Source organism: Diabrotica virgifera, chromosome 9 (genome assembly GCF_917563875.1).
Source record: "Diabrotica virgifera virgifera chromosome 9, PGI_DIABVI_V3a".
In the NCBI taxonomy this organism is placed as follows: Eukaryota; Metazoa; Arthropoda; class Insecta; order Coleoptera; family Chrysomelidae; genus Diabrotica; species Diabrotica virgifera.
In genome coordinates, this window is record NC_065451.1 from 200,167,748 (window position 1) to 200,311,926 (window position 144,179).

Here is a 144,179-nt window from a genome sequence, read left to right on the forward strand (position 1 = left end):
ACTTTCGATAGCGAATAAATCTAAAACTATTAATTTTATCAAAAAAATGTATAAAACATTTTCTGCTTAGAATGAATGTTTTTAATAACTTTTGCTGTCAGAATATAATAAAACATTTCCACCCCCGAGATGGGGTGGCAACCACTCCCATGGTAGAAGCGCCTTTCAGAATCATATAAATTTTGATCCTTCGACTATCCACTACTTATTCTTACATTTTCAAGCCAATCGATCTATTCTGTAAAAATTGCGAGGTGAAAAGCTTCGGTTACTGGCCTATTAGAAGTAAAATCTTTATAGGCAGCCACATAATATAAAAGTTTAAAATCCTCAAATTTGCTTTATTAAATAGTACATTAAAATTAACTGACATAATGTCAATGATGATAGATTGACTACAACCGATCATTTTGTAGCCCCATTTGTAACGAGATAACACAGTTGGCTGTGGTAAATGATAAACAGTCAGCTCTTTATCATTTTGAACATTTGACCCATTTCTCCTAATAAAGTAGAAATGGGATGTAGGATTTGAATAGAACGGGAGCTTGCCAATACTAAATGAAGAACTTCAATAATATACCTAAACAAAGATGTTTTTATGAGTATAATTTTATATTATTTTTCAAATCAGATACAAAACTACAATAATAAATAATAATAGTAATAAATACTTATTGTTAATAAGTTTACAACAAATATTAACCATACAACTAACAGTTTAAAAAATGTTAAATACATGTCTTATAAATATTAAGAAGTAATCCAGACTTCTATTCCACTTGAATACGAACAATATGCCCATCTTCTCCTCCGGCATATATTTCACCATCCCTTCCAACTTCTATGGCGTTAACAATGATACCAGCATCAATAGTTGCTTCCAGTGTGATTGAGTTATTTTCTATTATCCACTTTTTGATATTCTTGTCCCAGCCACCACTGAAGATGATGTTTTTGTTGTTCCATCTTGCTCCTGCGAGTGAGTTGATAATTTTTGTGTGGGCACCCTAAAACAATTAAAATGGTTTAAAAACAAAGAGTATTAGACTAGGCTATTAAGGTAAATTAAATTATCGACTATGACTTAGCTAATAACAAGATCAGTAACAGTTTAAAGATAAAGTGAATGTCGCTAGCGATTACAGTCAACTGTAAACCCAATCAAGCCATTCAGAGCGATGCTAGGAATATTTATATTCCACTAATACATCAAAAATTTACCCATGTAAATCTCTATCATTTTTGTAACCTTGTCGTCTAGTAAGAACGATAATTAAAATAAGTATAGATGCGTTTCGATTCAATTCGTGTATCTTACTATTCTCTTAAAGGTGTTTCCGAGTCTACTCATCATCAGAGGGATTTGAAAGAATACTGAACTGAATTAAAATACACTGGCTACTATGGCATTTGTAGTGAAATAATATACCAAATTGTGCATTTAGCGACCTCTAACTTGCAAAAATAAAATGAATGTCGATAAGTAAATTGACGAGTGTAACGATTAAAATAAATTGTACACTTAAACTTAGTCAAGCCAGTCAGAGCAGTGGCTAGGAATATTTATATTCCAGTAATACATTAACAGTTTACCCATGTAAATCACGACACTAGACTAAGCCATATATACAAACTCGTCACAAGAGTCATAACAACAAGATTGGATAAAAAACTAGACCTGTACCAAACCAGAAAGCAAGCGGGATTTCGATCAAAATTTGGCACCACCGACCACCTGCAAACGCTAAAACAACTCATTAAAAATAAGTGGAATACAACAGACCTCGGCTATAAATGTTTATAAATTTCCACAAAGCGCTTGACTCGGTGAAACTGAATATCTTTAATTGAAGCATAAATAAAGTTTGCATTGATAGCCGCTATTTCATATTAGTTTGCAATATTTATAGAAATGCACCAAACGTAATAAAGTGCCACAACAACAGTAACAACATAGAAATTCAAAGAGGTGTCAGGCAGGGTGACACGCCAGCACCAAAGCTTTTTATAACTGCCCTAGAACGTAATTTTAAAACCCTCGATTGGGATCATAAGCCGATAAGTGTTGACGGGAAAACGTCACACCACCCGAGTTATGCTGAAGACATAATTTTGGTAGAAGATGGCCTAGACGAAATCAACAGCATGTTAAAAAAATGGAAAGAGCCTGCAGTGCTCAGTAACAATTAAAAATCCATTAGAAAAACTGGTAAGAGCCTGCAGTGCCCAGTAACAATTTAAAAGTTCGGAAAGACGAAATATAGCTTGTTGCTAAATACCATATGCCACATGCGATATGAAATAACTATGAAAGCTCAGGGATCGAAATGAGTTTAGAAAGAAACCCTATAAAAAAGGAAATAACTGTCTTAAATAAATTAATCGGAATAATTCAAACACCACAGTTTGTGGGTATTTTCACTACTCAGAGCAACAGTGAACTTTTAAGATAAATGAAATCTTTGCATTCGTATTTCTTGTACGTTTATGGGATGGCGCTATAAATTATGTAGCGCCATCTAGCCAAATATAGATAGTCTGGGCTGATTATCGGAGAATAGGCCATTTTTGGGAAAAGTTATTTACCAGCAATTTTATTCCTGGAATCTAATTATAAGATCCTATATATTAATAATATAGGTATGCAAAGTCCTCAGATAGTGTGCTACTTTTTTTATAAACAAAATGGCGCCCGAAAATCGTGTTTTTTTCAATTATTGCTCTAGAACTCCGAAAATTTTAACTTTACAACAAAAACACTCAAATAAAAATTCACCGTGATTAAATTCTGCATAGAGACGTGTTTTTCCCGATCTGCTCCGACGAAAATTTTCCTCGGAAAATGCGGGTTTTCACAACAAAATCTTTAATTTTCAAATAAAGTTTTAGATAAGTAATTATTTACCAATAATTAAAAATTTGGTGACTTAAAAGCCTTTTTGGTTTAGATTATAGTTCCAGAAGCTGGTGAAAATTAAACGAATATTTTAGCAACAATTCAATTGTTAATTAATAATTTACGGTCGCAATAATAACCAAAATAATTATGATACACTGATCAAACTTTGAACCCTTATAAAGATGAGATGCCTATTTAACATTTTGTCGACAAAATATAAATTTTTTATTTTTTTGCATAATCTTTAAATGTTTAAAAAAATAGTTATAAACAAATTAACGTTTCTCAGAAAGTTTTTATTATATTATAATTTTAAAAAATAGCTAAAATGCGCATTTCAAATATCTTGAAAATGAATGCTTTAAAACTTTTTTGCAACCATTTGCAAAAAAGTTATGAAACAGCAAAGTAAACATACGATTACTACGGTGTTAATAATTTTTTTAATTCTTTCAAAGCGTAGAAGTGAGTTTAAAATACAAGCTAATTATTTATAAAACAATATCGATTATCAGCTTAATGGTTATATTTTAATTAAAGATTATAAATATATTTTTTTGTAATTTACACGCGCGAAAGTAGAATAATACAGTACCGTAGCTACCCGCCCACATACACAACTCGCGCGAGTTTAAGCGTGTCAGTCGCTTCGAGTGAACATTTTATCTCCGGCTCTGTATCAAGCCTACTTTCGCGCTAAAAATTACAAAAAAAAGTATTTTTAATCTTTGATTAAAATATAACCATTGCACTGATTTTTGACATTCTTTCTGAGTAATTATATTGTACCATAGACTCACTTTTAAGCTTTGAAACAATTAAAACAAATTATAAACAATGGAGATATCGTATATTTATTTTGCTGTTTCCTAACTTTTTTGCAAATGGTTGGAAAATTTTTTTAAAGCATTCATTTTCAAGACCTATGAAATACGCATTTTAAGTATTTTTTAAAATTAGAATATAATAAACAATTTCTAAGAAATGTTAATTTGTTTATAACAGTTTTTTTTAAACATTTAAAGATTGTGCAAAAAAATGAAAAATTTATATTTTGTCGACAAAATATTAAATAGGTACCACATCTTTATAACCTTTCTAAGTTTGATCAATGTCTCATGAATATTTTGGTTGTTATTGCGACTGTAAATTGTTAATTAACAATTGAATTGTTGCTAAAATATACATTTCATTTTAACCGGCTTCTGAATTTATAATCTATACTAAGAAAGCTTTTATTTCACCAAGCTATATAATTATTGATAAATAATTACTGGCCCAAAAAATTTATTTGAAAATTCGAGATTTTGTTGGGAAAACCCACATTTTCCGAGGAAAATTTTCGTCGGAGGAAATCGGGAAAAACATGCCTCTATGTAGAATTAAATTGGGGTGAATTTTTATTTGAGTATTTTTGGTGTAAAGTTAAAATCTTCGGAGTTATAGAGCAATAATTGAAAAAAATACGATTTGTCGGCGCCATTTTGTTTATAAAAAAAGTAGCACACTATCTGTGGACTTTGCATACCTATATTAATAATATATAGGATCTTATAATTCGATTAAAGCAATAAAATTGCTGGTAAATAACCTTTATTTGTACTTTACTAATTAGACCAACGTATTATAACTATTTTTTTTCAAAATTTAAAGATTATGCAAAAAAAAGAAAAATTTATGTTTTGTCGATAAAATATTAAACAAGCATCTCATCTTTATAATCTTTATAAGTTTGATCAATGTATCATGATTATTTTGGTTATTATTGCGATCGTAAATTGTTAATTAACAATTGAATTGTTGCTAAAATATTCGTTTAATTTTCACCGGCTTCTGGAATTACAATCTACACCAAGAAATCTTTGATGTCATCAAGTTATTTAATTATTGATTAATAATTACTTACCTAAAACTTTATTTGAAAATTATAGTTTTTGTTAGGAAAACCCGCATTTTCCGAGGAAAATTTTCGTCGGAGCAAATCGTGAAAAACATATCTCTATGCAGAATTTAATTGCGGTGAATTTTTATTTGAGTGTTTTTGTTGTAAAATTAAAATCTTCGGAGTTATAGAGCAATAATTGAAAAAAATACGATTTGTCGCCGCCATTTTGTTTATAAAAAAAGTAGCACACTATCTGCGGACTTTGCATACCTATATTATTAATATATAGGATTTTATAATTCGATTCCAGCAATAAAATTGCTGGTAAATAACTTTTCCATGAATTTTGCTAATTAGCCCAGAGTAAGAGGTATGTTGTGTAGGCCCCTGTTAATCCGAAGATTTAATGTTGCTGATATTATTGATATATTAATCTAAAAATGCTCAATTTGTGGCTTATGCCACTGTTGCTTTGAGGACCTCAAATTAACGTCGTGTTACATCTTGGCTAGTCGAACTTAAATTGGAATAAAATGGGGGTGTTTGATTATTTATACCTTTAGCTAGATTAATATTCTAAGAGCAATATAAACTTTCCGAAAGGGTGCTTAAAAACAAAAGTACAGCTGCGGCTATATTACTCCAACAATTCCATGCACTTTTAACATAATTACACCCAGGCATTTTAATTATAGCGTAAAATAGAAATGAGATCTAGTCTAGGTAATGTCTATATACTAGAAAGCCAGTGGCTATCGGGCATAACTATTACACTAGCCAGAAATTTTAAGGGCTAGAAGTATAATGTCACATTGACCATAATCTGGTTAGCATTTCAATAACAGTCAAAGGCTATAACTTTGCGGATCCGGCAGTAATATTTAATCATGTGCATACGAGAAACGTTATTTTAATACGCTTTACAAAGCTTCTACGTGTCCACAAAGGGATGTGATCATTAAGTTTGTCGAAATAAAATTGAAACTTTTTTCGTTCGCGGCGATTATCAAAACATTTAATTTCCGTACGGGAGCCAGTTGAAAACTCCATCGAGTTTGTAATATCGCCACTTTTTAACAACAAAGGATTCGTGTTGGGGTGCTGTAGACGGTTAGTCCTGTGGAATAAACAAAACTTTATTGAATGTGTTTTAAAAATAAAATAATGGGTCGGTGATTCTATAAATATCAAGGGAATATACTTCTAAATTAATAAGTGTTTCCATTTAAAAGTTTAAAATTAAACATAAATTATAATTTGTGATGTTATAGATGGAGGAGCAGCGCTGAAAAATCTCTTTGAATGTACTAAAGCTAGATTTTTCACAGTTGAGTATACCCCATTCCACGAATATACGTCTGTTTTGGATTATTAGTCCAAGTAATGAAGCTTAAAATAGGACAAAACCTCGCAATTTTTACAGAATGGATCGATTTGCTTGAAAATTTGAGAATAAGTAGTGGATACTCCAAGGATCAAAATCTATATAATGCCGAAAGGCGCTTTTACCATAGGGGTGGTTTCCACCCCATCTCGGGGGTGGAAATTTTTTATTATACTTTAATCGCAAAAGTCGGTAAAAACGTCCATTCTAAGCAAAAAACGTTCTATACAATTTTTTGATAAAATTGATAGTTTTCGATTTATTCGCTGTCGAAAGTGTTAGTTTTATATCGAAAAAATCAATGTTTTTAATAAGTTTTCTGCTAATAACTCCAAAAGTTTTCGTTTTACCAAAACAACTTTTCTTAACAAAAATGTACCTTTTGAAAAAATAAACAAGATCGTTTTTTTAAATTTCCTTTTGGACCAATAGTAATCGAGCTATACTTTATTATATGTTGGCTCTTCTTCGTCAAATGCTAAATAATGTAGTTTCAAAGTCAAACGACGGGGAAACTATGCATTTTTCGAGGAGAACTTGTTCAAACTAATTCAAAATGTTTAAAAATGTCTATAACCAGAAATAAAAAAAGTCTCTATCTCAAAAATTAAGTGACTTATAATGAAAAGAATGTCAGTCCCCATTTTTTTTCAGCTAAAAAGTGATCGCAAGCAACCACCTAACCACCGCCCTAATTAAAATTAGTCATTAACCGTATTTGGACTTTTTTACTTATGTATTATTAATAGATTCTAGAAGTTTACCCGGCTTAGAATGGTTAGTTTTTAAAAAAATGGAGTTAAAAGCGAATAATGAATTTTTGTAGTTTGGAAAAAAATGGCTTTTCCTCAGAATAGGAAAATTAGCATCAGAGATACGAGAAAATGTTTAAATATGAAATTGTAGCTAATTTAATTCCCAAGAAGTTGGTTTGCAAAAATTTTTTCTACGTCAAAAATTGAGTGAGCTATTGAAAATTAAAACTTGTAATAACATGCAAAAACCACCTTTACCAACCCTTTCAAAGTCACCTCTTTTTGCGACTGAGCATTTTAAAAAGATTTAATATTAATAGGCTTATAGACCTTGTAAAAATCTACAGAATTATTTTCTCACCAAACTTCCTAAGGTAAAAAATAAAAAAGTTAAGGTTAAAAAATCAATATATGTTTTTGAAAAAAAAAAAGGAGAAATCCAATTGGAAGCATAATAATGTAAGTTGGCGTTGTTTTTGGTCAGTGGCCTTATTAATTCTTATTTATTTATGTATCAAGAATAGATTCTAGAAGTTTGACTGGCTTAGAATGATTAATTTTTAACAAATTGGAGTCAAAATCCAATAACGAATTTTTGTAGTTTGGTAAAAAATGCCATTTTCTTCAGAATAGAAAGATTAGCATCAGATATACGAAAAAATGTTTCAATATAAAATTGTAGGGTAACTAACTCCCAACAACTTGGTTTAAAAACAATTTTTCTACGGCAAAAATTGAGTGTATTGTAATATCGAAAAACATTGATTTTTTCTATACAAAACTAACACTTTCGATAACGAATAAATCGAAAACAGTCAATTTTATCAAAAAAATGTATAGAACATTTTTTGCTTAGAATGAATGTTTTTATCAACTTTTGCGGTCAAAATATAATAAAAAAATTTCACCCCCGAGATGGGGTGGCAACCACCCCCATGGTAAAAGCGCCATTCGGAATCATATAGATTTTGATCCTTGGACTATCCTCTACTTATTCTCAGAATTTCAAGCAAATCGATCCATTCTGTAGAAATTGCGAGGTGAAAAGCTTCAGTTCCTGGCCTATATCGCGACAACGAATATTTTACTGTGCAAGATATGAAGAACGAAAGTAAATTGCAAATTATATTATTGTTTATTGGAGTAATTATTAGAGACAATACTTTCGTACTTCTTATATTGCACACTAAAATATTCGTTGTCGCGATAATCCAAAACAGACGTATATTCGTGGAATACACCATACTGTGAGTGTGTAGACAAACATACTGCGGTCGGTCAAGCGAAACGTAGAACAGAGATTACTGAGAGGGTATCAAAGTTGTTTTCCTACGAAGGTAATTAAATCCATTTACTAAGGCTGAAAATCAGTACACACATTCTAAATTAAATATAAATAAAAGTTATTATAGTTGGTCAGCTGTATGACGGGACAGAGCCGGTCGGTCGGCCAAAATGGTCGAGGAAATGAAGCATTTTTGCTCACAATTTTTTTGTCCAGTATGGATTTACTTGAAATTTTCACAGAAGGTAGGGAATAGTCCAAGGATCATTTTCTATATCATTCCGCTATCATATGCTAAAACCTTGCGGGTGGTGGCCACCCCATTTCGCGACTGGGAATTTTTTTTTAATTTACCCATGTAATTCGACGGAAAAAGTGATTTTAATTAAAAAACGTTTTTTACATTTTCTTCGTAAAACTAATATTTTTCGAGTTATTCGCGCTTGAAAATAACAGTTCTTCGATGAAAAACATCGACTTTTTTAGAGGGTTTTTTGAGAATACCTCAAAAATATGCATTTAATCAAAAAAACTGTAAATATAAAAATTGTATCTTTTAGTAACTTAAACCAAATTATTTTTCAATAATATCTTTAAAGACCAATACAAACCGAGATACGGCATGTTAAACGTTAGCTTTTTTCGTCAAATGCATAATTTGAAATATTCAAAGCCAAATAATAGGAAAAATTTGCATTTTTCGAGGAAAACTTAAATAAGCTTTTTCCAAGTATACACTTAGACCTGTCAAAAAATAATAATAAAAAGATTTTAGTAATGAAAATTAAGCGATTTATAATCAAAAAAATGCCGGTACCTGCTTTTCTCTACGAAAAAATCAGTGAAAACTACCCCCTACCTAACTTCCTAATTCAAAATTGGTCTTCACCTTTATGTAGTTCCTTTTATAATTATATTATCAATGCACTCAAGATACACTGAAGATACGAAAAAAAATATAAACTACTAAATTGTAGCTTTTTTAATGACTAAAATTACGCTGTGCATAGATTTTCATTACAGTGAATAGTTAGCCAGATATAGCTGCTTAAAACCATTATTTACCAGCAAACACCACCTTATTGGAGCTCTTTAAACCCACCCCAATTAAAAACTAAGGAATCTTACGGAATTTAATTTACACAGACTTATAGCTCTTTAAAAATCCTACAAAATCATTTTTGAAGAAACTTTTTATCGCCAAAAATATATAGAATATTTTTGGAGGGATTCTCAAAAAACCCTCTGAAAAAGTCGATTTTTTCGTCGAAAAATTGTTATTTTCAAGCGCGAGTAACTCGAAAAAACTGCGAACACTTTTTCCATCGAATTGCATGGTTAAAATATAATAAAAAATTTCCACCACCGAGATGGGGTGGCAACAACCCCCAAGGATTTATCGTATGATAGCGGCATGATATCGAAAATGATCCTTGGACTATTTCCTACCTTTTGTGAAAATTTCAAATAAATCCATGCCGGACGAAAAAATTGCGAGCCGAAATGCTTAATTTCCTCAATCGACTATTGGGGCCGACCGATCGGCTCTGTCCCGTCATACAGCTGACCGACTATAATAACTTTTATTTATATTTAATTTAGAATGTGTGTACTGATTTTCAGCCTTAGTAAATGAATTTAATTACATTTCGTAGGAAAGCAACTTTGATACCCTCTCAGTAACCCCTGTTCTACCTTTCGCTTGACCGACCGCAGCATGTTTCCCTACACACTCACAGTAATCAACTGTAAAATATCTGGCTTTAGTAAAATCAAAGAGATTTTTCAGCGTTGCCTCTTGGTCTATTAGATGAACAGTATGCGTGTGCCTAATCTTATTCCTCCTCATCTACATAAAAATAATACGCAGGAATTATGTATTAAGCTCTATTGTTTTCACCCAATTTTGAAAAAATGTGAAAACTTTGAATTATCCACGTCTGTCTGTCCGTCTGTCTGTCTGTCTGTCTGTCTGTCTGTCTGTCTGTCTGTCTGTCTGTCTGTCTGTCTGTCTGTGATCACAACTCCTCCGTCAATATGCCAGCTAGAATGACAAATGAGGTGTCAAATGAAAGCTTATAATCCAAGGATGGTACGAAAGGTGAGAAATTTTACTTAAACTGTCTGTCCGTCGGTCTCTCCGACCATGAATATAACTCCTCCGTCTTTATACCAGAATGACAAATGAGGTGTCAAATGAAAGCTTATAATTCAAGGATAGTAATAAAGGTTAGAAATTTTAACTGGGCTGTCTGGCCGTCGGTCTGTCTGATCGCGAATATAACTCCTCCGTCCTTATACCAGGTAGAATGACAAATGAGGTGTCAAATGAAAGCTTATAATCCAAGGATGCTCCTATTGGTGAGAAATTTGATCCAGGCTGTCTGTCCGTCTGTCTGTCTGTCTGTCCGACCGCTAATATAACTTCTACGTCATTATATCAGGTAGAATGACATATGAGATGTCAAATGAAAGCTTATAATCCAAAGATAGTAAAAAAGATGAGAAATTTGACCTAGGCTGTCTGTGCGTCTGTCCGTCCGACTGAGAATATAACTCCTCCGTCATTTTACCAGGTATAATGACAAATGAGATGTTAAATGAGAGCTTATAATCCAAGGATGGTGCTAAAGGTGAAAAATTTGACCTAGGCTGTCTGTCCGTCTGTCCGTCCGACTGCGAATATAAGTCCTCCGCTATAACAGGCAGAATGACAAGAAAGTTAAGAAACTTGACATAGGATTTCCGGTTTTAGAAATGCGACCAGAAGTACTGTTTTAGAGTCACCGGAATAATAACTGATATATTATTCGACGCGACTTCGCAAGAAGAGAACAAATATATACTTCCGGTCTCATGACTGTCTGCCCGTATGTCTATCTCCTCCATTATTAATACAGATAGAATGACAGATGAGGTGTCGAATAAAAGCTTATAACCCAAGGATGGTACTAAAGATGAGAAATTTGACATCGGACTTCCGGTTTTAGAGTTGCAACCGTATAAACTGTTTTAAAGTCACCGAAATAGTATAAGCGATATATCATTCGACGTGCCTTAGCAAGATGAGAGCAAATGTAAAATTTTGGTTTTTATATCATTTCCGGTTAAAAAGTTCTAACCAGAAGTGCAGAAATATTACATGTAACACATCAATCGAAGCGTATTGAAAAGTTGAGTTTGAATCTTTAGTTTCGGTTTTGAAGTCATTTCTGTTTAAACAATGATGACCCAAAGTTTAGTAAAAATGATTCAAGATTAGTAAAATCGTTTATCAATCGCCGCAAAGTTACACGAAGCGTTCAAATATCGACTTCCAGTTCTACTTTCGATTATTTTGGGTGAAAACCTAGGACTTACGAAGTCCAATTACTTGTTTAAAATAAGTAAAATAACTTAGGGAATAAGATACATATATTTAATTCCAAAGCATTAATAAATACAAAATTTAATTATGGACGTAACGAAGATGCCAAAGCTCTATCTAAGGTTGAGAATAAATTTATATACAAAGTGACAAAGTCTTTGAACAATCTAAAACAACAAATATATTACAAAATGGCTTTTTACAATTTGTGAATAAAGCATGCAATTACAAGATTATTAACATTACAAGATGTATTTCCTAAGGTCTCGTCAATAGGAAGACAATCAGTGGAAAGGCCACAAAAAAGCGATGAAATGCAAATTACTGGTGACACATTAAAAATCAGACAGTGGTCAGGTCAAAAAGAAGAAGAAAAAGAATTAAAACAAAGTACTGGACTCTAAGAATATACCACGAAAACCTTTTTGTCCAGTACTTTGTTACCTCTAGACCACATTTGTAAACTATGGATACTTAGTTTCTCTTCATGAAAAAAATTATCTTAGCACGATCTCTAGAGCAAGAAGAAGACACTATTTGAAGATTTTGAAGATTGAAGAAATAGGTTAATTAAACAGGACGCAGCAGGAACAGAAGATCAAAAATTACACCACTGCTTCTTAGAAATGTAATGTCGTTGTCCAGTGGCGGCCCGTCAGGGTCGGCAGAGTCGGCAGTGCCTACCCACACATTTATTGATATTATAGATTTTTTAATATTCAATTTAATCAGAGTTTATGTAATTTTTTGTATCTGTGAAATAAAAAAAAAATCTGTCAGATAATACAGACTAAATTTTATTCGTGGTTTTTAAAAGGATTCGACCAATCCGAACGTTAAGCGGTCCATGCGCGTAAGAGACTTTTTAAAAAATGAATGATCCGAGCCATCCATCTGACTGTGCCGGCTAGCCGACCCCAGTTCATCCCTAGCGTGACGATTTACATGTAAAACTCAACGAAATACAAGTCGATAAGCAACCAAAACATGCATTTCTCTCCGTAGGCAGGTACGGCAGGCAACGGCAGATACGGCAGGCAACGGCAGGTACGGCACATTTAGATTTGCCGAGGTTTCATTTCGAGGCATCGGCAGAAATTGTAAAAAATACTCACGCCGTTTTACGTCGTTGAATTGATATTGTAATGTTTTTAAGTTGTCAGGAATTATCATTTATTTATAGATATATAATATCGTATAATCGTTATATATGATATAATTATAGATAACTAATAAAATTGTCTAAGAAATACGATTTGGAATTTTCTAATTTACTACTTTCTGATTCTAAGATATTTACGGCACGTCTAAAACAGTACAGAATGAACTAATAAAAAATATAATCAATTAGTTACATTTTGAATAACGTTATTGGATCTGAGATTCAGAAATTTGCTTTTCGCTAGAAGTAGATGAAACTTCTGATTATCATGTCATTCACAATAATTATCAATTGTTGTCCGATACGCGTTACGTGATAATGAGATGTTTTTAGGTTTTACAGACGCGAGTAAAAGCAATAAGGCAGAATATGTTTTTGGTGTTTTAAATAACAGATTAAAATTTTTTGATATCAAAAATAAATTGGTAGGGCAAACTGGGGCAAACTTATGACGGCGCTGCCGTGAGGTCTGGTGAATTGAACGGCCTCCAGGCAAAAGTTAAAACTATTGCACCACAAGCTTTATTTACTCACTGTCATGGGAATAGAATGACTTTAGTTTTGCAGAATGCGTGTAAAAAAATTAAAGAATATCGTCTTTCTTGCCAGTTTAGCTCGCCCGGACTAATGTTTTAGGACAATTTGTTTCGAAAAAAAAAAATGCAAACAGTTTGTCAGACGCGATCAAATTTTAAAACTTGGTTAGTTTTCACTGTAGTAGATTTTCGTGAGCAGCTTTTGGAAGTTTTTTAATTTATTATCGAAGGCGACGATTTTGAAAGTTGTGGTTGTGATGTAATATCTCGATCCGTGAAGCAATCGGTTTGAGAACTTTCTTAAATTATTACTCTTTTAATATTCTTTTAAATATTTTTAAGAAAGTGTTTGCCCAAACCGATTTGATATTCATTATTGTTCAAAATCAGTCAACTGACATTATTTATTCCAAAGATAGAATAAGAAAACTGGTGCAAAATCTCAGAGATTTTCGTAATGGTTTTAGTTTCCAATATATACCTACGCAGTGACGTTTTGGGTTCACCTGATATTTCCGAACCACCTAAAAAAGACACAGGCATGATACATATCTCGAAAAACGAGTATATTTTGAAAATTTGGATACCTACTATGTATTTTGTAAATAGATACTCCTTTTTCGAATTTTGAAGATTTTCAAATTTTTTTTCTCTTTGACGATTCAAAATTTAAAAGTTAAATTCGCCTAAGAATTGTTAAGATATTTATTAATACAAATATCTTAAAAATTACGCTGATCCAAATATTTTCAAAAAGTTGGATAACTTATAAAATATGTGTTATTTTATATAGTAAGTACTGCAATTCATTACAACAAACTGATCATCTTATTACCACCAACTTTTGCTTTAAATGAACGGGATTTCTCTTGTCTCAAAAGAATCAAAACATACTGGCGAAACAGCATGAAACAAGAGAGAATGTCAAGTAAACCAAACAAAAAAATCTCCTATAATGATTTAAGCCTTTTAATTAGATGGTATACCTATATGAGGAGAAAAAAGACCTTGCCGACCCTGTCTCTAAGGCCACGAGCCGCCACTGCGTTGTACTGCCTTTTTAACAGCTGATTGATTTAGTTACTATATATAGTAGGAATTAAACACAATTTCAAATTACCATCCCATTGTTTCAGGTTTCTATTTCCACTTCAGGCATCGTGTTTACAACTTTACGAAATACTAAATACGAAAATAAGGAATAAACTTTTTACACTAGACTTTAAATAACTTGCCTCTGTTTTAGCTATTTGTTTAATATGTCCAGAATCACTGACTTCATTAACGACAATATCCGTTGCTTCTTTGGTAACGTGAGCTACGTATTTTCCTCCTATTAAAGTCAAAGGAAATGTACCGCCTAGTGAATCCTTTACTCCAAACTGAATATGTTCACCTAAAAGCAATCGATTAAAATTAACAATTTAAAAAAATAATTACACTTTTATAAAAAAGAACTTTTTTATAATAAAACGTTTTCATTATTTATAGGACAGAATATAAAATAATTTGACGATATAAAATGCTTAAAATTCCAAAAATCACACTATAATAAAAAAGTACTTTTTATAATAACACGGTTTTGTTATATAATATAGGACACAACATGTTTCAAAAGAATAAAATATGAATTTTTGTAGGTGTATTAACTGTTAAAATTATAATTCCAAAAATTACACTAGTATAAAAAAGTACTTTTTATAACACCACGGTTGTTTAAAATGGTATATATAATATTTATAAATAATAATTATCTTATAAAATACGAATTTTAAGTATATCAATTTTTAATTATTTATTAAAAAAATTAAAGAAAGATACGCAACAGCCGTGTTCGAACTAGGGAACTCTCGGTCTGCAGTCTAATGCCACTGGCCCACCATCAATTTGTAGATATCGATTTATTAACGTACTTTAAAATATCATTGCATTAGCCACATTTTTAAAATAGTTGGAAATAAAAAAAATCGATTTATCCATTCAGGGTAATTGATTAGTGGGGAAAAGCTCCGTAGATCGGTTATAGTAATAGATAGCAATAAAAGTTAATAACAAAAATTGTAGCCAACTTTGATTACAGATTGATAATCAGTAATCGTAAATTGTCAGTTTTAGACAATTATTCAGTCATGGCTTACCTAAAATTTGGAAAGATTTAGACCCGTAATTAATAATTTACTCTGAAAAATGAAAATATCTCAAAAACTAATAAATTTAGACATAGGGAATGTTATATAAATTAAAGTAAGGTAATAGTACATTTCGATGGGGACATAAAATACAGGGTATTTCATTTAAAATTACTGAGAAAATAATGTACTTGCGATTTGACTCACCCTGTATTCAATATGAAGAAAATCAGGAATACCAATCATTTATGAAAATTTTGACAATAATTAAAAAAATATATTGCAAGTAATATATTGCCGTTGTGCTTATTAATATTTATACAGGGAGTTGAACTTGTTACGATTTTCATATAAAATTTGTTATAACTTTGTAAATACTCTGTATGACATACCAAACCTTTATATTTTTGTAATGGGGAAGTTAAGAAGATTTCGAATATAAAATAAAATATAGGGTGTTCCATTTAAAGAAACATAAGTTTGATCTGCCACTATGTTATCGAACACCCTGTAAAATTCTAACTAATCTTGTAATTTGAAGCTCAAAGTTGGCTACAATTTTTGTTATTAACTTTTATCGCTATCCATTACTATAACGAATCTACGGAGCTTTACCCTACTAATCAATCCCCCTGTATAATAGCAGTTAAATATTGCATTGTTAGCTAGTTCAAAGCTATTCTGAAAATTTCAAGTGCCTAGGTAGTCTGTAACTATTTTTAAAATGGATTACAAAATTTGCGGAGTCTGTGACACCGACCAAGCCAATTATATAAAAACGTCTTAAAATAAATATAGGGTATCCAGAAACTCTACCAACAAATGAAGACAGGAGATTCCTCAGATAATTTTAAAGCAATTTAACCCAATCCACCTAGTCCGAAAATGCTTCCTAAAGGAGCTAGAGCTATTTGAAGATGGCGTCTGGTAATTAGTTTTTCTTAAATATCTCCAGAATGCTTCTATTTAGAAAAATGAAATTTAGTACACATATTAATTTATGTTCCAGAGATAAATCGATTCCATCCAGGGCAAATTTCTAGTACCGGTCATAGGTTTCCGTTTCGGGTATGGCAACGGTTATATTATCGCATACCTTTTTTGTTTTTAATTTTTAAACATCTTTGAGTCTGGATTATTAAAATGTAAGGTATTATAGTACTAAAAGATACTCTTGCTTTAGGTCGGTAAGACACACCGTTGTCTAGAAAAATCATTTTGAAAATTTTTCGTTTTTTTGAATATAAAAAAAAAACTATTTAGAAAAATGAAAACTGGTACGCTTATTTATATTCCAGAGATGAATCAATTTCATTAATTGCGAATTTCTAGTACCGGTCACATGCGCCCGTTTTGGGTAGGTCAACGGTTATTTTATCGCATAACTTTTTTGTCTTTAATTTTTAAGAATTTTTGACGCTAGATTATTTAATTATGGGGTATTCTAGTACTAAAAGTGGCTTTTGCTTTGGTAAAATAAACAGTTTTTTTTTAAATAATTTTTTCAATTTTTTTTTAATTCAGGAAACGAAAAATTTTCCAATTGATTTTTCTAGAAAACAGTCTGTTCTACCGACTTGAAACAAGAGTACCTTTTAGTACTAGAGTACCTCACAATTTAGTAATCGAGTATCAAAGATGCTTAAAAGTTTAAAGGCAAAAAAGTTATGCGAGAAAATAACCGTTGCCCCACCCAAAACGGACGCCTATGACTGGCACTAGAAATTCACAATCGATGGAATCAAGTTATCTCTGAAAGATAAATATGTGTACCAATTTTCGTTTTGTAAGAAGAAGCGTTCTGGAGTTATTTAAGAATTAAAGTTATAAACAATTTTTTGGCTTATAAACAAACACAGTGAGGACGTTTGAGTTGACATAAATTAGTTTTCTCGAGAATATGCGTTTCTGGAGAAAAACCCCGTAAAAGGTCAATGTTTATTTTTAAATTCTATTTTTTTGGTATATATTGATGTGATCTTGATTATTGATATGAGATAATATTCTTATATGTTACTTAATTGAATCAATGTATTAATACTAATCCAATTAATTAACCAGATCACATATCAATATGTTTTCAATCTCAGGGCGAATTATAAATTAATTACTTACTTCCGTGGCTTCTAAATATTTCTTAATGGTTCCTAATCGGGATAGAAAAGAAAAGAGTAAAAAAAATACACATATGGGTTACAATTATAATCAAAATATTTTTTATTTTATTTAAAAGGCAACCAATGCTTAATATTTGCTATTTCTTATTATTCTTAAACATAACATTTACAAATGGGAATCTTATTTCCTTTTGGTTTTCAATTGAAAGTTTTTATTAACATTTAACTATTAGGAGTTATTAGGAACAACTCTATTTAAGTTTGATGAAGCTTTTCTGATATTATTGATTATGTTATTCAATTTTTTATGTGGAATTTAATACGAAAAACCCATACATTCATGTCCAAACAAATGAGACTGACCTTTTCCTGGTGAACTGAAAATGTCCTCACACAAAACCCTTTCCTGCTATCCTTGGCTGCGATCAAACCTCGTCCTGGCTTCCAGTGATGTTCTCCTTTGAAAAACTAGCTCGAATAGCTCTCGTTCCTGCTTTTGTCGTGATGCTGTGTTCTACCTTTTTCGAAACTGCTATCAGCTACCGGGACATTCTGGGCTCAAGGAGGTTCTTTTACTCTCGACCTGGCCTACTTCTCGTTCCACGATAGATACTCCACACTCACGGAACTACACCGGCTTTCTCACTCCTCGAACACTACCGTCTACTACTCGACTTCACTTCTCGACAGCTCAAAACATTCTGATCTCACTTTGTCATCCATTCCCTACTTTCTAAATATCCCTTCCAGATTCACAAATCAATCTTCCACCACCAACTCTCATTCGTAATATTCCTCAAAACCAATTTTTAATCTTTCTAAATATGCTTAATGGATTTCAAAAGAAAATATTTAATTCCCATTCTAAATACTTTCTAACTATTTACAAATTTTAATGACCTATTCTCTCTTTCAAATGAGTCTTATTTAGCATAGGCTAATGATCGAAACCTTCCGCGAAAAACGATAATGAACTATCATCTATTTCACTGAGTTTTATTTAGCATAGGCTAATGATCGACCTTCCGAGAAGAACGATAATGGTACGCGTCATTCACTTTGTTTATCTAAGCACATTGTTCCGAGTTTCGTACGCTTATTCTAATCACTTCTTAAAATTACATATAACAATTTGTTGTATACAGGTTGTTTTAAATTTATATGCCCGTGGTTGAGAAAATTGAAAATATTTTATATTAAATTGAATTTTGTTTATCATTATTAAATTTTAATTTTTATATCAAATAGAAATATAACAAATCCCCGCCTTGTATTCGATAAAATTTATCTGCATTTTTAAATAAATTTTCTCGAGGCAAAACCAACTCCCTGTATATTTCCTTACTTTAATCTACGTCTTATATCCTAACTTACTATCTACTTTAATTAGTCCCACCTGTAGAGTAATTGTTTCCTTATTTTCAGTGTCCTCATCCTGTGTTAGAGTGTCGGATATTATGTTGTCTTTCCCTTTTTCCCATATCAATTTTCTGTCTTTTTCCTCAGATTTTTCACATACTTTTATCGTGTATTCTGCATCCTCGTTTTCATATGCCTCCTCTTCAAATGCCACTGTTTCGATCATATCTTTTTTGCTTTCATTTTTTTGCTTTATTTCTTCTTCTCCTGAGCTCGTCTCTTCTTTTGAGGAATCCCAGGTTTCCTTTGTTTCTGATACTCTCAAATTTTCTTCTTCTGGGCTCAACTCTTCTTTTGAGGAGCCACAGGTTTCATTTTCTTTTGTCTTTTTCTGACTTTTTCTCCCTTTTCTTCTTTGTCCTTGCTTCGTTGCCAAATTCATTTCCACTGTTTGTTCTTTACCTGATTCGTCCGTATTTTGTTTCTCCTGTTCCTTGTCCTGTTCTTCTTCTTTTTCTTCTGTTAGATTCATCGTATTATTTTTAAAATCTATCACTACATGTTTTTCTGCCAATTCGTCAACTCCTACTATCATGTCATGTGACATGTTTGGCATTATTACACATTGTAGTGCATACATCTTCTTACCCAGTCGTACCATTACTCGTATGCCTTCATTTATAGTTGCCAATGTCCGTTTGTTTGCGCCCACTAAATTTACCCTAGGTATTTTGTAAATTAAATTTGTTAAGTTAACTTCTTCTATTAGTTTTCTGTTGACCAATGTTATTTCAGATCCAGTGTCTATCATAATTTTAATTGGTTTCTCGTTGATAAATCCATCCACAAATTTTAAATTAACTCCATTTTTCTTTTCGTTGTTTTCTGCCAATTTAATAAACTCCTTGGGGTTACAAAAGATTCCTGTTTGATTTTTTGTTTTTAGTGAGCGCCGTCGTGAAAAGACGCCGGTTGCTCATCGTTGTTTATATTTTCGTCATAATGTCTCTCTCCGGCATATTCTTCTGTCTGGGTATTATTTACCTCTCTTCTATTTTCTCTTGGTCTGTCGAATCTGTTTCGGTTTTCTCGATATCCCTGTTCATTTTGTCTACCATTATTTCTGTTTTCTTGATTTGAGCGTGTGGTGTTTCTATTCTGGTATTCTCGATTTCTGTCCTCATTCCATTGCCTATTTCTTTGTTCATAATTTCCTCTTCCGTTGTCTCTATTTTCGTTTTCCCTTCTGGGATTAAAATCTCGTCTTGTATAGTCCCTCCTATTTTGATTTCTATCTCTGTAATCCTGTGTTTCTCGGGGCCTGTAATCTTCTCGCGACCTTCTTGATTTTGTTTCTCTTACACGTAATTCTCTTATTTGTAGGAATTGGCATAAACTATCTATGTCTTTGTAGTTTTGCAATGTGATATGGTCTTCCAGCGTTTCTTCGAAATGTCTTGCAATCAGTTCGACTAATTGTTCCGATGAGTAATTATATTGTAAATGTTTTGCGTTATAGTAAATTTGTAATGCATATGTCCTTTCTGATATACCCATCCTATCATTGTATTTCCCATTTTGCAATTCCTTGTTAATTTCCAATTGTTGGACTTTTCCCCAGAAATAATTCAAAAATTTTTGTTCAAATTGTTGCCAACTGTCAAATTCTTCTTCTTTGCAATCGAACCATAGGCTTGCTTCATTTTTGAGATGGTTTCTGATAGTTTCTTTTGCTGTTTCGAAATTTCCGATGTGCTGTATTTTCTTTTTCAGGCTATTTATGAACGGCACTGGGTGTAATCTTCTTACATCCCCGCCAAACCTTATCTTCATGTCATCTATGCTATGTATAACCATTTCTCTTCTTTCTCCGACATTTTGTTGAATATTGATTTCCGCAATCTTTCTTTCCACTTCTTCTCTGTCTGCTTTAATAGCGTTTTCAAACTTGTTTTTCAAATTTTCTATTTCTTTTTTCTGGCAATTCATTAACTCCTTTATTTTATTTTGAATTTTCATTTCTTGTTCTTTCATGTGATCCTTAATTTTCATTTCATACTTTTCTATGCGTTCCTCCATTTTCTTGTTGTTCTCTTCTATTGCTTGTTTCATTTTTTGTTGTGTTTCATCCATTTTTTGATCCAATTTTTGTTGTGTTTCATCCATTTTTTGATCCACTTTTTGTTGTGTTTCATCCATTTTTTGATCCAATTTTTGTTGTGTTTCATCCATTTTTCGATCCACTTTTCGTTGATTGTCATCCAGTTTTTGTGACTGGAGTTGCATCAGTTGTAATAGTTTATCTATTCCTGATAATTCTTGCTGTTCTGATGCCATGATTGTCGTGTCTAAAATCTCTTCTTGGTCTGACTGTTCTTTTTGTTTTTTGTTGTCTTTGCTTTGGCTTCTTGTCACAGACATTTGTTTTCAAAAAGTACTATCCCCGCCAAATATGAAATTTTACTAGTATGTTACCAAGACGACTTTTTCTCACCCAAATATTATAAATTGTCAATAAATATATCAAATGTAAATATCGTAAAAATAAAATATTAAATCAGTTATGTAAAATTTGTACCTAAAGAGATCTAAAATTTTATGTTGTCAAATGTAAGTATCTCACTTTTTACCACAGGCATATAAATTTTCAAATACCGGCTTTACTCTTTCTATCCTTCAAATTTGCCACTAGAAATACTTTACAATGCTTTCCACGTTGGACGACAGTTGATGTGATCTTGATTATTGATATGAGATAATATTCTTATATGTTACTTAATTGAATCAATGTATTAATACTAATCCAATTAATTAACCAGATCACATATCAATATGTTTTCAATCTCAGGGCGAATTATAAATTAATTACTTACTTCCGTGGCTTCTAAATATTTCTTAATGGTTCCTAATCGGGATAGAAAAGAAAAGAGTAAAAAAAATACACATATGGGTTACAATTATAATCAAAATATTTTTTATTTTATTTAAAAGGCAACCAATGCTTAATATTTGCTATTTCTTATTATTCTTAAACATAACATTTACAAATGGGAATCTTATTTCCTTTTGGTTTTCAATTGAAAGTTTTTATTAACATTTAACTATTAGGAGTTATTAGGAACAACTCTATTTAAGTTTGATGAAGCTTTTCTGATATTATTGATTATGTTATTCAATTTTTTATGTGGAATTTAATACGAAAAACCCATACATTCATGTCCAAACAAATGAGACTGACCTTTTCCTGGTGAACTGAAAATGTCCTCACACAAAACCCTTTCCTGCTATCCTTGGCTGCGATCAAACCTCGTCCTGGCTTCCAGTGATGTTCTCCTTTGAAAAACTAGCTCGAATAGCTCTCGTTCCTGCTTTTGTCGTGATGCTGTGTTCTACCTTTTTCGAAACTGCTATCAGCTACCGGGACACTCTGGGCTCAAGGAGGTTCTTTTACTCTCGACCTGGCCTACTTCTCGTTCCACGATAGATACTCCACACTCACGGAACTACACCGGCTTTCTCACTCCTCGAACACTACCGTCTACTACTCGACTTCACTTCTCGACAGCTCAAAACATTCTGATCTCACTTTGTCATCCATTCCCTACTTTCTAAATATCCCTTCCAGATTCACAAATCAATCTTCCACCACCAACTCTCATTCGTAATATTCCTCAAAACCAATTTTTAATCTTTCTAAATATGCTTAATGGATTTCAAAAGAAAATATTTAATTCCCATTCTAAATACTTTCTAACTATTTACAAATTTTAATGACCTATTCTCTCTTTCAAATGAGTCTTATTTAGCATAGGCTAATGATCGAAACCTTCCGCGAAAAACGATAATGAACTATCATCTATTTCACTGAGTTTTATTTAGCATAGGCTAATGATCGACCTTCCGAGAAGAACGATAATGGTACGCGTCATTCACTTTGTTTATCTAAGCACATTGTTCCGAGTTTCGTACGCTTATTCTAATCACTTCTTAAAATTACATATAACAATTTGTTGTATACAGGTTGTTTTAAATTTATATGCCCGTGGTTGAGAAAATTGAAAATATTTTATATTAAATTGAATTTTGTTTATCATTATTAAATTTTAATTTTTATATCAAATAGAAATATAACAATATATATCACACTAGTGACGTCATCCATCCGAGCGTGATGACGTAATCGATGATTTTTTTAAATGAGAATAGGAGCCGTGTGATAGCTCAATCGAAAGGCTATTCAGTTTTATATTCACTATATAAACATTACCATAATTATTTATACAGCGTTTGAATTAAAAAAAATTGTTTCAATTAAATTAATTCCAATATTTAGAATACGTCATCACACCCAAATGGATGACGTCACTAGTATAATATTTATGCCAAAAAATTATAATTTAAAAATAAAAATTGATCTGTTTCGGGATTTATCTCCAGAGTCGCCCATTTTCAAGAATATGAATTTATTTCAACTCAAACGTCCTCACTGTATTTTTTTACAAGCCAAAATATTGTTTATAATTTTAAAACAGTGCTAAGGCCGCTTAAATAATCCGATTTTAATTCTGTAAAGTGTACTAGATAGGTAGAGAACCACTTTATAAGTAAAAAAATTAAAAATCTTCTAACTGGTCTACTTTTTGTTTAAAGAGTTTTTAAAAAATTTGAACTTTTTTTAAAAAAATTAGATTGCATAATTATTATGCAAAATCCATTAAGTCGATTTTAATGAAATTTGGTGGAAGGTTTAAGTATATTAAGTATATTGTAATAATTTTTTAAGCGAATTATGAAGGTTTTAAGTGCAGCCAAAGTGGTTGAAAAACATTGAATAAAAACAGTCTTATTTGCCCCCTTATTTTCTATTTATTGCTATTTTGCAGAAAGCGTAATAATTTAAGACAGTTAAACCAGTCGTATATTATACAAAATTCAATTATCTTAATGTTCTTTCCCTACGATTTTGTTCCAAAGTGAATCGTTTTAAAGTTATAAGCAATGAAAGTAGAAAAAAATCGATACTTTTCGAAATTTTTAAATATTTTAATTTTTTTTATTAGTGTTCCGGGCATATTTGAGAAGGAGCATAAGTCAATTATAATTATTGAAGTTGTCACCTAACTTCATCTGTAAAAATCCGAATGCCACCTCTCACATCCACCTCAAAACAGATCCGCCCTGGTGTAGTAATAATAAAAAAATCTAATGCTGTATTCTAATTAAGACCGGGTGTGGCAATAATGCGCCAAAATACGATATATTCCTTATTATAGAAGATATTATGCTCCGCCGCAGTATTTAGCAAATTGATACCTCTATTATCTCATCTTAGCGCCCTTTTTGAATAATAGGATTAGCTTGCCTGTACTCCATTTTTCTGGTATTTTATTGTGTCATGTTATTATTGTGTCATTCTTAATTAATGTTGTCAGTTGATCCGTCATGGCCGCTCCACCATATTCCATCAATTCATTTGGTATCCCATCTTTACGTAGAGCTTTTCTGCTATTTAGATTTTCAAGTATTTTTTGTACTTCGGTAATTTTACAGATACCAATTTACATTGCTAGATATACAGAGTGGTCCAAAGAAAACGGTCCACCTCGATATTTGGCAGTATTTATTGGATTTTAAGGAAATAACGGAACAGGTCGATTTTTGATCTGAGGGGGTCACATTTTTACGGTACATATATCTGTCATTTGTCAACCTCCTCCCTTCCATTTCCCTCACCCCTTATTTTTAAATAGGGGATAGGTTCATGTGCTAACTCATTTAAAAGGTTATTCAATTCTCTATTCAGCAATATTAACATTGACATAATTATTTATACAGGGTCTCCAATAAAAATTATTTTGAATTAAATTAATTGACACAAAAATAAGAATGTATGCAGTTTATTTAACTCAAAATACATTCTACTACTGACAGAAAACAGACAAAAATGTTTATTTGACAAATAAATATTGTTTTTCGCTTAAATTCAATATTCAACCTACCAAGAGGCAGATGGGTGGCAGCTTGAACATTGAAATTAAGCGAAAAGCAATGTTTATTTATCAAAAAACATTTTTTTTTTGTTTTGTGACAGCAGTAGAATGTATTTTGAATTAAATAAATTACATACATTCCTCTTTTTGTGTCAAATAATTTAATTAAAATATTTTTTTCTTGGACACCCTATATAAATAATTATGTTATTGTTTATATTACTGAATAGAGAATTGAATAACCTTTTAAATGAGCTAGCACACGACCCCTATTCCCTATTTAAAAATAAGGGCGGGTAAGTGGAAGGAGAGGTTTGACAAATGACAAATGTACGTACCGTAAAAATGTATCCCCTTTAGATCAAAAATCGACCTGTGTCGTCATTTACGTAATATCTAATAAATATTGCCAAATATCGAGGTGGACTTGTTTCTTTGGCCTACTATGTATCTATTTCTCATTACTTGCAGTTTATTAGTTTTTAAAACATTACTACAAAAGATAGTTTTTCTATTCTCTGATTGCTTTTTTCCGATATCTTAACTATTATAGATTTGCCATTTTATAAAGTTTCCTTAAGATACTTTTGTTGTTTCTTGTCTATAATTAATAGATCTATTAATAAAAGTTTATTTAAGAAAATAAAGCTGCAGGAACTAATTTTCTCAATATAGAAAAACAACTGAAAGATCCAATAACATTTTCTTAGAGTGGATTGTCCAGAAATAAGAAAAATAATTAATATTCATATTATCCAAAAATATTAAGAATAACAAAATGTAAATATTTACTTTAAGGTTAGAGATCCGGCAGTAAAAAATATACAGGGTGAGTTTTTAGTGCGGGATCGGTCGATAACTCCATTATGGTATAAAATATTGAGAAAAGTTATTTAAAAAAAATGTAAGCAATGATATTCTCCACGCTTGGAAATATGTCCATTTCTACAGGGTGATCAGTAACTGCGTGGTATATCAAATATATAATTTTTTAAATGGAACACCCTATATATTTTTTCATATTTATATTCCCCTCATAATTTTTGTTCATATAATATATGGTTTTGCATTACTATACAGAGTATTTAACAAGTTATGACCATTTTAATTTCGAAATCACTATGAGATTAACACCATGTATATAAAGAAGTAATTCGTAGACAATAATTTGTTTTATGTAATAAGATGAACAATATACTGTAGTTTTTAAATTAAGTAAAATTCACATCATTGACGAATATTTGTATACAGGGTAAACTACAAAACCAAATTACGATTTTCTCTATTTTTTTAAATGGATCACCCTATATTTTATTTTTAAACATTATTGTATTTGATATACTCTTTCATTTTTATATAGCATTCCCTATATCTAAACTGATTACTTTCCGAGATATTTTTAGTTTTCTTCAAATTTCGGGAATACATTCAATTTTCCTAGTAGAAATAAGTTAGTATTGAGTGATAATTAAACAAAATAAATTATTTTTATTAGATAAATAACTAGCACAAAATATAAACCATAGCAATATGCAGTGAATATACTAATAAATGTGATATTAAGAAATTATCATATTTCCCTAATATACAAGAATCGTAAAATTCCTACAAAAAAAACCTTTATATTGTATATAATAATATAACAAGATTATTTTTATTCAATAAATAACTTACATGAAATATAAATCAAAACACTATACAACTGATGTAACAGTTTTTAGATTAGTATATCAACAGCATTCTAAGCCAAGAATTTTTTAGTAGAACATTCATTTTTATAAGCACTTTTAAACTACAAAACAAAATTACGATTTTCTCATTTTTTTTAATAGATCACCCTATATTTTATTTTTTTTTTGAAATATTGTATTTATGATACTTTTTCATTTTTATATAGCATCTCATATACCTAAACTTATTAGTTTCTGAGATATTTTTAGTTTTCTTCTTTTGCCGGGAATACATTCACATTCAATTCTTATAAATATAAATAATTTAACAAATAGGTATTATGTAATAATATAACAAATATTTTCATTCAATAAATAACTAACAAAAAAATAATAAACCATAACAAAATTTAATGAATGTACCAATTAATGTGATGTTAAGGATATAAGTCTAAAGTAAATGTGGAAAATGACCACTTTCAACGTCTATGCAATTTTGTAACCGATATTCAAATGACCTAGCCACATTTCTAACATTTTTGTAAGTCAATATTATTAAAAGCTTCTTTTATTCTATTTAAAACCTCAACCGTCAAATAATGTGGACCAATCACATATCCTCTAACAATATCACCTTAAACATTTATAGATCATCTAGTTTGAGTGTTAACAAAGTAGGGATTTCTTGATGCACATTAATGAAATTTAATATGAAAATTATATTATTAATAACTGCGGGTCACAATCTGCAATTAGGATTGTGTTACTAAAAACTTCTTGGCTTAGAATGCTGTTGATATAATAATCTAAAAACTATTAAACTAGTTGTATATTGTTTTGATTTATGTTTTGTGTGAGTTGTTTATTAAATAAAAATAATCTTGTAATTTTATTATAGACAAGATACCTATTTTTTTTGTAGGAATTGTATGATTCTTGTATATTAGGGAAATATATGATAATTCCTTAATATCACATTTATTGATACATTCATTGCATATCGCTATGGTTTATATTTTGTCTTAGTTATTTATTGAATAAAAATAATTTTAAAAAGGGTTCAAGGCAGGTTTTGTTTATATTCGATTCGAAATAATAGTTTCAATCGCAAATAACTTGTAAAGTGTCAATTTTGCAAAAAAATGTTATGGAACAAAATTTATTCAGAATTGGTCACTCTATCGATTTCCATAGTTATTCTGATTAAAAACTTTTTATCCCCTAGATGGGGTGGTTTTCACGCCTAGGGTAAAAGCGCACTTCGACATAGGGTAGATTTTGACAAAGGTTATAATTACTACCTAAATCCAAATTTTCAGTAGTAATTGCACAAGAGCTCTAAAATTCTATATTAATTTTAGAGATCGAGTGCAATTTGTTGCGATTATTTCATGAATAAAACTGTTCAAAACCAAAATTTTACTGTAATTTATTTATGTAAGTACAAATTAGTACAATTAAACACACAGTTGTTATAAATATTTTAAGGTTGAAAGTCATCACTTTTATAATTTTTAAAACATTAATTGTCATTAATGTCACTGAATGTATTTTTTCATAGCAACGAAGGGCATCTGACGTAATATACTTGACGACGGGAAATTATCAAAAATTATCGGGTATAATATCACAAGGGAGTGAGAATAAATTGAAAATAATGCGACAGTTTTTCGAAAATTTGTTCTCTGGCAATAGACACGAGAGCCCACAGGGCTCGAGTGGCTATTGCCCAATGACAACAAATTTGAGTAAAAATGAAGCATTATTTTCTTATTTATTCTAACTGTCGTGTGATATTCGTAAGATTATTTTTAATACGTATATTATGGATATTTTCTTAAATGTGACAGTTTTCAAAACTAGGAAGCTGGTTGCCATTAAACAGAAACAATCTACTTAAAAAAATTCTATCGGTAATTTTCTACAGTAGATAATTCTCAGTATAATTTTAATCTGATTGGAAAGAATTAAGCACATGATCAAATATCTTACTATATGACGGGAAGTTAAAATCATCAAAAAATAATCGGGTATAACATCACAAGAGAGTGAGAATAAATTGAAAATAATGCGAGAGTTTATCGAAAATTTGTTGTCTGGCAACAAAAATGACAAAAATGACAACAAATTTGAGTAAAAATGAAGCATTATTTTCTTATTTATTCTTACTGTCGTGTGATATTCGTCAGATTATTTTTTAATACGTATATTATGGATATTTTCTTAAATGTGACAGTTGTCAAAACTAGGAAACTGGTTGCCATTAAACAGAAACGATCTACTTAAAAAAATTCTATCGGTAATTTTCTACAGTAGATAATCCTCAGTATAATTTTAATCTGATTGGACAGAATTAAACACGTGATCAAATATCTTACTATACGATTGGAAGTTAAAATCATTAAAAAATAATCAGTCTAATTTAGATTTCTGTAGCTTTCTATTGGTCAGAATCTCCTATGAATGAAATAATCAAGGAAATTGACTTTGATTATCAAAATTTCACGAGAAAATGGCAGTTGATTGGAGTACTAACATAAATTAATATTTAATTAGTAATGAACAAGCAACAAGGGCTTCTCTCGTGTACATTGTCTGCGTTTGTCATGATTGTCTGTTTAATTAATTTCTTGCTAACTAATTGTATTATTGGTTCTTAATTTGATTTAACGTAATATAGCAGAGCAGTGTTCGTTGTTGTGTTTTGTGTATTTAAATTTAAACTTAATTATTCGGTACGGACATTGTTTTGCTCCAGCGGGTGTTCCACCACAATTAAATTTCAATATAAAAAGTTTTTGAAATATTCTTGATTTAATGTCAAACCATTAATTTTGATATAAATATATACACACAAACAAACTTATATGGAATCATCTGATATTTCTTATTATTTCGTGTGAATTTAAAAAAACGACCACACGAAGCCAAACAATATTTATTTTAAGAGGAAACAGTAGCGATCAACAGGTAGCGAAAACGCGTTCCAAGATTGCGGCTGTAATTTTGAATATTTTTTCGAGATATTTGGCACACGTATTGGTAATATAATAAAGAATGGCGGTATAGAGCCCAATTTGAAAAATACAGGGTGGTTCATCTTATTCGCCTCGGTCTCTGTACGGAAAACCACTTGATATTAAAAAAAAAATTCTTCACATAAATATACAGGGCCTTTAATACTACAACCTAAAAATAATGTGAATTATACAGGGTGTTCCAAAAAAGAGTGGTATATCAAAGTTATATTTTTTCTTTTGGAATGCCCTATATCTAATGACATTATTGAATTGACCTTACAAAATAAGCTATACTTTCATAAGGGTTTCCTATACCTAAATACAGGGTGTTTTGATTTATTTCGATTTTTATAACAATGTAAGGTTTTAGAGAAAAATAAATATCTACGAATCTAAGAAGCAGCAACAAATTCTTTCTTGGATATTAATAATAGACTATTTAGCATACTTAAACAGATGCTTATTGCAGCAAAATTTCTTACAGGGTGGTCAAAATATGAGATTATTCTATTAACAAATTCAAGCTGTAATAACTTACTTATTTTAAATGGAACACCATGTATCTTACTAGTCTATCGCGTAGAAACTTTACTTAGCTTTCAATTTGTATTAGGGTTTCCTTTACTATCTTTTTACAGGGTGGTCAAAATATTAGATTGTTCTATTAACAAATTCAAGCTGTAATAACTTACTTATTTTAAATGGAACACCCTGTATCTTACTAGTCTATCGCGTAGAAACTTTACTTAGCTTTCAATTTGTATTAGGGTTTCCTATACCTATCTTTTTACAGGGTGGTCAAAATATTAGATTGTTCTATTAACAAATTCAATCTGTAATAACTTACTTATTTTAAATGGAACACCCTGTATCTTACTAGTCTGTCGCGTAGAAAATTTACTTAGCTTTTAATTCTTATTAGGGTTTCCTATACCTATCTTTTTACAGGGTGGTCAAAATATTAGATTGTTCTATTAACAAATTCAAGCTGTAATAACTTACTTATTTTAAATGGAACACCCTGTATCTTACTAGTCTGTCGAGTAGAAAATTTACTTAGCTTTCAATTCTAATTAGGGTTTCCTATACCTATCTCCCTTCATTTTTTAAATATTTAAAGATTTCCTAATTTGTAAGCTTTAAAAATTAGAATTAAGTACCTATGTCGTGGTTATGTACAACACATCACCAACACCGGCAATATACTTAGGCAAGATAATGTCATTAATAAAATTTTCATTGTTTTCATGTAATCACACAGAGTGTTGTATTATTTTAGTTGATTTTGGCCTACAGGTGACATTGAATAATATGTTTATATTAAACTGCATACCCTATATTAGATGCCGTATTCTGGAAGATATTTAAATTATATTTCATTCCGTATAAGTATTTTCCATATCTTATGCCAACGGTTATTTAGTAATAAATTTAAGGACACCACTTTTTGTTTGAATCTTTGAATCGCAATTACAAACAATTAAATGCAATGGCTTCTTTGACGAAAACGAGCTTATTGTACAAAAATATGTAAAAATGGGTATTTACAGAATAACACGGGAATTTATATTTACAGAATAACATGTGTATTGAGAATATTTTCATGGAATTGAAGAGATTTTAAATATCTTCCATTATAAAGAATAGAATATCGAGTATGTCATTTAAAATAAGAACACTCTGTGTGATTACATGAAAACAATGAAAATTTTATTAATGACAGTATCTTGCCTAAGTATATTGCCGGTGTTGGTGATGTGTTGTACATAACCACGACATAGGTACTTAATTCTAATTTTTAAAGCTTACCAATTAGGAAATCTTTAAATATTTAAAAAATGAAGGGAGATAGGTATAGGAAACCCTAATTAGAATTGAAAGCTAAGTAAATTTTCTACGCGATAGACTGGTAAGATATAGGGTGTTCCATTTAAAATAAGTAAGTTATTACAGCTTGAATTTGTTAATAGAACAATCTAATATTTTGACGACCCTGTAAGAAGATAGGTATAGGAAACCCTAATACAAATTGAAAGCTAAGTACATTTTCTACGCGATAGACTAGTAAGATATAGGGTGTTCTATTTAAAATAAGTAAGTTATTACAGCTTAAATTTTTTAATAGAACAATCTCATATTTTGACCACCTTGTAAGAAATTTTGTTGCAATAAGCATATGTTTAAGTATGCTAAATAGTCTGTTATTAAGATCCAAGAAATAATTTGTTACTGCTTCTTAGATTCGTAGATATTTATTTTTTTCTAAAACCTTACATTTTTATAAAAATCGAAATAAATCAAAACACCCTGTATTTAGGTATAGGGAACCCTTATGAAAGTGTAGCTTATTCTTTAAGGTCAATTAAATAATATCATCAGATATAGGGCATTCCATAATAAAAAATATAACTTTGATATACCACTCTTTTTTGGAGCACCCTGTATAATTCACATAATTATTAGATTGTAGTATTAAAGGCCGTGTACATTTCTGTGAAGAAATTTTTTTTTAAATATCAAGTGGTTTTCCGTACAGAGACCGAGGCGTATAAGATGAACCACCCTGTATGTGGAAATTACTCTGCAATTAAATAAAATATTAAAAAAACGAGCCTGTGCCGCCATTAAGAAGAACAAAAAAACACACTTTCTTCAAATAAACTTCTTTATCCGATGTCTAGATTTTGTGTCATTTTGGAACTACTAAAATTTTTTATTTCATTAGTAGTTCCAAAATGACACAAAATCTAGGTATCGTATAAAAAAGTTTATTTGAAGAAAGTGTATTTTTTTGTTCTTCTTAATGGCGGTACAGGCTCGTTTTTTTAATATTGTATTTAATTACAGAGTAATTTCCACATATTACCGCCATTCTTTATTATATTACGAATACGTGTGCCAAATATCTCGAAAAAATATTCAAAATTACAGCCGCATTCTTGGAACGCGTTTTGGCTACCTGTTGATCGCTACTGTATCACCTTAAGGCAATTTAATAACAAAAACATAACAATTAAATAAAACAATAAAGTATTTAAAAACTAAATTGTAAAAGTCAATAGCATAAAAATTTCAATGTAAAACGAATAATGTTTAATTTTTTTTATTTATTTTTTTTTGTTTTTTATTGGTAGTCAGTGTTATCACCTCTAGTCCTTATGCAAGCTTCTGTTTGCGTGGGCACGCTCCTAATCAAATTATTAACATTTTGTTGTGGTAGGTTGCTCCATTCTTCAAAAGCAGCTTGTACTAACCGTGTGGTGTTTTATGGATTATTCCGGCGAGCTCTAATTTTTCTTTTAAGCATATCCCACAAATACTCTATAGGGTTAAGCTCGGGTGAGCAAGCAGGCCACTTCAAACAAGGGATACCTTCTGCTTCAATGATGTTTCTAGTCACTCTAGTGGTATGTGGAGGTCCATTATCATGCATGAAAATTAAATTTTCTCCTGTTACACCTCTCCAGAGCCTAACTACAGGTTATCAACATACCTGTGAGCAGTTAAAGTTAATTGGATGAAACTTAAAGGAGTTTTTTTACAGATCACAATTACTCTCCAGAACATTACACTTCTCCTATTATATTGAACAGATCTGACAGTTTTCGTTCTTGCTTGTCTTCATAGACCTCTAAGTACACGATTTCGTGGGTCATCTGATTTCACACAAATCCCGAATTTTTCTGAAAATAGCACATTTTGTCATCAATTCCCAATATTCCAGTTTTGGTGTTGAAGACACCAATTTAGGCAATCTATCTTGTGCTGCCTTGATAACTCGGTAACCCATAACTGTCTCCTGCTGTATACTTCGTGGAATGAACTCTTCTTCTAATCGTTTCAACTAAAAGAGTTACACCTGTAGCTTCCAAAAGCTGCTTTTCAAAAGAAATGGTTGGGTGTCTTCCAGCTGAATGGACAATTAAACGATCATGGCGAGCCGTTATTACTTTTTGGCGACTTTCCCTTGCTTTGTTTTTGAGCTTTCCTAGTTCTTGTTACCTAGCATAGGTTTTGGAGAGAACGCCCTGTGTTACGCAGGTATGTCCCTCTGAGAACATTACTTGCTCCACAAGACCAATAATCGTTCCCCGTTGTAAGTTCTATAACTCCGCATGAGGCATATTTTCGTTTTTGGACGCAAAAGTTAGTTTATTGATTTTCGTTAAATTTGCAACTCAAGGAAATAACCAATATCGTACCGAGCTGAACTATCTGATTGTCCTATCGATGTTTTCTAAATTTATAAAGTTAATTGATATTTAGTGTATATCAATCTGAATCTTAAGCTTTATTATATACAGTGGAACATCAATAACTCGGATTAATCGGGACCGCGGCCGATCCGGGTTATCGAAAATCCGGGTTATCCGGAGAATATGGTAAAAATTGATAAAATACGGTATACTTACAGATCAATTCCGTTATAATTGAAATAACATGAAATATATAATATGCACATTACCTACACATCTAAATTATTAAAAACACGCAAACACAAACCTAAGCAAACGGAAGCAAACAATACAAGACTGTACTACACACAATACAGTCACAATCGAAACGATGTTATGAACAGTGAAAACTAAGACCATTGTTTAAAAAAAAATTTTTAAATAGTCTTTTAGTCTTATTTAAACAATGCTAATAGCCTAATAAAATAAAATAAAATCAAAATGTAATTACGTACAGGTTGGAATAAATTTTGTATTAAAGTTTAGGTCAAAACAAAAGATATTTTCAAGAAAGTATATGATTCATATGAGGGGATCACTGTTTAAATAATTAAAAATTGGTAATTTTTGCACAAAATTTACTTTTTTAACTGCTGTGGCAATTCTTGTATTTATTAAGGATTTTACAATTTTTTGCTGCACAGATGAAAACACAGTCTTTTACATGAGACTTACTAAATTAAATTTGACCCTTAATTTATTTAAATAATTGTAAATCAACATTAAAAAACAAATTTCAAAAAAAATATTATTTGCAATATAAATAAGCACTATAAAATATTTTGTTTTACAAAAAGATTTGCGCTAAGATATAACTATAAATTGTCAAAAAAATTGGTTAATAAATATTGAGTAGTTTATGAGATATTTAATTTGATTATAAAAAATTACCATTTATTCAATTGCAAAAACGCGGTTGTTGCCGTTAGAGTATACAAGTTTTAAAGGTCTCATTTTTTTTGCTTTTATATATATTTTCGACAAATGTACTGACAAATTAAAATTTTAATTAAAAACCCCTTCAAAATGGCGTTTGAAAATTGGTGTAATTTGTATAGAACTTGTTTTTTTAATAACATCATTGGGATTAAAAAATTTGAAAATATTTTTCGATATTCGTGTTCCTGGTAGTTTTTGACACTTTTACAAAAGAAAAAAAATTTCTATATCCATTTTTTGCCAAGCTTTTGCAAGTTTAAAAATTCATAATTTGTTTATTTATCAATATTAACATTTAAGTGCGTGAGTACATCTATCCCTACTACTTAACAATGTCATTTATACATAGAGTTAAAGTTTTAGAATATTTTTAAAAATAATGTTTTTCGTAGCGACCTTAACTGAAAACTTTTTACATGAAGAGTGGTGCATTAGTATTTTGCAATACCTTCGTTAATAATGGACCAATTTCAATGTTTTTTTTTAGTTTATGGTAGCTTATAAAAATAGTAACTTTCACAGTAAATGACACTTTTAACAATAAAAATATTCGTCAATTTGTTATAAACAATTTTTTTCAATTTTTTTTTCTCTAGATGTGATAAATCAAAATTGAGACAAAAGATTTTTTTATAAAAAAAAATACTGAATTGGCATTAAAAATTTGTTGACTTTTTTCTGTGTAGAATATTAAAATATATACAGTGTGATGCAAAGAAAACAATCCACCTTGATACTTGGCAGTATTTATTAGATTTTAAGGAAATGACGAAATAGGTCGATTTTTGATCTAGGGGGGACACAATTTTCGGTACATACATCTATCATATGTCAACCCCCTCCCTTCCACATCCCCCACCCCTTATTTTTAAATAGGCAATAGGGATCGTGTGCTAGCTCATTTGAAAAGTTATTCAATTCTCTATTTAGTAATATTAACATTGTCATAATTATTGATACAGGGTGTCCAAGAAAAATTATTTTGAATTAAAATAATTGACACAAAAAGAATGTATGTAATTTATTTAACTCAAAATACATTCTACTGCTGACAGAAAACAGAAAAAATGTTGAAAACATTGAAATTGGCCCATTATTAAAGGGAGATATTGGAAACTACTCCTCCGCCAATTTTCAGACAAAAAGTTTTCATTTAAAGTGCTACGAAAATCATCATTTTTCAAAATATTCTACAATTTTTATTATGTGTATAAATGAGATTGTTAAGTAGTAAGGATAATAGATGTACTCACGTACTTTTAAATGTCAATATTGATAAATAAACAAATTATGAATTTTTAAACTAGGAAAAGCTATCTTGGCCGAAAATGCTTCTAGAACATTTTTATGTTTTTGTGAATATGTCAAAAATTACCAAGGATACAAATATTGAAAAATAATTTCAAAATTTTTAATCCCGGCGATGTTATTAAAAAACTAAATTTTAAACAAATTACACCAATTTTCAAACGCTATTTTGGAGGGGTGTTTAATTGAAATTTTGATTTGTCAATACACTTGTCGAAAATATACATAAAATAAAAACAACCGAGATTTTAAAAACATGTATACCCTATCGGCAACAACCGCGTTTTTGCAATTGAAGGAATGGTAATTTTTTAAAAACAAATTAAATATATCATAAACTACTCATAATTTATTAACCAATTTTTTGTCAATTTATAATTATATCATAGCGCAACTTTTTCTGCAAAATAAAATATTTTATATTGCGTATTTATATTGCAAATAATATTTTTTTGGAAATATGTTTTTCAATTTTGATTTACAATTATTTAAATAAATTTAGGGTCAAAATTAATTTAGTAAGTCTCATAAGAATGTTTTTTCGTCTTTGCAGGAAAAAATTGTAAAATCCTTAATAAATAAAATAATTGCCGCAGCAGTTAAAAAAGTAAATTTTGTGCAAAAATTACCAATTTTTAATTATTTAAACAATGATCCCCTCATATGAATCATATACTTTCTTGAAGATATCTTTTGTTTGGACCTAGACTGTAATAAAAAAATTATTCCAACCTGTACGGAATTGCATTTTAATTTACATGTATTGTAATTTTATTTGATCGGTATATAAGAACAGTTTGAAATAAATAAAGGAATAACAGGTGCATGGTGTTTCCGATAAATCCAAGACAATGACCGTCGCTCTGCCGCCGCCGCCGCCGCCGTGTGTCATGAGTCATTTTTACTATCGTATACATAGTTCAAATTACACAAATACACATTATCTCTCAAATATTATATTACATACTATCCCTTGCAAGATAACTCGGATGGAATTCCCCAGATTAAGAGACTGGGCCCATATCAAGCACAAAATAATCTGGGGAATTTCATCCGAATTATGTTGCAACGGATAGTACATTTTTATTGTTAAAATGTTTGTCTGATGAAAATCGGTCCGGGTTAGCCGGACTTCCACTGTAATATCAAATAATAAAATAACGTGAAGCCTGATAACGTGATTATACGAGGTTAAGTTCCCTTTTCTTTATAAAAACAAAGATGAGAAGTGAATAGATTTTAATTTTATTAATCTAATATTACCTTCAAATTATTTTCCTTTCCCATATTAACATTCGCAAAACATTCGCACAAACTTCGCCAATGTGAATGCGAGCGCGAATATGCAAAAATATGCGAATATTCGCGAATGCGAATGCGAATACGAATATTTGTTACATCACTAGTGCCGACCTTCACCGGTGACTTGGTGAATGCAGACAGTCACTGATGTATCTCTACATTCACTGGATTTCAGAATTTCACAGTAACATTATTATATTGGATGTTTTCTTTTGTGATTATTGTTTTGATGCTTATCTGATTTTTTACCTATCCTGTGCCAAATGGCATAAGTCTACTTACCTTCCAGTTTAAGATCAGTTACAACAATACCCATGTTTGCAGTAATTAAGAGGTTCTTAAAAATAACCATGTCCTTAACTGGTTCGCAGATATTTATTGATCCATAAAGTGTTCCATTTTTCCATACTTTGACCTATAATTAAAAAAAAACGTTAAGAGGATCAATGAAAATAAGGAAGCTGATAAGTTGTCAAATATGAAGCAAAGTCATTTTTTTAGGCTACTAGCTTTAGTTTTCTGGGATTAATCCTGTTTCGATTATATACTTTTGATATCTTTATTGGTAAAATATTAATCTAGCCAAATTTGCCGATGATAGTGCTATACTAGCGATTGGAGTGTGATTCGAAGGGACATCTAGACGCCTCTAAAATGGAGTACCTAAACAAAATAACAAATCTGTGCTCCGTGCGTAAAGAGAGTTAAGTCCTAAAACACTGTTTTGAGATAAACGCGTTTAAAGTTTGCAATAATATGTTCGAGTTATACTTTTGGAGTTTTTACAAGAACGTATCCCTCAAAATTCTTTTAAACACTTTTGATCAATTAAATATTTATTTCTCTCAATAACATAGTCAATAAGTAATATAAGCAAACCATATACGTATTATAAAAAAAATAATAAACTTTTTCCTACATGGACTAACACAATTTGCACAAATATCATAAACTTAACACGCTTAACGCATAACACAAACTATTACAAAAAGCATAAAAAATAATATTTAATAATAATAATGGGGATTCTTAAGACCAAAGTAGCAGGTTTTAATAAATAATAATGCAAGAATATTTAGCAAGACCAAAACTTGTGTTTATTCATCATAAACCAAGTAAGTAATACTAATACAAAGTAGATAAGTAAAATAATACAAAAAATATACAAAAACTGATATGGAAAACAAATCAATATTTTTTTAAGTTTTATTATTAGTATTTACATTTTTTCCCTTCTTCCTGACAGTTTGTTTCGTTGATTTATTTTCTTGGCAACTGTCATTTTTTTCGTGGTTTTCACATTTACTTTCTTTTTTTGTCAACTAGTTGCACTATCTTTTCATTTTCTTTAACAGGAATATCATCAGTGTAAGTATCCTCTGCTCCATTTGATGTTATTAAGTCTTTATATAATTGGTGAAATACTGGTGAAATGTATTATATACAGCAGGTTGAGGAGGTAATTTTTTTTTTCTTCTTAGATATAGGATTTTATCCTGGGTAACGTAAACTAGGTCCACTTTGCTAATGGTTTCTTTGCCTCTTCTTTTGAAACTAATGCATTGAAACGGTTAATTAAGGTCTAAGTAATTCTTATAGTAAATTATTTTAGGCTCGTTTTTGACAAAATTCAGCCACTGTGCATCTCTCCAGCTAAAATTGTTTCCAAAAACATCAATGTCCGTTTTTAGCAGCTTAGCAAGGTCAAAGAAGCTATCTCGATTCATCTCCATCACGAAAGGGCGTTTCTTACCAGTGCTTTGTATAACTTCGGCCCAATCATTAGGATGGTGGAAGATCCAGTACCAAAAAATTTATGATTGATCTCTTCCAAGTTAGGAGAATTTTGCAGGGCTACCATACACATAACTGCTACATGAGTATTCTTGTTTTGACCACCACATGTATTTGAGTACATGGTCAAACTTTTCGCAAGAGGCTTTAAAGCTTTAGAAATAAATTTGTATACACATGAGCCAACTCCATTAGCATCTCTCCCAGCTACGCCTTCATGCCAAAGGTAGCAGTAAGTTGTGCCATCACTGCAGTCGTAGACTGTTAGATTAAAAGTCCAAAGTTGGCGTTTGTAGAAGGCTACAGAACTATGCACGAGTGGAGTGGGAAGGCATTGCTGCATGTCAAATGTCACAGTTTTGGTTGAACGTTAACTTTTGTATTTTCTTTGTCTCTTTAGACTCATACGCACACTCCGCGTTATCATGGTGGTCATTTTTTGGTTTTAGAAACTCCTAGTTTTCATTCTCAGAACATATTTTAAATTGCATGCCTAGCCTATCACATTTTGAACATGCATCTACTTTAGGATTTTTAATTTTTAAATTTAAGTTGTTGAACTCCTCACAAAACTTAGTATAGGTTACCGGTTTTGAACTGGTTTCAGATAGGGTACGCTTGTATTCTTCATATTATAGTATCACTATCGTCGAATGTGGAGAAACAAATTCTTTCCCACAATCTCGTCTTGAGTACGGGCTTTTATAATCTGGGATTCTAATTAAAAATTTATTTGCTTTATTCCTTTCTTCTTTAGTTATAAACGTTACTCTAAAATTTTCTTTTTCATCCGGTTGAATTATGCCCGAAGAAGATGATCTTTTCTTTTGAATAATAGTTTATAGGTATCTCCGACTTTCTCCAAATACTTTAGTAAAATAGACAAATCAGCTTTAAAGGCGCGCGGTATACAGAGTCAACTTAATAACTTATTAGTGTACAGTATGTTAAGTCGCAAAATTGTGGGACTTAACACACTGAGTCTTCTTATTTCTTAAATAATGTTTAGTGTAAAGAGAGATATGTCTACATTCAGGATTTAAAACGCTTCACACAGTTAGGATTGATTGTTTTTCATTTGTGTAAAATGACTATCTCAGTTTAGGGATTTAATTGGACTTTGTAAATTATATACACATGTATAGTCCGTCCGCTATAACTTTTCCCATGCGGTACGATTCATTTTCAATCAAATTAAGTCAAAACATAAATTGAAACGAACGTCGATGTGTATATACATTTTGTATACTGTATACTATATACTACACACATCGGCACACGCTTCACTTTCTGTTTTGACTTAATTTGATTGAAAATGAATCGTACCGATGGGAAAAGTTATAGCGGACGGACTATAGGTATCAAATTCTAACATACAGATAGTGCATTGGCTAATTTCGAGCATTTTTGGACTTAACTCACTTTACGCCCAGAGCACAGAAATATCAGGAAGAAAAATTTGTTTATATTGTTAAACTAAAAAAAAATAAAGCAGTTGGACCAGACAGTATACCAGTTGTGTACATCTTTGCTCGGTGCTTAGTCCTTATTTACTCTCATTAGTTTTAGATCAGATAACAGAGAAACTACAAGGTAACATTCCCTGGTGCTTAATGTATGCTGATAATGTAGTGTTGGTAGGAAATAGTGAAGACGACTTAGAACAAAAACTGGAACAGTGGAGACAAGCTCTTGAGGAAAAAGGTCTAAAACTTAGTAGGGCAAAGATAGAGTATTAGCAATGTTCGTTTAAAGATGGAGGTAAGGGAGAGTGTTGTACCTTTGGGCGCTTGTATCTCTGGACACTGTAGTTAAAATTGTTATTTTCTCCGCGTTAAAAAGAATTTTGCTTCAACGTTCTGCTATTGACCACTGGAGGTCGGTACAATAGTTTCGCTTCATAAATGATTATAACTTATAACTTCAGATGACGAGTACCACCCTGAGCACAAGGTAATTTGAAGACCATCGCCGTCATGAAATTCGTGCTCGGCGACCACCAAATCCCCCTGAGTAATGGTTATTGACTGATTTTGAATGAATGATTACAACATAAAATTCCAGGCGACGAGTTTCACCCTGGGCACCAGGTAACGTGAAGATCGTCATCGACATGAAATTCGTGCTCAGCGACCCCCAAAACCCCCCGAATAATGGTTATTGACTGATTTTGAATGATTATAACATAAAACTCAAGGCGATGAGTTTAACCACAGGGACCAGATACCTCCGAGATCATTACCGACATGAAATTCGTGCTCAGCGGCCTCCAAAACCCCTGAATAATAGTTATTGACTGATTTTGAATGATTATAACCTAAAACTCCATTCGATGAATTCCACCCTGTAAACCAGGTACCTCGGAGAGCATCGCCGGCATGAAGTTAGTTCTCAGCGACCCCAAAAACCTCCGGGTAATGGATATCGACTGATTTTGAATGATTATAAGATAAAAACTCCAGACGACGAGTTCCACCCTGGGCACAAGATTCCTTTGAGTCCATCGCCAAGATGAAATTCGTGTTCAACGACCTCCAAAACCCACGAGTATAAAAATTGTACTCATTTTTGTCAATATTTCCTGAGTAATAATTTTTTCATTTTACATTCCTTCGAGATGCATTTTGAATGTATTTTTCTTATTGAAATTTTTATCTCCCAGAGGTCAATTTAGTTCACAAAATTTCCTGACACTCTCCTTGATCGAATGCAAAAAGCTGCATGACGATTCATCTTACTGCACAAAATTCCTAGATTTTGGGCTTTTTAGTGCTTCGTGGCTTCGCCTAACAGTATTTTGAAGTGTACCTGTCGTGACCATTTTTTTCACTTAAAATGTTGTTAAAAATGCGTTTATATTCGTTACTTGTAATACTAAACATTTTTATAGATTTGGCAACATCCAGCAACGTCACATGTAATTATCAATATGGCGGTCTAAAAAAGTGTAAAAAATTCAATTTTCAAAGTCGTTTTTTATTTAAACGAGTGGATAATCCGCAATTTTTTTTAAATAATGTATATTTTCGTATGTTCCAAAAAATTTTGCTCAGAGCGGATGAGTATTAACACGTACAGCACCAAAATATTATACTCTCTGTAAAAAAAAACTGCTTTAATATTTGAGAATAAATATGATAATGTAATTGGGAATTCAAACTGTTTATTAACCTGCTATTAAACAGATTATTAACGCTTCGCCTCAACCAGTAAACAGCAATAAACTTTGATCTCTAAGTTCGCTCAATTCGATAACTATCACGAAAATATTAGAGTTGTGAATTGCAACGTACTGAAAGTTTTGTTTGTTTCGAACTGTTCGAAACTTACAACTTCTTTAGTTTATTTTGCAGTTTAAAGTTGCTTTGATGAGAAACTTTTACACTAAATTTTGCATTTAATTTACACTTTTAGAATTACCCTAGTTCCTTTTGTTTGTCTCCTTTTTATTTACCACTCGTAGAAAGTTTTAGACGAGTTTTTAATTAGAGAAGAGGATACTGCAGAGACAAAAATGGGGAATGAATAATTGAATTGTTTTGATTAGTTTTAGAATTGCTTAAAGCGATTTAAAAAAAACCTGAAAAAACCGTTCTCACAGAAATAAATTTTATATTAAAACTAACTAACAGTAAAAAACTAACAGTAGTAAGTACACGAAAGCTCTAAAATTACCGATTTGTATCATCCCGAGTGGTAGGGGAGCCCAAGTGGGGATTTTTGCAGTTACTCGAGCGCGTCAGATTATCATATGGGGAGAAACCTGGTACCCTGCAGATGTACCTCTACCATATTATTATATTGGCTCTTAACACAGGGAAGTTCGTTAAAACCCCGCGATATTTCTCAAAATGAACATCAGATCGAAAAACTGCAAAATACACTGTCAAAATTTTTGGAAAAATCTATTTATTTTTTATTTAGCGTATGGCTTAAGTATATCACAGAATATATTTAGATTTATGCATTATACAATGCATCACAAACAGATGTCCAATTTTTTTATATATTCGATTGACCCTTCGGTTGCCATTACAAAGTCTATAGGGTCGCCTGTGTATGCTCTGCGTGGGCAGTCCTGAACAATGTGACTGATCGTCTGTCTTGCAGCGCCGCAGTCACAAGAAGGCGAGGGGAGTTTACCCCATCTGTGGAGGGAGTCGGCGCATCTTCCACAGTTTGTTCGAATTCGATTAAGGGCTGCCCAAATCTTACGGGGACGTTCAAATTCGCCAGGTTTCCCTATGATGTCCGGTAGACTATGGTAATGCGGATCTGTCCTACTTTCCCAATCTTCTCTCCATCGGGTATTTAAGTCAAAGTTGGATTGCTGCAGCGCTTGAGCAGATTGTAGAGGGAGTAACCTGGATCGGAGACGGTTTCCAAGAATATCGGGGATGTCGTTGTGGACTAGAAGCTGGCGACTGTCCATTATTTTGTTATATTCTTTAACCAATGCATGTTCGCGGCGTAGGTTGGGTGGTGCTATATTACTAAGGGTAGGTAGCCACATTGTAGGGGTGGGCTTAATTGTGCCTGTTATCATACGCATAGTACGGTTTAATTGGGTGTCGACCAGGTGGGTATGCCTGCTATTTAGCCACACTGGAGCACAGTATTCTGCCACCGGATATATCAGGCCAAGAGCAGAGGATCTTAATGTTGATGCTGTGGACCCCCATGTAGTGCCGCAGAGTTTCTGTATTATATTGTTGCGTGTTTTCAATTTTGCTGCTGTTTTCGTCAGGTGTTCTCTGAATGTGAGCGTTCTGTCTAGAGTAACCCCAAGGTATTTCGGGTATTTATTGTGTTTTAACAGCTTGTTATTAAAATACACTCGCAATTCTCTGTTTGCCAACTTGTTGTTTAGATGAAAAGCTGATACTTCAGTTTTTGTAGTACTTGGCTGTAGTCTCCATTTCTTAAGGTATTCGCTGAGGATGGATAAGTCATTCGTGAGAGTGATTTCTGTAGTTTCTAAAGATTGGTGGCTTGTTGCAAGGGTCCAGTCGTCAGCATATCCAAACTTCCGAGATTCGGTTTCAGGCATGTCAGCAATATAGAGGCTGAAAAGTAAAGGGGCAAGGACAGAACCCTGTGGAAGACCATTGTTAAGTTTCATCTGTCTACTCGTCTCCTTTCCCATTATAACCTGGAAGGCTCTGTTGGTCAGCATGTTGTCAATGAGGTTAATTATCTTTCTGCAGGGGATAATGCGGGCCAGTTTATATATTAATCCCTGTCTCCAAACAGTATCATATGCTGCTGTTAGATCTATAAATACTGTTGCTGTCTTTTGTTTCTTTTGAAAACTAGCTTCTATAAAAGTTGTTAATGACAGCACTTGGTCCGTACAGCTTCGATGAGGGCGGAAGCCAGCTTGTTCAATGGGGACATTTTCTAGTATCCTGTGACTAATTCTGTTGAGGAGAAGCTTTTCTAATAGTTTATATACCATGCTGAGTAAAGCTATGGGGCGGTAGTTTTCTGGCTTATCGTTTGATTTGCCCGGTTTCGGAATTGCAATTATCTTTGTTCGCTTAAGTGAGAAAGGAATGTTACCTGACTGAAGTATATCATTAAAGAACATTGCAAGCCACTGTTTCGTGTATGCACCACTGTGTATCAAGGACTCTGGATGGATACCATCAAAGCCAGGTGCTTTACCTGATTTCATTTCTTTCAGCGCATGTGTGATTTCAGAAATAAGTATTCTTGCTGAATATTCGGAGTTCGTTCTGTTCATTTGTTTTAATGCCCTTAAGTCTCTTTTCACGTTGGTAGTATGTGTTCGATCTCGTGGAGCTCTGGATAGAGATACTATATGGGAGGCAACCTTGTTAGGAGACATTTTAGACAGTTAGTTAGGAGACATTGGAAAAATCTATCGACTGGTATTAAACAAGACCCTTGACTATTTGACAATAATTGAGGGCAACATTATTAGCATTTGCTTAATTGAAATAATTGAAGCCAATTATTATTTTATTACTTGTTTTTCATAACTTTATTATTTTTTGTTATCTTGTAAATGGTAGGGAATAAAAATTTAAAATTTTGCAGTTATGTATAACTTTACACACCCTATCAAAATAGCTATGAAAATGACAGTGTCGCCATTTAAGAAAATCAACGATGACGTCATGTCTCTAAATTGGGACACCCTGTGTACATTATTATTATATGTCAAAAATGACAATTTGAAATACTAATCGACGAACCTGAGCATTAAAAAAAAACAGTTAGTATTTTAAGTATTAAATTTATTTCAAATTACAGACATAATTTTGTTATTTTTTATTATCTTGTAAATGGTAGAGAAGAAAAATTTGATATTTTGCAGTTATGTATAACTTTACACACCCTATCATGACAGTGTTGTCATTTAAGAAAATCAACGATGACGTCATATCTCTAAATTGGGACACCCTGTATACAAAAAGGGATATGTATGTCAAAAAGGACAATTTGAAATACTAATCGACGGGTCTGAGATTTTTTCAAAAAAACAATTAATATTTGAGATATTAAATTTATTCCAAATTACAGACTCACTCTGTATATTTCTCGAAATAGAAGGTTTCCCAAATTTTCCTAGGATATTAGAATTAATCGAAACCATCAACAATTCAAAAAAATGTCTCGATTAAAAGTTATTTACTTTCTTGTAAGACATACAAATCTTCAATAAAAAATAGAAGTGCCCATTTTAGATTTCAAAGATTTTTCCTAGGGAATGGAGGTGAAGGGTCATATATGGTGTTATACAATAGATTTTTAAAAAATATTTTTTAAAATAGTTTTATTTTAATAGTATTTTGTATTTTGACAACGAAACCCGATTTGGGCTTCGAAACGTTAATAAATTCATTTTTTAGTAAAATTGTGGCTTATTTCCCATAAAAAATACGTAATTATAAAAATGCCACAAGGAAATAGCTTCAGAACAACATTAAAAAATATTTAACACTTGTTTTGCATTATGCGATACGATATGATTTTCGCGAAATATTCGACCGTCCCTATTCTTTTAACCTTCGGATGACCAAGGGGGGGGGGGGTAAATTTGGACCCCAGCGTATGTTTTTCTTTAATAAATTCAAAAGTATTTTCAATTTTTAACTCAATATTTTTTATTTTTCTTTAATATCATTCTAGATATCCTCATATTTTGAAATAAAAATAAAGAATGTGTGCGTACTTTGTACGCACGTAAGAAGTTATGCTTCTATTATAAAATATAATCTAACTTCATAATATGACTTCAACGAAATCAATATACCTATCTACTTTATTTAAACAGTTTTTTGTATTGTATTTAAATTAAACTAATTTTAGAAAAACAAAAAGAATACCAAAAATTAAAAAAAAAAGAATATGACTTTGTCCGGATTTGAACAGGGGACCTCTCGATCCCTAGGCGAATGCTCTTCCTATCAGCTACCACCGTTTTTGTATCCAGTCGATCATTTCTCGGACATAATTACAATCACGGTGACAGATACATTAGTTGAAAATAAACATTTTCAATAATACTTATTAGGAGGAAGACAAATCCACAGACATAAAAATTATAATAAATATATTTACTAAAAATACTGATAATATATTCTATTCACGCACACCTTATTTGCGCTACATAACTTAAAAGATGTAGCGACTAATACCATACTGTCGGTGTGCGCATGCGCCAGGGAATGTAAAAATTCACCCTCGTACCTAAAGAACTATAAGTTGAAAATTCCGAATAAAAAATATATTCTGAACTTGATGTTTAGTAAAATACCGTCTATTATGTGGAATCCCAAGTAGTTTTAGACTGTGCGTTATCAAAATCTATTTTTAGACTGTGGTGCCTGTTATGTACGAATTATGACATTTTCCTATCTGCTACAGTTAGTCATTAATATTATTTCCTGGCGTATATTATTATAGATTCTTAGTATTTTGTGTACATATAAGATATGGCCCGCAAATATCTTACTGAGGCTGAGTTACAGGAAATTATTACTGATAGCGATTTTTATGATGATATAAAAGATGAAATAGTATCAGAAAACGAGGATGTATTGTTAGATGAAGATTTAAATGCTGAAAACATTCATTCCAGGTCATTTTTGACCTGGGGTCATTTTTTACCCCCGTTGGTCATTCGTGTAACAAAAAAAGGTTGGTCATCGGAAAGTTAACACCCGGTATTAGAATATATACTTACAAATCCTTCGTTATCTCCAGAATACAACACTCCATTAACTGATCGAACTCTCCAATATTCTACTTCGGAATTGTGGAGCAGGACTGACTTCTTTTCCAATGTATCCAAAGCATAAGAATCGACACTTCCTTCGTTTGAACATGAGTAAATACAATTGTTATCGCCTGCCAAGCTGTATACCGAACATGAATTGGCTTTTATCTCTGATTTTTTAGTCAGATCTGGCAACCAGCACTAAAAAGAGTTTTAAAAAGGTTATAAAATAATAATAAAACTTATTTTTTTAATACAATGTGAAGGTAACATATATGGTACGCTTGAATTATTTCAGAAGTGGTTAACGGTATAATTCTTAAGTATATTTTATTGGGGATATATTTTATGTATTACCAAACCAGAATCAGAGAAAAAAAAAATTATTGGGGTGTAGGAAACAGAGGTTGCACCTTGCACCTCGCAAAATGGACAAAAGTCCGGTTTTATTTTTTTTTTCTGGTATATCAAGGGGTGCTTATTAAGAGACTAACATTTTCTTAAAAAATTTCGCCCCGGAACCCCCCCCTTCATCCCTTTAAAGGTGGTAATTTGTGGTTTTTGCGAAACGTCCTGTGCGTTTTACAAAAAATTTACTTACTAGTAAAATGAAGCGGACTATATTTACTACTATCGATTTCCCGCTAGCATATGTCTATCACCCACCGTTTAGCGGGTGGGGGGGGGGGGTGGCACCTCAAAGTTGACGACAAGATTTTAAAAAAAGATGTTTTAAAAAAACTGTACTGAAAATTAAGAATATAGCCTGCAGCAGTTAATCAGAAATAAGTGGCTGATTTTTTGGTATAGGTTTCATTTAAGGGCAATTGCAATTTTTTTAATTACAGAGTGTTACATTTAAAAAAAAACCCTTTTTATACCATCTAAACCCCGCTTTTCTTCTACATATGTCCCACATATATAGAAGAAAAAGGTGATATTCCTCTAAGACCTAAAACAATGCACCGGCTTACAAGAGTGTTTGATAACGGACAGCTTATTGTCCTCATTTGATCGCCTCCGATTATTATGTGTTACCAAATCTTACGAAACGACTTGTAAATAAAAAAATCATCTCAAACGAAAAGATAATTGATGAAACAAATGCCTATTTTTCCAGAGATTATTATGCTATTCAGGTATAGCGAAGGACAGAAAAGCTGCAGATAAAGACGGAATACCAAAAAAATTACTGAAATATTGTGAAGGAATAATGACAGAATAATTAACTATAGTCCGTCTAGAAAATATCCGGAATTTTATATTTTTCCTAATTTTAATAGATTTCCTTTTTGTAACATTTTAAGACAAAAGTAATGCATCAAGTAGGTTGTGCCGATAGTAGGTTGTGAAGTTGGGGGTTGCTAGACGAAGTCACTACCCCGAACAAACAAACTTAAACTTTTTTACAGAAACTTCATTCTTATATAATTAAATGTACTGTAACATCCTGATCATAACAAGACCAGGGAATTAAGCAACACCACACTGCTGGGAGAAACGAGGGGAGGAATTCCTCGAACATCCCTTAGGATATTCAAAAGAAAAACGTCCACCGTTCCATCCATCAGAATGATGTCCTGCCCGACTGCTCAGCCCTGGGTTCGTTCCCTGTTCATTCTTCCTTCACACCCATCCCAGAAAGGTACAGGAAATAAAAAGTCTACCTAATCATTTTAAATATACTATTTATTCCGATATAAAAAAAAAACTTAACAAAAAACATTTTATTGTATACAGACAATAAGTTAATTTTCTGAGCCCGTGACCGAGACCCTGCTGGTAATCGGTACAAAAGTTATAAAGATAAAAATTTACTCAGCTTTAAGTCTTTCCGTCACAGTTCCTAAAGGAGGTCCCCAATACCTGCAGAATTTGTCGTCGCCGGCAGTTATGGGAAGTCTAGGGCTCCCTTGTTGGGCTGTCTTGTCTCTGTAGGGCTGTCTTGTCTAATTCATTCTACTGATGCATCAGGATACGGTTGTAAGCCAGTTCCGCTCTCCAAGGTAGTGTGTTTTCTTTTCCAGGTAGTGCTTGATTAAAGTCTTCTTCCCGAGGTAGGGGCCATTGTTTAACGGCCTACACACAAACACAATAATGTATGCCAATATTGTGCCTGATTTACGTGGCAATGGCAAAAGAAAGCAAGTACAAATTTGTATCGGATTAAATACCTTCGAAGAGATGTACTAATTGATTTGATGATAGTAGGGTCGCTTATAGAAATATATAGTCCGAGGGACAAATACCAAGCGGAGCTTGTGTAGCGTTCAATCGGCTGATTGAAACGTTACAGTACAATTACATTAGGTAGACCTTGAGATAGGTCGGGGATAACCCATTTCTCGGTAACTAGATCCCCTGACTACGCGCGACAGAGTGCAACGACAACAACGAGGCCTCAGGTACTCGACCTTCCTATTTATATCTGTTATAGTTAAAAACAGTGCCAATATTTATGAACATATATATGGTGAGTGCCTAAATGAGGACAGAGCGGAATTTTTAAATAACAGTGATACCAGCAATGTAAATATCTTAGCCTCACCATTACGGGTAACAACAAAAGAAGTAGAAGAAGTATGTAAGTTCTTAAAAAATAACAAAGCACCAGGACCAGGGAACATACCAGCTGAACTAATAAAATATGGCACAACAAAATTATATGAAAACCTGGCTAAACTCTTTCAAAGATGCATCAACGGAGCGGAAATCCCAGAAGAATGGAAGACATCATGGATATCCACCATACATAAAAAAGGCAGACGGGATCAATGTGACAACTACAGAGGCATCGCTGTAACGAACTCGATCAGCCGAATATACGGAAAACTGATTAAAAATAAAATCGAAAACGAATATAAAGATATAGAAGCTGAAGAACAGGCAGGATTCAGGGCAGGGAGATCAACGGTTGACCATCTGTTTTGTATTACACAGATTATTGAGAAGAAACTGGCCGTCAACCAGGAGGTGCATCTGTTATATGTGGACTTAAGAAAAGCGTATGATAGCATCCCACAAAACAAACTATGGGAAGCATTAGAGAAAACCAATATAAGCGCAAATTTAATAACAGCGACGAAACAATTGTATACCAAAACTGCATCAAGGGTGAAAGTTGGAAGCAGGCTATCGAGAGGATTCCAAATTAGCAAAGGCCTAAAACAAGGGTGCTGCCTTTCACCGACATTATTTAAGATCTACCTCGAACAAACTCTAAAACTTTGGAAACGCAAATGCAAAAACATGGGATTACCGATCAGCAACAATACAATATACACTTTGTCATTTGCAGACGACCAACTTGTACTAGCGCAAGACTACGATGATATAGAATATATGACAAGGAAATTAATAGAGGAGTACAAAAAAGGTGGTTTGGAAATAAACATAAAGAAGACCGAATATATGTGTATCGGTGGGACACAGCAGGACCTTACACTGGGGAATGGCGAAATTATTAAACATTGCGACGCATATAAATACCTTGGTATGACCATCACACAAGAAGGAAGCGTAGACCGGACGATAGAAGAAAGAAACAACCAGGGAAGAAAAGCAATTACCCTTCTTAATAGCATCCTCTGGGACCAGTCAATATCAAACAACAACAAACATAGAATATACAATACAATTGTTAAGAGTATAATCACTTACAGCAGTGAAGTATGGCAAATAAAAGAAAGATACAAGAGAAAACTTGAAGCAACAGAAATGGATTTCTGGAGGCGCTCAGCAGGAAAATCAAGATTAGAAAGGGTAACCAACAACAGAATTAGGGAAATAATGAATGTGAAACACACAATAGTAGATGACATTAGTACCAAACAGCTTAGATGGTATGGACACGTACAAAGAATGTCCGAAGAACGACTCCCGAAACAAATCCTAACGTGGACCCCTCATGGTAGACGAAAAAGAGGAAGACCCCGCCTGAGTTGGAGAGAAGGCATAAATCGAGAAATGAGAGAAAGAGAATTGGATGAAGACCTTTGGATGGACCGAAGTGAATGGCGACTAGGCATCGGAAGACGTAGGAGAACGTTTTAAAACCGATATATATATATATATATATATATATATATATATATATGGTGAGGTGCTATACGTATATTAAGGATGACGTGTGCTTTCTTTGCAGTCTTTCAAATGAGTTTAATACTTTGAACTTTGCTACTATCCTAATAAATTAAACAAATTGCAATTATAATATTATGACCTTATTTTTATAATAAATAAATTAAGAAAATTCCGTGAGGGTTGTCATGTACCATCACAAGGTTATGGACAAAATCGCATGACACCATCTGTCAAATATTGTTGTTTGTATACAGACTTAAGATTTGTGAAATAATGTCGCAAGTGGAAAAAAGAAAAGTGGTGGAATATTTGTAGAGAAAGGGTGTCCGAAACGTTAAAAAATTAGTTCAATTGACTGAACTCGGAAAAAGTGCAGTGTACGAGACAATAAAGAGGATAAAAAATGACATAGATATGAGACATATGGCGGGTGTAATTTCCTCACCAAAATAATCTTTTACCTGCGTTTAGAAGGGTATGTCATAATCCCACAGGTATTTTCCTCACCAAGACCGAAATGGTTATTTCAGTTATTTCAGGTAGATTTCACTAAAACGCATTCAATTGAATTATTTATGTATTAAATTACAGTAGGTACCTATAACAATTAATTAATTAATCATATTATATTATTTTTAGTCCTAATTGAAATTTTGACAAAAATGGCATGTTTAATAGAAAGTGATCGCGGTAAACCTTACACGGTAGTGGTATTTGAAAATTTTATTTTTTATGAAGTGAAAGTTTTCAAAAGTGAAGAAGTGTTCTGGAGGATAAAACAACTTGCAGTGCCAAATTTTTTACTATTGGTGCAACTTTTACAATATCTAGAAGTAGCCTACAACATAATCATGAACCAGATTGTCATAAGTTAGATCGAAAAATTATTTCTAACTATTGTAAACGTAAAGCTAAGGAGAATATTATTGAAAAACCAGCAAAAATTATACGCCAAGCGCTTGCAGCTAATTTGTCTGAAACAATTACTACGATTGTTGTCAGTTACATAAGAAAAAATATATAATTATCGACGAAAAATGATGCCTGATCGACTTACTTCCAATATTGATGAGGTTCAAGAATTTGTGAAGAGGTGTGCTCAAAAAATAACCAAGACCAAGAGGGAAAATTTTCTCTTTATAAACTGTGCCAAAAGTAGGATAATTGTATTTATAGGTCTGGATCCCGCGTATGAAAAAAAGTTGATTAATAGCAAGCTGAAAATTTGTTAATATCTTAAGGGTGTCTAGTTGAACAAACTTTGATATATGGGAACACTGGAACAGGGGACGTTTTAACTGTGGAACAGGTTAAAATTTGGAACGGTCAGACCACGAAAACGGCATATGTATTTTGTCCGACAGAACAGACTTAAACTCTCCGAACAGAGATTAAACTCTCATGCAAAAATCAGACTGCTATTTGTCACCAAATGGGCGTTTTAATGAGTGGAACATGTAGAATATGTCAAATGACAGGAATTATGACAGGTGATAAATAGCAGTCTGATTTTTGCATGAGAGTTTAATCTCTGTTCGGAGAGTTTAAGTCTGTTCTGTCGGACAAAATAATTGTGCCGTTTTCGTGTTCTGACCGTTCCAAATTTTTAACCTGTTCCACAGTTAAAACGTCCCCTGTTCCAGTGTTCCCATATATCAAAGTTTGTTCAACTAGACACCCTTAAGCTATTAACAAATTTTCAGCTTGCTATTAATCAACTTTTTTTTCATACGCGGGATCCAGACCTATTAGTTGTGAAACAAATATAAGACTTTTAGCCACATTGAATTTTATTATATGGATGGCACATTTTCTTACTGTACCACATATTATTTGCAATTATTCACTATTCATGGGCTAATTAATGGGCATTATATTTCTGTATTATACTGTTTACTGCCAAACAAAAAAAAAATTTACATTTTTTATTTGTTAAAATCAGAAATTTTTAAAGCTCTCAAAATTGAGTTTAATGCTAGTAAAATTTTTGAAGATTTTGAAAAGGCTATACATGATGCAATCATTCAAATTATGTGTCCGAACACTGAAATACATGTTGTAAATTTCACCTACACCAGACTTGGTATAGAAATGTTTTGGTTTCCTGAATCAGAATATAAAAATTATTCTGTAGGAGGCAAGTGACTCAAACATACTTTTGGCCTTACATATAAAACCAGAAGACGTATTAGCTTGTTTTGTGTTTAATTTAATGTCATGCAAACCAGAAAATGAAATTTAAGATAGATATGTCGATTATTTAGTTGAAACTTATATAGACGAAACTGCCATATTCTCCCATATTTGTGGACAGAGGCAAATTCTTGTGTTATTCGTATTACGAATGCTTGCGAATCTTTTCATTCGCATTTTAATTTATCGTTTTGTAATACGCATCCATCAATATATTATATTTCCTTTGAAAAAATTAAAGAATTTCAGGTAGATACGTATGTTAAAATTTAAAGTTTGCATATTGCAAAACATATCAAAGATAAACAAGCTAAACTGAAATTGAAAAATGTAGAAAATTTATTAATAAGATATCAGTCTAATCAAATGACTACAATGGATTTTGTAAAGTGTCTGTCTTATTATAGTAAATATTGAATAATAATTTATACGTCTTGTATAATATCTATATTATAAACTATTATTACAATGTAAGGAAATTAATGTCTTGTATTCGGATTTCGGATGCTTTCATCATATACATTTCTAAATTAAATCTATATTTTTATTTTATTACCTGAGTGAGTTGGTGAGGAAAATACCTACCGGATTAATAGGAACCCTTAAATTTGGTGAGGAAAATACCTGTCGGATTATATGTTTTTACTGGTTGGTGAGGAATTTACCTCCGCCCGAGACATAGACCCGTTTCAGGTAGACCGCATGAGATTCGCGGAAATAATTTAAATGCGTTAGTGGCTTTAGGAAGACAAAATCCGCGCCTAGAGTTTCGAAAATTAGCGAACAGATTTGGAAATCAACGAAGAATAAAAGTGTGCCCAGAAACTGTCCGCATGTCACTGAAAAAGCAAGGCTACATATCAAGGAATCCAAAAAAATCCCTACAATGACACCTCTGTAAAGGCAACGAAGAATAGATTTTCGTCAACCTTTTCGAGAAGATAATTTTAATAATGATTTTATATCTGATGAACGTTATTTCCAGCTTGGTGCCAATCATCTAACGTTCAAATTTCCAAATTTCCCACTAAAATAATGGTTTGAGGAGCAATATCTCAGCGTGGTGCTAAACCTCTCTGTATAGTTAATGGTACTGTTCTTCTTCTTCTTCTTCTTCTTTTATATAGGCAGTACTGCCTGTTTTTCTTCAACGGTGCCTTTCATTCTGTCCCTAAGTTGCCATTCCACCTTTTCCTTGGGCGTCCTATACTTCTCCTGCCTAACGGTGACTTGTCCCTGGCTATTCTTACTATCGTTGATTCAGACATCCTGCTTATGTGCTCATTCCACTCTTCTTTTTTGTTCTTTACCCAGGTATTTATATTGTCTACTCCACATATGCGTCTGATTTCCTCACTTCTTACCCTGTCCTGTAGTCCTTTTCCAGCAATCCTTCTTAAGATCTTCATTTCGTTGGTTTCCAGATGTCTTCGTGTTTTGCTTGTATCTGGTCTTGTTTCGGCCGTGTAAGTCATAACTGGCCTAATAACTGACTTATATATTCGGGCCTTTGGTACTGTTGATAGTGCGAAATATTGTGACATCCTAAATGGTTTTCTTCTTGAAACGGCTCATGTTTTATATCCAGAGGAGTGGCGTTTTCAGCAAGATAATGCAAGATGCCATACTTCTGCTTATACTCAAGCTTGGATGCAAGAACACAAATTGGCAACAATTCTGTGGCCAGCAGCATCTCCAGATCTTAGCCCCATTGACAACATATGGGGACTGATGAAGATTGAACGAGCAGCGCCCCGAGATTAAAAAGGTGTGATTCGGTCAGTTTTACAGGCCTGGAACACCATTACCGAAAATTATGGCCTTGATCTAGTTTCGGGTGTTTTACCTGGACGTTTAGTTAAGTGTTTAGATTTAAATGGAGGTTGTATAAGTAAATGAGATGAATTATTTGTTGAAATTTTATATTTCAAGTGATAGAAATAAATACCGTAAAATTATAATTCTGCTTTTTTTCCGGATACTTTCTAGACGGACTATAGTAATAGAAAAGTATCAACTTAAATACTAGATACCCTTAAGCTTGCAATTAAAACTTTACAAGAACTTATGAACTAGCGGATAAGTTTAGCAGTTGAATAGCAGGGCTTTCGTACTGGAAGATCATGTAGAGATGCAATTTTCGTCATAAAGCAAATTACTGAGAAATCACTAAGTATAATAGACCAACATTTATATGTCTGATTGACTTTAAGAAAGCATTTGAGAGAGTAAGACTCAAAGATGTAATCCATCACCTGTATAACAGAGAAGTTCCCCCAGATATTATAAAAACTATTAAAAACATCTAACAACAAAATGGAAGTAAGAATAGATAAGCCGTTTACAGAACCTGTAGACATATGCAGGGGAATAAGATAGGGGCCTCATTGAGCCCTACTCTCTTTCATTTAATCGTGGATGAAATCGTCGAAAGCGTCAACAAAGAAAGAAGATACAGGATGGGAAACAAAAAAGTAAAAATTGTTACATAGATGACACAATACTGATAGCCCACGATAAAGATAGTCTGTAAAGGTTAGTCCGCAGTTTTAACAAAAGAGCAAAAGAATTTAATATGACAATTTCACCTCAGAAAACTAAAACAGTAGTAACTAATAAAGAACGAATCAGATGTAAAATAGAAATTGATGGCATCAGTATTGAACACTTATTGGAAATAAAATACCTTGGAATTATACTGACCAGCTACGGAGACCTGAACAAAGACTTGAGGTAGCAAGTACAAAAAGCAAATAGACTGGCAGGATGTCTTAATAACACTATATGGCGAAACCGACATTTTCACTGATAGGGAGTCAATAATTTATAAAACCAGTGTAAGAGAAACATCGGAAGAAATCCTGTACTAATAAACAAAATATGGCAGGAGGAGAGAATACCTGATGATTGGAAAAAATGTATAATTGTAAAAATACCCAAGAAGGGAGATCAAACGAATTGCAACAATTGGCGGGTGATATCACTACTTTCTACAGTGAGTAAATCATGACAAGGATGTTACTAGAAAGAATGAACGAAATTATAGACCAGTTGTTAAGACCAAAGCAAGCGGGCTTCAGAAGTAATAAAGCATGCACAGATCATATTAACACATTAAGAAACATTGTAGAACAAACAATACATAGAATGGCAGAGCAAAATCTATATAAATTTCATTGACTTTAGACAAGCCTTTGACCAGATTAACAGAGAAAAAATGTGGGAAATATTAAAGAGGTATGAAATTCCATTAAAATAAATAAGAATTATCAAAATGTTCTATGAAAACTATACCGCACAAATCATGCACAATGGGAAACTAACAGAATCAACCAACATAGACAGTGGAGTCAGACAGGGGTGTATTCTATCTCCAACCATATTTTTGATCTTAATCGACTGGGTTATGAAGAAGGCAACGAAAAATAAAACAGGAATTAGATGGAATGCTTTCGGTCAGCTTGAAGATCTAGACTTTGTGGTTGATATATCTGGTGTCCGAAACAAGACAACATAGGCTGAAAAAACAGAAATGGTGACAAAAGAAGCAAGAAAAATAGGATTAGAGATTAACACACTAAAAACCAAACTTTTGAAGATAAATACGGAAAGAAAAATGGGTATATTTATTGAAGGAGAAGAAGTATAAAATGTACAGAAGTTTTGCTATCTGGGAAGTATAATTGACGCTAGCGGTGGAATAGAAGAGGAAATTAAAGGAAGGATAACTAAAGCCCAAAATGCGTTTTATATGCTGAAGAAAACATGGGAGTCCAATAAATTAACAACCAAAACCAAAATGAGGATATTTAATACAAATGTAGTATATATAGTATGATAAAATTGATCCAAATAATGTCATAACCCAGACATCCAAAGTGAAAGTTATACTCCAACACCAAATAGTTCTATATGGTCCACATACTGTTCAGAAAAAAGTCACACCATTTTGAGCGTCGGGTTTTGGGGGGGGGGGGGGAGAGGAGGGAGAAATCGGTAAATTCGTAGTTTTTTACGTTTTTCGTCAATATTTCTAAAACCATGCGGTTTAGCATGAACAATCTTCTATACAAAAATGTTCTACATTAAATTTGAAATAAAAAAAGGCCCTATGCATAATCCTTCTAAAATGAACGGTTCCAAAGTTACGGAGGTAGTATAGTGTAATTGGTCCAAAAAAACGCCTAACCCAGACATCCAAAGACAAATTCCTCTAACACAAAATGGGCCACATATTGTTCAGTAAAAAGTTACATCAGTTTGAGCGTCCGGTTTGGGGGAGATGGGGGAGAAGTCGGTAAATTAGTAGTTTTTTTAGGTTTTTCGTCAATAGTTCCAAAATTATGTATGCTTTAGCGTAAACAATGTTCTATACAAAAATATTCTACATAAAATTTAAAACAAAAAAGGTTCTATACATAATTGTTATAAAATCAACGGTTCCAGAGTTACGGAAGTTGAAAAGTGAAGGTTTTAGATACTTTTTATATTATTTGGACAATTGATGATGATTTTGGGTGGTGAGATTGACGTTTCTTCAAGGGCTTATCACTAACATACCATCGACCACTGAAATAGCAAATTTTATTTACAAAAAAAAATTCTTTCATCAGTAATAATGTTATAAATTGCCCAAAAAATATAAAAAGTATCTAAAACCTCCACTTTCACCCTCTGTAACAGAACTCTGGAACCGTTGATTTTATAACAATTATATATTGAACCTTTTTTGTTTTAAATTTTATGTAGAAAATTTGTGTATAGAACATAATTTACGCTAAAGCATAGTTTTAGAAATATTGAAAAAGGTAAAACAACTACTAACTTACCGGATTTCTCCCCCATCTCCGCCCAAAACGGAAGCTCAAATTGGTGTAACTTTTTACTGAACAATATGTGGACCATATAGAACAATTTTGTATTGTAGGAAAACTTTTACTTTGGATGTCTGGGTTAGGCCTTTTTTTGCACCAAATATAATATACTATCTCCCTAACTTTGGAACCGTTCATTTTAGAAGGATTATGCATAGGACCTTTTTTATTTCAAATTTAATGTAGAATATTTTTGTATGGAAGGTTGTTCTTGCTAAACTGCATAGTTTTATGGATATTGATGAAAAACGTAAATAACTCCAAATTTACCGATTTCTCCCTCCTCTCCCCTCAAACCCGACGCTCAAAATGGTGTGACTTTTTTCTGAACATTATGTGAACCATATAGAACAATTTGGTGTTGGAGGATAACTTTCACTTTGGATGTCTGGGTTTGGGTCTAGTTATACCATACTATTAGACGAATATTGCAAATATATTGGCCAAATCAGATAAGTAACAAGGAACTTTGGAAAAAAACTAATCAAGTGCCGATAGCCAAAACGATAAATAGACGCAAATGGAAGTTTATTGGACACACATTAAGGAAAAATGAAGATGATATAACCAAACAAGCCCTGGATTACCAACCAACTGGAAAAAGAAAACAAGGCAGAGCAATGACGTCCTGGAAAAGAAATATTACCAGAGAGCTAGAAGACAATAGGTGGAATGCATAAAACGTAGTACCTGCTAATGCTTCAAGTATGTACTACATTTTTGAAGATTTTACTAAACTTGCAAAGCATTACTACGCTTACAAATGCTTTGTAAGTGTTTTACTACCCTTACAAAGCATTTAATGCTTTGAAAGTTTAGTAAAATCTTCAAAAATGTAGTACATACTTGAAGCATTAGCAGGTACTATGTTTTATGCATTCCACCCAATGGGTTAACATGGAAAGAGGTGAAAGCCCTGGCCAGAAACAGAGATGAGTGTAGGAAGACTGTAGAGGCCCTATGTTCCAAATGGAATCAAGAGGAGTAAAGTAAAGTAAGACGAATAATGATATATGAATCAGAAACAAGACCCGATACAGCCAGAATATAAAGACTACTAGAAACAGCAAAATGAGAGTACATACTAAGAAGAATTACATTAAATGGGTACGCTGAGAGATCGAAATAGGAGTGAAGATATTAGAAGAAAATGTAAAGTATATTTTATAGACGAATGGGCACTAAATAGAAAAAAAAATGGAATAACCACATAAACAGAATGGGGTAGATACGTGTGGTCAAAATAGCAGGAGATAAATCACCAATCTATGTAGTTGGAAGGATGAGTAGCCTTAAAACACAACGATGGCTAGACGGGTTGGTGAGTATAAAGATATACCAATGTGTCTAAAACGTAGAGTTTATGACAAATGTATCTTGCCTGTAAGTACATATGGACTGGAGACTATGGCCTTTATAATTAAAACCTTAGAGCAGCTCAGAACAACCCAAAGAGCGATGGAGAGTGCCATGCTAGGGATTAGTTTGAGAGACAGAACTCGAAATTTCGACATTCGTGAAAGATCAAAGATTACTGAAAACGGAGAAAATTAAGAGAAACGGACACAGAGACTAACAAACTAGAGACCAAGAGAGAACAGGCGAGGACAGACAGCAGAAGAGATGGGCAGATAATATCAAACAAGTCTCGGGCAAGCAGTGGATGAGAATTGCCAAGAGTAGAAATCGATGAAAGCAAATGGAAGAGGCCGATATCCATCAGTGGACGAACAAGGGCGCCCATATAAAAATTTTTAGGGGGGGGCCAAACATGAAGACCTTGCACATTACATTTTGTATATTTCGGATGACAATATATACAGTAGACTCTCTCTATAACGAACACGGATATAACGAGGCTTCGCTTATAACGAGGTACATTAGGTGTCCCATGAAATTCCTATTGAACTATAACGCTCTATAACGAGGCATATTTGGTTACAACGAGGAAAATTGAAATCGAAGAATACGTGTCTTTACCTGTTTTTAGCGTTGTAATGGTCATAAATAAATAATTGCCCCAACTGCCTGTACATAGAAATGCCCAACATCTGTCTTATTATCGAGGCCAGTGCTGTAATAAACTCGGCCACCTGTAATAAACTTCTGCCTGTTTATCGACCGATATTGAATATTATAGGAAATTTACAATTTATGACGGCGAAGTCTCATTGTTTACTGTTCAGGTTGACCATCGACACCTAATAAACTACGTAAGAGGCATCAAAACAAGGCATCATGTTGTTGTTTGATATAACGAGATCCGCTTATAACGAGATAATTAGTCCACCATTTCAGTTCTCGTTATAGAGGGAGTCTACTGTAGTTTAAACCATCTAAAAAACCTAGTTTGAACCCTGTTGTGAGAAATCATTCATACATTTAAATACTAGCCCAAGTTTTTAAATGGAAATGTCATGGGTACCACAAAAGTTGCGCCTCTCTTTAAAACCCGTTTGAAAAGAATACAATGCTTGCAAAGCCCTGCCTTCAACTTTGGCGAGTAGACTAACCATGAGTATGTGTCGAACCAAGTTTTTACTTTAAAATCTTAAAAAGGAGCCCCCTTTATTTTTGCAGATTTATAATCCTTATGAAAAATAAGTCACATATATTCCAAACATTTTTAGAATCGTTCATAGATGGCGCAAATTAATGGCATTTTCCGATTATAGCGCCATCCGTCAACAATTCTAAAAAAAGTTTCGAATAAATTTTACTTATTTTTTGAGGAAGAAACTCAATCTGTAATAAAAAACGGGGGTTCCTATTTAAGATTTTAAAGTTATCTCTCACCCCCACCTCCAGAGTGTGGAATGAAAAATCCTGTTTGGTGTCATTTTATAGATTTTTGAAAAATATTAAACCCGTGTTTTTTAGTTTTTTAATTGGAAGTATATTTCTCGAGATATTAGACCGTTTCTATAATTTTGCTATGGTATCACGATATATCGTTTTTTCTGATTATAGCGCTGTCTATCCACAATTCGCAAAATGGCTCGAATAAAATTTGCTTACTTTTACAAGAAAAATCCAAATCTGCAACAAAAATTAGGGGTTCCATTTAAGATTTTAAAGTTACCCCCCGCTCCACACCCAGGGGTTGAAGTGGTGGACTTGTTTAGTGTCATCGCATAGATTTTTGAGAAATATTTAACACATATTTTTCAGTTTTTCGATCCGATGTTCATTTCGCGAATTATTCGACCTTTCCGCTACTTTTGGGACACCCTGTATTTTGGGACACTCATTCGTCATGAAAGATCACCTGTTTTTCATTTAAATAAAATTGTTCTGTTCATCATAATGTACACTTTAAAATAATCTACTTACTAAAAAAATACTTTTGCAAATTAAAATTTGACTAATTATGTTCAATCAATTTTAAAAATTATTTTTCAATATGAATTTATTTCTGCTTATGAAGATGGTTCTATTCGGTGTACACAAAACTTAATATAGAAAACAAAATAAAATAATCACCTCACAGATTTTACACTTTATCTTTGTAGTGCCAGTTCTTTAAAGACAAATGGCTCATTAGTGATTATCGATCAGAGATCGGATTTCTTGTTGATATGATTTTCTTTGCAGTATTATAAATGATGCATTTAATTTGTAATTTTGGGTGTCGATTACAGTATATATTATGTTCCCACGTTTCTAATATCTTTCAATGTTTTCGTTAATAGCATACCGTGACTGTGCGAAATGTGTATTATGCACATTCCATATAGACCGCTGTCGCAAACACACAGATTTTCTGTTAAACTATTATTGTTAGTTTCCAATTTATTTCTCAAAATAATCCAATAATTTTTTGACAAAAATACGTTTATGTAATATAAATTTAATTTTTGTTCCTTCCCGAAAAGCTAGAGGGGCCACGGCCCCCCCTGCCCGTGTGTATGGGCGCCTATGTGGACGAACACAGGCTAAAGAAGAAAATCACCAATCGGTAGAAGAAGTATCGGCCGACCACGCAAAAGATGGAGTAGCAACTTTCCATAGAGATATCAATCTGCCAATGAACAACAATTACTTATAAAGAGGAAGAAAAACAAGCAAGTATAGCGAATGTTATATTAAAAATATTCAGTATTTTTAAATGATAGTAAAAAGAAAAATGATAAATTAAAAATAAAAAACTTAACAAAATTTTCCTAAAAGATGCTTTGAAAAATGAAGTATAAAAATTGAAGAACAAATCTTTGAAGGGTAATTTAAGAAAAAAACTTACTTTGATAGTTCCATCATCAGCTCCACTATACAACTTCCCCTCATTAAACAATAAACAGTTAATATCATGTTCATGTTTATCGACATCGTCAGCTCTTGAATCAATTCTCAGCGGCATCTTTTCTGCAGACGCGTAACGCTAACAAATGAAAAGAATAATAATTAAATTGGTAACAGCACAACTGGTAACTTTACAATCGAACGTTTTCTTTAAGACTAATCTATCTATAGACTCCCGAACGTTTAAGAACGCATAGGAAGAGTACAGGAATAGTCCAGTTATACTACAGGGAAATGAGGCAAAAATATCACGTTCGGGACACTGACCCAGCAAGGTTGCAAATGGGTTTTTTGGGTACAGTTGTGCAAGCAAACAAAGAGAGTCATTAATATTCAGCTCAGCGAGGTACTATTGATAGAAATGTGTACTTAAATAAACAAGAGATTATTCCATAAAACAGGTAGATCCCTTGTTAATAGAATTTCACACCTTGAAGAATACCCCGCTGAGCTGAATATTAATGTCTCTTTTAGATAGTTTGTCAGACTTTACAATATTCCTTTACTATATGTCCGTTACAGTCCTGAGGCATATAATAGTTATTAATTTATTAACAAGTAAGGGTAAAAAATGGCAGTTTTTTCGTTTAAATCGTTACAGGTGAAAATTGGGTAATTTACTATAGTATTTTAGACTATTCATCTTTTAGTAAATGGGCAAAGGTTTAAAATAAAATTTTTGAATTTTGGTCCAATCATTTTTGTTGCTTCTGAAATTGCAAAGTAAGGCTAAAATTTCGAAAATCAAAAATTTGCTATAAATTTTGCAAAACTGAACCTAAGGCTTTATTTTCCATGATAAGTCAAGTATTGAGTCAAGTAGTCCTTATGATGCAAAAAAATTCAATACGATTCATCGATTAGTTTAAATTTTATTCAATTTGTTTATCCCACGGAGCTTTTTTGCACTGTTATTGCTCAGAAAATACTAATGATACATCGATTCTCGGGACTTACATGAAAGAAGAAGACTTATATTTTCAACACATTAAAAAAATCAATGAAAGTTATTTCTACCATTGCAAAACATTTTACTAAAATAGTCATTTGTGGCTTAAAAATAATTTGAATAACATTTTTAATATTGGCTGTAGAATAAACTTCATACTCCAAAGCTGGTATTTTTACACAAGTTTTCAAAAAAAATTGCTTAGGTTAATTAGAATCAAAGTTAGCCACTTTTTTATATAATTGACAGCAACTTTGTTTATTACAATTAAGCAAACTAACTAACGCTATTTCGAATAGCGCTAACAAGGTTTGTAGTTTATGTGTAAAAGTTTGAGTAAACTTTTACTCTTTGAGTACTCTTTGAATACTCTTTGAGTTTTACTGAACAGTTTGAGTGAACTTCAACAAAACTTCAGTAAAGCTTTATAAATAAAGTCCTAATGAAATCGGCTCGGGGACGGTGGAAGGGGAATTATAACATCCTTGCACTCAAAAAATGAAACTGATTTTTCATGCTGCTTTTGATATCTCTGGAACTTGTTGATGGATTTTGGTCATTTTTTACTTCTATGTATCCGTAAAGTACATTATGTACCGGGTGTCCCAATAAGAATGGCTCTCGGCCATATCTCAGGAACCGTTTATAGTAGAGCTTTGAAATAAAAAATTTTATAACAAAAGTTGCCTCAGCAAAAGCCTGGAAATTATTTTCATAATTGTGGGTCCACCGCTAGAGGGCGTAATTGAATATCAAAAATAAAAAAATCAAAATTTTACAAAATTTTACTAATGAAGGGGCACTGGAAATCCGATGATTGTATTCTTCATCAAATTCTGCGCATATTTAATTTAACAAGTTTAACTCTACCTTTGCAAATAAGAGGTGGGGGTGAGTGGGGACCTTGTTATGAAAAAATGGCTGTAAGTCCGGTTCTGCTAAATCAAATTTTGTAAACTGGGTCTTGTTGAAGACAGATCTTTTTCTTCAATGTAAGCGTGATAATTGTGAACCATCCTAAAAAGTAATAAGCCAGCTGGGAGGCGTTATTTAATTTTTTTCAGAAATCTAGCTTTCTTTGGAAAATATTAAATATAAGTATGTATTTTTGCTCATACTTTATAAAATTAGATTAAATTAGCAATAGAATAGCGAAAACCGCATGCCGATACCTTTTTTCTATCTCAAGATATCTCGAGAAACGTGTAAATTTTATATATAAATGCTACTATCACCGGTAAGCTAAGTTAATGAAAAGTAGTGTGCTGTGGAAAAAAACAAAATAACATTTTCCAGATGTCAACGTATAAAAATATAATTAATTAAAACAGCAATATAAAGAGAGACAATAGGTACTAATAAAATTAAATATAACACAGAACAAAAACAACTACTTAGTGACGACCTAAATATTCAAATTGTTGCCCATCATACACTACTCTAGGATACATTATCCAGAGAATACTAAACGCCATTCAAAGCATATCGAAAGCAGAAATTAAGACTGCTGTTCAATCTACTCTTGAAAGAGTAAATGTTTGCAACGAAAATGATGGGCAAAAATTTGAACGTTTATGTCATCACTAAATAGTTGTTTTTATTTCTTTGTAATAGGGCTTTTCAACGCTTCTCATTTGTTTCGAGCCTCTGTCATATGCCGTATAATCCGTGTATAATATTAATATACGAGATATGAACGAGGCTCGAAACAAATGAGAAGCGTTGAAAAGACCTAATATACGTTGACAGCTGGAAAATGTTTCTTTGTTGTTTCCATAGCACACTACTTTTAATTAATTTCGTTTACCGGTGACAGTAACAGTTATGTTTTTAAATTTACACGTTTTGTAAGATATCTCGAGATAGAAAAAAGATATTAACATGCGGTTTTCGCTATTCTGTTGCTAATTTTATCTAATTTTGTAATATGGTATTAAAAACACTAGATTTCTGAAACAAATTAAATAACGCCTTCTAGCTGGCATATTACTCAGTAAGTTGGTTGGAAATCAGAACTTTTACATTGACGAAAAAGATATGTCTTCAACAAGACCAAGTTTGCAAAATTTGATTAAGCAGAACCGGACTCACAGCCAGTTTTTCATAACAAGGTTCCCACTCACCCCCACCTTTTATTTCCAAAGGTAGACCTAAACTTGTCAAATCAAATATGCGTAGAATTTTATGAAGAATACGACGATCGGATTTCCAGTGCCCCTTCATTAGGAAAATTTTGTAAAATTTAGATTTTTTAATTTTTGATATTCAATTACGCCCTCTAGCGGTGGTCCCACAATTATGAAAATAATTTCCAGGCTTTTCCTGAGGCAACTTTTGTTATAAAATTTTTTATTTCAAAGCTCTACTATAAACGGTTCCTGAGATATGGCCGAGAGCCGTTCTTATTGGGACACCCGGTACATTACATAATATTATCACTTAGGGGTATGAAAAATAGATTTCGACCGATTTTCAGACCTAACGAATATATATGTACATATAAAATTTTATAAAAATCGGTCAAGCTATCTCGGAGGAGTATGGCAACTAACACTGTGAGAGGAGAAATTTACATAAACAAAATGGCTGTGACTTGAATAAAAAAAGTAGCTAACTTTGACCCTAATTGACTTAAGCAATTTTTTTAAATTCGTGTAAAAATACCTGCTTTTCAAATATTAAAGTAGACGTAGTCAAAATTTATTTAAAATATTTATAAGCCAAAAATGACTCTACTTTAGTAAAATGTTTCTGCAATGGTAAAAATGACTTTTTTTGATTTTTTAAATTATATTTAAAATATAAGTCTTCTTTTTCTTTCATGTGGATCCCGCAGAATCGCTGTATCATTATTATTTTCTCAGCAATGACATTGCAAAAAAAGCTTTCTTGGACAAACACAATTTAAACTAATGGACGAACCGTCTTCAATTTTTTTGTGGATTATAAGGACTACTTGACTCAACTTTTCATGTAATATCAAAGTCCTAAGTTCATACTTGCGTAAGTTATAGAAAATTTTTGATTTTAGAAATTGATTTGCAATTTCTGAAGCAAGAAATGATCGGACCAACATTCTAAAACTGGCATTTTAAACTTTGGCCCATCTACTTAAAGATGAATGCCCTTATAATAAAATACCCCGAGGTTACCTGTAGCGATTTAAAGAAACAACTGCCATTTTTGACCCTTATTTGTTAATAACTATTATATGCCTCCGAACTGTGACGAACATTTTTGTATTTATAATATTATGTACTTATTAGATATAATATTGTAACAAAATAGTAGTTTTGACCGACCCTCGTATAACAGGTCCCATCTCCACACAGACAGAGCGATATCGATGTTTCTTGATAAGACGCGATGCAGCGGCGAGGAAGACGTGCAATTAACCGAATGTCGCAATCATAACTAGAGATGGTCAGAACGTTCCAGAAATAACGGCTAGTGTTTATAAAGGAACGAATTTTGTAAATAGAGTTAGTCTATAAAATAAATTCGTCTGTACAGTTATATAAATAAAGTCGTATATAAATACGAACCGCTAGTTTCATTGTAATTATAAGTTATTACAGTAAACTTGCTACAATATAATACCCAAAAAACCCATTTGTAACCTTGGCTGAGTCAGTATCCCGACCAAATCCTTATTTCCCTGGACTATAAGTAGTGGTTGTTTCTTAACTTTCGAATCTCTCCGATTTTTTTCGAAAGCTACGTAAAATGCAAACTATTTTTAAAAATGTAAAATTATACATTCTATTGAATAAACTTTAAACAGACGAACCCGCCTACTAGATTTCCGGTTATAGAAACAACGCGGTTTAAAGAATAGCAATTTGAGATCCCTAAACGCTTCCATTTATTCCTTAATAAATTTATCCGCTTATAGGAATACGTTTTAATAAAATAATACCGCTTAATGGAATATTCTTTATATCCTTTAAATATTCCAATAAGCAGGTACGACTATATCGCCGGTCCGGAAGAAGAATGACGTAACTACAAATAGCAAAATTTCTCAGGAGAGCAAAAAAACAATTTTTAACTATTTAAAATAGGGATTAAACGAGGAGTAATCGTCCAGGAGCATCGGTATGGCGGTTATTCTTACAATGATGGCTTTTTGTTTCATCCCTATTGGTTCGAATTTCATTATCTTAATTAATCCCCCCCCCCATATCAACCCTATATACAGTTGCATCATTCTAGATCTTTAAATCTTTGTGTACAAAAAAACGATTTTTAAATATTTTTTACGCCGATTGCTCTTACAGCAATGGCTTTTATTTTCATCCCTATTGGTCGGAATTTCAATACCTTAATTTAGTCCCATTTTCAACTTTATTTACCTTTGCGTTATTAATCATCTGAAACAAGGTCTAAAATGTGCGTACAGTGGAACCTCGATTATTCGTCAGGGCATCTGGCCAAGGGTATGACGGATAATTGAAAAGACGGTTAACAGAACATTAGAAAAAATTAAAAATTCACAGTGCAACATTATTTGTATGTTATGTTTGACCAATATATAAGAGGGATTTGTGTTGGTACAATCGAATCAATTTTTGTTTGTTGTAAGCGTAAGATCATTTAATGATCGGCGTAAGATCATTTAATCTACATTATTGACTTCTTCTCGTCGAGAATACCACTACAGTCGAACCCGCTTATTGGAATAGCCTTCGTGTCAAGCAAAAATATTCCTATAACCGGGATATTCTAATACCCGATCATTGATGGCTAGTAGAAATAAGTGTACCTACTGAATATACCTACATAATAATAGTACATACTATGTATGTACCTACATTTACATTAAATTATATGGTTTTAGGTCCTTTTATGTCAATGATACAGCAGTGTAACTTATTTTATTAAAAAACCAAATTATATTTTCTGTGGATAAATCCATTAATAAGCATGAAATGTGTGCAATATGTAAACATGTATATAATTATCTTATTTAAAATGCATACGCCAAAATCACTTCTCATTTTTTTTAAATCTTTAAGTTATACAAAGTAGAAAAAATTACATTGAATTGACCCTCCAGAAATCTTCTTATAATATTACAAACGGTTAGGACTTGCCAAATTGAATGGAATATCCACAAAATCGAAAAAATCTTCATCTTTCGCTTTAATATTGAGTTGGGTGGTTTCATTGTTTTGTTCTTAATCTTCAGTATCTTCGAAAACCGATAAATTATCGTCAAACGAAACAACTCTTAAAAATATTCGGCCTTTATTTTGTCGAATTCTGTGTTTTGATGAATTGGCACATTGGCAGGCAAAAAACGGATTGTTAAAATATTCAAACTCATGTCGGGTTTATGAATGAACCGATGGGTTATCAGTAAAAGAAAACATTTCTATTCTTGTCTGCCATTGTATTGTCGAAGTCAATAAACCATTAACCAATAAAATTTATAACTGCAACGAGGTAGGTCGCAATAGAAATTTTTACAAGTTTTGTGAGACAAATAAAAGTAGATATTTTATGGCCTGTTGTATTTCGTAAAAGGGTCCAACTGGTGCGTAATAAAGTATTTATTATCTGAAAAATATAATAACCCATACACAATTTTAATTTTTTTGGAAAATATGAATAAAAAGTTGTTCGTCCCCTTGAATAATATTCGATTAAGCGATATTAATTAATTAAAACGTAGTCCTTTAAGCGGATAAATTTATTAAGGAGTAAATAGAAACGTTTCGGGACCTCAAATTTCTATTCCTTAAACCGGGATATTCCTACAACCGGTACTCTAATAAGCGGGTTCGACTGTATTAGATACAGTATTTCATGATAAACTATACGTTTCAGCGAATTTGGTTTATCACAATGCTCAAACTAAATGAATTGATGACTTAATTTTTGCTTATGTAGTCAATACAACTTATGTACAGACCCTGACGGTTAACAGAGGTGACGGTTAATGGAGAGACGGATAATCAAGGTTCCACTGTATTTCAATAACGACTTAACTACCCTGTCGTGGCTCAGCTCATAGTTACACTTCTGTCGCTTTTGTATCATCTGTACACAGCATTTTAGAAGTTAATTACTATAAACAGGAATTGACATTTGCAGTTACGTCATTCTTTTTCCGGATTGACGATATACATATAGAAATAAATAAGTCCCAATTTATATAGAATATTCATTGTTCTATTGATGCAAAACAAATGTTAATTGAAATTTCGAGAGCTTTCCCAAATAACGTTGGATGTACAAAAATGCTATTTTCGGGTATACTGGAAAAACCTTTTAATTCTATTTAAAAAACAAATTTTGTTGTTTTTTTTCTTTAAATAAGTAACATAGTCATTCGTACAATGCTGTGTATGTAATAATATAAGGTCACCTATACAGTGAGCACGTAAAGGTTGGAATAAATTCATTATCTCGAGAATGGACGATTTTGGAAAAAAATCCCGAAACAGGTAAATTTTTATTTTTAAATTGCGACTTTTTGGCATATGTATCATACTAGTAACGTCACCCATCTGGGCGTGATGACGTCATCTATAATGTTTTTAAATGAGAATAGGGGTCGCGTTATAGCTCATTTGAAAGGTAATTCAATTCTCTATTCAGTAATATAAACATTAACATAAGTATTTATACAGGGTGTCCAAAAAAATTTTTTTGAATTAAATTTATTGACATAAAAAGAAGTGTGTGTGTAATTTATTTCACTCAAAATACGTTTGACTGCTATCGGAAAACAAGAAATAATGTTTATTTGACAAATAAATATTGTTTTTTGCTTAAATTCAATATTAAAGCCACCACCCACCTTCGTCTTAACAGTTTGAATATTTAATTTAACCAAAAAGCAATGATTATTTTTCAAGTAAACATTTTTTCCGTTTTCTGAGAGCAGTAAAATGTTTTTTGGACTAAATAAATTACATGCATTCTTCTTTTTACGTCAATAAATTTAATTAAAAAAAAATTCTTTTTGGACACCTTGTATAAATATTTATGTAAATGTTTATATTACTGAATAAAGAATTAAATTACCGTTCAAATGAGATATCACACGACCCCTTAAAAAAATCATCGATTACTTCATCACGCCCAGATGGGTGACGTCACTAGTATGATATATATGCCAAAAAGTCGTAATTTAAAAATAAAAATCGACCTATTTCGGGATTTTTTTCAAAAATCGTCCATTCTCGAGAAAATGAATTTATTCCAACCTTTACGTGCTCACTGTATATATTTTTATATAACTTAACTAGGAATAGAGTTGCTATAATACTGATAGTGAAATGAAATATAGAAAGTAGAAGTTGTAAGAACTACGTATAGAATAATGTGAGTGGTACTTAATAAAGAAATATTAAAGATTGTACATGTATGTTCCTTATGCCGCGTGCTCACTGGTAAATGTTTCATGCGTATTGAACAAATGGTTCGTCGCAAGAATTTGCGTCGAAAATTTTTACCAGTGAGGACGCGGCTAAAAACCGACAACCGATGGAGCGTGTGGGTTGTGTGCGTCGAAAATTATTGAGTCAGTTTTATGCGACGAACACGTCCACATTAGCACAATTTACCTCGAGCACGCAAATATTTGCGACGAACAGCTCGTTCGACGCAAATTTTTACCAGTGAGGACGCGGCAATAAACAGGGCTGGATGATAATGAAACAAAAGATTTCGTTGATCAATTAGGAGACATACTAACTGATATTCAATCAGAGGAAAAAGTTAGCTATAATATGAGAAGCAATAAATGTAAGACTATGCTTTGGACCTAGAAATAATGCTGGAGATAACATTATGATTGAATTAGCAACAGCATTAGATGTGGAGATTATTAACACATTTAAAAAAAAAGAAACTCAACTTATTACGTACATAAGTGGACAAGATAACTATCAAATAACTACCAAATAGATTATGTCATGATAAGAAAAGAAAATATACATGAATTTAAGAACTGTAAGGAAAGAGTTAGTCAGACAATAAGCCAACAACATAAGTTGTTTGTGCTGGACATCGAAATAAACAAATGAAACTAAACCAAAATATTGAAGAGAACGAAATAGGAAAGAGAGTCAGAAAAGAAATTTAAGAATAAAGATACCTGTTGGTGGTCAAACAAAGTTCTAGAAAAAAAAAGAGAAAAGAAAATTATATCAACAATTGCCAGAAAACAGGTTGAACACAGACCTTAAAAACTATACAGTCGCCAAAATAGAAGCGTAGGTAGCAGTAGCAAAAGCTAAAGAAGACGCATATACAAAATTGCATGTCTATATGATCAATTTAATACCAGGGAAAGAAAAACCAAGACATATAAAAATATCCAAACATAGAGAAAATAAAGCAAAAAATTTTAATCAGATTAGATATTTCCAAGATGAAAGTAATAAAATACTATTTCACAAAAATTGTGTTAAACAGAGATGGAAAAAGTACTTTGAAAATCTATTAAATAAAGAATTTGACAGAAAAGCAGTCAAATTAACGAAGGCAGTAGCAGCAATGGTCAGCAAAATAATTAACAAAGAAGTGGTTCAAATAATAATGAAAGTAAACGGTGTAAGCAAGGAAAAGAGAATAAAAACAATGGTCTTATTAATTTTTTCACAAAAATTGTGTTAAAAAGAGATGGAAAAAGTATTTAGAAAATCTATTAAATAAAGAATTTCACAGAAAAGGAGTCAAAAAGTTAACGGAGACATTTAGCAGCAATGGTCAGCCAAATAATTAACAAAGAAGTGGTTCAAATAATAATGAAAGTAAACGCTGTAAGCAAGGAAAAGAGAATAAAAACAATGGTTTTGTTAATTTTTTAAATTGTAATTTTTATATTCCCGACCTATTTAAAAGGGAGGATAAGTCAATTATAATTACTGAAGTTATCACTCAACTTTTTCTGCAAAAATCAGAAAAATCAGTTGCATCCTGGTCTAATCTGGACTTTCTTTAATTCTAATAAGAATAAGAATATTTTAATAAGAAATTTTCCAATGTGTCGCAGTCGGAATGAAATTACTGTATTATGACTAAAAAAATTTGAAGTTATTTTTATGTACCTAATTTCTCACAATGAAGAGATTTTTATAACTAAATAACGTTTCTGGATAAAGATAATGAAATTGTTAAGATCCTGTATTTTTTGAGAACTTAATAATTGTAACATTTCGTTAGTGCTGTCACATTGTCACATACTGGACTAACATTCTTCGTCTATTTAAAGCTTGTGACTATGGGAACGTTGGCATTTTGGGTTAAATTTATATTTAAGAACCTCTTCCTGGTTACGTGCAGATATGAACGTTCTAGAGATGTTGCAAAGAAGTGACTAATAATATTTGTGTCGAAAACATCAAAAAGATAACGAAAACAAAAAATAAAACAAATTTAGCAATGTTTTTGTGGTAGAATGATCTGTTGACGAAACTGCGTTTGAGTTTTTTGTACCTATTCTTTGTAACCATGGATGAAATAATATTCTTCTGCTCTAAGACTCTCTGAAAATTATATTATATATAATATAATATTGAAGATCTAATGCAAAAGACAAGAAACTGCAAATTTTTCTCAACCCTTGATATCAATTCTGCATTTTGGTCAATTCCTATGCGTATTACAGATAGATACAAAACAGGATTTTTTACACAAGAGGGACATTTTCAGTGGACTTGTTTACCATTTGGGCTGAAAATATCCCCGGCTATATTTCAGCGAATAATGTGTAATATAATAAGAAAACACAAACTTGCTGACTTTGCAGTGAGCTACATAGATGACATACTAGTCTTTTCAAAATCATTCTCAGAACATATCAGACATCTAACACAACTATTTACAGCTATCAAAAGTGAAGGATTCACATTAAAGCTTACAAAATGCACATTTGCTGCGGAATCTGTAAAATACTTGGGTAATATAATACAAAATAATAGTGTACGACCACTGAAGGACAACTTAATTTCAATAAAGGAATTTCCAATACCTAGAACACAAAAACATGTAAGACAATTTCTAGGAAAGATAAATTTTTACCACAAATATGTGCCAAACATCGCAATAATATTGAACCCATTACACAACCTGTTGAGAAAAGGACAACCATTTATTTGGACTACAGAATGCCAAAATTCGTTTGACAAATTAAAAAACATATTGTTAACTCAACCTGTATTAACTATATTTGATCCAAATCTACCAATACATATTTATACTGATGCCAGCTTATTGGGAGTAGCAGGGTATTAAAACAACCACAGGAAAACAAAGAATAAAAACCAGTGGCTTATTTTTCAAAAAAATTAAATGTCGTTTTGTAATGATATTTATAGGAATAGGGACAGCTATGTTGCTCTAGAATAAAGTATTTTATTAAAACATGTTTTAATACAACATTTACAATAGGTACCTAGAATAAAGAAACGACATTTAATGTCAATATTCCCAATCTATGATTATTTCTACAAATAAGTGAAAATAAAAGTTCCATAAATGCTTGACATTTCATAAATGACGACGTCTGTCAACCAAATCTCTCCACAGCTGGTGACGACTCGGCAGGCCAGGGTGTGTTCCGAATTTCTAACGTTGGTTGACTGCGTTCCAATTTGAAATTCCAATTTGAGATGACGCCTTGGAGCACAGCAATATTAAAATGATGAAAGTATATGTAGTTTCATTACATATATTTCGGAGTTTTATTATCTTTACCGCGTTGCCCCACCCTAAATACAGGGTGGGGCATTAGTGTGACAAAGTCCAATTACTCGTTTGACAATAGATACGAAAAAAAGTTATTTATGTTAACTTATGTTTTTTTAAATGGAACACCCTGTAAACAACAAAGAAATATTAAGGAGAACGAACATGACATATAAAACAATATATAGGCTAACGTTGACATATGGAACAGAAAACTGGATCTTAAACAGAAGATACCAATGTAGGATACGAGCAGTAGAGATAGAATACCTCACAAGAACAATAGGGGTAATAATTATATATAGACTCAAAAATGAGGAAATAAGAAACATACTTAAAACTAAACCGTTACTTGACACAATAAAGAAGAAAATACAATAGCATGGCTCGGTCCCATAACACGAATGTAGGTACAGCTGGTTCCAAAAAAAACTGATACGACTCTTAAAGCGTATTTTGTAGAAAATTGAGCAGTGTACTTTCTTCTTCTTCTTCTTTTTGTTTTTGGTCTCGCTGTAAGGCAATTACCAGCACGATTTATAGGCGATCTTGATGTAGTCTGGCTCTAAGCCATATCAAAATAGCTGACTATGTTCTTGTAAAAAGCTTTTGATGAGGTGTGATATAATGAATATGAGTTTAATTATATTTAATTTATTATATTTTGAAGGATAAATACTTATTATTTACATACTGTCACTGTCACTGCCAAATCTTAATTTTGTCAGATAACTTCAACCTCAAAAAATAGCTGTTTGTTTATTTTATTATTTGTCTGTCATAATAAATATAATATAATGTCAGACCAATCATACACTGCTCAAAATGATCAAATCTTACTAAGAGTCGTATCAGTTTTTTTAGGAACCAGCTTTACAGTAACAGGCAAATGAAAAGTGTGTGTAAAGCAGGGAAATGCCAGACCAATAAAGGAGTGGAACAGCGACAAAGCAGAGATATTACACAAAAAAAAGCTAAAGCTTGTCAAAAAGCTACACAAATGGCGAAGAACAGAAAAGAATGGAGAAAATGGAAAAAATTATTTGAATATTTAGTATTATATATTTAGTATATAGATACTTATAATAGTATTTAGTATAATTTTCGTCAATCACTTACATACAATTTTATCCTAAATGTAGACCTTTTTATTCACTAGGAACAAAATATATTTTTGATATCCAGATATTTGTCTAGAAAGTAGACGCTATAATACTATACAAATTAAAAACAAACAAGTCCGCTATATATAGCACGAGGTTATTTTTACCTATCACCGAATGGTAAGGTCAAAAACAGAAGCTTATTGCACAGGTTCAGTGTCAGCAGAAAAGGTTGAAAAGACTCTCCTGATGAGAAAACATCTATAATTATACTTGTGGGGACAAGATATAAATATTAATAAATACTCTTTCCTACGCATGCTTTTAAACATGTGAATAAAGTGCATTAAGGTTTCGGAATATTTTCTTCTTTTCTAGAAAGTCATGTTTATAAATAGGCGATAAAAATTTTAACGCGTCATGTCTATCAGAAAATTATTATATCAATATAATCAATCAATCAAAATAATCAAGAAGACCATCAAATTTAAACAATTAATCTTGGGAGAAAACAATATATATGACACTGAAAATAAATAGTTGTGGCATTGAGAAAGAAATGGATGTACCTATTTGTTGTATAGTGTACTTATAGTACTTTTAACAGTCTTTTAATTAATTAGTTAATTTTAATACTTAGTTTATTTAGTTTTTATTTTAATTTATTTACAAATCCACGAGGAAAAAGTTTTCCTGTAGTTGGCTGTATACCATATATTACAAAAACGATAAAATCCTTTATAAAAGGTATATTTGTTAAAATCCCTAAACAGGGCTACATAGCAAAACTAGTTTTCGACCATAACACACCACTGGATAACACTCATTCATACTAAAACCAAATCAAAAAAGTCTCACTTCTCTTTCTGGGTCCCGTTCATGTCACATTTTCATTAATTATCTCATACACATCTTACATTCCACCCTCTCCTCCCCCTATTGTTAACTACATCGTATGACGGCTTGTTTTTTCAAACCCTTAGGGCTCCGGGTAGCCTGCGGGGTCCTCGGGAATTAGTCGTCTAAGTCTGAGTTTGTTTTATACATATCTTCTAGATTACTGAGACATTTTTACACTTCTGTCACCCCTACTGTGATCTTTTCTTGACCTTACACATACTCCAACAACTACCATCTATTCAAGTAAAATCGGTAACTTGAAATCAACATCAAATTACTTTTCCAAACCCCAGGTGTACTCATAAGAGGGCTTAATATCGATTTCTCAGTTTCAATTTAATGTGTAATGTGGTTTGCCTACCACCCTCACTGCAAACATTCTAACTATAACATCAAGTTTATGTTCATTTTAATTAATTATTTATTACAGTGGAGTGATTGTGGTCACTGTTCTCAATTAAACAAGCTTCAATATCAATAGATTTCACATAACTAACAGGGAAATTGTTAAATTCCTCTGGAACTGTCATTTCTGTCATGTCATTGTTGGGAATTTTCGCTGTCACTGCTACCACCATATAGTGTGGTCACCACTATTTTCGCTGTCACTATATAGTCATGATGTAAACAAGTCAAATTCGAGCTCAATGGCACCTAGAGCATAATACATTGGATATTTTAGACATCCATGTTTAATTTCATATTATTTTACTATGTTACTATGAGGAATCAATTGAGGGGTTTTTACCCACATTTTTTTAGGTGGTTAGCATGTTAGATTCACGTGAGTATAACCTATAATTTTTTAAAATCGTAGTCAAAATTTTAAATACTTTGAATTAGCTTATCAGGTTATACACATTTTAGGTAAACACTGATGATGATCGGTCATCCGATCGAAAACTAGTTCGGTGATGTAGCCCTTTTTAGGGATTTTAACAAATATACCTTTTATAAAGGATTTGATCGTTTTTTCTTTAATTTATTTACACTTATTTCGAATTTATTTATATTAACACTATTTACACTAACTAGTTATTTATGAAACAGTTCGTGAAGTATGTCTTTTGCGAACGCACGCGATGTTTAGAGCACGAGCGACAACGGAGGGAGTGCTATACATCGCGTAAGTTCGCAAAAAGTACTTCACGTAGTTTCATACAATATTTTATCTACTCTATGTCATATTATGTATAAGTTTTTAGTTTGTGAAAACTGTCATTATAGATAGCAGTGCGTGAAGGGTTTAAAGTGTGCGTGAAGTAACAATGTATTTTAGATGGGATTTACTTTTTCGCACACTTTCAATGGGTTTTTGGCACACTTTCTTATAATCAAACATCCTTAACTTTCGCGTTGTCATGGTGATGACAATATGAGCAATGACTTACAGTCATTGACTTAAACAAAATTTTTGACAGTTTTGTGGTTTGAAAGTAGTTAGGATTTTTAAATGTCAAAGTTCTAAAAATTGTAGAATAGAAATAAATTCCAGTGAGGAAGAGTTACAGTTTTTTATTTGTTTATCGTAGATAAAATATTGTATGAAACTGTGCGTGAAGTACTTTTTGCGAACTTACGCGATGTATAGCTCTAAACTCTAAACTCTAAACTCTAAAAATTGCGTGCGTTCGCAAAAAGCATACTTCACGAACTGTTTCATAAATAACTATTTTAAATATTTTAAAATTTCCGTGGTCGGTAATTATTCGTAAGGTCCATAAAAGAGTTTGTTAAAGTCAGTTGAGTACGAAGCTTTCAAAAATATAAAATGCGGACAATCATAGTGTCATATTAAAAAAAGTTATCGTCGTCAACCCTAATTTTACCGAAGTAACTAGAATATGCGCGTTGAAGTATCGCGAACCTATTTATATCCATCAATAAAATTAGACTCGTTGAGCTAAACGGAGAAGCTACTGAGCTAGAAATAATTACAGTGTATAAACGAACAAAAACGCAGGGGTATGTAGTTGAGTTAATCCCTGAACACAACATACACAAATCTCTCACTTGGAGGAGCTATGATGTACAAGGGGGCTAAGCGAGGTTGAAACATAGGGAGATGTTTTTAATTGTAGCCTAAACTATTAATTAATCAGATATGAATGACTATTATGCCTTTAGCATGGATGAACAAGCTGGCAGACTACTGGCATGAACAAGCTGGCAAGCTGGCAGACTATACGAATAATTATGCAGAGAACAAATCATTTGCGAGCAATGGACCATGAAGATTTTTTCAGATTCAGATGTTCGCTCTGAATTTATATTCAAATTATTCACATTTATGCATTAACAATCAGTGTATATTCTTAAATGTTGCCCGAGCATTTAACAGGGTTGGGCATGAAGGACTATTTCATAAATTAGACACTATTCTTAGAAAATCATACACAGATATAATTAAGGCGTAATTTACTGATATATATCTCAGAATCAAGCAAGGTTATGCCTATTCTGATCTTAAAGAAATAAAAGCCGGAGTCCCACAGGGTAGCGTCTTGGACCCGGTACTATATCTCCTTTATATATGTGATCTGCCATAATCCGATAGCTACCTTTGCCGACGACACTGCCATATTAATAGTAGGTAAAGATAATATAGAAACAGTAGCCTAATAAAATAAAAAAAAAATCAAAATGTAATTCCGTACAGGTTGGAACAAATTGTATATCAAAGTTTAGGTGAATACAAAAGATATTTTCAAAAAAGTATCCAAATCATATGAGGGGATCATTGTTTAAGTTTAAATAATTAAAAAGGGGTCATCTTTGCACAATATTTACTTTTTTAACTGCTGAGGTAATTTACATTTTAATGAAGGTTTTTAGGATTTTTTCTGCAAAGCTGAAGGATAAGTCTTTTACCTAAGACTTACTAAATTAAATTTGACCCCCTATTTATTTAAATAATTATATACAAATTTTAAAAATAAAATTTGCAAAAAAATATTATTTGCGTTTTTATAAGCACTATAAATTATTTTGTTTAATAGGAGAAGTTGCCATATGTTACCAATATTAAGCAAAAAAAATCGTTAAAAAATATTTAATAATTTATGAGATATTTAATTTATTTATTAAATGTTACAATATTTCCAATTGCAAAAATGCGGTTGTTACCAAAAGAATATAAATCTGTGTAAAATCTCATTACTTTTATTTTAATGTTTATTTTCGATAAATGTATTGATAAATTCAAATTTCAATTCAACTCCCTCTAAAATGGCATTTGAAAATTGTTCTAATTTGTTTATAATTGGTTTTCTCAATAACGTCGCGGGGATTACACATTTTGAAATGTTATTCCGATAATCAGGTTCCTGGGAATTTTTCACTAATTATCAAATTTTTATGTCGTTTTTTCTTCTTCTTTTTTTTTTCTTATAGTAAAAGATATAGTTTTGCTTACAGAGGGGGTTTCATTAAAAATGTCCAATCTCTGAGTTGTAGATTCTAGACCTCAAGATATTAAGAGTTAACCAAAATCACTTAAATAAAATATGGCTTCTTATTGAGTTACACGGTGTTGTATTTACAAATTAAAAAAAAAATGTTTCCTTAGTATTTTAAAACTATTAAACGTATCCATTTCATACTTGGTAGAAATTGTAAGAAGTACTATACACCCTATGAAATTATGTTAAATACAAGTTTCCGGCTATTACCAGAGGCGTACGGCAGGGGACAGTAAATGGTTGACCCTTCCCAAATTCTACGTCACTGGTGAAATTGCCATTTTAGCACAATTTTTAGATTCTCCATATGTAATACTCTGTATGTAAATAACATCCTCCTCACTCGTAAAGATAAAGTCGTTAGTTTTCAAAATATTTTAAGTTAAACAATTAAACATGTAACGCCGTTGATTGTGCGGCTTAACTTTTAGTTTCAAATTTCTCGAAAACTAACAATTTTATCATTAAGAATGAATAATATACTCTTTCATTTTAACGATAAAATCATTAGCTTTCGAGATATTTGAAATTAAAAATTAAGCGGCACAAAACATTAAACAAAATAACAACTGTGCCGTGACATATTTAACTTCAAATATCTCGAAAACTAATGACTTTATCGGTACGAGTGAGGAGCACGCTATTTACATAGAAAGTATTGGAGAATCTAAAAATTGTGTTAAAATGGCAATTTCACCAGTGACGTAGAATTTGGGAGGGTCAACCATTTGCTTTCCCCTGTAGTACGCCTCTGGTAATAGCTGTAAACCTGTAGTTAACATAATTTCATATTGTGTATAGTACCTACATTTTCTACGAACTATGAAAAGGATACGTCAAATAGTTTTAAAATACTGAGCAAAATTATTTTTTAAATTTTTAAATAAAACACCCTGTAACTCAATAAGGAGCCATATTTTATTGAAGTGATTTTGGTTAAATCTTAATATTTTGTGGTCTAGAATCTACAACTCAGAGGTTGGACATTCTGAATGAAACCCCCTCTATAAGCAAAACTATATCTTTTACTATAAGGAAAAAAAGAAGAAGAAAAAACGACAAAAAAATTGCTATTTAGTGGAAAATTTCCAGAAATCGGATTATCGGAACAGCATTTCAAGATGATCCCCGTGACGTTATTAAAAAAACAAATTATAAACAAATTAGGACAATTTTCAAATGCCATTTTAGAGAGGAGCCAAATTAAAATTTGAATTTATCAATGCATTTATCGAAAACATACGTAAAAATAAAAGTAACGAGATTTTACACATATTTATACTCTTTTGGTAACAACCGCGTTTTTTCAATTGAAAATATAGCAACGTTTAATAATCAAATTAAATATCTGATAAATTATTAACCATTTTTTAACCAATTTTTTTCTGATTAATACTGCTAGTATAACGCAACTTCTCCTATTAAATAAAATAATTTATAGTGTTTATCTAAAACGCAAATAATATTTCTTTGCAAATTTTATTTTTAAATTTTATATATACTTATTTAAATAAATAAGGGGTCAAATTTCATTTTGTAAGTCTTAGGTGAAAGATTTGTCCTTCAGCTTTGTAGAAAAAAACCCTAAAGACCTTTATTAAAATGTAAATTATCTCAGCAGTTAAAAAAGTAAATATTTTTTGTACTCACCTAAACTTTGATATAAGATTTGTTTCAACCTGTACGAATTTACATTTTGATTTACATTTAGTGTAATCTTTACTAGACTACAGCCAATAAACTACAAAATGACATGTATGAACAAATTACAGAAAAAGGCGTGGAAGATTACATTGAAGAAAAGCAAATCAGTATATATGCTGATTTCACTAATAAAAAATGCTCTACGCACCGATCAAAATTAATGGACAAGACATTCCTTATGCCAACACAGCTGGGCTTAACGCTAGACATAAAGCTTTGCTAGAAAGCACAAGTAAAGAAAAATAAAGAAGAAAAAGATATGAAATTTAAAAATTATACCGGCTCCTGGAAAGATACTCAGTGTTGTCAACGTATAACAAGATAGAAATTTGCAAACAAGTTATAAAACCAGTACGGACATATGGTATCCAATTATAGGCGTATACAAGACTAACATAAACTTAAAAATAATACAAACTTTCCAAAACAAAATATTAAGGGGAATAGTTAACGCATAGTGATACATCCGTAATGACAACGTCCACAAGGATCTACAAATGGAGTCGACAAGGAAATCCGAAAGCACGCAGAAAGTCACGAAAAAAGACTTCTCATTCACGAAAATATTGAGGTATCCAGCTCCTAGACAACTCACATCAGAAAAGGAGACTGAAGGGAATCAAACCTCACGAGTTGATGTAGTGTGTGATAAAGTTCAAAGCGGAGCATTGCGCGACTAGTTTGCGACCAACGTGTTTTTTTGCAAGCAAAAAGCGTCCTAGTGACAATAAAATCAACTAAGAAGACATCAAAGTGTGACTCTTAGATATAGACTCCTAGATAGACTCTTATATAGAAGTAGTTAGAAAGTTACTCATTTGTCAATGACCAGATTGTAGCAAGTCCAAAATACTTATCAAGAACTGATAGAATAAGGTTTGAACTTGAATTTAGGAACTAGGTAATTTCACAAATGATATTATCAAATAATTTTTATCCAATAAACAGACCGGTGCAGGTCGTCCTTATATCGTATCTTAGACTATGTGCCATACGGAGTCAGGCAGTTTCCGTATAGTCCAGGGCGCATCTGTTTTGAGATGGACGTTGAGAGGTGACTCAAATTTTTTTGCAGAAATTGCTTGAAAATAAATCAAATAATAATATTTGAGTTATCCTCCCTCTCAAAAAGGTCCGGAGCATTGTTTAAATAATCAAAATGTCAAAAAATTAAGGAAAAATTCGATTTTTTTCTTCGTTTTTTGATTATAACTTTAAAAGTATTCATTTCCGAGAAAAGTTGTACTGACATAAAAATTGCATAATTAAATTTCCTACAATATAGAATTGGTTAAAAATTTAAAAAATAGTCACCCTAGTTGCAAAATAGCAATAATTTCGAAAAAACCATACAAAAACAAGTATTCGCATTTTACGTTTTTCAACCATTTATGCTACACTTTGGACCTTCATATTTCACCCAGAAAAACTTTATGATACAGTAAAACAATACTGTAAATTTCATTAAGATCGGTTCAACAGATTCTGCAAAATAAATTTTGCAATCCAGCTTTCGCAAAAAAAATTCATTTTTTCAAAATGTTGCAGGACTGAAAATAAAGCAGATAGCAAGTTGAAATTTTTTTTTGCTTATAGAAGTTTACTGTACCTTTCATTTGCAATTTGCAAAATTAAAATCGATTAATTACCACGGCGTCAGGAAATTTTTTAAATAAACAATAATTTTTGGTGCTACGCGCAGGACAGCGGAGTTTGATTCACACAAGTGGATTTCCACCAAAATTTCTTCCAATGTTTAACTAGTATATTATTTTCTTACTTTATATATTGTTGTATTTTAATATTTTAATTCCACAAAAATCAAACTAATTGTATTATTGTTTGTGAAATATTGTTTAAACAATTGCATATGTTTAAAAATATATGAACAAAGAAAGTTTTTGCTAATAAAAGTGTTATTTCAAAGGATAGAGTATGTGTTTTTATTTTGCAATAAACAAATTTATTTATTTATATCGAAAATTAATAAAAATTAAAATGTATCAATCATTATCAAAGGTCATTGGAATGCCCAATCAGAGCAAACTATCCGCTGTCCTGCGCGTAGCACCAATAATTAATGTTTATTTAAAAAAATTCCTGACGCCGTGGTGATAATCGATTTTAATTTTGCAAAATTGCAAATGAAAGATACAGTAGACTTCTATAAGCAAATAAAATTTCAACTTGCTATCTGCTTTATTTTCAGTCCTGTAACATTTTGAAAAAATGAATTTTTTTTTACGAAAGCTGGATTGCAAAATTCATTTTGCAAAATCTGCTAAAACCGATCTTAATGAATTTTACAGAATTGTTTTACTGTATCATAAAGTTTTTTTCTGGGTAGAATATGAGGGTCGTAAGTGTAGCATAAATGGTTGAAAAACGTAAAATGCGAATACTTGTTTTTGTATGGTTTTTTCGCAATTATTGCTATTTTGCAACAAGGGTGACTATTTTTTAAATTTTCAACCAATTCTATATTGTAGGAAATTTAATTACGCAAATTTTATGTCAATACAACTTTTCTCGGAAATGAATAGTTTTAAAGTTATAATAAAAAAAACGAAGAAAAAAATCGAATTTTTCCTTAATTTTTTGACATTTTGATTATTTAAACAATGTTCCGGACCTTTTTGAGAGGGAGGATAACTCAAATATTATTATTTGATTTATTTTCAAGCAATTTCTGCAAAAAAATTTAAGTCACCTCTCAACGTCCAAATGTACTAATATTTTTACAGATGGGCCCTGGTCTAGTATCTATATTTTTGTCCGAAAATAAAATGTTAGTATTTAGCAGTTAGGGATTCAAAGTACAGTTCGGATTGATTTATACAGGGTATTTGGTAAAGAATGAGCCATAGCTTAACCTTAGATTCCTGAGGTTAAAATAGGTCGACTTAAGCTTACTTACCTTAGTACAAAAGTTAATAATAACCGAAATACAGGGTGTCAAAGTTAAACTTTTATTTTATTTATTTTTTAATATTTCCTGACAGGCATGGGCAACAATACGAAATTTGCTAAGTGGTGCTGGTACTGTACACCCTACTAAATTATGTTAAACAAACGTTTCTGGCTACTACCAGAGGCGTACGACGGGGGAACCCCTTTCCAAATTCTACGCCACTGGCGGAATTGCTATTTTAGTGCAATTTTTTGATTCTCCAATACTTTCTATGTAAAAAATATACTCTTCATTCGTAACGATAAAGACAGTTTTCGAGATATTTGAAGCTAAAAACGAAGGAGCATAATACATTAATCAAAATAAGCGTACCTTTTCATTCTTAACTTCAAATATCTCGAAAACTAATGACTTTATCGTTACGAATGAAGAGTATATTATTGGCATAGAATGTATTGGAGAATCTAAAAATTATGCTAAAGTAGCAGTTTCATCAGTGGCGTAGAATTTGGGAAGCGTCAACCATTCACTTTCTCCTGTCGTCCGCCTCTGGTAGTAGCCAGAAACGATTATTTAACATAATCTAGTAGGACATAAGTGCCTACACTTCCAACCAAGTATGACACGGGTATGTCTAATCATTTTAAAGTATTCTTTTTTTTTGAAATTATACTTCTTTAGGCACGAGGGTGAATTTTTACATTCCCTGGCGCATGCGCACACCGACAGTATGGTATAATTATTAGTCTCTACATCTTTATGTAGCGCAAATAAGGTGTGCGTGAAAAGAATATATTATTAGTGTTTTTAGTACATATATTTATTATAATTTTTGTGTCTTTGGATTTGTCTTCCTCGGGAATAAGATATTTTATAATAATAGTAAGTATATTTAAAGTATTTTTATATACTTCACTTGGTCTATTAAATTTGTTAGTATGTATGAGAAATCTTGTAACCTGTCACAGCAAAGGGAATATAGCTCAGTGGTAGAGCGTGTGACCGGAGATCGAGAGGTCCCCGGTTCGAATCCGTGTGTTTTCTATTTTTTTTTATTTTAGTATTAATAAAAATTTTTGGAAAGTAGTAAGTAAAAATTAATTTAATCTTTAAATAAAATACAAATAACCTGTTGAAAGTATATTTATTTCATTGAAATCATATAATAGAAGTATAACTTCTTACGTGCGTACAAAGTACAGTGCCGGCAAAAAAAATCTTTACATTGCCAAATAAATCACCAAATTTCAAAACAATTTGCATGCGTTCTGTCTGCGCTTGGAGGGGAGGGGGGATAGCGTACTTGCGATGGCAATTATCTGCAGTTTACGGACCGCTTGGCTTATTTAGGGTATTCTGCGCGTTTGCACTGTAAACAGTTGGCTTTGTAAAGTTTGAGATCGTCAAATTCTAAATTGAACTGAACTGACAAAATATGGGTCGAAAGAAACTCACCAAAGAGGAGAAGGTCCGTGCTTTAACATTACTGGAGAAAGGAGACTCTGTAATTACCGTAGCACGTGATATTGGTGCTTCAAGAGGGGCTATCTATCAACTGAAACGTTAGGCTGCAACGTTTCAGTTGATAAATAGCCCCTTTTGAAGCACCGATAGCACGTGCTACGGTAATTACAGAGTCTCCTTTCTCCAGTAATGTTAAAACACGAACCTTCTCCTCTTTTGTTAGTTTCTTTCGATCCATATTTGTCAATTCAATTTAGAATTTGACGATCTCAAACTTTACGCGGTAAATGAGAAGAAGTTTAACACTGACTACCCGCACAAATCCAACTGTTTACAGTACAAACGCGCAGAATACCCTAAATAAGCCAAGCGGTCAGTAAACTACAGATAATTGCTGTCGCAATTACGCTATCCCCCCTCCCCTACCCTCCCAACCAAGTGCAGACAGAACGCATGCAAATTGTCTTCAAATTTGGTAATTTATTTGGCAATGTAAAGATTTTTTTTGCCGGCACTGTACAGACACATTCTTTTTAAATAATTTATTCTTTATTTAATACTTTAAGAACTATGTGTGCCCGGTACTATAAAACTATTTGACAAATCCTTACGGTACTTGGCAAAAGTGTAGGTAATGTACACCCTATTAAATTATGTTAAATAATCGTTTCTGGTTAATACCAGAGGCGTACAACAGGGGAAAGTGAATGGTTGACCCTTCCCAAATTCTACGCCACTGATGAAACTGCTATTTTAGCATAATTTTTAGATTCTCCAATACTTTCTATGCAAATAAGATACTCTTCATTCGTAACGATAAAGTCATTACTTTTCGAGATATTTGAAGTTAAAAATGAAAAGGCACACTTATTTTGATTAATATATTATGCTCCTTCGTTTTTAGCTTCAAATATCTCGAAAACTAATGGCTTTATCGTTACGAATAAGGAGTGTTATTTACAAATAAGGTATTGGAACAGTGGCGTAGAATTTGGGAAGGGTCAACCATTCACGTTCCCCCGTCGTACGCCTCTGGTAGTAGCCAGAAACGTTTGTTTAACATAATTTAGTAGGGTGTACAGTACCAGCACCACTTACCAAATTTCGTGTTGCTGTCCCATGCCTGTCAGGAAATATTCAAAAATAAATAAATTATAAGTTTAACTTTGACACCCTGTATTTCGGTTATTATCAACTTTTGTACTAAGCTTAAATCGACCTATTTTAACCTCAGGAATCTAAGGTTAAGCTATGGCCCATTCTTTACCAAACACCCTGTATAAAAAGGCACATCGTCAATTTGTAGGCCTCCTTTAAAAAATCTGAAAAATAAGGACGTTAATCTACTCTACAGGGTGATTGATCAGTGGGGTAAAGCTCAATAGCTCCGTTATAGTAATAGATAGCAATAAAAGTTAAAAATAAAAATTTTAGCCACTATTGAGCTTCACATTACAAAATTAGTTAGAATCTTACAGGGTGTTCGATAACAGAGTGGCAGACCAAACTTTTGTTTTTTTAAATGGAACACCCTAAATTTTATTTTACATTCGAAATCCTATTAACTTCTCCATCACAAAAATATAATAGTTTGTAATGTTATACAGGGTATTTACAAAGTTATAACCAATTTTGTATGAAAATCGTAACAAGTTCAACTCTCTGTATAAATAAAAATAAGCACAACAGCAATGGTTTATTAATGCCATATTTTTTAATTTATTGTCAAAATCTTGAAGAATTATTGTCATTGCTAATTTTGGGGTGTCAAAACGCAAGTACATTATTTTCTCAGTAATGTTAAATAGTACACCCTATATTTTATATCATTTTTGAAAAGTACCATTACCATACTTTAATTTTTATATACCATTCCCTATGCCCAAATTTATTAGTTTTCGAGATATTTTCATTTTTCAGAGAAAATTATTTTAGGTGTTTAAATTTATCTAAATTTTAAGTAAGCCATGACTGAATTGACAATTGACGATTACCGATTATCAATCCAGTAATCAATGTAACACTGTAGCAAATCAAGAAATAAAAAGAATATATTAGTAATACATTTTACAATCAAAAACACAACCACAATATGCAACATTTTTGAAACATTTAAAAACTATCTTTTAGAATCATTAAAAAACACGCAAACACAAAATACAACATTTTGTGAAGACATTTAAACACTACTTTTGTATGTAAACGAAACAATGTAACAAATAAAACGAAACATAATTTATCAGTAATACATTTTGCAAAAAAACATGTTTGAAAAAATTAGAAGCTACTTTTAATAAAATATTTTTAATATTGAATTACATAAGGTGTTCAAAAATATCTCGTATCACATTTATGCACGCCTAAAAACGATCATTGAATAAGCTACTTACTCTACGAAGCATTTGTAAATTAAGACATTGAAATACTTTGTATTCTATTTTTCATCGCATCCCATGTTGTTGGAGGTATTTTATAAACTTCATTATTAACGTAACCCCAAAAAAATCAGTCCAGTTTATTAAATTCTGGTGATTTGAATGGCCACGCTAGTGGTCCATTGAAAAATGAAAATATCTCGAAAACTAATAAAATTAAACATAGGGAATGTTTTCTAATAATTAAAGTACGGTAATGGTACTTTTCAATAGTGATATAAAATACAGGGTGTTCCATTTAAAATTACTGAGAAAATAATGTACTTGCGTTTTGACTCACCCTGTATTTGATATAAAGAAAATTAGCAATATCGACCATCCTTGACAATTTTGACAATACGTTAAAAAATATGGCATTAATAAACCATTGCTGTTTTGCTTATTTTTATTTATACAGGGAGTTGTACTTGTTACGATTTTCATATAAAATTGGTTATAACTTTGTAAATACTCTGTATAAGATAACAAACCTTTATATTTTTGTGATGGAGAAGTTACCAGGATTTTTAATTTAAAATAAAATATAGGGTGTTCCATTTAAAAAAAAAACATAAGTCTGGTGTGCCACTGTGTTATCGAACACCCTGTAACATTCTAACTAATTTTGTAATGTGAAGCTCAAAAGTGCCTAAAATTTTGGTTATTAACTTTTATTGCTATCTATTACTTTAGCGGATCAACTGAGCTTCACCCCACTAATCAATCACCGTGTAAATAAACTGTTTACAAGTGATTTAAATACAAAATGTTTCTCTTTGAGCTTTGTTTAGCAACGAGTAGAATTTTACGAATAAAATACAAAGCTGAGAAAATATTCTTTGGCCTGAAAAAACTTTTTTATTTTTAGTTTGTTTATTAAAATGAACTGAAAATGTAAACAACAATTTAACTTTTTAATTTACTCTTAAACACTCTGAAAATAGACCACGTGCAGAATGACATATTTATAGATTCATTTGTTTGGTTTCAGGTAAGTGGCACCGCCAGAGTTAAAATATGAAGAACAAGAAGTATTTAGTCGCCAATTTGGTAGAAGGTAAATATGTCTTTCCTTTCTATTAATTGTTGTGGTGGTTTCGTCGACAGCGCTTTTACTCTGGGCTAATTAGCAAAATACAAGGAAAAGTTACTTACCAGCAATTTTATTGCTGGAATCGAATTTTATGATTGTATATATTATTAATAATATAGGTATGCAAAGTCCGCAGGTAGTGTGCTACTTTTTTATAAACAAAATGGCGCCCGAAAATCGTGTTTTTTCAATTTTTGCTTTATAACTCCAGAGATTTTAACTTTACACCAAAAACACCCAAATAAAAATTCACCGTAATTAAATTCTGCATAGAGGCGTGTTTTCCCGATTTACTTCGACGAAAATTGTCCCCGCAAAATGCGGGTTTTTCCAACAAAATCTTTAATTTTCCACTAAAATTTTAGATAAGTAATTGTTTATCAATAATTAAATAACTTGGTAATATAAAGGCTCATTTCGTATAGATTATAATTCCAGAAGCCGATGGAACCTGAAGGAACAGTTTAGCAACAATTGAATTGTTAATTAAAAATTTACGTTCACTATAATAACCACAATAATTATGATACATAAGAATAACTATGATTTTTGTATAAAAAGACACAGTACCTATATAATATACTTTACAGAATTGAAATTTGACTATTTAAGCGGCCTCAGGAATATGAGAATTTGACCGGCATTTACGACAAAGATATAAACAATAGGATCATAATTTTTTAACCATCACCTTTTTCTTTATGTCCTCTTTCTCCACACCAATTTTCATATCTTTAAAATACTCAGAACATATATTATTATAATAAAAACTATCGATATTACGAGTGAAAATTGCCAAAAATAGCAAAATTCCAATCAAAAATTAGGTTGGAGAAAATGTAATATCAAAGTTCAAAATCGGTATACGTTAAAAAACTGATTTTTCTCGGCTTCCCATGAAGCAATTTTCTTCATTTTTTTTTGTTCCGAAGTAACTCAAGTAGAGCTATCTAACTAACTCAATATTAAATGTCACATTTGCTTTTGTTTTGTTATTGGGACCGTGCAAGTTCGGCAAAGCGACCTCTATTTCTACGCTCTGTACTTTTATTCGCACTTTTAATTATATTGGCCAATTATATTAGTCCTGGTTGCTGGATAATTGTCAAGGCCATAGTCCAAAAAAATAATAAGAAGAAAAAATAAGATGCAGGTTATGTTATGCAAACGTAAACAATTGTATGTAGTAAATAAAATTGGTTCTTAAAATGCAGTACTGCAAGCAAAATACAATTAATTAAATTTACCTTTATATAATAATTGCATATCATATCAATATTGTGGAGCAATATATAATTTTTCTGCTTCAATGACAGAAGGTATGAAATATACGTCAATTTGACAATTTCAATTGACAATATGAATTATTTAAGATAGTTGCAATATTTCTCCGCGACTCGCGCACGGTCGTTTCTCGTTTCCCTTCCAAGTACTTGCACACCGCGAATAGCAACAATTTTTAATTTGTGTAAATAAAGATTGTTTAAATAATTATACAGCTTTCAAATGAGAATATTTGTGTTTTTAACGGTAAAAGGTATAATTGTAGTAAGTTTATCTAAAAAAAGTCTGCAACTGGAAAAAATATGTAGTTTTCTTTTGATATAAATAAATTAATATATTATAATAAAACAAAAGCAAGCTTGACATTTAATAATGCATTAGTTAGATAGCTCTACTAGAGTTACTTTTAACAAAAAAAGGATGAAGAAAATTGCTTCATTGGAAGCCGACAAAATGCATTCTTTTGACGTATACCGATTTTGAACTTTAAGATTACATTTTCTCCAACCAAATTTTTGATTGGAATTTTGCTATTTTTGGCAATTTTCACTCGTAATATCGATAGTTTTTCTTATAATAATATATGTTATGAGTATTTTAAAGATATAAAAATTGGTGTCGAGAAAGAAGGCAAAAATAAAAAGGTGGTTCGAAAATTATGATCCTATTGTTTATATCTTTGCCATAAATGCCGGTCAACTTTGACCGGTTGTATCTCAGGAACCACTCATCACAATTAAACGTTTTTTCTTTTAAAAGAAGCGCCCTGCCGCTTTTTATCCAATACCGTTTTTCTATAGGTATATATGATATTTGTTTATAAGCCAAAAAATTGTTTATAATTTTAAAATATTCCTGAGGCCGCCTAAATAGTCCAATTTCAATTATGTAAGGTACGTTAGATAGGTACAGTGCCTTTTTATACAAAAATCATAGTTATTCTTGTTTATCTTAATTATTGTGGTTATTATAGCACCGTAAATTTTTAATTAACAATTCAATTGTTGCTAAACTGTTCATTCAATTTCCATAGACTTCTGGAATTATAATCTATACAAAAAGAACTTTTATATTACCAAGTTATTTAAATATTAATAAACAATTATTTATCTAAAATTTTAGTTGAAAATTTGAAATTTTTTGGTTTGATTTGGTTGAAAAACTTGCATTTTTCGGGGAAAATTTTCGTCGAAGTAAATCGGGAAAAACACGCCTCTACGCAGAATTTAATTACGGTGAATTTTTATTTGGTTGTTTTTGGTGTAAAGGTAAAATCTTTGGAAGTATAAATCAAAAATTGAAAAAAAACACGATTTTCGGGCGCCATTTTGTTTATAAAAAAAGTAGCACACTATCTGCGGACTTTGCATACCTATATTATTAATATATACAATCATAAGATTCGATTCCAGCAATAAAATTGCTGGTAAATAACTTTTCCCAAAAATGGCTTATTCTCCGAAAATCTGCCCAGACTATTTTGAATAAAAGTGAAAATACTGACTTAAATGAAGGTAAAGTGTAGGAAAACGAAGAATATTGTGGCTTAGAAACATAAGCAAATGGTTTAGATGCAGTAGCGCAGAACAATTAAGGGTTATTTAAAATTATTTAGAAAAAAACTATTGTCACTATTTCTCTGTTAATGACATTGAATCGTTGATGTGGATCATCACCATGACCATGGTGCTACAGCTCTTAAAGAGGCTCAACCTTTCCAAGCTTTCTGGGCCATTCTACTCTATCTCTTGCTTGGATTTTCCACTTGTCAACGTTTATTTATTTATTTATTTATTTATTTTACGGATACGCCATTTTTACAAAAATACGACATCAATCTTTACAAAGCATAGGTTCAATAGGTTGCATTAAAAAAAAAACAAACCAAAATTAAAATTAAACAAAATTCAATAAAAGTAGTAGCTTAAGTTATTAAATAATGCTCAAAATCTCTCAACTGATTTCTTAAATGTTGCTATAGATATTCCAAATAACTCTAAACTATTGCTGTGCTCATTTGCAGTTCGTAAAATTCTTGTAATGTGTTCATTTTGACCATAATTTGTAGTATGGAATGGATTGTTGAAAATCTCAGTCTTATGAGTTCTCTAGTATTAACATTAAAACTTATTAAACTTAGTAACTCTGGATCTTGAACATATCCATTTATAATCTTAAAAAGGAAACATAAATCCGCTTGACACGTTCTATGATGTAGTGGCCAGATCTTTAGTATTGACAGTATATCATCATATGTGTATTGCTGTCTGATAAAACCAATCTTGTAAGCACATACCCTCAAGAATTTATTCTGAATTCTCTCGATACTGTAGATGTCACTATTATATGAAAGAGAAAAAAATGAGAGAACCATACTCCAAAACTGATCGAACTAAACTAAAGTAAAACATTTTTAAAGTTTGTACTGAAAACTGATTACAGTTTCTTAGAATAAATCCCAACATTTTTAAAGCTTTAGCTGAAGTTTCGTTAATGTGATATTTAAAAGTTAATTTAGAATCGAAATTTATACCTAAATCCTTAATATTCTGACGTGCCTCTAATGGTACATTATTTATACAATAATTATAATTGACAAACTCTATTGATCTTCCAAAAGTAATTTTAAAACATTTTTTTTTATATTTAAGTATAGCATGTTTACCTAACACCAACTAGCTAAGCTTTTAATATCATTCTGTAACAAAGAGGCGTCAACTAGGTTATTTACTATTCGAAATATTTTAAGGTCATCAGCAAACATTAGAAATTTACTACTTTTAATCACTGAGGATATATCATTAACAAATATATTAAATAAGAGAGGCCCAATATGAGACCCCTGAGGAACTCCTGAGGTTACAGATACTCGTTGAGATAAACAGTTTCCATATTTAACATACTGACATCTACCAGATATATAACTACCTATCCACTCAATTATTTTACCTCCAAATCCATAGCCTTTTAATTTAGCAATAAGCAGATCATGGTTAACTCTATCGAAGGCTTTAAGAAGTCTGTGTAGATAGCGTCAACCGTTTTGATTGCTTCGAACTGTTGGTCATTAACAATTACATGTGCAACCACATTTCCAGCTCATTCGTTTGTGAGTCGCCATGAATTTGGTTTTATTTTGATTTATTAAAATCCCATTCGTTCTGCTGGTGCTACTATCTCGGCTGGGATTTCCATGGTTCTCATCCTGGTTTTTATTACAATATCCTCGTCGTCAGCATGCTAGAATTTGGACAGATTAAATATAGTTAATATGCTATCTAAATCAGCTCCTCGTACGACTATTGTCTAACGCTGTGTTAAAAAACCGAGACGCCAGCGTGTCTCCCTGCTTTAATCCCTGCGCGTTAAAGACTTGGGGTAAGAACAAGTAAGTCGAGGTGGAGGTGGATGTGCAGGTCGCGGTCTATGTCGACATCCATGTAAAACAAACACATTGTAGTGAATGAAAGAGAGCAGAGCAAGTAAGTCGCGGTGGAGGTTTATCGCGATGCCATTCAGGAGGTTTACATCGATGCTTTTGAAAATAAAATGAGTTTGTTTTACATGGATGTCTACTGCGCGGCCTACAAGTATGCTTTTCTGTGATTGATCCGTTCGAAGCCAAGTTGTCATTAACTGCGCTATCTGAGTTGATACTTCTTATAATATAATCCCTTTTTTGTATTCAGTTTATTTTTGAATTTCTAAAGTAATTAAATTCAGTAAAATTAAGTAGTAAACTTTGTATCTAGGGCTTTTCGTTGTTTTCCTCCTAATTCGAGAGATGTCGCTAGATTGCGTCTCAAAAGGTGGAATCATTGTATCGCGATGGTTTCCCTTAAATAGTCAGATTGTTTATGTTCCTTTCAGAGTTGTGACTGCATAGCTTCACTGAGGAGGCATGAGGATGCTGAAATAGCTATATGGAGATGGTGGTCCAACTCTGAATCGAATATAAACAAAAATCTGCATTTACCTTTTCCATTTTTACTCAGTTCTGAGTATTCAGAAACTGTCTTTCGGTCCTTTTCCTAGACGAAGAGAAGGTAAATGCGTGGCCTAAGTGTCCTATTTGCTTTCTCCTATTTTCGTCGTCTCTGTGATTATATATTGTAAAATCCGGAGATACGGGATGCAGCCAGAAAACAGTTTATTAACGAAAAGTCTTGGATTTAAAATATTATTTATTATATTTTTATTTCAATTATTCTAATTGTTTAAAAAGTAGTAGACTTTGTATCTAGGGCTTTTCGTTGTTTTCCTCGTAATACGAGAGATGCCGCTAGATTTCGTCTCAAAAGGTGGAATCATTGTATCGCGATGGTTTCCCTTAAATAGTCAGATTGTTTATGTTCCATTCAGAGTTGTGACTGCATAGATTCACTGAGGAGGCATGAGGATGCTGAAATAGCTATATGGAGATGGTGGTCCAACTCTGAATCGAATATAAACAAAAATCTGCATTTATCTTATAAATTCAGTAAATTTTTGAAATATGAAGGAGGATCTGATTATTTACAGCTGTAATTTCATCACTATCATCACTTGACTGACACAACATCGCAAAAGCACAGTCTTTTTGTCATTCAAATTTCATTAAACTACTTCACTTAATAGTGGTTCTAGCTCGACTGACAGCGCAGGTGACCTCCTTGCTATGTGCTGTCGACATCAACCGTGACTTAACTAGTAGCATCCACCGCGACCTACACTTCCACCTCGACTTACTTGTTATGTTCTTATCCTTGGTCTTATGACACTGTCATATGCCACTTTACAATCGACCAAAAATGTTACATAATATGCTAGTTGATGTGGATAATTCAATAAAAAATTTCAAAATTGTGAAAAAATACCATAAAATAGGTATTTACCATAAAAAATGACTTTCAGGACCAATTTTTTCTTAAATGTGCGTTTCATTTCAGTTTACAAAAGCTATAAGTTAAATTTTCTGTATACTTTTTATTTAAAATAGAAAAGTTTGCTTTTCCTTTCTCGGATTTTCTGGTTTACTCCATATACCCAATATTGAAATACATTTATTAGACCATATATATTTCAATATAAATGGCGTCAGTGTCGCTTATAGCTAAACTTTACACAAGAAACGAAAAAGTTACTATAAAGTTTTCGGAACTCATAAATAAAGGAGGGTTCAAGTTGGTCGACCAGAATCCGGCTGTTTATATTGTGTTACTTGTGTAACATATGCGAAAGATGCTGAAGATTTTTAAAATTCTATTTTGTATTTCTAATAAAAACGTATTCTGTTAAATTCTAAACGTATTTTTTTGTTAGGTAAATATAAAAAAGTGTGTACTTTTTACGCACGTAAGAAGTTATACTTCTATTATTATGATTTCAACACAATAAATATACTCAGTGACATTAGAAGTGTTACACCCAGAAAGAATCATTTCTTGAACTTAATTTTTTGGCAGCACAATGACAATATTTATAGCATGCTATGATAACAATATCAATGTTTTATCTTTTATAGTTTTTGTAAAAATAAAGTTTTATCTTTAAATGTTTTTGTGAAAAGACCAATTTATGAATACCGATTGGTGCAGAACTTTTTAGTTCGTATTTATTCCTCAGTCTAATTGTATTCAGCAGGGCCGCCGCTGAGATGTTGGCCGCCCGTATGCAACTTAATAGTTGCCGCCCCCCTTCCAACATTTTGGAAATATGTACATACTAGTATTTAAAGAAATGTGCAGAAGATGCATAACAATAATACCTAAGTTGTAAATAGATAAATACTTGAACAATTTGAGTAATATCCATGATCCAACGCCCATTATATGTATATTGTATATCCTAATTTAAACTTCCATTTACTTAAAATAAACCGTGAATAATATAACATAAACACATAAAGAAACTAAAAACAAACTTTTCTGGCTTCCGTTTCGGGAAAAATTTTGACAATGTCTTTGTTTTTAATATCCAATGTCGCATACACTTCATGTTCGATAGATAACATTGCTAAAGCAGAACGTCTATCTTGCTTCATTGAAAATCGCAAATAATTTTTAATAATTTTAAGTTTTGGAACGACTACTCACCCTTAGCTACAGTAAAGGGTAGAGTTAGAAATATACGTACGATTATAGTTAAGTTTGGAAATGTTGATATAATATTATTTCGTAAATGTATTCAAGAATATTACATGGACGTTTTTCTGCGGTAACATATGGATGAATAGCTTTAATTTCTTCATATAAATCGGTAGCACTAATGTCAATCTCCGAGCTGTTTATGTCTGTAAGGGCTTTATACACTTTCTCACATTTGAATATGTTTATGCATTGAATTTCCAAATTCATATCCCTTTTGTTATCATTTTGCAATTATTCTAAAGCATCATATATTTTACTTATCTGGGTTTTTAATGGTGCGATGTGCGATTACATCGATCAGACTCTCCCATCGCATGTCCAACAATCCTTTTAAAGTCGACTTTGGAAGGTGCTTTAATAAAATTTTCCTTCAAATATTCGAAGAAGAAAAAAATACATATAGTTCCTGTACCTACAGTATTAAAAAATTCAACCCACTCAAAACTTAATTTTACTGCATCATTCACCACCAGATTTAAACTATGTGCAGAAAAGGGAATAAAAAATTATCGAGGATATTTCTCTCGAGGATTTTCTGCAATCCAATGTGTCTACCACGCATATTGGCTCCATTATCGTAACCCTGCCAACGCATATTATCCATAATATTTATATTTAATTCTTCAAGTTTATTCTCTATAAATTCAAAGAGACCTTGTCCAGTTACGTCAGTTTCAGGAAAAAAAATATCCGAACTGGCGTTGAAGTTGAAACCCATCTTACTACAATAATGTATTGTTATTTATTTGTTCTACGTGCGTTATATCTGGGCTACAATCTAATATAATAGAGAAATATTTAGATTCGCGAAAAAAAGCACTATAAATGTTAAATGAAGCGCATTTTAGTATTCTCAGGTAATAATAATAATAATTATTGTTTGGAATATTAGACTTTAGAATTAGAATTGTGTGAAACATTACTATTCAATTATTTGAACTTATTTGAGTTTAAAAAAAAAAGTAGTATCATCAGTGGCCTGCTTTTGGCCGCCCCTATTGTTGGCCGCCTGTGTGCGATTCACACTTTGCACACATGGTAGCGGCGGCCCTGGTATTCAGTGCAATAATATGCCCCGAGTTCGAAGACACCAAAATTACCACCATTTTAGTGATTTTGGCAGGGGTATCTTACGTATCGAGATATGGGGTTGTCGTATGGCGAAATAGGCCGTCGGCGTCGTGTTAATTGTACGGCAATGACAGTTATACGACTGTGTCGTGTGTGGACAAACGAAGGTAGAGGAATACGAAGAAGACCAACTCGTCAACCGAAGCGTACCACAGGGCGTCAAGATAGGCGCTTTAAACTCCTGGTTCTGCGAGACCCTTTTGCTACCACGCGTCAAATCGCTGATCAACGGTTTGGAGTAGGAGGTAGACTTGTTACTATACGTACCCTATACCGTATCATTCGAGCCTTTGGACTGGTTTGATTCCGCCCACGACGAGTGCTTCCTTTGACTGCGGACCACTGTCCTCAATGTTTGAATTGGTGCAGAGAACAGCAGCATTGGGTGGCAGAATGGCATAATGCAGCATTCAGCGATGAATCACGATTTTGTTTAGGTATGCATAATGGTTATAAGATAATAAGACGCTGCCGTGGAGAGCGACGAGATATCGGGTTTGCTGTTGAGAGGCATCTACACAGGACAGTTGTTGGAGTAATGGTTTGGGGGGTTATTGCCTGTGGTAACCGATCACCACTTTTGCTTATTCGAGGCAGTATGACAGATGCGCGTTATGTTGATGACATCTTACAAACCACTGTACTGCCGTATATACAAGACCGTCGAAACGCCCTTTTTTATGAAGACAACCCGAGTATATATTGCTCGTCGAATTATGGACTTTCTCCAAGAAGCTGGCGGTAATTTCTTGCTGTGGCTACCCCGTTCAATGTGCTTAAATCCTATCGGACATGTGTGGGATATGATGGGGAGGAGACTTTTCACTTTGCTCCATGCTCCACACACTCTGGCACAGTTTCCATGAAATTTAAGTTGCTTGGAACGAGGTGCCACAGACAGACATCGATCATCTCATTTTGTCAATGCCTAGACGTGTACAGGAGTTATTAAGCTAGGGGGTCGTCAAACACATTATTAATTTTTTTTTGATTACATGTCAATAAAAAGTCTTGCCAATGTTATCGTTTCATTCTTGATGAAAATGTACCATGTTCCCAAAAAATTAAAGTTCCAGAAATTATTTCTTCTGGGTGTAGCACTGTTAATGTCACTGAGTATATACAGGGTGAGTCATGAGGAACTGTACATGCTCCTACCTCGTATAGATGCTCCTATGGGGAATAACAAATGACCATTAAAAAGTGTCTGCTCCCTTTGTTTAATAATATACAGGGAGAGTTTCGCATTTTGACAGAAATTTATATTCGTCATAATTTTTGAACGGTCAGATCGATGTGTCTCTTATGTTGGTCAATCGTTACACTATTACCACCTAATCAACTGATTTATTCAAACTAAAAAAAAATCAGGTCCGGCTTTAAAAAATTAGTTCGTTTGGTTCTTAGAAAAAATTTCACCCTGTATACGCTTTTTGAAAACTCTAATATGAATTTTACAAATTAGACAAATAGGTTATTAAAATGGCATATTTATTTTTTTCCCCACACGATTACTTATTTTTTTATAAATAAATCAAATTTGACTATGAATTTTGGTCATAGATTGAAAAAAATTAACTGTTATTATAAAAATTAATTTTTTTTAACAAATATTTCATTTATGTTACCACTCAATCAACTGATTCATTCAAACTAGAAAAAAATCAGGTCCGGCTTTAAAAAATTAGTTCGTTTTGGTCTTACAAAAAATTTCACCCTGTATACGCTTTTTGAAAACTCTAATATGAATTTTACAAATTAGACAAATAGGAAATTAAAATGGCATATTTATTTTTCCCCACATGATTACTTAATTTTTTATAAAAAAATCAAATTTGACTATGAATAATAATTAAAAGTTAGGTAAAGTGAACCATAGATTTAAAAAAATTTACTTTTATTACAAAAATTAATTTTCTTTGAACAAATGTTTAATTTATGTTACCACCCAATCAACTGATTTATTCAAACTAGGAAAAAATCAGGCCCGGATTTAAAAAATTATTTCGTTTTGGTCTTAGAAAAAATTTCACCCTGTATACGCTTTTTGAAAACTCTAATATGAATTTTACAAATTAGACAAATAGGCAATTAAAATGGCCTATTTATTTTTTCCCCACACAATTACTTAATTTTTTATTAAAAAATCAAATTTGTCAAAATCGGAATTTTAACCTAAAAATGAAAAAAAAAAAAGATGAAATCAGGGTTTAACTCGCTGCAACGTTCCATTTTAATTTTTTTTTTCTGAAATTTTTACAGCACATATCTCTTACCATTGTAAAGACTATGACAATTGTTGTAGACTTTCAGTCTTCTTCTCGTAAAAGTTATGAATTTTTAAAAATAAAAGGTGCAGATTCGTGAATTGCAAAGTTAAATCGCAAAAATTAAGTGAAAAAATTTAAAATTTATCTATTTGATCACGTCTATGTTAAACTATAGAGTCCAAAGAGAAGTGTTATGGGGAGTTTTAGATCTAGACATGTTATAGAAAAAAAAATGGTGAAACTTTTAATTTTAAGAAAAACGTTTAATTTTTTTAATTTTTATGGTAAAATTACGATTTTGACAAATTTGATTTTTTAATAAAAAATTAAGTAATCGTGTGGGGGAAAAATAAATATGCTATTTTAATTGGCTATTTGTCTAATTTGTAAAATTCGTATTAGAGTTTTCAAAAAGCGTATACAGGGTGAAATTTTTTTTAAGACACAAATGAACTAATTTTTTAAAGCCGAACCTGATTTTTTTCTAGTTTGAATAATCAGTTGATTTGGTGGTAACATAAATCAAATATTTGTTTAAAAAAATTAATTTTTGTAATAAAAGTTAATTTTTTTTAAATCTATGGTTCATTTTACCAAATTTTTAATTCATAGTCAAATTTGATTTTTTTTATAAAAAATTAAGTAATCGTGTGGGGAAAAAAATAAATATGTCATTTTAATTGCCTGTTTGTCTAATTTGTAAAATTAATATTAGAGTTTTCAAAAAGCTTCTACAGGGTGAAATTTTTTCTAAGACCCAAACGAACTAATTTTTTAAAGCCGTACCTGATTTTTTTTCTAGTTTGAATAAATCAGTTGATTAGGTGGTAATAGTGTAACGATTTACCAAAATAAGAGACACATCGATCTGACCGTTCAAAAATTATGACGAATATAAATTTCTGTCAAAATGCGAAACTCGCCGTGTATATTATTAAACAATGGGAGCAGACACTTTTTAATGGTCATTTGTTATTCCCCATAGGGCCTCTATACGAGGTAGGAGTATGTACAGTTCCTCATGACTCACCCTGTATTTAAACAGTTTAATTGTATTTTTGTTATTAAACGCTTTTCTTTACTTCAATAGTTTGCATCAAATCTTTAGACGTTAATTTGACTGACTTTTCTTTAATGCAAATGAATGAAAATTTGCAGACAGATGCATTCGCGGGAACAATACACGAATAGTCAATAAATTTTTTTTAATGTTTATTAATTGTTTAATTAAAAAAAATTTTAATGGAAAATGCTTAAATTCTCTTGTTTTTTACAATGTAGAAACTTGAAACTTTTACGGATTGTAGCTAATGATATGAACTATACATAATTTCACCTTTAACTATAATTGTTTACGTTATGCTTCATAAATAAACAATAAAGTTTTAAATTTTGAACGCTCATGTCGTATTAATTAATTAAACGCTTCTCTTTAGTTCAGTCGTTTGGGTCAAATCTTTGGACGTTAATTTGACTGCCTTTTCTTCAATGCAAATGACTAAAAATTTGCAGACATATGCATTCGCGGGAACAATACACGAATAGTCAATAAAAATTTTTTCTGTTTATTAATTGTTTAAATAAAAAACGATTTTAACGGAAAATGCCTAAACTCTCTTGTTTTTTACAATGAAGAAACTTGAAACTTTTACAAATTGTAGCTAATTATATGAACTATAAATAATTTCACCCCAACAATGTTGAAGCGCCTAAAACATAAGGAAATTTTGCATATAGTGGAACCAGCGGCTAGATAGCTTCCTATTGTATATTCATCTATGCGATGACACATAGTTTTTAGTCGGCTGTTTAGTTTCAGCAACTACATTTGGATTGAAAGTGGTCACACCCCACGAGTCGGATTTTCTGCCTTCTGCAGGATTGTCTTTATTTTGTTTTACTCTTATAAATAAGTAAGTATAGGTAAGTGAATAATACTTATTACAGATTTTAACATATGTATTTATAATTGATGGATTCGACCGTTACTTGATGGAAGTTCATTTTATCTCACAATAAAACACTGAAAAACGTTTGTTTTTCTATACTTCCACAAAATTTATTACAACTATGTTATTACTACAGCTGTTTCGGCAAAGTGCCTTGAGAAAGGCACTTTGCCGAAACAGCTGTAGTAATAACATAGTTGTAATAAATTTTGTGGAAGTATAGAAAAACAAACGTTTTTCAGTGTTTTATTGTGAGATATGTATTTATTAGTGTAAGCTAAAATGAATTACAAACGAGAATAAGCACGCCTTCAGGCCTTATGGGATAAAGCAGACAGTGACGAATGTATTGACAAGTGTGATTCGGAGTAAGTGAAGAAATAGACAATGCTAGTGTAAATAGTGACTATCCTGACCAGCTTCAAGACGTTGACGTCTCACATATCACAGAAAACTAAACCTAAGTATATTTTTTGAGATTCTTTAACTCTTTTAATAACACCCCACCTGTCTGTTAGTGGCAAAAAAGTTCACCTGTCGGATGCCGGGTTAATAAGGGTTGGATTAAGGAAAAATTTAAAGTTAAAGATTGTAACGCTATGTCTTCTCTGACTTTTTTATGGTGTTGAATTATGGACCTTGAACAAAGATATGTGCCAAAAATTGGAGGCATTTGAGATGTGGCTATATCGGAGAATTCTTAAAATCCCATGGACTGATCGGGTCACAAATGAGGAGAAGAATGGGGAAGAACCGAGAAGTACTAACCACCATCAAATCTCGAAAGTTGGAATACTTTGGACACATTATGCGAAATGAATCCATATGTGCCCTCCTACAAGCCATCCTGCAAGGAAAAATATGTGGAAAGCGAGGTCCAGGAAGAAGACGAAAATACTGCTTGAAGAAACTCAGAACCTGGTTCAACACAACATCTGTGCGGCTTTTCCGCAATGCTGCAGATAAAGTGAAGATTGCCATGATGATCGCCAACATTCGTCATAGATAGGCACATCAAGAAGAAGAAAGATTGTAATTGTTGGTTTAATACAGTAAAAACTATATTCTTTTGAAGTTATACTTCTTTACCGGCGATATGAGGGTGAATTTTTATATGTTAAAACCTATGATCCCGGCGCATGCGCATTATAACTTTGTTCTGATTGGATGTTCAAATGACATGTCAAAAATTATTCAATATGGCGGCTGTGGCACAGCTGTAGTTAGATTATTTATGGTTGTTGCGTTTTAAAATTTGTGTGAAAAGAAACAACAAACAAAAGTTAGTTAATAGTTATACTGCCTTTTTAAATAGTTTTCATATACCTATATTTTTGGACTTTTGGACTATTTTGGACAAGGAAAACTCATTCTAATTTGATAAGTAGTTTTTATTATAATCATATTGTAATTATACATTTGGATTAGGTTGAAATACAGTAAAGCGTCGATTATCCGAACTAATTGGGGGACATAGGTGTTCGGAAAACCGATTTGTTCGGATAATCAAGTACAATATATTGATACATATTTATAGTCATACATATTTATCCACAAGTGAATAAAAGCCATATTTATATACCTACATATTTATTTATATCTTGATAATGACAACTAGCAACTAAACAAAAAAGTGCAGTCTTTGCAACAACATAATTATTTTTGGATACAATATTGAAGAAAATTGAAGATATTGTAAGCGTCAATTACTAACGCTTGCTCGGTATTCGAGTGCGGGACGCGGGAGTCGATAGTTCGAATAAGCGGTCGTTCGGTTGATCGACGTTCGGATAAACGACGCTCTACTGTACATTTATTTTCTCAAGAATGGGGATTTTAGAGAGAAATCCCAAATTAGGTCCGATTTTTATTTTTAAATTATGATTTTTTGGCGTAGATTTATTTATCTAGTAGGTATGTAATGCTTTGATTTACATACTTAATTTGATTACCAACAAACGTTCTACCAATCTTCATATACTATATTGTTTTCTTACTGTTTTGTTATATTTTAATATTATCTTCCACAAAATTTAAACTACATAATTTAATTATATTCAAAACAACCGTCAAACAGTAAAACGTTCAGTTACCCTATTTTTCCACATGACAAATAATGTGGAATTGGACGAGTGAGTCTAGGCTTCGATTACGAATCAAAGCGCGCCGAAATTCACGGGTTCGATTCCCGATGCAAGTTTTTATTTTTTTATTTTTTTATGCATTTTATGATTGTAAGTATATTTGTTATATAATTTCTTTTTCAGAAAATGCGTATTTAAAATTTTTGCCAACAATTATTATCGTTCAGAAATCATTTTTTCTTTGTGGCATTTTTCAATGTGTTTGTGTGCGTTTTATTCTTTTATTTTTTAAAATTTTTGGTATTGTCTTAAAATCACATAATATGTAGTAGAAGTATAACTTCTTACGTGCGTACAAAGTACACACACATTCTTTTTTTTTTTTGTTTATGAAAACCTTACCACATATAAAAATATGTTATTGATTATTTTAATTACTGCAAACAATTAAAACTTCAGTAGAAAATTGGCAGTACAATTCAGTACTTATTATACCTCCAATAAGGTTTAATAAGTTAAGGATAATCCTAAATTATAACACGGGATAGGTATCCCATAAGCGTTACGTTCCAACTTTATACACTTTAATGATACTTGAAGTGCGCTATACTCTGTAAACTGTATACTATACCCGACACCACAAAGTTTGCTTGTTAAATATTAAGCTATCTCCCGCGGGTGCATGCTCAAGACAATATCTACGGAATTTAGTTTATCCCAAGAATTTCCACGTAGAGAAGGGTCAAAGCTTATTATATTATATTATGAGTGTTTTCAAAATTGAATAGTCCGAAACATACGTTAATTAATACGCTTTAATTAAAGCGACTTTGGAGGTTATGCCACTTAACCCTTTAAGGCACATAACCCATTTTTACTTTTTAAAGGCAAATATTTTCAAAATTGTGAAATCCAATATAAGAACCTGATAAAAAAAACGGAAATTGTCTTAACATTATTGTTGTATGAGGTGTGTGGTAAAGAATGATACCAGTTGCAGTCTGGTGGTTTGAGTATTTACCATTACTTGCAAGTCACTGGTAAAGATTTATACCACAAAGTTTGCATGTTAAAATATTAAGCTATCTCCCGCAGGTGCATGCTCAAGACAATATATATGGAATTTAGTTTATCCCAAGAATTTCCACGTAGAGAATGGTCAAAGCTTAATATATTATTAGTGCACTCAAATTAAACAGTCCGAAACACATGGTAATTAATTATAATAAATGAGAACATTAAGCGAAACATTATGTCGTATTGGGCCTTAAGCTGTTCAGATACTTATCTCGAACAATAATAGTTATCCTAAATCATCTTCTTAAAGTATTCTCGTCTTTTATATGTTTTGTTCATATCGAACTTTGTATTTAAGATATACGTGAGAAATGCTTTCTACTGCAAGGTCGTGTATACAAACAAATATTACTAGCCTTATGACCTATCCACATGACCTATCCATTTTATCCGGTTAGCTTTTCTGACGACGTATCAGTACCATACACAGTCACCAATTCAACATTGCGGCACTTTTTCCACTCTTCTGTCAATTCATCTCTTTGAGGGCCAAATATCATTTTCAAAACCTTCCTTTCAAATTCCAGCAGCTTATTTATTTGCCGCTGAGTACATGTTTCAATTCCATATGTAATAACTGGTCGAATAATTGACATGTACAGTATTAATTTAGATTGTCTGTTTAGCAGCTTAATAATGATAAAAGGTAGTATAATGCCCTATTCCCCGCAGCTACCCATGCTGAGGCCTCTTTTACTATGTGAAAACTCTAAGAAATCTAAGAAAACTAATAATACAACATAGCTATAAAAAATGTCACATAGAGGACCTAAACAAACTAAACTTCTCTAACAATATGGTGGGCACATTAGATGTGGTTTGATATTATTGATGGAACCTATTTCGAGTAGGAAATTGCACGAGGATAGGCTAAGTTGGTACTGGAATCTCATTCGCTGAGTCCTGCGGCTCTAGCTGGACAGTGTGGTATCTACAATCTACATCACATTGTGCATACAAGAAGGTAGAAATTAAGCATACATGTATACAGTGGGAAAATTATTCATAATTTTTCCATAGCTCTTCCGTTTTCAGTGAAAGGTGGCGTTGTTCGCTCGGTATTTGTCCCAAAGAATTTACTTGCTGTAGATTACAATAAAAACAGATCAACATGCATAGATATAATATCGATAGATAGATAGATAAAACAGATCAACATGCATCGGGGAGAGGAGTTGCCAAACATAGTACTTGACGCAGAGCCCTTCGACTGAGACATATTCGAACACACGTGAAAAACCATTGCCAACCATCAGTGGATTACTCATTTAACCACAGGACTAATGACAATACTCATTGTTATGTTGATCGTCATTATGCAAAAAGTAGTGTCTAAGATATCTGTGGAATTCCAAGGCAGCTAAAAAAACAAGGATACCAAATCTCTGCATAAAACCTCATCCAGCTCCCCGAAGTCATACCCTATCACAACCAAATTTAAGTTACACTTTGACACAGTCACCATATAGATCACCTTCATCTAATCACAATAAATTTGAATTAAGTAGTTTCTCTGCATCATGAAATCTTAATGTTGAAGTTTTATGTAGTACTGCTCGGGTGAGATAATAATTCAAAAGCCGAGTCAATCAGTTATTTTTATATTTTATAATTATTATTTTATAGTACATGTTCTATGTTTGTCCGGTTTTTATACAGTCGGAAAAATGAAAGAATACCCATGACCGAACATATAAAACACGATGTATTTTCCTGTCACCGCGTCACAAAAAAATTGCCCAGCGCAAGTACATGTAATAATAATTATTACATGTACTGGCGCTGGCCAATTTTTTGTATGACACGGTGACAGGAAAATGACAAAATTTTTTGTATGACATGGGTATTCTTTCATTTTTCCTACTGTATATATAGTGGCCAATATGCTTAATCACAAAAATCCCTTAATTTGTAATCTCAAATTAATCTCAACTTCCTAATTCTACTGATATTTTTGTAATGTATAGCTATACTATAATTTAGTTTTTATACTAAATTTACAATCAAGATGCAGTGGAAATAAACAAACCAAGGCATGTTAAATACTATTAAGAGCACTCTCGAATCATAATTTACAATGCATAAACTTTGGAAATCATGATTTGGGATTTACAATGTATATAGATTGTAAATTATGATTCGGGAGTACTCCTAGTAGCATTTAACGTGTATTGGTTTGTTTATTTTTACTGCATCTTGATTGTAAATTTAGTATAGGTTATTTATCTTCCGGGGCCGGCGTAGCTCAGGCGGTAGTATGCTTGACTAGAGTGCTGGTAGGCCGGGGTTCAAATCCCAGCGCCGACAAGAACTAGACATTTTTAAAATGTCTATAGGCCACGGGTCGACTAAGCCTGAATAATATGAGTAGCTTGGGTAAAACCAGGTGTAATAACAGGCGGTTGAAGCATAGCACTGGTCCTGTTACCTGCCTTGTATACCGTAGACCCTAGATAGAATAGAATAGAATAGAAATATGCTTTATTGTCACTGAAAATTTTTACAACTTTATGGATAAAGCTTACATACAGTCAAAAGAAAAACATAATATAAATAATTGATGGATTCGACCGTTACTTGATGGAAGTTCATTTTATCTCACAATAAAACACTGAGAAACGTTTGTTTTTCTATACTTCCACAAAATTTATTACAACTATGTTATTACTACAGCTGTTTCGGCAAAGTGCCTTTCTCAAGTGATATATTTTACAATGTGTTTGCCTTTTTAAGTCTTTAACTGAAGAGGTTGAGGAGTGGGGAGCTGTTTGTCTCGAGTTGGTCATTCAGAAATATATCTGTATTTTTCAATTTATTAATTTCCATTGATTCTAAAAGTGATAGCTTAAGGCCTTTATTTTGAATATGCAGAATTTGAAACTCTTCATTGAAAGAATGATTATGATCTAGAAGGTGTAAAATAGTCTTCTAGTCGTCTGAAATTTTACACCTTCTTGAAATTTGCATAAATCAAGACTATTTTGAATTCAATAATCAAATTTACACAAACAACAGTGCAGGACTTATTATGGGTAATCCTCTAAGCCCATTACTATCAGATATATTTATGAACCAACTTGAAACAACAATTTCTAAACACCCCTTATTTAAACAGTTCTTATATTGGTGGAGATACGTGGATGACATACTAGTCTGCTCTACAGGAACTAACAGACAACTTGACCAATTTCTATCATACATTAATTCACTTCATAGTAATATTGAGTTCACAATAGAAACAGAACAGAATAATTCCATAAACTTTCTAGATTTAACGATTACCAGACTACACAACAAACATGAGTTCTCCGTATATCATAAACCTACCCATACTGACACAACTATACACAATTCATCATCCCATCCTACACAACACAGCCTACCATAGCATGATACATAGAATGACAGAAATTCCTATGACAAAAAATAACTTCGAGACAGAACTAAATATCATTAGACAAATAGCAGTAAACAATGGCTATAACGAACAAACAGTTAACAACATTTTAAACCAAAAACTCCATAAGAAAGCCTTGAAATTAGTGTATCCACCACTACAGAAAGAACCCAGTACCTTCTGCTCTCTCACATATATTGGCAAAATAACAACAAAAATAGCCAGTTACATAAAAAAGAAAGGAATAACACCAGCTTTCAGAACTAACAACAACTTAAGCAAACATATTAAAAACAATAAAAGCCGAAAGAGAAAGCAACTACAGAGTGGTGTGTACAAACTAACTTGTGGTGACTGTCCGAAAACTTACATCGGTCAAACTTGCAGAACTTTTGACAAACGGATAGCAGAACACAAAAGGGCTTTCAACAATAGAAAAACAGACACTTCTACATACGCACTTCACCTTCTAGATCGTAATCATTCTTTCAATGAAGAGTTTCAAATTCTACATATTCAAAATAAAGGCCTTAAACTATCACTTTTAGAATCAATGGAAATTAATAAATTGAAAAATACAGATATAATTCTGAATGACCAACTCGAGACAAACAGCTCCCCACTCCTCAACCTCTTCAGTTAAAGACTTAAAAAGGCAAACACATTGTAAAATATATCACTTGAGAAAGGCACTTTGCCGAAACAGCTGTAGTAATAACATAGTTGTAATAAATTTTGTGGAAGTATAGTGTTTAGGCAATACGTAAAGTATCCTTAACAATAGTAACCTATACTTATTGTACGGTTATAGAGTATATTCCCATAGGTAAGCTGGTTAAGAGTAGATAACGATTTTTCATATGTAATTTAAAGTATTATCTGCATAAATGGCACAAAGAATATTTGCTACGAGAGGTATATGGTTCAAAATGCATACAGTATCACGACTAATAAGTTATGTTCACATACATGTAGAGTACTTACAGTTTTATTCCTTGATGACGTGTCACATCAGAGCTCTGATTGAATTCCATAATCCATTTGGTTCATTTGTAAGGCACTCACTAATACGCTAAATAAATCATCGTCGATAATACTGAGCAGATTGAATTATCTGAGCGGTATAAAACGATAGCAAAAAAAGCCGGTAAAATGCGGCCTTTTTACGAATAGCGGGAGCGTCGATAGATTAGAGATGATTCTCGTTAGGAAGCTTTTGACGATCTGCCCCGGCGAGGGGTTCAAATGCGAGTCTCAACAATAACCTGGAGTTTCCAGAAAGGTTACATAAATACTACTTGAATTTTAAGTAATCAGTAGTACAGGGGCGTAACTAATTATTTTAGTGAGCCGTGTATAATATATTTATTGTACATATTGCCGGGGGCGACAGGCGAGAGAGATGGCCTATATCACCTCGAAGAGAGGGGATTGGCAAAGATGTGCACAACGATAAGAAATGTTTGAAGAAATTAGAGTTTATATACACAAGGGGTAACAACGATAAAATGGAGGAAAACGATAAGTTTTCCCCCTAGGGATAGATTTTAATCTTCCAGGGGAATCACAGCGATTTTCGTAATACCACGAAGAAAATCACCGTGAGTAGTGTGAATCTTGACAGTACGAACTAGACCATCCTTACCAGGCAATACATCTATTACCCTGGCAGTTGGCCATAAGAGTGGAGGAGTACCATCCTCCTTCAACAGAACCAAATCCCCGATCTTGACAGGGTCAGTAGGGTCGGTCCATTTATTTCTTTGCTGCAGGAGGCAAAGATAGTCTTTTTTCCACAATTTCCAAAATTGCTGTTGAATTTTACTAATACGCTGAAAAAGATTCAACCTATTTTCAGGTATCTCTGAAACACTTGGTTCAGGGGGCGCGGTTAAACTTCTTTGAACTAAGAAGTGAGCTGGAGATAGGAAAGCGAAGTCATTGGCGTCAGACGACATCCTAGTGATGGGTCTCGAATTTAGAATAGCCTCGATTTGGCATAATACTGTGTTAAACACTTCAAAGGTGAAGTGGGAATTTCCTATAATTCGATAGAGGTGATACTTCACACTCTTTATTCCTACCTCATGGAGGCCGAATTGATGGGGGTTGCGGGGAACACCCATCTTGAAAGTTATGGAGTTTTGAGTACAGAATTCCTTAATCTGTTCCGAATTATTTTGATTTAAGAAAAAATCATAGAATTCGCGCATTTCATTTTTTGCCCCATGGAAATTTGTGGCATTGTCGCTCCAAATAATACTGGGCGTGGATCTTCTGGCAATAAACCTTTTCAGAGTAAGAATATAGGCTTCTGCGCTTAATCCTGTGACGAGTTCGATATGAACACATTTAGTGCTCATGCAAATGAAATAGGCTACGTATGCTTTGTAAAGCGGTGCCTTCCTCAAATGTGAGGACTTAATTAAGAAGAACCCCCCATAGTCCACTGAGACGACTTGGAAGGGTCTAGTGGGGAGTACACGATCGGGATGCATATCTGCCATCTGTTGAACAGAATTGGGTGTCATGAATCGGAAACAGTTTACACACTTACGAATTAAGCGTTTAATCTGTCTTAATCCGTCAATTGGCCAGTACTTCATTTTGACATACGAAAGTACTGTTTGCGCGCCTGAATGTAATAACTTATGATGAGCTTGAGTCAAGATTAGTTCTACAACTCGACATTTAGAAGGAAGTAGAATGGGGTGTTTTTGATTATACGATATGGGGGCGTGTCGGAGACGTCCTCCCACACGAATCAGCCCATCATTATGTTGTAGGAAGGGGTTGAGTTTACGAATGGCTTTATTGGTCACGAGTTTAGCATTTTTCAATTCAAGAATCTCTTTTTTAAAGTAGATACTTTGGATATACCTGATGATCGCGTGATCAGCGATCTCCATTTCGGGTGGCGTCAATATATCCGTATCTCGTGGAGAGTTATTTATTTTCTTTTTAATATTACTGATGAATCTAAAAAGATAAGCGACAATTCTTTGAATTTTACGAAAAGAAGAAGATTTAGCGAATAGATTTTCAAAGGTGTCGTTGAGTTCGTGATTTGTTGCTATGTTTGAGACAACTAACTTCCTTAATTCAGGAAGATCATCCTGAAAATGAGGAATTTGATGAAGAGAAAAATCGATGGGATTGTCTCTAATAAAGCTAGGTCCGCATAACCAGTCTTCGGTGGTCTGGGGATTATCAAAGACATTTATCCCTCTGGAAGCGGGGTCAGCGATGTTTTCGTGACTTCTGACGAAATGGAAATCACAAGGAAAAGTTTCCAACAAGGAATTGACCTTTTGAATTCTGTTTTGTACAAAAATGTTCCAAATGTGTTTTTTAGAAAGTATCCAAGACAAGGCAATTGTAGAGTCAGCAAAGAGATGAGATGAAGATATACTCAAATTTTTCTTGAAGATGTGAAAAAGTCTATGAGCCAGAGTGACTCCCAACACTATTCCACAAAGTTCCAATTTGGGGATGGTGAGTTTATTTTTTAGCGGAGAAATTTTGTTTTTAGAAGCGATAAGCCGCGACGATACAGAAAAGTCTGAGTATGTCGCTTTGAGATACACACAAGTGCTGTATATTTTTTCCGATGCGTCGGTGAAAATAATTAATTGAACATCAACAACTTTCTTTTGTAAAAGTAAGCATCGAGGTACCTTGACCTCTTCTATAGTTTTGAATGTCGATAAGAGGTTTTGCCAATTTTTCATAATGATGGGTGAGTCAATGGGTTGATCCCAGTCCAATTTCTGGGACCATATTTCCTGTATCAAGAGCTTAGCGTTCACAAGGACAGGGGATAACCATCCTAGCGGGTCATACAAAGTAGCAATGTAGGAGAGAATAGTACGTTTAGTAACAACATTAGCCAATTTGAAGATAGGAGTTTTAAACGAAAAGTGGTCGCGTTCTGAATCCCAGAATATGCCTAAGACTTTATCAGATCCCGTGAAGTTAAGACTGACTTCAGAGACGGGATTTAAATTGTGTTGAGACAGAAATTCTGAAGAACTGCAGTTCCACTTGTGGAGGAGGAAACCATGGGTTTCTAGCAAAGAAGTTAATTGTTCGAAAAGACAACTTAATTCATGAAGACTGTCAGCACCGCTGATCAGGTCATCCATATAGATAGATTCTTGCAGAACACTAGTAGCAAGTTCGTGGGTATGTTTGTTGTTGTCAGCGATGTGCTTGATAACTCTTTGAGCGATAAATGGGCTACTTGGGAGCCCGAAGGGTAATCTTTGAAATTGATAGCACCGTAAAGGCTGCTGAATATTGTCCCTAAAGAGAAAATTTAACAGAAATGTTTCAGTGGGACAAATGGCGATTTGTAGGAACATAGCCTTGATGTCGCCTACTAGTGCGAATTTAAACTGACGAAACTTAGCGAGAATGTCAAAAAGTTCATGTTGGACGACATAACCTTTGTCTATGACGTCACTGAGGGAGATTCCCGTAGACGATTTATTGTTTGGATCGAAAACTATACGAGTGGAAGTAGTAGAGTTGGATTTGAAAACGGGAAAGTGAGGGAGAAAGTAATTAGGTTTACCTGAGTCATTTAGCATTTTTAACGGCACTTGAATTATTTGTCCGTTATTGAGATATTCCGATATAATGTCCTGATATTTTTCCAATAAATCAGGGTTGAGTTGAAAACGTTTCTCGAGACTGAGAAAACGTCTTTTTGCCGAGAGAAACGAATTTCCCATGTCTATATCTTCGATAGGGAGTTTGAGATTGAGTGTGGACTCATATCGTCCATTGGGGAGAACATTAACATGTTTTACAAAATTAATTTCAGCGGGGTGATCATTAATGAGATCGGTGTTCTGAGGAGCGGCTTCTTCCAGCTCCCAGAATTTTTGTAAATGATCGGATAGTTCCTCGTTGGACACTACCGGCTCATTTACGGCGGAAGGAGTGTTATGAGAACAACAAGTAACGAGAGAGTTTGAATAAAATTCCAAAGCCTTTTTAGTATTTTTCGACTTAAGAGCAAAGTCTGGAACTGACCCTGATATCGTGTACCCGAGTAGAGTGCGTTGAAGAACGGGAAGACCTTTTCCCAAACGAATTATTTCAGGTTGAATGATATCGTTATACAGGTCTGCACCGAGCAGGATACCAATTGGGGATGTTACATGGAACATCGGATCACCTAATGGTATCTCTGAGGGTATGTTTAGTTTGCTCGCCGAAATAGAAATTTGAGGAAGCGGATTTGTTATCTTTGGGAGTACAGAGCACGAGATGTCAAAAGGAACGTCGTTAGCGACAGCGAAAATTGTTGTATCTACAATAGATTGAGACGAGGATGAGGTGGAGTTAATTCCATTGATCCGTAATTTTCCATCTCTAGTGGTGAGTGACAGTTCCTTTACGAGGTCAGCACTAATAAATGAAACCTGTGAGGCCGAGTCTAAAAGTGCCTTTGCGAAGACCCTCTTGCCGCTAGGAGCGACAAGATAGACCTGGAGTGTGCTTAATAACACCAAATGATTATCAAGCGAGGCTGCAGATAGAGCCATTGAATGTGGAGTCGAATTTTGAAGATTAACTTCCGTTTCAGGAGCTCTAACATGTGAGGGCCCCTGTTGTGAATTACCCTGTGTATGGGAGTTATTTGAGATAGCGGTTTTATTATGATTATTTGAGTTGTGTTGGCCAACAGCCGCGGAAGGGTTACTATGACCCGTTTTGTCGAAATGGAGCAACGTGTGATGACGAGATTTACAAACTATGCAAGAGAATTTGGATTTACACTGATCGAGCATGTGAGACCCAAGACAATTAATACAAAATTTATTTTGTTTGACAAAACTAAAACGTTCTTTAGAATTCAACTGCTTGAACTGAGGACAAGAGTAGATCGAGTGAGAGTCGTTGCAATAGGAACATTTCTTAGGACCTAAGCGAGGCGAAAGGTTACTGGTAGAAGTGTCTGAGGCTAGGTGTAAAGAGTGTCTGGAAGTAGTAGTCGATTTTGGTTTTGATTGAGATTGAATATTCTCAAGATGAACAACGCGTGTCTCGATTTCCCCTAGAAAATGGACAAAATCAGGGGTAGCTTGGCTACCACCGGATTGGAACTCAAGAGCCCTAATGGTAGGTGCGTCGAGTTTCTGAGTAGCGATATGTATGAGAAGTAAATGCAAGAGATCTGAAGGGGGCCTATTCAAGTTCAATAGGGCCTTGAAATTATTTGACATGACCGTATGAAAATTTCTTAATTGTGAGTGATTTGCGTTTCCAGAAATAGGAGGCGCATCAAGAATTTGAGAGATGAGAGTTTTGATAAGCGATTTAGAGTTGGCGTACCTTTGTGTCAGGTTATCCCGGGCTATTTTGTAATTGTCACCTGTGAGTGGGATATGCTCGAGAAGCGTCAAAGGCTCGGAAGTTAGAAAACTTTTGAGGTAAATGAGTTTTTCCAGATCACTTAATGTAGTATCAGATCCTATTATTGTATCAAAGGTCTCAATGAATGAATTGTATTCAGTAACTAAGCCACTAAATGGTTTTAACTGAATACGAGGGAGGTTTACTGTTCGTTGCCTAGCCATAGACTGTGAGGTTAGAGAAGAATTAGGGTCAAATTGGAGGGAGGGGGTAGCAGTCACATTAGAACTTTCAATGACCTCTAACCTTTCTTCCAATAGAGAAATTGTATCCAAATATTTATCAAAAACCACAGAGGAATCAGTAGAGGGGGTAGGTTCCTCGGGGATCGTCTCCAGCACATTTTGAGCATCGCGGAAAAGTCCGTAAGAATGTTTGAGTTGTGAAATTATTTCACGAATTTTATATTTGTTTAGAGAATTAAGAGTTGTGGGAACCGAATCAGCCAACTTGGTTATATCAAGTTTTGCGGTGAGCCTCTGTCGGTTATATTTTGATCGGTCAGCCATGTTGCGAGAATGTGAGATTAGATAGATTATTTGCAAATGTCTAAACCTATAAATCGATGCGAAAATGAGAGAATATGTACAATATATTATATATTACACGTTTAATAGTGTGAGATTGGCTTAATAGTATCACCCTGTATGAGCGCAGATTAGTATATGAAATGCAAAACTATAAAATTTCAAAATATATGCAATTTTCCAAAATGGGTATTTTTCAGCAAGTGTGAGACACCCTTAACAAGTATTTAAATTAATTAAATTGAAGGAAAAAACAATTATTTATTTTCTATAGTTTTCTAGAAGTGTAAAATGAGCTTAAGCGAAGCTAAATGTAGCAAAAACTTACAATTTATGCAAGAAAACAAAATTATTTTTAATAATTTTTGTAACCTGTGAACCAGGCTTAATCGGATTCAAAATTATAAATTTAATTTAAATCAAAAGGTTGAACAAACAATGTTAAAATTATAACACCCGTACTATCAGCCAAGAAATGAGTACACTTTTTGTATACTATAAACAGAAAAATATATTTACGAAAATAAAATAATGTAATATATGCAAATATTTTTTCATACAAACAAAACGACTCCTTTATTTGAACAAAGCAAGTAGTTTCTGAAATTGCACGTGTAGACCGGGCTTAACAACCTACCAGCCATTGTAGAGACGTGCTGGGTTAAATACTGAGAATTTGAGTGCAGAAAGAGAGGAATATTTTATTTTTGTGCCGGGGCGGCGTGGCTTGGAAATTTCCAAATGCAACAGAAAGACACTATAAATGAAAAACCGTTATTCTCAGAATAGAGATTATCAAAATATGCAAATACGAAGGACCTTGAGGATTTAATTAATAAATAATTAATATGATACGGCTCGATGGAACAGAAATGTTTAGGCAATACGTAAAGTATCCTTAACAATAGTAACCTATACTTATTGTACGGTTATAGAGTATATTCCCATAGGTAAGCTGGTTAAGAGTAGATAACGATTTTTCATATGTAATTTAAAGTATTATCTGCATAAATGGCACAAAGAATATTTGCTACGAGAGGTATATGGTTCAAAATGCATACAGTATCACGACTAATAAGTTATGTTCACATACATGTAGAGTACTTACAGTTTTATTCCTTGATGACGTGTCACATCAGAGCTCTGATTGAATTCCATAATCCATTTGGTTCATTTGTAAGGCACTCACTAATACGCTAAATAAATCATCGTCGATAATACTGAGCAGATTGAATTATCTGAGCGGTATAAAACGATAGCAAAAAAAGCCGGTAAAATGCGGCCTTTTTACGAATAGCGGGAGCGTCGATAGATTAGAGATGATTCTCGTTAGGAAGCTTTTGACGATCTGCCCCGGCGAGGGGTTCAAATGCGAGTCTCAACAATAACCTGGAGTTTCCAGAAAGGTTACATAAATACTACTTGAATTTTAAGTAATCAGTAGTACAGGGGCGTAACTAATTATTTTAGTGAGCCGTGTATAATATATTTATTGTACATATAGAAAAACAAACGTTTTTCAGTGTTTTATTGTGACATAATATAAATAACAAATAACAACTACAATTTACTAAAATTAGATAAATCATCAATAATGTACAATATAAGATATAAAAGCCAAGACAAAAACAATTTATTGCAAAATATATATAAATTGCAAATTGAACATACAACAAATAAAATAAAATAGGTACAACATAAGGAACTGACAAGTTTTTGCTACTACGTATGGAACCCAATTTTCTTAGTTATTCATTAAGAAATTCTTCTATTGAATAATATGGTCTTTTGGATAGATAGGCTTTTGTCATTTTACGGAACTTTGGGAAAGATGTTGCAGATTTAAGTTGTAACGGAATATGATTGTACAGTTTCTTTATGAATATAATATAGATTTCTTTACTAACTCAGTGGATGGAATCGGTAAATAAATATCAAAGATTGAATTTCTGGTGGAGTAAAGATGATTGGGCCTTGATGGAAAGACATGAAGGTGTTTACGAATTAAACAAACCGTTTCTAGAATATATAAAGATGGAAGTGTTAAAATTTCGTGATCTCTGAAGTAACTTCTGCAATGTGTAGATCTTCTGAGGCCAAACAGATATCTTATTGCTCTTTTTTGCAATCTAAAAATGACATCAAATTGAGCAGCTGTACTAGAACCCCAAAAAGGAAGACCATATCGAAGATGAGACTCGAACAACGAAAAATATGTTATTTTAGAAGATACTAAATTGAGTTCCCTTGAGACAGATCGTATTGCATAGCAAGCTGAGGCGAGTTTGTAGTTGAAGTTCATGTATATACATAATGTTTTTGTTTACATAAAACTATTTGTCATTTAAATTCACAATGTGAGAATTGGTTTCTATTTGTTTTCTACTCTATTTTAGTCTTACTCGTCTTAATTTGTTCTATCTGTGTTCTGCTTACTTTAGATCACATTCCTTCTCCGCTACCAATGGTGACTTTAACGATAATTGCCACATTTCTGAATAATTGAAGTGATGTAATTACATACCGCTGTCGTAAGTTGTAGATCCATAAATGTGTAATTCTGGGTTTGCGTTTGATATAGGTCTTCCCCTGGGCTATTCGTTGCAGTGAACGGTATTTGTCGTGTCTCATTAAATGTCCGAGATACTTTTGAGAACCTACCTGTTTTTGGATTGTAAATGACATTTCTTTTTCTTTTCCATTCGGCGTAGTTCTTCCAACGTTTCTGACCCGTACAGCAAAACACAAACGATCATGTGAGCATCAATTTGGTTTTGTTTATATTTAGATAGCGTCCGCTCTTCTAAACAGTAGCAAGCACTACTCTGCCGTGCTTAGCGAAAACGCCGTATCTGCAAAAATCTGAAAAAAATAGATTTATACATTTTTCTAACCCAAATGTGCATATCTGTCTTATTTGCTTACTAAAAATAACGTAAGTTAAGCCAAAATACATTAAACACAACGCATTCTATGCCGTATCTGCAAAAATGTTCATGGATACTTAGAATAAATGCGTCATCTGAAAAATACTTTGAAAAACGCCGTATTTAAAGGTCACTTGCCGCGTTTATCCTAAGCAGGCACTAGATGCGACGTTCTGCCTAAGCATTTGACAGATTTTTACAGCATGTGTAAAATTTTTAATAAAGTTAGTTTGTTGCAATTTTTCAACGTGAACGGTTGTTTGATATAATTTTTGAAGTTATACTTCTTTAGGCGCGATTGAGATTGAGGGTGAATTTATATTGATCTGCGCGCATGCGCACACCGACAGTTTGGTATTAGTTTTTATACGGGCTCTGATTGGATGTTGAAATGATCTGTCAATAATTGTTCAATATGGAGGTTATCGGTAAACAAAAATGTTGTATAATATATTAGTTTTTATTGTTGTGAGGACAGAAATAAAATCAAATTTATAATTATAGTGACTTTTTAAATAGTTTTGAAAAGCCACAGGTACGTAATTCTAAATGTTTCAGTTGTATTCCAATAAAAAATTACCTTCATACCTATTTGGAAAATGTAAAAAAAATAATGTACTTACCTAGTACTTGCTATGCTATACCCCTAGTAGGCAATGCTTTAATTTATATAATCTGATTACGAACAAACTTTCTACAAATTTTCATCTATTGTCTCGTTTTCTTACTCTATATATTGTTGTATTTTAATTCGACAAAAATCAAACTAATAAAAATTCATATAAACAAAATGTCAAAAAGTTGTTCAGTTTGTGTATATTCCCACATGACGTATACGCGAAGGTGGTGCAGTTTGAAATCGCTTCGACTCTCGTACGGCGGGATACACGGGAAGTAGGTTCACGCCCAATGCAAGTTATATCATTTTTTTTTATAGATTCTATGATTGTAAGTATATTATTATATAATTTTTTTCAGAAAATACGTATTTAATTAAAATTTTTGGCAACAATTATTGTTCAGAAATCATTTGTGGCATTTTTCAATGTGTTTGTGTGTGTTTTATTCTTTTATTTTTTTAATTTTTGGTATTGTTTTAATAAAAATTTTTGGAAAGTAGTAGAGAAACTGTTTAAAGTATATTGATTTCGTTGAAATCATATAATAGAAGTAGGTATAACTTCTTACGTGCGTACAAAGTACACACATTCTTTTTTTTTTTAATATGTCAAATAGAACAGAGTTAATACTGCAGAAGGCTATTTTTTCTTTATCAATAGAAAATCTAAACACATTTGTTCGAGTTGTTGGTGATCAAGAAATAATGTGTGGTTCTAAAAACAATGCGGTACTACTAAGTGAGACAAATACTTCCACTAAATGTGGAGATTCCTGAGGTATAGCGGAGTTTCCTATATGTATGTATATTGTTGTTGATGCGACATTGTATTATTACGTTACATCAGGCAATTTTTAAACAGTGCAAATATAAAGTTTGTTCGAAATACGAATTTTGGTAGGAAGTATTTTGATCGCCGTAGGTTGTAGAATTTCCAAACAAAAAAATCTGGTATAAAAGTACATAGTTAAATCGATGTCTAATAATTAATAATTAAAAATAAACTTGATCGTAAATGTTAATCGTTTCTGGAATGTTTTTAATTTTAAAATGCAAGAAACGTCCCTTAGCGGCAAACTTATTAATTCCAAAATTATTTCCAGCACTTTTTTTGTCCATTTTCATGACAAACTTTTATAAAAAATGTTTTTTATTCTCCTTCTTCATCGTTATATTGTATTTATTATACCGTAGACTCCCTCTATAACGAGAACTCAAATGGCAGAATAATTACCTCGTTATACGGGGATCTCGTTATATCAGACAACATTAATATTGTGCATACATATATACTTGTCTAAAATATTAACTTTCTATTATAGTGATGCCATTCGGAGCAATATAAGATGCTAAATATTGTTTCCTCGACAATAAGGCTTCGCCATCATAAATTATAATTTTTTTTACAATATTCAGTATCGGCCAATAGATAAACAGAACAGGAAGAAGTTTATTATAGGTAGGCGGTGGATTTTTATTAAAACACTACCCTCGAGAACCGCACAGATGTTGGGAATTTATGTATACAGGTACCTAGTTGGGGTATTTACTTATAGCCATTACAGCGCTAAAAATACATAAAGAATAATATACATATTTTACGATTTCATTTTTCCACGTTATAAGCGAAATCTCGTAATAACCGTGTTCGTTATAGAGAGAGTCTACTGTATTATAAAATAAGAAAATGCTTAGCGCAAACGCAGTACTGCATTCTTCCTAAGGAGGAAGAAGTTAATTTATGTACCTAGTATACTTAGAAAGAACGCAGTAACATGAGTTTTTAGAGTAAATAAAATATATTTTGTCAATCTTATGTATAAATATGAATTCTATGATATTTATTATGTATATAAAGTAGAAAAAAAAAAGTCTAAATAGTTTTCAACGGCTAGACATTTAAACAAAAACCGATTTTACTCAAATGTGATCTCTCTACAGATACGGCGTTTTTCCTAAGGACGGCAATATACGACTGTATATAAACATCCTGAATACATTTATTTTATTTTTAACCTGGATAACTGTATCTGTGTTTTACAGAGTCTTAAAAGAACTACTCGTCACAAACTGGCGCTTGAGCAGTTATTGACGTTAGTTGGAGCTTTATTGCTTTACATTGGCATCAACTTTATGTGGGTAGTTATATTGTTACAACGCTGATGACATAGTACCCACAATCGTTGATTAAGGTATTGGAGAAAAAAATCGCGAAAAATGCGAAAAATTTCAGCTTTCCGCTTTTTTGCTCAAATCTCGAAAACTATTAACTTTTAGTAAATGGTCTGTTAACAGAAATTAAAGTACTTAAAATTATCTACAAACATCACTAATTACTTTTTTTTCAGACGAACTGTTCGGTCTAAAGTATAAGTTGAAAATTGCCAATTTTTAACGGTCTCGGCAAAACCTACTTTTTACATTCCAAAACTTTATTTTTTATTAGAATGCTGCCATTTGATAAATTTCTAGTAGTTTTCTGTACAAAGTAGTTGGTACAGTAGTGGTTAGTACACTGTAGTTTTCTGTGCACCTGAGATTTATGAAAGTCAGAGAGCTGTTCAACTAATAAATTTTGAAAGGACAAAACCTCAAGCTTTATCAGAAATCAAGATCCGAAGTGAATTTCCACACCAACTGAAACTGTGACTCCATCTGTGCCTGATCTTCTGGGCTCTAAGGTAAGGGAAAAGCAGAGATATTCTCGGTATTTTAGGATGGAATGGATTCATGGAAGCTATGAGAAGAGATATACCATATTCATATTATGAACTAACATTTATTATTTTTACAGAAAACTAGGAGAAATTTACCAAATGACAATACATATTCTAATAAAAACTAAAGTTTTGGAATGTAGAAAGTGGGTTTTGCCGAGACCGTTAAAAATTGGCAATTTTCAACTTGGCAAATCGCGGCGAACTAAAAGTGCCACGGGACCCCCTATGTTGCGACTAGACTAAATGCCGTTGTTATTTCAATCAACGTCAATATCCAATACGTAGGTATAAATTTATTAAATGTAAACCACGTACAGTACTTTTATTTTTTACTCCTTTTGAACTCCTTTGTATAATATTATATTTCAATCAAGGATGGCACCTAAAAACATTTTATTTAAAATACACACTAATTATCCAGGTACAGTAAATTGGACTAAAGTTTAATGGCAATAAAGTTTATATATTCTTCTAAAAGCTTTACAATAATATCACTTAGGTCTGGATCCCGCGTATGAAAAAAAAGTTGATTAATAGCAAGCTGAAAATTTGTTAATAGCTTAAGAGTGTCTAGTCGGACAAACTTTGATATATGGGAACACTGGAACAGAGGAAGTTTTAATTGTGAAACAGGTTAAAAATTTGGAACGGTCATACCACGAAAACGGCACATGTATTTTGTCCGACAGAACAGACTTAAACTCTCCGAACAGAGATTAAACTCTCATGCAAAAATCAGACTGCTATTTATCACCAATATGGGCGTTTTAATGAGTGGAACATGTAGAATATGTCAAATGACAGGAATTATGACAGGTGATAAATAGCAGTCTGATTTTTGCATGAGAGTTTAATCTCTGTTCGGAGAGTTTAAGTCTGTTCTGTCGGACAAAATACATGTGCCGTTTTCGTGGTCTGACCGTTCCAAATTTGTAACCTGTTCCACAAGTAAAACTGCCCCTGTTACAGTGTTTCCATATATCAAAGATTATCCGACTAGACACCCTTAAGCTTTTAACAAATTTTCAGCTTGCTATTAATAATCTTTTTTTTCATACGCGGGATCCAGACCTAACTGTGAATGTATCGGAAACAGGTGTTTGTCCAACGTTCATGTTTTTTATGCGTGTTTTGTTTCTATTGTTAATTTAACCTTGCATTTCTTAAAAATAACGTTAACTAAAAATTGAAAAACTGAACTAAATTAATTAACAGATACATAATATGTTAATTAGAAACGGTGTCCCAACCGTCTTTATTGTCAAAGCCTTATATTAAATATGCCCTTAAATAAAGGTAGATATGACGACATATAACAAGAAAAGCCTTCTATAAGTGTAATGCAAAGCAACTAATAATAATTATTGTGGGCATATTATGTTTCGAAATTCGTTAAGAATTACAAGAAATATTTATTTATACAATATGTATTCTAATTCAATCAAGGATTTAAATGAATATACTCTTAAATAAAACGATAAACACAAAGTTGGAATCCGATCAATTCATGTAATCAATACATAGGTATTGAAAAAATCAAATGACAGTAGTTACATTATATCAAACTACAAAAAAGTTATTTCAAACAACGTAAATACCACCGTTGATTGAAATATTATATTTCAGACCTATTGTTGGAGAAATAAATTCCCAACATTAATATTTAGTAAAACTATATTTTGTTTCAATATTTTATTTAGTGGTTTGCGCCTTGTGTACACTTCACAAAGATGTTTCTATGTTTTTATGTTCTATAATTCAAAGTGTACACAAAGGCGCAATATTCAAAAAAAAAAGTTCGTTGCCAAGGTGTTGTTATATAGAATAATAAGATAATAAAAAACGGGAAAGTAGGGCGTGTGTCCGATCCCACACAAAAATTACTTTAATACCAAAAGTTTGTGTTATTGTAATAAAATATTAGTTGTGAAAAGTGTTTTTAGTTATTCCTAGCTTCAGAAGTGTAAAACCAGTGTAATAGCTATTTGTATAACAAGGGAGGAAAGTGTAACTTTTCCTCCCGAGAATGAAGTTTACTGCCCGACGCGTAGCGGAGGGCAGTAATCATTCAAGGGAGGAAAAGGCACTTTACTCCCATGTTATACATATGGTTTTTCCACCTTCCTCAAATAACAAGTAATTTTGTCATTTTTACTTAATTTATTTATGTAACTAACCAACAAAATTTATTAGAACTAAAACAACAAGTAGGTACAATATAACTGTCAGCTGTCAAATATAAGTCAAATTATTAATGTAAACATTGTTAAATCAAAATAACAATTTACTGTTTTTTACCATTCTGCAAAATATAGGATGTTTTATAAATAAACGTTAAAATGTATAGATACTCCGTAATAGAAAATAGATATTATACAGGGCGTCAGTAAGTTATATTTCATGAATGAAATATTATGACGTCACTTTTACTTTTCCTCCCTAGGGAGGAAAAATATTTTCCTCCCTAGGGAGGAAAAGTACAACTTTGCTCCCTACAATCAGGTCCGGAAAAGTATACTTTCGGTAGAGGTAGGTGGAAAAATTATTTCCTTGGTGTTGCAAAAATCCAACATCAAGTTTGATCCAGTCGAGCCGGAAATAAAAAGAAGCTAGGAATTACTCAATTTCCAGAAGGTAAGAAACACACCTAATAAAAAAAAAAAGAAGAAATTATTGAACAAAAAAGAAATTATTACAAAAGAAATTACAAAAAAGAAAAATCATTAAAAAATTAATTTTGTAAAACGTCAAGCTCATACAATAGCGCCATCTATGTAAAAGAGGGCGAACGACCGACGTCGAATGGTTATCAAGCGATCGAGAGAAATAATCGATGTTTTATGAAATCGATCATATATGAAGTGACAGAAAACTGACATTGACAGTGAATACAAAATTAAATAAATTGACTGTTTGTGTTTTGGTTTGTAAATAATCGTCAACATTTTTGTTATTTTGATATTTAAAATAGTTTTTTTTACCTTTTAAGTTTTAGGTAGATTCATATAAAAAAAAATGCCCGCTAAAAAGGATATTGAAATGCTAAAAACTAAAAAATCTCAAGAAATTCAGTCTATTAAAACTATTACAAGGTTTGTTGAAAAACATTTGGACAAAGAAATTTCTGAATTAATAATTAATCAATTACAAACTAGGAAAGACTTACTAATAGAAAATTTTAATAAACTTCAAGATCTTCATTGTGAAATTTTATGTTGTGAACAGGGGTATGCAGATTCCATTGATAATATTAGAGAGGAATACTTTGACACATTAGCTAAAATTAATAGTCAACTCTCAAAAACAGTAATACAGAGCGTAAGTACTAATCCACAAGATGTAAATAATTCTTTTTATTCTTCAAATATTCCACGAATAGAAATTCCTTGTTATGACGGCAAAGATTTAACAAGTTATAGACCTTTTATAGATTTATTTCTAGCTGTTTTTGATAGAAATAAGTCACTGCAAAATGTTGAAAAACTTTTTCATTTAAAGAATCATTTGGAAGGAGAGGCAAGAAGCCTAATAAATGATCTACCTCTAACAAATGACTCTTATAATGATGCATTGAGAATGTTAGATAACCGTTATAACAATGAAACAATATTAATAATTTCTCACATTTATTCACTACTTGACATTCCCTCCATTCAAAAAGGAACTTCCACCGCCTTACGTGAGTTCATTAGTAAAGTGAGACAGCAGTTAGGTGCACTAAAAAACTTAAAGCAACCCGTAGAAAGTTGGGATATGATCCTTATTTGCATTTTAACTAAAAAACTAGATCACTATACTAATAGATCATTTCAAATTGATAGGGACAACTCAAAATTGCCAAATTTAAAAGATTTCTTATCTTATATTGAAAATAGGGCTACAGCTTTAGAAACTGTAACCACTCCAGATAAAAAATGTAGCACTAACAAAGAAAGGTATCAAAAAACTCACTTGGCTACAAGTAAAGTCAAATTAGAAACCAGGTGTAGCTTTTGTTCATCCTCAGGCCATAAAATTTATAATTGTTCCAGTTTCAAATCTGTTTCAGTAAATGATAGAGTGTCTTTTATAGACAGTCATAAGGCTTGTCGAATTTGTTTGAATAATCATCCTGGTAGGTGTAAAATGAGTTTCAGGTGTTCAGTTTGTCGAAAAGAACATAATTCTCTTCTGCATGTGGACAGACAAACTCCATTAGACAGCACTGGACAGGGTAACAGTGGTAATGCAGACGATAGGGTGACTACATTTGGTTCAATAAATGAAAACATTAATAATGTTCTGTTACCAACAGTGAAGGTAAAAATTAGAACAAAAAGGGGTGATTATATCACTGCCAGAGGTCTCCTGGATACAGGATCTCAAATATCATTAGTAACAAGTAGATTGGTAAGTAAATTAAACTTAAAAACATTTAATAATAATGTCAATATCTTAGGTATTTCTGAGAATATTACCAATGTGCAAAAGGCTGTAAATTTAAAAATTGAGTCATGTGTGTTTGATTATAGCACAAATATAAAATGTTCTGTGGTTGATAAAATTACTAGTGATATACCACAAACAAATTTCAATGTTTCAAATTTAAATATTCCTAAAAATATTAAATTGTCTGATGATGACTTCAATAAATCTGGCACAATTGATATATTGTTTGGGGCAAATATTTCATTTCATATTTTGCTCTCCGATAAAATACAAGTAGACCAGATTATATTACAAAATACTCTATTTGGGTTCATAGTTAGTGGTTCTGCTCCATCACTACAAATTTGTAATTTTTCTGCTTTTCATTTAAGCATGAAAAATAATTTAGAAAATATTGTTTCTCAATTTTGGGAAACCGAGAAGGTTCCAGAAATTTTTCCGGAATATTCGACAGAGCAGGAAGCTTGTGAGATTAATTTTGAAAATTCTTTGCAAGTAATAAATAATAAATACCAAGTTAAATTACCATTAAAACAAATCCTACCTGATTTGGATTTAGGAGATTCATTTTCTGTAGCATTAAAACGCTTTGAAAATCTAGAAAAAAGATTTAAAGTCAATCCTGAGCTGTACTCTCAATACAAAAGTTTTATTGATGAATATTTAGCTCTAAAGCATGCAAAAATAGTAAGTCTTAGTACATATGACTTAAATAGTGGTTCTTTATACTTCATGGCTCACCATCCAGTGATACGTGAAGACAAAAAAACAACAAAATTAAGAGTAGTCTTTGATGGCAGCATGAAATCAAAAAAGAAAAAATGCATCAATGATTATCTCTATAATGGTGCTGTAGTTCAAAATGAGCTCTTCGATATTCTTGTTCTTTTTAGAAAATATAATTACGTCCTTTTGACAGATATTAAACAAATGTATAGAATGGTTTTGGTACATCCAGACCATTGCCAGTTACAAAATATTTTGTGGCGAGAGAAAAATGGCAGTTTACAATGTATTCAACTTCAAACTGTAACATATGGTTTAAGAAGTTCTTCCTTTTTAGCTACCAGATGTTTGGTAGAATTAGCCCGAACTGAAGGTAAACGCTATCCTTTGGCTTCTAAAGCTCTTCTTAATAACACCTACGTTGATGATATTTTGTGTGGGTGTGACACAATCGAAGAAACGATAAAACTAAAAAATGAACTTATCTCGCTGCTCAAATTAAGGTCCTTCGAGTTGCACAAATGGTGCTCAAATAATTTACAAATTTTAAATGATATTCCTAAAAATAAACAAAATTTTGATGAAATTAACATCAGCAAAAACGATTTAACGGTAAAGACTCTGGGATTGACTTATGATACAAAAACAGATAATTTTAAATTTAGTTGTCCAAAAGTTGATATAAATCAATGTGTAACTAAAAGACAGATTCTCAGTTTTGTTTCCAAATTTTATGATCCTTTGGGATTAGTGGGCCCAGTTTTAGTAGCTGCTAAGGTAATTATGCAAAAACTTTGGTTAAGTAAGGTCAAATGGGATGCTATAATTTCCAGTGAGTTACTTGACACTTGGAAAAATTTTGTTGAAAGCTTAATGAGCATGCCCACAGTGACTGTCCAAAGAAATTTAAACTTTACTGGTGCTCTTCATATTGAAATAGTTGGCTTTTGTGACTCCTCCTTGATTGCATATGGAGCTGTTATTTATGCGAGGACTATTTTTGAAAATAAAGTACATGTAAATTTGATTTGTTCCAAATCTAGGATTGTTCCTATAAACAAAAAACTAACTATGCCAAGACTTGAACTGAACAGTGCTTTGTTGCTTTCAAAACTATCTCACAAGGTTTTTGAACTGTTAAAAGATAAAGTCAGTAAGGTATTTTTATATTCAGATTCAAACATTGTCTTAGCTTGGATAAAATCCGAACCTTTGAAATTGAATCCCTATGTTGCCAATAGAATTATTAAAATTCAAGAAATGACATCCGAATTTAAATGGTTGTATATAAACACTAAGGAAAATCCAGCAGATTGTCTTTCTCGTGGACTTGAACCTCATGAAATTAATTCAAACAATCTTTGGTTTAATGGTCCTGAAATTCTTTCAAATATTGAATTCTTGCACTTTGAAATTCCATTTTCTACTCCAGACCATTTGCCTGAATATAAAGTTGTCACTTTAGCTAAGGTCAAACCAGAATCTTTCTTCATAAAATTCTCTAGCTTAACAAAACTTCAAAAAATAGTGGCTTATTGCCTACGATTTGTAAATAATATAAAAAATAAAAATAAAAAGATTACTGGAAGTTTAACAGTTGTAGAACTAGAAAATAGCCTTAAAACCATTATTAAGTATGAACAAAGTTTTCATTTTTCTGAGGAAATAAAATGTCTAACCAACAACACAGCAATTAAGTCTAATTTAAATTCTTTATATCCTTTCTTGGACTCTCAGGGACTGTTAAGAGTTGGTGGTAGACTGGAGAACTCAGATATTTCTTTTAATAAAAAACATCCTTTGATCGTTCCCAAAAACAATCATATCACTGATCTTTTGATTCACAGAGAGCACTTAAGACTTTTACATGCAGGTCCGAAACAAGTTTTAAGTTCATTAAATCAAAATTTTTGGATTATTAGTGCCACTAAAGAAATTAAAAGGATTTTGCACAAATGCGTAACCTGTTTTAAATGTAAGGCCAAGTGCAGTGAACAGTTAATGGGATCTCTTCCTGAACAACGGGTACGTTCATCGATGGTCTTTCAGAATGTTGGTATAGACTTCTGTGGTCCCTTCCAAATTAAACAGTCACGGATTAGAAAGTCTATAACGACAAAGGCATATATAGCATTGTTTGTTTGCTTTTCTGTGAAGGCAATTCATATGGAGTTACTCTCTGATCTAACAACAGATACTTTTTTAGCTTCATTAAAAAGATTCATTTCTAGAAGGGGTAAACCATCCAAGATCTTTTGTGACAATGGTGCCACATTCAAGGGAGCAAATAATCAACTTCAAAAACTTCTAAACGACAACATTAAGTTAAACAACTTTTGCCTTGATGATAAAATTGAATTTTGCTTCATCCCAAGTTATTCTCCAGTATTTGGGGGTCTATGGGAGGCCGGGGTGAAGAGTGCTAAATATCATATAAAAAGGGTGATGGGAAATAATATTTTAACATATGAGGAGTTTAATACTTTGATTACTCAAGTTGAAGGAATATTAAATTCAAGGCCTCTTATGGCAATTAATAATGATTCCTCTGACTTAGAATATTTGACCCCAGGTCATTTTCTAATAGGTGCTCCTTTGACAACTTTCCCTGAAACTAATTTAACTGAGATTCCTGAAAATAGATTAAAATTTTGGAGGTTGTGTGTTCAAATGCAGCAGCATTTTTGGCAAAGGTGGTACCAAGATTATCTAACACAACTTCAAAACAGACCTAAATGGAGAAAATCGTTGCCAAATTTACAAGAAGGCATGCTTGTGCTTGTAAAGGAGGACAATGTTTCTTCTTTTGGGTGGCCTATAGCAAGGATTAATAAAGTTATTCCTGGTAAAGACGGAAAGGTAAGAGTGGTGGAAGTAAAAACTAAAAAGGGAACATACTTACGTTCTGTCACAAAAATTGCTGTTCTTCCAATTAACGATGAACAAATTTAAATTATTTTTTTTTTTTCAATTTATAATAATAAATAAAATTTAACTTTATAACTATTTCTATTTAAATTTAAAACTTTGTAAAAGTTTTATACTTATATAAGCAATAAATTCTTTAAAAAATGTGTAAAAAAAAGGGGTGGAATATATTGTTTTGGTATCAAAACCAAGGCCCCCCAGCATGTTGGAGAAATAAATTCCCAACATTAATATTTAGTAAAACTATATTTTGTTTCAATATTTTATTTAGTGGTTTGCGCCTTGTGTACACTTCACAAAGATGTTTCTATGTTTTTATGTTCTATAATTCAAAGTGTACACAAAGGCGCAATATTCAAAAAAAAGTTCGTTGCCAAGGTGTTGTTATATAGAATAATAAGATAAATAAAAAACGGGAAAGTAGGGCGTGTGTCCGATCCCACACAAAAATTACTTTAATACCAAAAGTTTGTGTTATTGTAATAAAATATTAGTTATGAAAAGTGTCTTTAGTCATTCCTAGCTTCAGAAGTGTAAAACCAGTGTAAAATTATTTCCTTGGTGTTGCAAAAATCCAACACCTATAAATATTTACAAAGAAAGAATCATTTAAATTTTATGACTAACAAGAAATTTCTTAGATGTGGCAACAGAGCTGGTGTGTAAAAAGGCTGGCTGAGTCTCTTTCCTTGTCTAAGGTGTAACGGTAAACGAAATAAAACAGGAAACTACAGGCTAACAGTATAGTTTGCGATGAATTCACTGGGGCAGTAGCTATCGAAGAATCTATTTTTCAATAATTTTCCAGTTTGTAAGAGACAGAAGATCGTATTCGCGTTGTTGAAAGAAGGATAGAGATACTCGGTGAATGTCGGTGATAGAATGCCTCAATTTTTAGTGAAGCATGAGAGATCTACCCATATCAATATTTCAATCAACGCCACAATATAACTATCCACAGAAAGTTGAGGCCAATGTAAAGCAATAAAGCTCCAACTGACGTCAATAACTGCTCAAGCACCAGTTTGTGACGAGTAGTTCTTTTAAGACAACAAACTCGGTAAAACACAGATACAGTAATCTAGGTTAAAAATAAAATAAATGTATTCAGGATGTTTATATACAGTTCAAAATTAAAAATAAGAAAATAAAATATCATTATATCTTCGCCACGTTCTGGAGCAAGCTCCCTAGACCGTCTGCAAAAGAAATAAAATTGTATTTATAACTATCATCAAAATATAATAGCAACACAGTATATACAGCATAAATAACGCTATATGGAATTAATCTATCTACATAACTACACACTCAGACTCGTTCCCCAATCAAACTTCTTCTTCTTAGGGTGCCTGTCCGTTCCGAACGTTGGCGATCATTCTGGCTATGATGACTTTGTTAGTTGCTATACGGAATAGTTGTGTTGAGGTCTTTCTATACCATGCTCTCAGGTTAGCAAGCCAGGATATTCTTCTTCATCCTGGGGCCCTTTTTCCTTCAATTTTACCTTGTAAAATGAACTAGAGTAGCTCGTATCTGCCTTGATTTCTCATTATATGCTCCAAGTACTGCAGCTCACGGCCCTTCACGATGTTGACTAAATCTGCGGTTGTGTTCATCCTCCGTAGTACTTCTTCATTGGTGACTTTGTCTGTCCATGGTATCTTCAGGATCCTTCTGTACAACCATAGCTCAAAAGCTTGAAGTTTCGATAGAGTTTCCGCCTTCAATGTCCACTGAGTACACGCAACATTTAAGGAGTATTATTATTTGTTTTTAGAGTGATGTCATGGCTCTTGAACACAAAGCGCATAGTCAAGAATGCACTCTTTGCCTTTCCGATGCGACATTTAATCTCTTGAGTATTGTCCCACGACTCATTGATTATAGTTCCCAAATAGTTGTATTGTGAGACACATTCAATTATCATTTGGTTCACATACAGATTTACTCCAGTTATGTTTTGCTTGCTGATGATCATTAGCTTGGTTTTGCTGGTGTTTATTCTAGTCCATATGTTCTACTGGTTTCAGTTATTTTATTCATTAAGTTTTTTCATATTTTTATGGTATTGGAAAACACTATTGTATCATCTGTATATCGCAGGTTACTGAGCTTGACTCCATTTGTTGAGATGCCTTCATCAATATCTTTTAGAGCCTCTTCAAAAATGTGCTCTGAGTACAGATTGAATATCAGCGGTGAAATTATGCATCCCTGTCTCACTCCTGTTCAGATTTTGACCCGATCTGTATATTCTCCATCTATTCGGAGCACTGCTGATTGATTCCAATACAGGTTAGCTATTATTTTCAGGTCTCTTCCGTCAATCCCTGTCCTCTTCAGCACTTCCATCATTTGTTCATGTCGGACTCTATCGAAAGCCTTTTTGTAGTCAATTAGGCATGCAAAAACGTCACAGCTAACATCTCTACATTTCTGAATCAACACCTGCACGCTAAATAAAGCCTCCCTCGTACCAACGGCGTTCACAAATCTGAACTGATTGGGCGCAATTTGTTCTTCGCATTTTCGGTAAATTCTATTATGGATGACTTTTAAAAACAGCTTCTGAAGATGGCTCATTAGGCTTATGGTTCTATAGTCTTCACAAACTCTTGCTCCTGGTTTTTGGGCAACGGTACAAACTCAGATTTGAGCCACTCTGCTGGTATTTTTCCTGCCTTGTATATGTCACTGTCAATAAATATTTCAGCTATTATTTTTATTTGTGCTCCATCTAATAGCTTTAGCAGTTCTGCAGGTATTTCATCAAGTCCCGGTGCCTTTCCATCCTTCATTTGTCTGATGGCTGTGGTTACTTCTTCTAAAAGGATTTCGGGACCTGAATTATCTTCAATGGTGGGTTCTTTTCATGTTCTAAGGTCGTGGAAAAGTTTCCCTAAGTGTTCTTCCCATACTTTCTTTTATCTTCTTTGGTGATGGCAAGATTGCCTTCATCATCTGTTATTTTTCCGCTGCTGCGTTTTCGGAACTTTCCAGCTATTTTCTTCACGTTTCGATGGACATTGAAATTGTCATATCGACTCTGATACTCCTCTATTTCTTGATATTGTTCTGTTTTTTGTTTCTCTTTTGCTTCTCTTATCTTTCTTCTGACGATGGTATGTATTATTTTATATTCTTTGAGATTTTCTTTGCTCTTTTTTCTCTGATCCATAAGCTCGAGCGTTTCATCGGTCATCCACGATTTCCGTTTCTCTGTATCTTTCTTCAGGTGTTGTTCTTTTATTTCTCGATCAAATAAAATAATGCTGTGGTCCTCGATCAAATAAAATAATGCTATTCTTCAAAAATCGAATTAGTTATTACTTAAAATTTACAAAATTAAAGGTAAGGACCAGAAAGTAAAACCGAAACGCTACAGCTACTAACACATAAATATAAAGTCAGACTTCGATCTTTGTTTTGTCACCTTTTAAATCAAAACAAAAAAACCAACTCAGAACATTTTTCAAGTAACCTCAATTGAAAATTTTTACAATTTCTCGTGAATAATAAAAAACTTATTTCTTTCAATAAGAAAATGGAAATCTCTATTTGTATAAGATGTTGAGAATCGACCGAAACGCCGTAAATTTCCGAAGCGCAAGAAATTTTCTTTCTTCTCAAACCATATTTCTGTTCTGTTTCCAATATCAACCCATTCAGCCTCAAGTGATAAATATCATCTCTGAGCCGGCCGTTGTTTGATAAAATGAATTTATTTGTTTGCGGAATGTTAGAAATAGCATTATGATTTATTCACTACTCATAAAATAATAGAGCTGCAGGCTAAACAGTAAAGATTGACGACGAAAGAAATATAAATGATACATTATTTTTCTCAACGATAAGAAAAAGCGTATTTTTCATTTCCGGTTTTATGCAATGGTGGACACAAACCCGACAAAAGGAATTGAACAAATCAATAAGTTTGAAAGCAAATCAAAAGCAAAAAATGAAATTATTAATTACTATAGAGGGGTATTTATCCAGTAGAAAAGTGCGACAAACTTTATGGGGCGATCCTGCACAAAAAATTATGACATTTTCATATATAAAAGTATATCTGCAAATGTTTTATTTTCCGAGGTATGGGATGTTTAAATTTTTCTTACAAGCTAATGATTTCTTTTTTAGGACTGTAGAATGACCTTGTTGAAGTGGAAGTAGTGGCGTACTGATAGATCAGCGGGCCCTGGTTTCAGTTGGGATGCGGGCGGGCTCGCCCAATAAAAACACACATTGTATATCAAAAAATTTTAATAAACATTAAATATGAATCAGCATATATCATAAAATATATTGTTATGATCTGCTTTCTATTACTTTTATATTAATTAGTATTTATTTGATTAATTATTTAATTGTCGCAAATCATACATAAAAATTATTGAGAAAAAAACTCAGGGTGCCTTTTGTCAAAAAAATTTTATCAAATTATCTTAGGTTATACTTATCCTTTCTCGTGGCTTCGGTCTCTCTTAGTTGATCCTTATCGGGATAAAATAGGAAAAGGAAATAAATAGAAATATCATAAATAAGCACATACAAATATCTTTATTATCAAAAGCAATACTCTGTAAATTTATCAATTAAATCCTGTGGGCATAACTGTCCAAAAGAAACTGTTACCATATAAATTAAACTAATTCAAACAAATATTTATCTCTTTGTTCTTGATACCATTAATAAAACAAGCTAAACAAACAAATTTGGTATTCGCAAAATTAATTATACTTCCTATTAAATTTTTGAAATGTTGAAACCTTAAATTCATATGCTTTTACGTAAAAAAATTAACTTCTGATTATAAAGAAAATCTATCACATAGGTTATTGACTGACCTTTTTGATTCACACACAATGATGTCTCCTCTTGACCCAAACAGCTTCTCCTTGTTGATTATGTTAGGCTACCAATTAAAGCCCTCTCCGTTCTCAGCAAAAATCCAGCAGCATACCAGCAACTATTTCTCCAAAACACAAGCCAGGCTTCTTTTGACCAATACTCGTTCAATAAACTCCAAATCTCTCTCCTCTCTTTCTCTCAACAGTAATCTCCTGAGACCCAAGTATCTTTTTTACTTGGTGTCACAAATAATTTTAATAACGATAATTCTTGTAACTTACTCTCTTGGACTTTACAGAATCAAAGAGGTATTTCTTCTCGATTTGATTTGTCTCTCGTTCCACTTTTCAGCTACTTTCACTATCAAAACAACCACTAGTACTTGCTTGTGAACTACTCACGAAAACTTTTGACTGCTCTTCACGGATGCCGGTAACACAATAATCTTTCTTTTCCAAACTGTTTCAACATTCAAAACCTCTCTTTCCCCCTTCCAAATTGCCAAGCCAATCAGAAACATTTCTCTTTTCCATTCGACAAACCCAGCCATTCTTTCAAACAATACGTCTACTCAACTAATCACTTTTCGGAAATTATATAAATTTTTGTGTTTAAACAAACAGACTTAAAATTCCAAATATCTCTACCTTTATTTTTCTTAAAACTAATAATTAAAATTACCTGTGGTTTCACCTTCCCCGTAATAATAAAACAATCTTTTTAAATTATAATCCTAAATAAATGTTCCTTTCACTTTACTTATTTACAAATGTCTTTAATTCTTCATGGAAAAACTCAGTAAGGAGAAACCTACTACGTGAAAGCTAACTTCTAATAAATATTTACAAATCAATATACAGGGTGTATCAAATTTATGTGCCCGCGTTATATTAAAAAAATTTAATTTTTTTCTATCTTTGATTGCCAAATTGATAAACAATAATATATACATATTTATAAAAACTCATGCTAATTTATAGTCCATTTACTCAGGGCTTTTGCTGTAATTTAAAAAAAAACGCTTGGATTGACATGAAATTTGGCGTACATATGGCTAACATTTCAAAAAAAAAAAGTGATATTGTGCCGATGTGTGCTTTTGCCCTGGCGGTGAGCATCACCTCTTCTCGGGGTGAAAAAATATACGTTCAAGATAAGTCCGGAATTGAATAAACTGACTAATTCTAAGCAACTTTAGTTCTATAGTGTTTTTTCAGTATAAGTCAATATTTTCGAGTTATTTGTGGGTGAGTATGGTTATTTTTCAACAACAAAAAAACATGTTTTTAGACTGTTTTTCTTAAATAACTCAAAAAGTAAGTATTTTATCGATAAAAATTTTCTTCGTAGAAATATAGCTTATAAAAAAGAAAAAATGGTGTATATATACAAAGTCTGTAGACCCAGTACGAGCAGAGTTGTAGGTAATAAAAAGTAGGTTCTTATTCGTCAAATTTCAAATGAAATATTTCAACTTGAAATAACCAAAAAATTAAAGACTTTTAGGAAAAAACTCGTCGCAACTTTTTTAAAGTATTTAATAAAAAAGCTTTACTTATTTTTGTTTTCTAAGAAAGTTTCTAGCATCAAAATTAAGTATGTAACGCTCAAAATAAAGTTGGTCCCTTGTAAGTTATTAGTGATACCAAAAATCTCAAGTAGTAAAAAAATATAGGTTTTGCTATTGTATTTTGGACTTTTTGTTTTCCTGAAGACAAAAATTGGTTAATATGTGGCTGTTCAAAATTTGCATACACTCGTGATTAGTGACTCGTGTAAGCGCATTTAACTGCAGCCTTTTCAAAAATAATCACTTTGAAGCAATGAATCTTACAGATCTTATAAACAATAAATAAGCAATGTAATTTCTGAAGCGGTAACGATTAATTTAATTTGGGATCCTAATTGGGAGTGATTTTCACGATTTTTTTACCAACAAAAAAAATGGATTAACATTCTTTTGATCGCAACTTACTTACTTTTGATGTTAGAAACTTTTTTAAAAAACAAAAAAAAAAGCTGTTTTTAAATACTTTAAAAAATTTGAGTTTTCCCCGAAAAGTGCTTGATTTTTTAAGATATTCTTCTTTAGCGGCGAATCGATTGAGAATAAAATTGTATATGATCCGCGCGCCTGCGCACACTGACAGTATGTAGTTCTGACAGTATGTAGTTCATTGCTAATCTTTCAAGATAGGTATGTATGTATCTGTAACCGTGCAAATAAGTTATTAAAAGAATATATTAGTGGTTTTAGGAAATGTATTATTTATTATAATTCTTGTGTTTTTGGATTTGTGTTTCCCTGTAGTAAAATAATAAAATATTATGTAAGCATAACAGTTTTACACTATATGTCGCCGTGTTGTGTAATTATATCCGAAACTTACATGTCTATTTCTAGGGCCTCGCTGGAGTAGTGGGAAATGCGTTAGCACTGAGATTGGAAGGTTGCGGGTTCAATTCCTGGGCGATTCATATTTTTTTTTATTTTTGGTTGTTTTAATAAAAATTTTTTTAAAGTGGTAGATAAGAAAGTTAGTTTGATTTTTAAATAAGATACAAATAACCTTTTCAGTATATTTACTTCGTTTAAATTACCTATTATATAATAGAGGAATATCTTCTGACGTGCGTAAAAAGTACACACACATTCTTTTTTTGGTTATTTCACATTGAAATATTCGATTTGGAATTTGACTAGTAAGAACTCACTTTTCATTAGATACAACTGTGCTTCTCCTGGGTCTACAAATTTTGTACATACACCATTTTTTTCACTTTTTTATAAGCTATTTTGCTAATAATATTTTTTTGATAAAACACTTACTTTTTCACTCGCAAATACCTCGAAAAGTATTGACTTAGTGAAAAAACGGTATAGAAAAAAAGTTGCTTAGAATTAGTCAGTTCATCCAATTCTGGACTTATCCAGTCTCTGTGTTTCTCAATAATTATTGTTTTTAAATTTTTTGATTTTGATATTGGTAGGTATTCTTCGTTTTATTTATAAATACCTACACAAAAATTAAAATTTATTAAGCAGTTAGATTTCCTAGTGTGTACTTGAGTAGTTCAAAATGTCCCCATCAAATTAGAAACAAAAGAAGCAAAAAGAGCGCTAGAGTGGGCCCCTGCGGGAAAGGGCTTGGTCTTTCCAGTTGTGAGATATTTCCCGGGGAGTACGACCGATGAAGCTAAGTACAGTCCAACGCGAACAGATCCGGCATCTGTGCACCAGGTTAGCACCGGACACCGCCGCCAGACGCTGAAGGAAGCAGCAACCAGATCCAAGGGATGCCCCCTTTTCCCACACTATTAACATACTTTTTGTAGAGTAAATTTTGGAGTAGAAGTTCGAAGCCATAGTATTCTCCGGACTTGACCCCATTAGACTTTCTCTGTTGCCAAAACTGAAAAAAAAAAATCAATTATATAGTAAAGGTTTGCCACAATTGTGGAGATAAAAATCGTATATTTTGAAGAACTTAAGGCCATAATACCAAAAAGTGCGTATCAAAATGCTTCGTGGATAGGAAAGAGCGCTTGCATAAGTCGGTTGTGTCTGGGTGGAATAATTTGAATGGGGTAAAATATATTGATAAATATATAATAAATATAAGGTAATATTGTTTAAGAAACCTCGTGTAATAATAAGCTTTTATGCATTATAATTTACATGCTTATCATGTAGATACCTTGTTAATATTTAGACCAGGGCGCATCTGTAAAAATATTAGTACATTAATTTGGTTTTTTGCAGAAATTGCTTGAAAATAAATCAAATAATAATATTTGAGTTATCCTCCCTCTCAAAAAGGTCCGGAACATTGTTTAAATAAACAAAATGTCAAAAAATTAAGGAAAAATTCGATTTTTTTCTTGGTTTTTTGATTATAACTTTAAAAGTATTCATTTCCGAGAAAAGTTTTACTGACATAAAAGTTGCGTAATTAAATTTCCTACAATATAGAATTGATTAAAAATTTAAGAAATAGTCACCCTTGTTGCAAAATAGCAATAATTGTGAAAAAAACATACAAAAACAAGTATTCGCATTTTACGTTTTTTAACCATTTATGCTACACTTAGGACCTTCATATTTCACCCTGAAAATTTTTTTGATACAGTAAAACAATAGTGTAAATTTCATTAAGATCGGTTCAACAGATTTTGCAAAATAAATTTTGCAATCCAGCTTTCGTAAAAAAAATTCATTTTTTCAAAATGTTACAGGACTGAAAATAAAGCAGATAGCAAGTTGAAAATTTTTTTGCTTATAGAAGTGTACTGTACCTTTCATTTGCAATTTTGCAAAATTAAAATCGCTTAACACCACGGCGTCAGGAATTTTTTTAAATAAACATTAATTATTGGTGCTACGCGCAGGACAGCGGATAGGTTGCTCTGATTGGGCATTCCAATGACCTTTGATAATGATTGATACATTTTAATTTTTATGACATTTCGATATAAATAAATAAATTTGTTTATTGCAAAATCAAAACACATACTCTATCCTTTGAAATAACACTTTTATTAGCAAAAACTTTCTTTGTTCATATATTTTAACTTAAATAATAAAAGTTTATTATTTTTAAACATATGCAATTGTTTAAACAATATTTCACAAACAATAATAAAATTAGTTTGATTTTTGTTGAATTAAAAAATTAAAATACAACAAAATATAGAGTAAGAAAATAATATATTAGATAAAGATTGGAAGAAATTTTGGTGGAAATCAACCTGTGTGAATCGAACACCGCTGTCCTGCGCGTAGCACCAAAAATTATTGTTTATTTCAAAAAATTTCTGACGCCGTGGTAATTAATCCATTTTAATTTTGAAAATTGCAAATGAAAGGTACAGTAGACTTCTATAAGAAAAAAAAATTCAACTTGCTATCTGCTTTATTTTCAGTCCTGTAACATTTTGAAGAAATGAATTTTTTTTGCGAAAGCTGTATTGCAAAATTTATTTTGCAAAATCTATTAAACCGATCTTAATGAAATTTACAGTATTATTTTACTGTATCATAAAGTTTTTCTGGGTGAAATATGAAGGTCCTAAGTGTAGCATAAATGGTTGAAAAACGTAAAATGCGAATACTTGTTTTTGTATGGTTTTTTTCGCAATTATTGCTATTTTGCAACTAGGGTGACTATTGTTTAAATTTTTTACCAATTCTATATTGTAGTAAATTGAATTACGCAACTTTTGTAATAGTACAACTTTTCTCGGAAATGAATAGTTTTAAAGTTATAATCAAAAAACCAAGAAAAAAATCGAATTTTTCCTTCAATTCTTGACATTTTGATTATTTAAACAATGTTCCGGACCGTTTTGAGAGGGAGGATAACTCAAATATTATTATTTGATTTATTTTCAAGCAATTTCTGCAAAAAAATTTGAGTCACCTCTCAACGTCCATCTCAAAACAGATCCGCCCTGGACTAATTGGATATTTTCTTATTGTGCCTTGTTTATAAAACATAAAGGTATTGACACATATTGAATAATCATAGATTTCACATCTCTTAATGACATACATTATGCAGGAAATTGGCATAGAGAATATATGTATAATAAATGTATAGGTAGCAGGGAAGTGCATCAATAATAATAGCAATAGATGTAAGCATTTCCCGCAAGCACATCTAAGTATCTAAATAAATTACACTAGTTTTCTAAACAGGTTAAATGTAAAGCCGAACATCAATTGATGTTCAAAACAACTGAAGCTTCTAGAACGAGAATTTCTTTGGTCTTTGTTATTTTAAACCAGATTCTCTACGTATCTCTATACGTGTCTGAAGTACTCTGCGTAACGGTAAGTGCTCTATTTATAAAGCTGCATTAGTTCAAAGGTTGAAGAGCTTTTACTCTTGTGAAGTCTATGATATAAACAATTTAAATACAACAGATACAATAAATAAAAACTTTATATACCTATGTAAAATACCAAATAAATAAATAATTAAATAATTGGCACAAGAGCACACGTCGTTTTCCTTCTGGTTATGAATTGGTATTTAATAGGGTGATATCCTGCGGCCCAGGAGAGGAGCCAATGATTGTACATTAGTAAATGTACATATGTACAATGTACAGGGTTATTCACTATATTTTGACCCCTCCTGTAAACTGCTTTATTTACAGAATTAGAAAAAAATGTAAAATACAAAAGTTATTCGATTTTTAAATTATGATTTTTTGACATATATATCGTACTAGTGACGTCATCCATTTGGGCGTGATGACGTAATCGACTATTTTTTAAATAAGAATAGAGGTCCAGTGATAGCTCATTTGAAAGGTTATTCAATTCTCCATTCAGTAATATAAACATTAACATGATTAATTATACAGGGTGTCCAATTTTTTTTTAATTAAATTAATTTACACAAAAAGAAGAATATATGTAATTTATTTAATTCAAAATACTTTCTACCGCTGTCAGAAAACAGAAATAAATGTTAACTGAACAAATAAACATTACTTTTAACTTAAATTCAATGTTTAAGCTGCCACCCATTTGCCTCTTGGCAGTTTGAACATTGAATGTAAGCAAAAATCAATATTTATTTGTGCAATAAACTTTTCTCTCTGTTTTATAACAGCAGGAAAATGTATTTTAAATTAAATAAATTACATACATTCAAAAAATTTTTTTTGGACACCCTGTATAATTAATCATGTTATTGTTTATATTATTGAATAGGGAATTAAATAACCTTTACAATGAGCTAGCATTCGACCCCTATTCCTATTTAAAAAAATAGTCGATTACCTCATCACTTCCAAATAGATGACGCCACTAGTACGATATACACTCACCGGCACAAAAAACGGGCACCCCAAAAAATGGGTCATTTTTAATGACTTGTATTTTCTAAACCTGATATCCAATTTAAGTAATTTTTTTAATATGTTATAGCCTTATTCTTTATTAATATCGCTGTAATAATATTGTTGCTAGACAGGTATATTGTCATTGTATACAGGGTGTACGAATCAAACTGTGTTTTTTCTCAAATTTTGGAACACCCTGTGGAATGTTTTAGCTTTTATAAAATACTGAAATTAAAACCCAACTATAGCCTCAGGTTTTCTTAACATTCTGTTTTTTTATTCATTAGCTTATGTTGGATAATAAAAAAGTTAGGCACTTTAACAACTACCCCTGTTTTTCGTCAATACAGGGTGTTTTTAAATAAGTACGGCAAACTTTAAGGGGTAATTCTGCATGATAAAATAATGACAGTTTGCTTTATAAACGTATGCCCGCAAATCCTTCGTTTCCGATATAGGGGGTGTTGAAATTGTTCTTAAAACTGACGATTTATTTATTGCTCTAAAACGGTTTGTGATATGCAAATGGAATTTGGTAGATTTTAAGAGGTAGTTATTGCGCATTTTTTGGCATACAATTAAGAATTTTATATTCACCATTGGCGTGCGTACGGGATATATCTAAAATGTTTATAACCGTATGCACGCCAATGCTGAATATAAAATTCTTAATTGTATGCCAAAAAATGCGCAATAACTACCTCTTAAAATCTACCAAATTTCATTTGCATATCACAAACCGTTTTAGAGCAATAAATAAATCGTCAGTTTGTAAGAACAATTTCAACACCCCCTATCTCGGAAACGAAGCATTTGCGGGCATACGTTTATAAAACAAACTGTCATTATTTTATCATGCAGAATTACCCCTTAAAGTTTGCCGTACTTATTTAAAAACACCCTGTATTGACGAAAAACAGGGGTAGTTGTTAAAGTGCCTAACTTTTTTATTATCCAACATAAGCGAATGAATCAAAAAACAGAATGTTAAGAAAACCTGAGGCTATAGTTGGGTTTTAATTTCAGTATTTTATAAAAGCTAGAACATTCCACAGGGTGTTCCAAAATTTGAGAAAAAAACACAATTTGATTCGTACACCCTGTATACAATGACAATGTACCTGTCTAGCAACAATATTATTACAGTGATATTGTTAAAGAATAGGGCTATAACATATTAAAAAAAAATACTTAAATCGGATATCAGGTTCAGGAAATAAAAGTCATTAAAAATGGCCCATTTTTTAGGGTGCCCGTTTTTTGTGCCGGTGAGTGTATATTATGTCAAAAAATCATAATTTAAAAATCGAATAACTTTTGTATTTTAAATTTTTTTCTAATTCTGTAAATAAAGCAGTTTACAGGGGGGTTAAAATATGGTGAATAACCCTGTACATTATCAATAAAGTGTCAGAAGTATCATACATACAGGGTAGCGATAAAGTATGGAAACACGGCAAATTCTCGGAAACGGTAATTTCTCGCTAGAACGATTTTTATAGATTTTGGTGGGTAAGGGTCTTCTAATGAGGCCGATATTATAGTGGTAATTACATTGTTGTCAAATCTTCCGTTTTTCTGGAATTCTAATAAATTTTCTTATTTTAGATGGAACACCTTGTACATTTTTTGCGTTTTGAAGTCCTTAAGAAATACTGATTATTTTTCTTGATATATTCCCTATACCTAAAGGCTGTAATTTCAGAGTTATTGCTACATTTATAAAAAAAATTTAAACAAACTATAAAAATCAATTTTTTCGGCCCGGGTAGACATTATTTTAGCATCTTTGGATCATTGGAAACAAAAAAGGTGTTTTGTCATTTTCCACTAATAGGCTATTGATTATATTCAAAATAAGATAGCTAAAAGGAACTACAACGTTAACGAGGTTTTATTATTTCATATGGTCAATAGATACCTATATATGAAAAAACCGCGGAGTGCTACCATTTAAAGGGGTGCGTTTTTGAGAAATGGGTGAATTAGTCCCTGGGCACAGGTTACATTAGGGTGAGTTCTATGAACTTTTGGTACAAACATATCTACATAAAAATTGTTCCTGGTTAAATTTCTTATCTAAATATCACTTTTTAAAGTCAATGATACTTTTTTTCACAAAAATATATTCAAAAGAAAAAGCACAAAGAAACCCAAAAGAAGGAAATTTTGTTTTTTGTCCCATAACTTTTGTCCACGAGGATATAAGTATAGATATTGCTTTACATAAAAAAACCTACATTTTTTTCTTTAAAAGGTTGTTTAGTAGAGGTAATTAGGATTTATAGTTTTCGAAATATGATTTTTGAA

The 144,179-nt window shown here is 32.2% G+C and overlaps 1 protein-coding gene across 1 annotated transcript; it reads right to left on the reverse strand.

Moving 5' to 3' along the window:
* Positions 1-592: 592 nt before the first annotated feature.
* Positions 593-75,816, reverse strand: LOC114332901 (uncharacterized). Its single transcript, XM_028282686.2, has 6 exons — positions 75,609-75,816; positions 62,778-62,915; positions 47,355-47,588; positions 37,628-37,760; positions 14,512-14,672; positions 593-1,010 (listed from the first exon to the last, which is right to left on the reverse strand). The coding sequence occupies exons 2-6, from the start codon at positions 62,892-62,894 to the stop codon at positions 774-776; spliced, it is 882 nt and encodes a 293-aa protein (XP_028138487.1). The 5' UTR covers positions 62,895-62,915; positions 75,609-75,816; the 3' UTR covers positions 593-773.
* Positions 75,817-144,179: the final 68,363 nt, after the last annotated feature.

What these genes read in the sequence shown, in the direction of transcription:
- LOC114332901 (XM_028282686.2), bottom strand. Translation starts at nt 62,894, where the DNA reads ATGCCGCTGAGAATTGATTCAAGAGCTGACGATGTCGATAAACATGAA. An exon ending in AACTGATCTTAAACTGGAAG is followed by an intron (nt 14,673 to 37,627) that starts GTAAGTAGACTT and finishes GATTGCTTTTAG; the next exon opens with GTGAACATATTCAGTTTGGA. An exon ending in AACAAATAGCTAAAACAGAG is followed by an intron (nt 1,011 to 14,511) that starts GCAAGTTATTTA and finishes TAATTGTTTTAG; the next exon opens with GGTGCCCACACAAAAATTAT.